This window comes from Anopheles marshallii, chromosome 2 (assembly GCF_943734725.1).
Source record: "Anopheles marshallii chromosome 2, idAnoMarsDA_429_01, whole genome shotgun sequence".
Classification (NCBI taxonomy): Eukaryota; Metazoa; Arthropoda; class Insecta; order Diptera; family Culicidae; genus Anopheles; species Anopheles marshallii.
Window position 1 is genome coordinate 47,146,336 of NC_071326.1, and position 140,750 is coordinate 47,287,085.

Consider the following 140,750-nt stretch of genomic DNA (forward strand, 5'->3'; position numbering starts at 1 on the left):
CTGGTTTTCTGGTTCAACGGTTTATTTGCCTTCTGTATGCGCTGGTACTTCTTACTTCGGGTTCCGTTTCGCATTCGCTCATTCGCTCGCTCGTTTGTCGCTAAATTGCGTTCCGATTGTTACAATGATCTGTTTTTGATTTTCCATTTTCCGGTCGCTCCGCTACGTGTCAAAATTACCCTAGTTACAAAGCTGTTCCGACGATCACGAATGGAAGGAAACTATAGCAGTATTATGTCTCTAAACGTTTCGTTATACATGATATGGCACGGTGTAAACGGGGAACGGAGAGAAGGAGAGAAGATTAACCGATACGCTTCGTACTACTAGCTACGATTTACCACGTATCTGACTACTAGAAAGCGGTCATTCAACTCGCTATCACGTGAAAACGATGTACAAAAAGCAAAAAACGATTAAAAATGTTTTACCATGACGGGAAGGCTTATTCGATTCCTTATCGTAATGCATGAGCCTATGCGGAAAAGGTTCCAAACCGGCTGGTAGTCAGATAGACCGTGGCAGCTCTCTGTAGCCGTCTTTGTGTTTGTGGTGATTGTTTCTGCCAAAAAAAAAAACAGCATTTTGACTTAGCCTATGCCACTGTATTGTTTTGCCTTGCAATGATGCCTTTTCGGATCGATGTTAGCCTTTATTTTGTTGCGTTTTCCAATGTGCTTTATTTCAGCTGTTGTTGGTATACTTATTTTCGCTTTGTACCATTTTACTTGTCTTTTTTCACCTGTTCTAAACCGAATAACTAACAACAGGATAGTGAACATCGAGTTGTTGATGTGCTTCTGTTGATCGACCACAAGCCTGTACTGTACGCCGACGAAGCATACGCGACCCCAGCTTACAATGTCAGACATTCCGCTAATATCCATCACGAAGGAATGTTCGGACGATGAAGATCTTAGCTCCTCGAGTCCGACGAACAAAATGAACATTGAGGATGCACTTACCGATACGGAAGATCTAATCATTGATGCAGGACAGCGAGATCGGAAAGCCACATCTTCTACGCCGATACCGCCAGCGTCCAATAATTTGTCCTTGCTGGAGGCACTGCAAACACCGCTAGCTGGAGCAGTGACGGACGTTGAAGACTGTAGTGATACGTCCGACGAAGAGGAACGGGATAAAAACCCCACCCGTGAGGTAGAGATATCGCTGGATGATTTTCTTGACCAAGGCTACGTGGATGAAATGACGAAATCCGATCAACGCGGTGCAAAACCGAAGATCCTCACCCGCTCCTGTTCCAAAGCTACCGACAGTGCCAGCAAAGGGCTAAAAGTGTGCGTAGACATCAGTGCTGCGCTGACGGACTGTGAAGACTGTGCCATGTCCGGTGATGAAGAGCCGGAAAACGAGAGTATGGTCCCAGACTGTCCCGAAGATATTCTTATGCGAGTTGACGCAGATAATGGCATGGTGGATATTCATAATGCTGTCCGCCGCCGTCAGGACAAACACTTGCCCCGCACGGAACAGGTGCAGTCCAGCAGCTCGGATTCCGATGAACCGGAGTGTAAGGTGGTTCGTCATCGAAAACCGCACCGAAAGGGAGTACCAGCCGAGAATCGGAATACTTCCGACTGCGAAAACATTCTTGTATCGGACGAAGAGTCTGCAGCGTGTGCCAAACCGGGCCCAATATCCGTATTCGATGCAGATGAAATCACCATGGAGGCTAGCGACCATGAAATTGAACAAGCTACAACATTTCCAGAGATCAACATATGCTTCGTGACAGACGACGTTGATATCGAGGAGCCGACCAAGCCAAAACATACCTCGTCCCGCCCGTCCTCGTTGTCTGTAGGTCAAACGAACGCTGATGATGCGGTTACGGATGTGGAAAATCTGGATTCGTCGGACAGTGATAACGACATACCGCACCAAAGCAGACGGCTGATTCCCCGTGCCGTTGCACGCGGCGGTAAGGGCGGCGGTATGACCGATGTGGAAGATTTCAATGCCAGTGATGAGGAGAACGATGATCAAGCGCATCCTGATATGGGCGGTACGGAGCATTCATTTTTGCCATCGCCTACCCGTGAAATTGCAATCATGCGAGGTGATGGGTCTGGGGAGCAAACGTCTAACGTAATGCCGCTTAACCATGCCTGTCTGCTGGCGAAAACGCCAGATATTGAGCAAGCGCTGACCGATTTCGAAGATTTGGATGTGAACGATGATGAAAACATGTACGACGACTCAAAGTACACCAGCGATGTGCTGCCGGAGATGGACAATGATAGTGTGTATGCGAGCGAAAACACTCCGATCGCTCCGAAGCAAAATTGGATTGAGCAGGCTCACGATCCGCTGACGGATACGGAAGATATATTCTTCGATCGTGGGCAGAATAAGGTTAACACCGCCAATGTATCATTCGGCACAAACGAATTGCGCCGTCGCCGCAAACCGAAAGGCAGCGCATGTGCGCAATCGTACAAGGGCAAGACGTTTCTCGATACAAGCGCTACGGCGCAGGAGAACGGACTCGCCACTACCGACGTTGAGGATCTCTACCTGAGCGATGATGATGCCGGCTTTTCGACCATTCCAATAGATCGGTCAAAACAGCGCCGTGCCACGATACAGGTACCGCCCAATCAAAACCCAGACTGTGCCAAAACTGACATCGAATACCTCTCCGGAGACGAGTACGTATCGGAACGGACCGTTCCGTCACCGACGGTATGTCCGGATGGTTTTCGCAGCACGATCAAATCGCGCGAACGGCTCAGTGGTCGACACGGTGATCGATTGGGCGGTGGTTGTCCGAACGATATGCACCCGCCGGCACCGACCATACGCAAAATGTCGCCCACCCCGGACGCTGCCAACTGTCACACGGACTGTGAGGAAATACAGGGTGCCTCGGATGAGGAAGATGCAGCGAAGCTTGGAACCGCAGACCAGGAAAGTATCTCACGCGCTCAAACCGCGACGCCCTTTGAGTTGCGGCGCGCCCTAGACGAAAGTGGTAGCTGTGAAATTCACGACGCGATCGTTGGTCCACCGTTGAGGTATCGACAGGATATGAAGCGTGCACCTGTGAACGATGGCCAGGAGATACCAACGGACGTTGAGTTTCTGGACGAAGATCCAGTAGATGCGCTGCCACATGACGATTAATTTCGAACATCTTTCCGTACCGTTACAGCTACAGCAGGTCGACCTATAAGAAGCGAAGGGAACGGTAGGGCAATGGTTTTGTGTTTTAGTTTTTAGTTTTGTTTTACGTTGCTTGATTGTTTGTACGTGGTGTAAGCAAAAGACACTACCGTTTTGGTAGCTTTTATTTAGCTTGAAACGAAAGCCAACGCTTGCTAGATCTTGCTTCTCACTTGCCCGATCGGGTTTTGTGTTTGCAGATTCCGGTTACCTTAATTTAGTTGACCGCGTAGCGTTCTGATTCTCGTGGTTTCTTTCATGTTTAAGGCAAGCAACCGTACATGAGGTAATGCGTACGCTTTGGATAGTGTTCTTGGTATTAGCTTCTGTTTGCACTGTACACCTTATGCGCTGCACCCCCACCCCATGCATAGTGCTGTGCGACGTAGCTAGTCTAGATGAACTACTCTCTTTATTTTTCAACCCATCATTCACCTGCATTCAAACTCCTGTACATACTGTAACACACACTGCGTCCTGCAACACTGTTGTGCCAATCTGTTGAAACATTCATCTCTATATACACACATCTACTGTGCCACACAGCCTCTTCATACATTTCGAAACACCTTAGTGTATCGCATTCTTGCCCGGTATTGAATGTTTCTGCAGTAAGTGTACTCCCAGCTCCTTGCCTTCCGTTCCTTGTTCATCTTGGTCCCTCCACTATCAAGTGCAAACGAGATCCTTGCGGAGCGTCTGTGCCAAAGTGCGGTGTGTTTGATCATTGTGCTTTTGTTGCTCTCTTCTCTCCCATCTGTGTATTCCAGATACGTACACCGAACACGACCATGCATTACAGACGTCGACCAGATTCGAAGGTTAGTATTGTGATCTGGTGGCTCACATCGCAACGGTTCAGTGCGCGGTACTGTCGAACTTTGTCTCGGTTTGCCCCGTGTCTTCTACTGCGCTTGTGCGTGATCCTTGCAATTTGCGCTTACGCTCCGCTACTTGTGCAAGCAGCACGCGTTCTCACATTAGCACAAGAAACACATGCAAACTGCCCCCACTACAGCTACCATCCATCAACTACAATGATAAATTGTCACACATACATACAATACACCTACACAGAAATACACACACGAATCAGAGTCACAGCTGATCAAGCACCATCTACAAAACCACCCTCCTTACACCAAAAAAAAGAACAATGCAACAATCCAGTACACAAAAAAACACAATGTTTTATTGATGCAAATATTAGTCTGCAAAGGTATGAAATCTGATTCTGGTGACGGTGTATCGGCGTTGGTTCGATTGGTCTGCCCCGTGGTGTTGCGTTGCTGATGCGTTGCATTTTCATTTGCGCTTTCTGTTCCACAGTGTTGTACGACATTTGTAACTACAAAAATTTATTGAACGAACACCAAAAACCCATCTCACTAATACGGTTCAATATTAAGGCGAAAGGTTCCGTCGAAATGCTAATTTAAAGATCCAAACATAGTTGCACATTACGTCAACCTACTCGGGGGGGTACACATTATGAATTGTGCAAAATGTGTACTCCACAAATTCGAAACCGCTGACTAAAATGCGAAATCAGTCCCAATTGGTTTTCTTACTACACCAAACAATCGGTCCATCATTCCATCATTTATCATTCGAGAGCACTCCCATCATGGTAACATCATACTCACACATTTTGGGTATCAATCATTTGCTGCGGCTATGGTGCAGCCTTTCTATAGGGCAAATGGCTTTCCAACCGAGCGGCTCCAGTTAGCAATATGGAGCTATTTGCTGCTGCTGCTGCTGCTGCTGCTGCCGCTTCCCTTTCAATACCGATCTTTTTCTCTCATTGCAGGCGATGAGTATCTAGAGCTGGTAAAGTCGGAGGCAGCCCGGCTGATCGACGATGTGCTGGAACAGAGTGTATCGATCGTCAACAGCTCGCAGCCGGGTCCGATGACGATCGATCGAGATCTGCAGCCACCGTCCGAAAGTGAACAGTACGCGATCCGTAGCGATATCCTGTCGTCTACCGATGGGGATGCGGTAGTGAAATCGCCTACCATCGAATCCATGTCCGGCAAATCGTTCGATGATAACATGAGCAATCCCGAATATGACGCATTGCTGCTTGGTACCACCTTCGGAGGGACCGCTACCGGTGCCGATGGGCAGCCGATTGCACTCCCTACCATGCAGCAAGACATTGCTGAGGAAGATCGCGATCATGATGAGGATGATGATGAAGTTGAGGATAGTAGCGGTGTTAAGTTTGAAAGTGACCTACTGATTGACGGTGGCGTTTGCTCGGCCGTTAGCCGTGCAGACAATGACAATAAACCTACGGACGGTGGACGTCCGCTCGAGGGCAAAGCCCCCGTAGACCAGGACGATGCTGCACGAAGGGCTAAAAAAATCGATCGCAAGTATGCGCGCCTTTCGTCGGACCTTGGCCCGGAAGTGCTGCTCGATAAAAATCAAGAGTACGATGATGCGATCTCGCAGATTAAAGACGAGGTGTCAATGCTGCAGAGCGAATACTCCAAATTGAGCTGGGACGAGAGCGTATCCATGACAACTGGAGATTTCGGTTCCAGCACGCCCGACAACGATCTGCAAGGTAGATGAAGTGAAGCAGTGCACGGTTTAAGCGTTAGCGCGTTTGCGACTGGCGAGCTGGCGAACAGACTACCATGCATATGTTACCATTTGGGCACTGTGGTGCATCCAATCGGATCAGGCTGTAGTTCGTTCACTCCTGGTTTCTTACACGCGTGTTCGCAAAATGTTTCATTCGGATTCTTGTTTGCCATTAACTTTTCGTCTCTTCCGTTGAGTTTCATTTTAACAAGCGAAGGGCTCGATTGACTTATGTTCCACATTACATCACTGTACTATTCTTTACTATAAACCAGCTTGCCTTACCTTCTCTCTGGTACTTTGTGCAATAACGAGAACGTAATCAGGACTAACTAACAGTTGGAACGAACGGGAGCTCCATTTTCAATACACTGTCCCTTATCATTATGCATTTTATCATCCGAATGCTCCAGTTCATCCTACTGACGACGAGTGTTTGATGAAGAATTCTTCGCTGCACATCACAATGCTTTGCAAACTGTTATGCGATACTCACCCGAATATTTCACCTCCCGACATTTCCCGATTCCACGATTCAGGACCGTGATTTCGCATTTTAGTTTTCGTTATACTTTTCTTTGATTTCCCAAGCGGTGGCGAGCGATGCTATTGTGCAATGTATTGTTTATTAACAACTTAACTACCTTTGTATAACGCACCCAGCAAAAATTCTTATATATCGGATCAGAATCAGAAACTTCACACCTGTAATGAAGCCAAAAAATTGTACGACTAAACGGTAGTTTCTGTCTAGTTGGAACTAGTATAATATTTTTTGTCTCTCAAACACACACACACACACTCATACACACACACAAACAAACGAACACCCAGAAAGGATAGTGTGTATGAAGCGATAACACTGAAAACCGAACACCCATGACGCCCGGTTGGGAATGTTTCTCGGACATTTCGGTCAACGCTTTCAAGCCATGCCTGCGCCATTGCTGCGCTTTCAGCCAGTGACAAATAATGAAACCTTCAAACAACAAATGAAAGCAAACCTTAACACGCTTTTTTCACCTCGCTTTTATTTCCTCTTTTATTAACAGAAACAGATTTGCAACTACAAACAGAAAATAACATACCCCCGACAACATCTCGCATTGAATCTAAAACAATAGAAGCTACCTCTGTTAGCGATGTTTCTGAAGCTTTCGCTAGCGGACAGACCACTGCTGCTATCGCTGCAACTACTACTACCATCACAGCTGCTAACACTGCTGCTTCTGCCACCGATTTCGAAAGGAAAGAGCATGTCACAACTATCGCGGCTGGTTCGAGGCAGGAACATTCGTCCTCTGTCACGTCAACCGAGCAGGAAAAGCCAAGCGATTCGTCAAGCTTTGAAGGACAGCCCGTACCGAAACCACGTACCAGTATATCTTCCCGCACGGATACGGTTACTCGGTCGAGCCTTCTGGAGTCGTTTGATCACCAAGATTCCATCGAACAGTATCCGGAACCTGTGCCTGCCCACTCCGTTGATTCGGAGCGTCTGCGTCAGGGATCGATCACATCCGACGATTTATCGAACGTGGCACAGAAGGATTCGAGTGAGATGGTCACCAGCGAGGAGGACATTTCCACCGGGGCGAAATTCTTTATCGGCGAATGCAGTAGCGACATCATTACCCGTTCAACCACCGAGAAGCGATCAGACTATGCGTTCGACAACGGCGGTTATACCTTCTCGCAGGACTCGCAGGGCACCGATGACGATTCGCGACGGGAAGCGATGGAAATGTATCAACAGCAGATCAAGTTAGAGGATGGCTTTACGCTAGATTCGCTGAAGGAGCTAGACATTAGCTCGAGAACTTCCGGCAAGCCGCTTGTGGTGCATTCTCCCGTAACAGTAACCGCCCAACCGGTTACGAAACCAGCACAATCAGAGCAAGGGGAAGCGACAATTCTCGATACGACCACCGAGCAATACTCACACATGACGATCGACGAGATAACCATCGCTAAAACGCTCGAAGAGGTCAAGGAATCACTGGACGCAGTGCAGGAAGAATTGATTGAGGCCGTTACGGACGGTACACCAATCAAGCAATCACCGTCGGAGTTCGAGTTTAAGATTCTCCCATCGACGCGCTACGTTCAGGATCCGATTTATGAAACTAATCAGGAGGAAGCGGTCGCAGTTTCAACGGCAACATCTGCAGCTATTACCACCACCACGATCGTTAGCGAAGGTGGTCTGTCCGATTCTGAGCCGAGGCCAGCGGTGGTCGGACCACCAATTAAAATAGACGAAGTTCCAACAGCTGGTTCGTCCGATAGTTCGCAGCTGGAATTGTCGGCCCGCCTGCGACACGGTCCCCATGCGGTGCACTCCAAGGGCAGCCGATGGTCGGCAACCGATGTGGACAGCTCGGGCGAAAGCCATTACCAGAGTTTCGAGCACACGGATAGTAGCAGACCGGTTTCGTCCGATATTGAGCAAGTATTACCGTATGCATCGTCGGAGTACGAGACAGCGTTAGATCACTCGATTGTCCCGACCTCCATTGGGACGGAATACCACAGTGCTGTTAGCACACTGCACTCCTACCCGGTAAGCTCGCACGATAGCATGAAGAGTTTTGACTCGGAAAGTTCCGGCAACCTAGCTAGCATCGAATCGGAGGCCACAGAAACACTCGTTCCATCTACCATGGATGTGGACTTTGATTCTTCGGATGCTGCACTGATACACGACGATTCGGAAGATGATCTGCGAGATAAAATGTTGCTCTTGGATGACAAGGAGGAAATTTCGTCTGCTGCTAGCAGCATCCCGATAGCGATGAAACGTTCCCATGAGATGGACTTTGCCGAGCTTAAGAGTGATTCCATGCCCGAAGAAAGCGTTCATTTTGGCGAGCAACGTGAAGCAAGGATCTCTGCGGAGATGATGCAGCTGCAGGAGGAAAAACTGCTCAGTTCGAGCATTGGTACGGCCCGCGATTTGGTTGAAGCCATGCAGGCGACCAGCCTCGAGGACGTCAAAACGGAACCCGCGGATGATTCCAAGCTGGGTACAAGTCTGGAGGATGGCAGCATACTATCGATCAGTCTATCCAGTGCTTCGAATTTGGAAACCATCATGGAAAACCTGTCGGAAAAAACGACGGCCGGTCCGGTACCAACGCACGTTGAAATTGGACTGGACGCTGTTACTCCAACAACATCTGGCACCACGGGATACATTGGCGACGTAACGCTCACCTCGACCGTGCTGAAGGAGGGTGATGTTAACTTCCTCAACACCCAAGCCACAACGGAGACCGTTGAACTGAGCACTGACCTGACTGGTCGTGATGAAAGCGAAGAAACGGTTCGCAAGCGCGGCCACAAGCGCACCGAAAGTACCTCCATAATTTCAGGTAAATTTATGGCAGAAATGGGTGAAAACAGAGACTCGATCGAATCGCAGGACGAGTCACTGTCGCAGGAAGCATCGAAACCTTCGTGCTCCGAGCGGGACGAAACGCGTGAAGAATCCTCCGATTCCGATTACGATCGCTACGAAAGTGAGTATGCCCGTTCGTTCCGTGCGCCTGTGTCGCAGTCGAAAAAGAAAGACAAAAAGGCGGGCGATGTGTTTGAGAAGGACTTTGAGCTGGACCGACGCAATTCGTTCTCACCCTCGCAGTCCGTCATCGAAACGATCGTGGAAGATGTGCACGCGGAGATCGAGCAAAGCGATGAAGCGCAGCGGATTATGGCAAACAAGAGTCAGCTGCTGCAGGAATATCGCGAATCCTCGTCCCACAACATACCGGACATTCACGTGACGGACGATTTTGCCGAGCCTTTGTCACCGGGAAAAGATGACATGGACGTTTATCAGCACGAAATGTACGAAGCAACGCAACATGAAACGGTCGCTTCATCTGAAACTGTGGTTACGGTTTCAAAAAGTGATGCAACATCGACGATGACTGCCACAGCTAGGTCCGCATCGTCTTCCGGTATGACGATGGCAAAGCAGACGGGAATCCAGTATGCCAAACAGGAGGAATACCAGTTAACTGAGGAACAGTACCAGGAGCTGATCGAACAGAAGTACAAGGCAAAGTTAGCCGATACGACTACAAAGTATGGTTACGATGTCGACGATAAGGATGATTCAGCCGGATCGGATTCCTTCGAAATGTTGGAACAACCCGACATATCGGACGAGTTCGTGATAGTGGAGGAAGTCGCCCGGGAGGCTCATGAGTTTGACTCGGAAGGTAAAAGCATGGCCATCAAACATACCAAGATCGAGAAGAAGCATGACGAAGATGTAGAGAAGATACTCGTCAAATCCGCTCCAGCGCATACAAATGCTGGTTCAATATATGCTGCTAACATGCGAGACGACATGATGTACGAGTTCGAAGAAAGTCCTCCGACCGGTGGAGCAGAAGTCGATGGAGCCGGCGTTACGATGGATCTGCTAAACAATGGGTACCCGTTGGAGGAGAGCAAACGCTGGGTAGAGATGCAGCTCGCGGAGACACAAAATTTCCGCTACCCGTATGAGGATCGTCTTGAAGACATCAAGGAAGAGGATACAGACTTCGAGGTAGGAAGCAGTCGCATTGGGTCTATCAAGGATTCATTCTCGAGCACACCCGACTACGATATGCTGGCTAAGCGCATGGCATCTCGCGAGCATGATGACATTTCCATGAGCAGTTTACAAGAGTTCGAAAATTTGGAACACGTAATTTCGCTAGAAAACCGCAAAATGCAGCAGGGTTCGCAAGATTCTCTGAGCAACGGCAGCTTCACCAGACGGTTTATGCAACGTGGTGTGCACGGCGACGACATCAGTTTGTCCAGCCTGAAAGAGTTCGAAGGGCTTGAGAATGCCTGCATGGAGGCTCACCTGATAGAGATCAAAGCGAAGGAGGAGGCTGCACTGCTGCTTTCACGCTCGGACGAATCAAATAAATCGAACGGTTCCAACGGGGCCAAGCGTAGCCCACCGTCTAATGGTAGTGGAGTAGCAACCAAACGGCAACACTCAGCAGAAGGATCATGTGCGCAAATTATTAGTAGCTCGTCCGTGACCACTACTGTGGTTGGTGGCAGTGGATCAGCGGCGCCATCGGAAGTGATCACCACGAAGGTAGAACAACAGATCACTGCGGAATCGAACCGCGATGCATCAACAGCGGTGTCAACCACTACCACAACGGTAACGACAATCTCACACGAAGGTCAAGTTCGGCAGGTCGTTGAGGAAGAGGACACCTCCCATATTCTGACCGTGTCCAGCGACAGTTTGGACGGTACGAGAACCGCAGCCAAACAGCTACCGGTAAGTCGTGACACATTACCATCGGCACACTCCAGCAGCGATAGCCTCGAAATTAACAGCAAGAACAATATGGACGTAATGACCAGCAGCATCGATTCGATCGAGTTCTCAAAGACGGGGGTAGCAACCACCAGGTCGTCGCAGTCTGATTCCATTGAGCACATGGCCCAGCAGCAGCAACCGTACCGCAGCGATAGTACCGACTCGATCGAAGCACAGCAACATCAACAAAAGCTGCAGCAACAAGCACACCAGATAACGCTCCAAGGCATTCATGGCTTGAGTGACACAAAACGGGACTCGTTGGAATCGCTCGCGGCCAGCAGTGACAATCAGAGCGGATTCAGCAGCCCGACCAAATCGGCACAAGGCTCGCGCCAGTTGTCTGAGAGTGGTGTCGGAGCGTCCGGTGTCTATCATCAGCAACAGCACACGGTGCAGACAACCACCACCTCGCAACACACGGCTATCAGTGCCGGTGGACGTACGATGCAGAAGGATATTTCGGCCGATTCGCTTACAGGTCCGGATGCAGCATTTCTAACCAGCACCGAGAGCCTGGAAACAAGCTCAACGGCCACGAACGCTACCTATCAGAATGAGACCGATTCCCAGATGTCGTCGAGCGTTACCAGCTGCGATTCCATCACGATGGTGGACACGGTCGGTCCGCAAGCGTCAGATAACTGGGATACCTTTGCCTCCTCGGCTATGGCAACGGGTCATGGTACCAGTGTCGGTTATGCGAGCTCCACAATGACCACTTCAATGAGCGCTTACTCCTCGGCAACGGGCAGCAGCGATGTTTTCCACGCAGCTCAGCAGCAGCAACAAACATCCCGCACCTCTCGTGCGGAAACTGCATCATCCTTCTCGTCGTCCGCGGTGACGTTGGTATCGAGCACCTCGGCGTCCTCCACTAGCTTCCGGGTGGCTCAACAGCAGATGGGGGAAAGTGAACTATTAAGTAGAGAACTGTTTCCAGGTTAGCGTGTTTTCTTTTCCAACCCACCAAACAATCCCCCAAAGTCAAAACCGCTCTCACTAATAACAAGAATGTTCAGGGCCGCGGTCTTACCGAGCACATTTTGCCCGGCTAAACCAGCCAAACCTTCGAGTGTACTAGAATTCACGTCGTTCGGCTGATCTTTGAGTAAACGCGACGCGCCTTCATTTGCTTTGATTTTTCTTTCCGTCCTTTCCGTTTCTTTTCACTTTCCGATCGCTTTCCAGTTGTGTTTTTCTTGCCCTTTTTATACAGTTTAATCGTTGCAGTGCTGCTAGAGTAAATCGCTTCCACTATACACCGGTGTTAATTTTCCTCGCAATACAATAATAGTACAATGTTTTCCTATCATACACCAACACAAACGAAGCCACGCAAAAAGGGCGATTGGCCCAAAGCGTTAGCGTTACTATTGCTCTAGTTTTGTTTTATGTCTTTCTTTCCTTTTACTGTAGAAAACCATTCCACTCACTTTTTCTTTGGTAGGAAATGGAGCTCGAAGACAGTTATGCAGGCAAACGATCTAATTAGACTACTGTTACATCAATCTATTACAACAGCTATTTATTGTGGTCACACACAGGCATTACATTATAGATTATTTCATTCGGTTGGTTCTAGTTTTCTCATCCCATAGTTTTCGGTTCTACAATTTCCGTTTCGTGCTGCCTTAATGTTACTGAGCGTTGCATGTAAAAAAAAAAACACGACCGGATCATGAACCTTCATCAACATGCTAATCGTTCCTTTTTTGGGTTGTTTATTTTTTCTTCGCAATGCAACAGGAGAAATAGCTTTTGATGACGTGAAGGAAACAACTAAGGAACGAAAACAAAGCGTACGTATTGCTTGCAAATACGCAAACACAGTGCAAAATCACTCTACATGCCAGACGATTTAATGCGGTTTTATGATGCACTTTTACAGAAATCCGCCGAAAAGGACAAGGAGTAAACACCCGTCCGCTTGGAAGAAATCGATAAAAGCCGGAGCAGCGTAATACTTGCAGCAACGGAACCCGCAAAGCAGCATTTGCAGCAGTAGAGTGTATTGTTCCAACAAAGTTTTAACACATTCTTCTACTCTTTACGAACAGCCAACTTAAAGTTTGACAACACACAAAACTCTTTCTACAAATTCAACCTATAAGTATATAAGTTCATCAACGAACGCAGTCAAATCTTAACGTACGAAGAAAGTAATCCTTATCGGACAAAACGAAATTATGTGTAGGAAGCAATACACGCGAGTGCGTACGGCGCCGTGAAGGCCTCTTAAAAGTGCAGGTCGGCTGGGCGTGTAACGTATCGGTAGGGAATCGAAGCGACGAAAGGGAAACCAAAAACCAGTGCAGGTTTTAACTGTTTTAGTAACTTCAATATTACATTATAACTGAAGAAGCTTAGCTCAGTCGATACATATTTAGTTCAGCTTCAAGGAACTTTAAAACTTAAAGGTCCCGCCTCATGATACTCTCTAGCGGAAATCTGTTTTGCAACCCCCAGCCCACCAGTCGATGACTATCGTTCGCAAAGCAGAGAAGGGAAGGTGGGTTAATTCGCAAGAGATGATCTATAAACTTCCCATAAACTCACCTCAACCAGAACAGAACGATGTGACCAATTTATTGATTGAAAATGGTGATGTGCGTGTAATTGTGAGCTTCGCTTGATGCGATTGCATTAAGACCATTTCATTTACCTTGTTTCAGTGCAACTGTAGCTTGTGTATGATTTCGATGTATGCTGCTGTCGCCAACCTTGGGTGACATTAATTATAAGCTTCAAGCAGTCTTTAAAGCTTACCGTGTTCGCATATTCAGGGTATGTTCATGCTTACGTTCGCTTTCGATGGTGGTGAGACATTAGGGAACGCATAAGGAAAATAAAGCAAATACACATGAAAGAACAAAACGACAAACAGGAGAAAAAGATTCAAAGACCCATACGAAACGGTTATCGTGGCAGGTAGTTACTGTAGAGGCCCTAGGGACGGCTAGATAAGGTGTAGTAGCGTGGTATCGAAAACCCCGAAACAGAAGGAGGATATTTGACAGATATTTGAGATTCTTTTTTAAACGTACCGAACGGATATTGCAAAAAACAAAAACTGTTGCAAAAAGCATGTTATAGCTAAAATATACAATTACTGATCAAATCAAACGTATAAAAACGTATATATTACAGAGTGGGCTTGTCGCAAAAGCGTACGGTACCAAACGGTCGACAAAGCCAAACACACTGTGCAGACAGGCGAAATAAGCGAAACCGATGTAGCTATTGGGGATTAGTATCACAATGCAATGAGACGGAGTAGTGTAATTTGACAGGCAAAGACAGTAGACCACGGGAAGGCAAATATTTTAGAGCGCAAGCCCACTTGCATATTAACAAAGTTTGCATTAAAAAAAAAAACAAACACAAAATTCGCAAAACTGAAAAGAATGACAAAAGGAGGATAAGTAACAACACTAAACACTAAAATCGCTACCACGTGCTACTAACTAACTAAAACAAATATTATTAATACAAAAACCAAAACCAACAAAACAATACAACACACATGGCATACTTACATGGATGTACTATTTGCAAAAAACTATGAAGAATAAAAGTGCTTATGACAACATTACGTACTGCCGTTTGGTTGATGATCAGAGTTCTTATGAGCTTATGCCAGATAGTTCACGCATAAGCTCTTCGCCCAAGCAACTAAGTCGTTATTTGACATATAACTCACTCACTCACTTTTGGCTAAAATTGCTACCGCTTTCAAAGGCATGCCAGTGTTCGAAACTGTAGTTAAGTAAGAGTGAGCGGAAATATAATAACTCATCACTCTCCATTCATTGAAATCCCCAAATGAAACAGTTTTTTTCTCAGTTGCATTATAACCTTAAGAGATCTGTAATCTGAATCTGGATCTGGATCTGGATGGAATATTAGACCGATCCTGTTGTGTGAAACCGATCCCGCTACCAATACACCCCAAATATTTCCAACAGATATTCCATACACAGTGTCGAATCCAACAAAATATGTCTTCCTTGTACTACAAGATCGTCTTGTCCCATTCGTAGAAAAGGTAGTTGAAAACTATCAGAGGGGATTCCGAAACGGAAAATCAACCACTGATCAGATCTTCACCATGCGGCGGAAAACCTCGGGTTGGAGATTAATGAGGCAAAAACCAAGTTGATGGTGGTTTCACCAACAGCCCTGCTAACAAATCCTACGTGATGTACAAATAGGTGAGCGCTCTTTCGAAGTCGTCTAAAATTTCACCTGTCTTGGGTCAAAAGTCTGCACTGATAATAGCATTGATGTTGAAATACGCGCCAGCATGCTGGCTGCCAATCGGTCATACTACAATCTGAAAAAAACTTCTCCACTCAAAACACTTGTGGCGACGAACGGAGAAGGGACTATATAGAACTTATATAGCCCCAGTACTGACGTTCAAAACTCCAAAACCAAACAAAACTAACAAAACCCTCTTAACCGCGTTCGAGAGGAAGATGCTCAAAAGGATTTTTGGCCTCATATGTGTGGAAGGACAATAGAGGAGCCGCTACAATGACGAGCTGTACGGCGAACTTACTGTCGTACAGCGGATTAGACTCGCCAGTCTCCGGTGGACTGGTCACGTCATGACAATGACACCGGACGACCCAGCCCGTGAAGTCCTTTTAGATCGTCCACATGCGCAGAGGAGGCGTGATAGGCCCAAATTGGGATGGAGTGATGGCGTTGATGCGAGCGATTTAGAGAACTCCTGCAGCAGGGCAAGACCGCGAAGCGGCTGTAGCGCCGGATAAGTCGGATCTAACAATGGGAGGAGTAGGCGGAGGTCTAGGACGTCGTCTTGTGGAGGTTCCAAAAAAGTTGTTTAGAAGGAAAAAGTGTACGAATTATGCCAAAAAATAGGACCGAATAGCGTCACTTTAACCTCGAAGCCACCCCCTCGTCAGTAATTTATGTATTTCGATCATGCTTACCGCCTCCGTAGTATTTTTTTTTTTAAATAAGTGAATGGTCTCTTGGAATCAGATATTGTGAAAGTCTTCTCAGAGAGGGTTTCGGTAAAATCGGTTTCTTCAACGGATGAACTGCTTCTGTAGCTCAAAACACAACTAAAATTTTGTGTTATTTAATGTTCTGTAGTCTAGTGTGATACGAATCCTGACTAGTGACCATAACATGAAAAGAGAGTATACTATTCGTTTAAGCAGATAGATACCTAGTAGTCGAAAGTGGAGAAACTGTCGCATTAATTTGAAACATACTTTGTTAGAGCAGTGCTGACTACATCCTCAATAACCGCAATGGCCGTAGTGCTGGTAACGTTAGAAGCAATAGTTGAGTTGCTGCTGGATTTCTGTATCGCTGCCAGATTGAACTGTATCAGTATGATCAGGTAGCTGGTAATCGCACCCGTTATCTGACGAACGAATCAAACCACGGACACAATGAGAAGGGCAAATCTGGCCAAGAACGCACAAGGAAACAACGAAGTACCTACCGCATATAGTGTTGTCATGTCCAGATCGAAAAAGCCACACGCACTGAAATTTAAATGGTGGTTCAGCAACTTCAATGAGAGATGGTTGACCACCTCGTAGCAGTGACACTCGTCGACCACATTCGCCAGATAATGCATCTCGATTCCCGTTCGCTGGGAGTCCGTTTTTGTCTTCCAGCACACAAATATCGGTACGATACACTTCAGCGCCGTGTAGGTGATGTACGTCAATGCTAGTAGAAATACTTCCGCTGAGCGAAACAGTATGGGAACCTCTTGCCCTGTGAGGCTACAGTAGAGAAAATAAAACTCGGCCGTTATCGCCACAAAACCGTGCGCCATTGCGACCAGCATCTGGACGCTGTACATACGGTTGACGATCTTTCCAACTTCACACAGCTCGTCATGTGTCCGGCAGATAAGTATCAGCTTGTTGTCTAATCGTTGCTCAATTTTGACGCGTAGCCGAAGATCGCTCGGTAGGTACTCCTGGGCCGGCCCGAGCCCTTCCATGTCCGACCATGGTTGGATGGCACGGTTACGGTTCGCCGAAACGATCGATGTTTTCACTGGCGGACTTACCGGTTGCTTGCCTTGGTACGGCTTCACGGCAATAATCTGCGTGATGGGTTTCTTCGGTGGAGTAGCCGCCAATTGCTTGCGGCGCTGCGTGTACACGGTGAATATTTCTTTCTCCAGATAGTCTAGCGGAATCTCGGTAATGTCCGGATCCGGTTCGCCGACAAACTGATCCTTGTAGTTCAGTATGCCGTGTGCAATCGCATTCATGTGCGCGTTCATGGCGTTGAAGCGTTGCCGGATGGCCAACACAAGCATCACATACCAGATGCGGCACACCGAGTTCAGTGCGGTCGGTATGGTCGTTATAAACCATATCATCGACCAGAAGGTAAACTCCTCTTCAAACACCACGAAACTGTACACCGTGATTATCCCTTCGAAGATCAGCATCAGCAGCAACAGGACGATTGTCGTACGTCGCAAGCGGGAGCTATTGAGCAGGATTCCTTCCGTGGCAAGATGACTGTCGATGCGTGCAATACGATCGAAGCACTGTATTAGCTGTTTCTGATTTACCATTGCGGCCACCATATCAGTTGCCATCATCAATGGTTCCATGTAGATGATGAAAATGCCAATCGCATTCGTGAGTGTTTCTAGAGGGATTAAAAACAATATTTAACTGCACACGGAACACCAAAATGAAATAATGCCTACTCTGTGTTCCCCAATCGTCCTTCACGTAGTTGGTGGTTGCCACATGGTACAGAGCAGTATAGACGATCAAGCTGCAGACCACCCATAGATTGCCCAAGATGGAGAGCTGCAGCACGGTTCGTTTCGCGAATGCCCATAGCGAATACGGAATAACGCCAAAGATGGACGAAATGTAAAATAACACTTGCTGTGAATCGAGCAAGCTTCGAACCGGTACAACCGACATTTTGTGCACACTTTATAGGATGAAAACACCTAATGAGAAGATTTCTATTCCCCTATACCTATTGCACCTATTCCCGGTAGTGCAACATCTGCTGCAACCGCTTATACGTCGTATACGATCCTAGCCTGTTGCGGTAAGTTTTTTTTCACCCATTAATCAACAGGCTGGGGACGACAACTACATTAAATATTGACGGTACAGTCATTAGCAAATTGATTCTATGGTTATGTTTGGGGATGCGGTAATGTTGTTTCAGTTCCACCGCTAACAAAAAAATATGTGTGCTATTGTGCTCAATTAGTACGTGGTAGAAAAATGGTGCTAGAGCTTCTTTCTTAATGACGCCGTTTTAATTTTAATATTATTTTAGTAGATAAATTAGTAGTGGTGTTACTATACCCGATTTGTAACCACAGAGAACCGACATTTCAAACATTGGTGCATATTGTTTTCTAAAAGAGATAAAAAACCAACAGGTGTAATTAATCTTACTCTTAGTGTGTTTTCAAAGATGGTCACGTATTTCGTTTCATTCTGGTAAGCGCTTATGTATGCTGAAATGCTACGTATTCGCAACGATGCATTCTTATCCGTTGTCTATCTTAGCTGTATTAACTGTGGGATCCTAGAGATGAACGCCAGAGGGAGAATGAGTGGGGAATGATTGAGAACAGCAGGCAGTATGGATTGAACTGGGAATGTTGTGCATGTTACGGTAAAGAGTGCGTTTGTCCGTTTTTGGGTAGAAATACAGAATATCACATCAACTACAAATGGTCTTAGCCATCCATTTCTGGATTTATTTATGAAGCTGCAGGATGAGTACGGGAGGGACGGTCTGCATATGATCTGGCATCCGTTCTTTCCGTATGAAGACCGGCCCTGTACGTAGGATTTACTGAGCATAAATGTTGCTCTACACTTTATAACTGCTTCTGTACAAGTTTCCATTTACTGATATGCGATTAAAAGAGAAGACACAGCAGGTCCTAGACAGAATTTATTGCACGTTTATTATGTCAAGTAATGGTAGAAAGTTTGTACCCTGTCGCACACGAACGATCAGTGGCTTGTGTCCTCCTTTCCCCCCATTTCTCTGCTACTGCGTATATGGATGATATAACACTCACATTAAATAGGAGATGATAGAAATGTTGTTAGTTAAGAGACGAGAGTATGCATTTCTTACGGGGATGGAACATGGATTATTTGTGGATTTCACTCGAGTTTGCGCTACATGCAACAACCCGTGGAATGACTAGAATATGTTTTTATCTTCCAAATCAAATACCAAGCTTCGGGCATCCGTACATTAGCTGAATGTAACGAAAAATGCCACCAAAGCCGCACTCAACATGGTGCATCGACCATCAAATTGCGATAACTTTCGCGCTCTTGCTCTACCACGGAAAGCATCTGCTTTACGGTATCTTCACACCCGGCGTAGCTCAGCACTCCGACGCAGCTGATCGGTGCCTTTTTCAGCAGATGGAATCCAATCTTTCTGCGCTTCAGCGCAAACAGGTACGGTACCTGACTCTGGCGACAGAGCATCTTCACGTTGCTCACCATCTGGTCGATGGTTTCGTTTGGCTCGAGATCCGGTGCAACCAGCACCAGGCGCACCTTGCGCAGCTCCAACAGCTTCAACACCTCATTGAAACCCACCACGAAACGCTTATTAGCAACGGCTTTGATGGGATTTTTGGCGTACGCTTTCGTTTGAAAGTTAAACAACTTCACCACCACATCCTCCGCCAGTTCGCGCAATTCGTCCGAGATGAAGTGGTCACAGTATCTGAAAAAAATAGCAGTGGTGAGCAATTGTAGGCAAATGGTGCAGCAAAATTACTTTGACGTTACTTACGGTCTAAAGTTTCGTGAATGTCTCAGCGCAGTTGGTTTGGTGGCAGACACTCTCAGCGAAGGGAACCCGTTATGATACTCGCTAGAATCACGACTAGGTGGTAATCCATCATTGATGCAGCATCGTTCAATCGCTTTGAGGAATGGTGAGTCGACTACGTTGTGCTGTGCGTTTCCCTCGTTCGATTGCTTACTAACGACACCATTGGCACCTTTAACCATTTCGGCACTCTTTTCTTCCTCCGGGCCACTGCAATTTGGCGCTGTGCCTCCATGGTCCGAGGTTTGTTGTCCAGCTGCAGCACCCTTTTCCGTGCGGCTTCGAATAATGTCCTTCTTCAGCCGTGACAGCTTCTTCTCCTTTGGCACTTCCCGTTGTTTGCCTTTGTGCAGTAGTAGCAACGGTTGCTGTGGAACGATCGGAACTATCGGCTTTGGTTCCATGCGATCGCCCACCGCCAACTGCTCCCGGATGCATTCCGATAGATTGATCTGCACAACGTCGGTGGGGGCCTTTTTCGATCGCTTCTTCGTCTTCAGTGTCGGCCCGGGAGGTAACGATTGCACGTGCCGGTACTTTTCCAGAAAGCTTTCGTCGATAATTTGCAACTTTTGGCTTTTCGGACCGCGAATCTTTTTCAGTTGCTCTTCGTACTTTTTGGCCTGTTTCTTCTGTCGTTCCGCTTCTTTGCGAGCTTTCCGGGCAGACAGTTTCTCGCCGTCCAACGGTGTTGTGGGATGGTGGGAGGACTGCATCCCACTACCAGCTCCTTGGCTACCAGTGGCGGTAGCGCTGGTCTGTGGCCCTGAGGTGTGCACCGAGGCAGCCATTGAATGACCGCTCATTATTGCTATCGCAAATGTTCAAAACGTTTTGCACCACTTTTTCATCTTGCCCGACCAAGGATTTGATGCTGGAACTTTCAGCCTCTCACCATTATCCTTTCCAGACTGAAGGCTCGTACACACTTTGCAGCTTTGCCATTTGTCAAATGGAGTGTAATCGAAACTACGAAACAAATGAGCGAAAAAAAAGAAACAAAAATCAGAACAATCAATAACTTTAAAACAATAACCTAAATTTAATGACCAGTTTTAATATAACATCAATTATAACCAAAACTGAACGAGATAATTATAAAAACGAAATTTATACTCCACCTTTAAGTTCGCCCCGTTGGAACTGAGCTTCAGTTTTGTGACAGTTTTTTGCTTGACGTTTTGCATTGACTTTCAAGTGACAGTTTGGTCGGATAGAACGGCGTGCAGTTTTGCATTACACAACCCAAAATTCCGGACCTTGCTTCGGATATTTACATATTTACATAGTTGGGATCACTTGCCCAAACGCATTTAACACCGGTACTCACCACCAGACTGTGTTCTACTATTCTCAAACACTCGACGCATCATGGACGTTTCCCTCGATAATCTTTCATCATCGCAGAAGGATGAGCTGATGAGCACAATCAAACAGAAGATTGCGATAGCAAACGCTCAGGAGCTAGTTACCGTAAGTAGCAGTGCCGGCTGGCCTTTTGGAACGACGGCTCTCGTGTAGAACGCTGTTTTATGTGAGTTTTATATCGATTTTAGAAAATGACGGAAAAATGCTTCAAAAAATGCGTGGGCAAGCCTGGCCAAGATTTGGACGGTTCGGAACAGGTTTGTAACGAAAAACAAAATGTTGTTGAGAAGCGTGTTTTAAATGAAATGAATGTTTCTATTCGGTGTGTACTTACAGAAATGCATCGCAATGTGCATGGACAGGTTTATGGACTCTTGGAATGTCGTTTCGAGAGCCTTAACTCAGCGCCTACAGCAGGAACAGTACAAAGGATAATGCATTTTACGATAATTGCAGTGTTATAACGTAATCTACATTTTAGCCATTGCAAACCACTTTGTTTAAATAGCTTTTTTCTGTTCTAAGACACTTAAAGGACAGTGGGATTATGTTTGAGTTCACATGTTAGTTAATAAATCACCCTGGTATCGTATTCGAATATTCGTTTCATAGGTCGTCCGGCATATGTTGAGCACTACTCTTTGAGCCCTCTGTGATTGTATCAGCATGATCTTTGCTTTCGTAGAAAGGTTCTGTTGCAATGTTTTCATCGCGATGCTTGTTTATCAATGATAGTAGTACGGGTTGTCCTGACTGAGAGTCGGAGGCATTATCGAGTTTAAGCTGTTGGGCCAACTGTTCGCGGCTCAACGCCATATTTCGGTACCCTGATTCGGCTTGAAGGATTTTCCGTGTATACTGCAGATTTAACGACCCTAGCGTTTCAAGTAACAGTTCATAAACTAAAGTTTTTGCATCCAGTTGTGCACCAGAATCTTTTTCAAACGTGCTAGAAGTAAGATCACTTTCATCCACTTGATCGATGGAGGTGGCGTGTTCGTTTTCTATAACATCATAAAGTAAGGCGCGCAGCTTAGCCTGTAAAAGGATACAAGTTTTATGCTGCCATCATAAACGCCTGTGAAATTTAACGTACCTTAATGTCGAGTAATGATCCATTTTCCTCCATCTTTTTCAAAACCATGTCACGGAACTCTAAATCTTCATCCATTTCGCCAGTATTCAAATTGAATTTGAGCAGGCCAGATTCTCAACTACAGTGTGAGGTAAAATTCTCCAAATAGCACAGTTCGCCAAGCTGCCGCTATTATTTCGGCTGTGATGCTTTTTCTTCTTCTTCTGTCGATAGTGTTTTCCTTCTATGCTGTCAGGTTGGATCACAATCAGAGTTTGACTCCCTCTGTAGAGTAGACCTGATAGTCCATTTCTCGTTTTGCGTTTGATTTTGCCGTTGGTTGATTAGTTTTTTCCTGCCTATTTATGTGTCCATATTTTTGTTTGATCTGTGGGTTTTCGAGTCTGTTGTTATTTTCTCTCCCTTCTTTCAAATTGTTTTTGGAAATCTTCTAGTATTTTAACATTGGTTTTTTGTGACACCTTTTGATTTGTTTATGCTTCGGTATGTTCCAAACTGTCACGAGGTGAAAGCAATCGGGAAAATGAAAATTTTGGAGAAATGTACAAATGCATACGCGTAGAAGCTATTATTCTAAATGACCTAAAATGATTCTAAATGATTATTCTAAAAAATAATTTGTAACGTTCCCAATACACAACCTCAAGTGGGAAACATTTGTAGGGTTTTAGACTATTTTAGATGTCCCGTTTTGCACTTTGGGTTACCGCAATCAGCTGTCGGGCAAAATAATACACAAATGTCACTTGCATTTTTTTTCGTTTCGGTGTTTTTAATTCAGTAAAATTTGTCGGCTCCGCACACAGTCCAGTCGGAGCTGAAGTGCGTTAGTCATATAGTCAGTAATATGACTAAAACATATAAATTCCAGCATATGTTCTGATTAGAGAGCTAGTACAGCTTTCGAAGATCACAGTGCAGAAAGTATAGTGTTCGTGTTTGCTTTAATATAATTTCTAGTGTCTGAAACACACTGGTCTAGACGCTCTTTTCTCCACAAAAACATAAAAAAGCTTCTCCCTCAGTGGAATTTACATCGCTTGGTGTAAGTATGCAAAACGGTAAACTGTAACCTTCCTTCCAAAAACCCGACCCATGTGTTGCTCTAATAGTCTAGTTTTGCTAATTAAATTCCGACGGAGAAAGCTTTGCACCGTCACCGTGATGTAACAAATATGCTACTGCGTATCCGTTCAGGGAAGTCACCACAGCAACGGCGACGACAAACTAATGGGCGCATGTGTTTGTTGATTTGTCAACAAAGGCAGCAGAGCTAATGTTACTTTATCGCCACCCTGTCTGTTTTCGAATTGCTCTGCTTAATGCAAATTTGTATCACGTTAATCATAATGCTATAGCCATGGTTGATTATTGATTTTAATAGTTTGCAAACAATTGTACTGAAAGATGTCCTGCATACACGATCATATGCGAATGAGCACCTCTCATATTGCACATCGCTGTACTTGGCAGACGCATTAGTCATGCGGATTAATGTCACTTTATCTTGGCGAATACGCGCATTCATTGGCCGTGAAGTAATGAAACTAGTAACTGTAATCTTACATAGGCGTTAACCGATAAGCAAAATTCTGCCACCTGTGGGTATGCACTTGAAAAATTTAACCGTGGAAGCAGTTATTCTCTATTTCTGACGGTGGCACTTTGTAAGGTTTTTCTAACAACATAACCTACTGTTATGATTTGTGATTTTGGCAAGAGATTTCGCAACAAACGAAGAGGACAGGGAACGAAGCCCCTTTGATGACGAATACAGTTATCATTTGTTAGTGTGCATACTAACCTAGTACACGAAGTCCAAGAAGTGGAAGCGGCTTGGTGAAATGTAAAGGAATTAAACAATTGATAATAAAATCGTAGCAAGTCGTGACCTATGCAAAGCGAAAAATCTTCAGCTTATGCATGATCCGTATGTATGTGCAATATACCTGTTGCAACAGTAGGTAATACGATAAGAGTCAGATGCCGGTGCCGTTATCATTATTGGGTTTCGTTGTGTAATCCTAATGCTTTTGATTCTTTCCGTTAATCACATTATTCTGACACTCTAAGAGATTGCGGTCAATACTAAAATGAAACAGTCAGTACTAGGTGAACGCGTGGCAAGGTCGGTAACTGTGCTGGCTGGTTCTTAACGTATCCATTATTGTTCTTCATCTTACAGCTTCAACGACCATTGGATATATTGACGATCACTGTGCAGAACCTAGTGGACCCCGCCAGGATGATCCATTACTGTCCGACCAACACGTCCATGGACGTGGTTTGGTTCAACCATGGCGTATCACAGTGCTTCATGGATACGGTTGCAATGGGATCGATCGGAGGATTTATGCTTATTTTTGGTACACTACAGCTAGTAATGTACCTACGCCATTCAACGGAGATCGATACACAACGGATACGAAAGTCACGTCTGTACCGTTTCCAACTGTTTCTCTTACTCATGATGCCGGTGCTCACCGCAGTAAGGTTCGTGCTGGAAGGTTTCATCTTCGAAGGAGCACAAGTGTACGGTTTCATGATCCTGTCGATCGCCGTAGCGCTGTTCGTGTATCCCTACTCGATCGTGCTGCTTGTAAAGGAGCGCTATTATCAGCTACCGTCAGTACCAACACGTGGCCATGGATTGGTGTTGCTAATTTTCTGGACCATGCTGTTTATTGTACAGAACATAGCATTCATCAATCTGAACTACCACGACGCATGGTTCCGGTTGGAGACGTTGCGAGACAAGGTGGAATTCGGAATGTTCGTCGCACGGTACTCGATCACCATGTTGTTATTTGTGATCGGTCTTAAGGCTCCCGGCATAACATCAACACAGTTCACCGAAGAGTACCAAACCCTCCACCAGGCACAGGAAAATCAATCCACGTTCCATAACGCTTGGGGTAAAATGCGAACCTTGTTGCCGTTTTTGTGGCCCAAAACGGATCTGTTGCTGCAGTTTCGTGTCGTGTTCTGTTTTCTGCTGCTCATTGCCGGACGCCTAATTAACGTGTACGTGCAGATTTACAACAAGAAGATTGTCGATAGTCTAACGGAGAAGCCGGCAGCGTTCCGCTGGGATTGGATTCTGCTGTACGTGGGTTTCAAGTTTCTCCAGGGTGGTGGTACCGGATCGATGGGACTGCTCAACAATCTGCGCAGCTTCCTGTGGATCCGCATTCAGCAGTACACGACGCGCGAAATTGAACTCGAACTGTTTCGCCATCTGCACAGTTTATCGCTGCGGTGGCATCTGAACCGCAAAACGGGCGAAGTTCTGCGTGTTATGGACCGTGGCACGGATAGCATTAACAACTTGCTGAATTACATTCTGTTTTCGATCGCTCCGACAATAGTGGACATTTTGATCGCTGTCGTGTTCTTCATTACGGCATTCAACTGGTGGTTTGGATTTATCGTATTCCTCACCATGTCATTGTACATCGGTAAGTACGAGCTGTTATTGAACGCGCACAAAACAAACATCTACAAAACATGTTCATTCAATTCTAGTGGCCACAATTATGGTAACGGAATGGCGCACGAAATTCCAACGCCGAATGAATTTGGCCGATAATCAGCAGAAGGCACGAAGCGTCGATTCACTGCTGAACTTTGAGACGGTTAAGTACTACGGAGCTGAGCAGTATGAAGTTTCTTGTTACCGGGACGCAATTCTCAAGTTCCAGGTAAGTGTTTCTTATCAGCAGCCATATCATATGTACTACTAAAAGAGTGTTGATTGCTGTTGAATAGCAACTCTACGCAACATGTATTTTTAGAAACCGTAAATGATATGTTTATTGAATGCGTTTTGTTTTATTGCAGGACGAAGAATGGCGGTCGATTATCACTTTAAACATCCTCAATACGATGCAAAATATAATTGTTTGTGGTGGCTTGCTTGCTGGGTCGATGCTATGTGCGTATCTCGTCGTATACGAGGAGGGATTGACTGTTGGTGACTATGTACTGTTTGCCAGCTATATAATTCAGCTCTATGTACCGCTTAATTGGTTCGGTACATTCTACCGGTTAGTAGCATTGGAATATTGGAATTCAAATGTTGTTTTTTTATTTGTACAAAATATTACCTGACATACATTTTGTATTTATTTCACAGCGCAATCCAAAAGAACTTCGTCGACATGGAGAACATGTTTGATCTGATGCGCGAAGAGCAGGAAGTACTGGACGCACCATCAGCACCGGGATTGGCAGTAGCACGTGGCAGAATAGAGTTCAATGATGTTACGTTTGGCTACAATGCGGAACGTCTTGTCTTGCGTAATGTTAGCTTCAGCGTACCGGGAGGAAAAACTGTAGCCATTGTCGGTCCATCAGGCGCGGGCAAAAGTACGATCATGCGACTACTTTTCCGATTCTACGACGTCAATAGCGGCTCAATATCGGTCGATGGGCAGAATATTAAAATCGTGCGCCAAGCTTCTTTGCGTCAGGCGATTGGTGTTGTGCCGCAGGATACGGTACTGTTTAATAATACGATCAAGTACAACATTCAGTACGGCCGTGTCGGTGCCCCAGATGCAGATGTTATAATGGCGGCCAGAAGTGCGGACATACACGAAAGGATTTTAACATTCTCAGAACAGTACGAAACGCAGGTGGGTGAACGTGGGCTGCGCTTAAGTGGCGGTGAAAAACAACGTGTAGCAATCGCTCGAACGATCCTTAAATCGCCGGCGATCGTACTGCTGGACGAGGCCACGAGCGCACTGGACACACAAACGGAACGCAACATCCAAACGGCATTGGCAAAGGTATGTGCCAATCGGACAACGATCATCATTGCTCATCGACTATCGACGATCATTCATGCGGATGAGATCATTGTGCTGAAGGAAGGCTCGATTGTTGAGAGGGGACGGCATGAGATGCTGCTCGAGCAGAACGGAGTTTACGCGGACATGTGGAATCAACAGTTGAAAAATCTAGAACTAGGGCCTAACGATACTGATGATGGAATGGTAGATGCAAATGTCCAAGCAGCAAATGGAACACCGAACAAATTGCCTGCAATAGCACCACCGAATCATCATCATCATCATTGAGGCCGATGATAGGAACAGTGGTGTTAAAACTATTCATGGCAAGGTCCATACTGCAAACGATTCAAACAGGAAGAAAACGTAAAATGTGATAGTTTAATGTGCAAACCTCAAGTAGGGAAATCGATGCCAGAAAACCCATTTTAAAACAGTTGTTCACAATTATGTGCAAAATTACTGTAATGTTTGTTTCTAAGTAATTCATTAACTGGTATGAAAATCATCGAAATAATAAAAATATAACAACAAATGAACCAGTACTGGTCATACATGACGATAGTTGATTGTACATTAATGTTTTGTTAATTGATCCACTTACTGTATACGTTCGCGACTTACTGTGTACGTTCTGCACTCTAGCGTATCTCATTTCTTGTATATGGGGTAGATAATACCAAATTGTTTAACCACAAAGCAACGGTCCACTATACCATACCTGAATTCATGACCTAGTGCTGCACCTCTTCCGTCATCGACCTATGGCCATTTGGGTTTTGTAAATGGTAGGTGGCAGTAGCATGATGTTGTCTGCTAGTGAAGCCTCTAGCTGTTCGTTGAACCGAGCGTTAAGTATTTCTTCATAACACTAAGCCCATCGCGAGAGGATCTCTGGCTGATAGCTGGCCAGATTTCCATCCTTATTTCAAAAGCAGGCCACCTAGCATACATATATCTATAGCTTTGAGCAATATAATAAGTTCCTTTTGATAAATCTGTTTGTTTTATTTTAGCCTTTTCTGCTACCATTGATTGTCTTAGTCAGTCTTGCAATACTATTTTACAGACAGTTTGCGAAACAAGATGGTGCTTCACGTTGGTGTCAGGTACGTTAACAACTACCCGGTGAGTAAATCGTTTGATGAACGTGTTTCGAAATGGAGTATTTAGCATGGGCGCTGTAGGTCAGGGACTGTCTTTGCCAATACATTTTTACGATCATATATCGTTTTTTTCCGCTTCCCTCTCTTTTCCCAGGTTTACCCTAGCGCGCCCGCTGAACTTCAAAGTCAAAGCCAAACGAGATAGATGAAACTGATCTTTTATTATTTTTTTTTTGTTACACATACTACCAGTTTAGACACGACTTAGATGCCCGTCGCAAAGTTTCCGTTGACTACGCTGAAGAGTGGAGCATTAAACGCTAAACGCCATTAAACAGTGGACGATAAAAAAAATCTCATTACACTCCCATCTAATTGCGGCGCACATGGACCTTAAAACGTGTGTGACGAAGTTTTGCCGTCTCGCTGCTGCGGTTGTCGGTGAATGAGGTGGTGGTGTCATGTGCTGTATCTCACGATGGTACCTTTAAGTAGTGCTTTCAATGAGAAATTAGCACTAGCATACGGGGACCAATACGCTAGAACTGATACGGAACAAATGAGGTAAGTAAATTAACAGTACCACTCCCGTATATTTTGGTTTTCCAAATATCAAACAAAATTTGATAAAAAGGTAAATATTTGAACATTTAATGGGCATCGTTGCTGGCATTCAAAATTACAACGTCTGGACGGAATTGATCATTGAGGCGTGTAGTAGGGAGATTTGTGTGCACAGGTTTGTTTGAGATGATCGTTGATATTGAGATGAATAGAACATTTTATGCTGAACGGGGGGGGGGTGATGACAGTTAGGAGGGAGAACTTTTTGACCAAGAAAATATCTGACGTATGTGCCAATTAGTTCAATCATTAAAACTTAACCGAAGTATTAACGAAAATTAACGGCTACTTGAAGTTAGTTTAACAATTTTTTCTCTTAAGAAGTAAAAGTTTTGATTGACACTTCTTTGGACAGAAAAAAATAACCACGGCATCATATAAAGATCTTTCAATCATGGACAAAATCCAGCATATCTTTATCCCCTGGTCGCTCAAATCTCAACTCACCAAGAACCAAGTTTAACAGCAGTTTTAGTCAAAGAAGTCGTTGCGTTAGGTGTCTTGCTGGTTGTAATTATGCTTGGTGCCTCCAGAAAAACCCCAATTCAAGAATAGAATTGTTACACCCGTGCTAGTTAGGCTGCATTTATCAACATGTATCAACCTTCAACGATCACTGTGCAGGCATGTGCGCTTATGTGTGCATGTAAGTGGTGGTAAAGTGCATTGTTCTGTTGGTTGGTAAGAAAGGGTTTACCATTTTATTGTCGTGTTGGAGCACATTTTAATTGCATACGGATCCGTACGGTTGGTGGGTTTCCATTCTTTCGGTAAATTCTTGCCAATGCTTTCCGGTACACCTAACCCCAATGCGAGAGACCCCCACAAACCAAGGTGCTCTACTGCACATTAGCCACTTCAGCCAACTGTCTTGCAGCTGTGTTGCCGAGTAGTGCATCACCGGCACTAGACACCGGGCGCGCTGAATTAATGATCTGCAAAGCCGGCGGGAGCCCGTTAACATCTAATGACTTCCCACACCACCAAGTGTCCACCGTGCGTAATGAACGCGCCCGCCTCACACAACGAACGCAACGTATGACCGGTTTTATTTGTTTTCAGCACACCTAGCGGGTGCTCTGGAGAAACCTTTAGGGGATGCATTTGGCAACGATCGAGACTGCACACCTCAACCACTTGTGCTGCACTTATGATCAATCATAACACATTATTGTTGGTATTAGAACAAATGATACGTTTGTTTCGTCGCTAGACGTGAAATTTAGGCACGGTTTCGCGCTGGTCGGTACCTCAAGCAGGGCAAGAATGTGCACGTCTTTGGGGGTGGAATGATGCAATTGCATAGCAATACAAACTCGGGGGTAAATTATGCATCCCATGCAATGTCACGCTTTGTCGGCAATACTGCAATTGTGTCAGTGAAATAAGTAATAATAGCACATCGAATGCAAATAATGGTTCGGTTTTAGTATCGTTATCATCATGAATAATGTTGTATGAAGTTGGATGAATGAACGTAACATATATAATTATTGTATCAACTGCATGTGTTCCGGTTGCGGATTATCCACTACGCCTCGGGGTCACCGAGCTCCAAGAATACTTGTAGCACCTGTTATAACGGTTGGCGATATAGGAACGCTTAGTACAACGACTAGGGGTAGGTCCCAACTGCTATTATGCTTAAGGCCTCCGAAGATCTGGTCCCACCATTGCATGTGCAAGCTAATGACTAATCTAATGATCGATCGAAACAGAGAAACTGAGAACCATAAAACATTCTTGACATGGTGGCATTTGACCTGTAAGCTGCACGGGGTGCATCACCACGTGAAACACCATTCATCGACACTAACCACATAGTATAGTTCCATCTTATCGAACAAGAATATGTGATAGAATCCTTCACATGTCGATGGATCCACGAGAAATTTAGCGTAGAATAATAACAGTATTGATGCCCAATTAAATTATTCTTAAAACTGGACAACTGATACAGGTATAAAATGCGGCGGAAATTGCGGGAATTAAATGCGCATACCACTGCAAGAATCACGATCGCCAAAGGTGCATTAAATTATCTTCAATCACCGTTGTATAGCCCTACGATCGGAGAGCTTTATGCAACGTGTTCCTCAACGGGTGCTTTATTCTCGCTGCCCAGCAATGCAGTATCGGTATCATCGTGACCTCGGCGGTAAGTGATTGTATGACCTGTGCAATTCCCTTCCCATCGATCAGCGGAAAGACAGTGTGACAGTGTGAGTGAAGAATGAGAAATCATTGAATGTGACGTTAAAGAGTGAGAGAGACAAATCTCCCCATTCATGGAAGGTTTGTGACTAAAATTCAGCAAAGAATTTAAAGCACACACACTGATTCCGTTACCTTAGTATAACATTTAGCAACATGCAGTATTCGTAAACCGCAAGAGAGAGCTTTTTGGTTAACCGCATCATTCGGTGACAGTAACGACAATGAATTGAACAACAACGTGCATTATTTGTACGAAGGACACCTTCACATATTGCTACATTAGCAGTGCACATTGCTCACACATTAAACAAAAAAGTTCATACCATTTCCTAACCCATATCAGGCTGTAAGGTATCGAAATTAACAAAAGGTTTGTGTAATGAAGCCAAGGTGCATTAACGGATTGCACATTACGTGCCGCGATATGCAACTGTACCAATGCCGTGTAACGGAAGCTGTGGTTTTTTATTTGCGGTTCGTAATGTGTAATTGATAGATTTAACGTGTCCGCCACCCTAAAGGCTGGCGTTTTTATGTGGCTTATCTGATTTTTGGGGGCGCTCCTTTGGTTGCATCAGGAGAAACTTTGGGTGCATCGATTGTACCGCTCCCACCGATTAGCCTTTCCAATCCGCTTTACGTCGCCATTCGACATGCACAGATAAACATCGAAAGTGCAATTTAATTTTACAACAATTACCACCCCAAACGATCGTCTGACATGCAGAAGCAGGAGAAGAACGAGGACGAAATGCAACCCATTCGCCCATGGTACACGGAATGTTAAATGCACTGAACCTCGTGCAAGATGGGCGGGAATGGCATGCAAAATTCATTAACCACACCATACCACGGAGGAAGACCCTTCGATTAGAGCCCTTGTTTGTGCGTTTTTAGAACCTAAACAGTGGAGCTAAACCCATCAAAAGTCCGCTGCATCTGGGGATCAGTAATTGAATCTGGCCCCTCTTTTGTCACGGTGTACGTGAGAGGTGAGCAATATCTGAATGTGCTGTTGGTTTATCAAGTAGTAGGTGTAATAAAAATAAACGCTTACCGTACACTACGATCTGACGGTACATTTACATCGTGTGTTGCCACAAACGCGACGGTGTCAGGCTGGATAAAGGTTAGTGGGACATCCTTAGTCTTACCTCGGGCGATCATTTGTGGAGTTGGCAGTACCTGAAACGTGAAGCCAGTAAACTGCCCATTATATGGCGGGCATCATGTCCATATGCCGTTTGGCTAGATGTCCCAATTAGAGTTACTATTAACTACAACAGGGGTTTTAACTTTAGAAAAAAAATAGACGAATCCTTTTACCAGACTGTTATTTAATTGTCTAGAAACGTAACATATTTTTTTGCTAGATAAATCAAATGGTGAAAGCAGAAGAAACCTTACTGATTTATTTAGAAAATGTAAAACTTCTACCTCGATAGTAGTAAATAGTGATAGCTGTATGTACTGCTAGAAATGAATGCTATGGATTTGAATTACAGCTTAGTCGCCAATTTTCAAGAAATACTTGCGTAACCAAATGAATTAATTTTTATTTGAAATTAGCTGACTTTTGCGACTTAAATAACCTCAAGGAGTGTTTCAATTAAAAAAAAAGGAAAAATATACTAATATAAATTTCGAAACTAATATATTGTTGCTAGCTCCACAAGTAAGATTATTCATTAATATTTTCAAATACAATATACTGAACCTTGCACTGTAATAAAAGTTACTTCCACGCTCTTTACCAAATCAATCGCACAAGTGTTGTTATGCCTGAAACCTTCATGTAATTTCAATTTCCACTCGTTACATAATGGCCCATCGCAAAATAGCGTAATGATACGTCACAACTACGGGTCATGATTTCTTTTTTCCATATGAGTCATATGGCGGTGTCATTCACGCATCGCGGTACGCTTGGAATCTTCCAGCCCTGTTCTGCCGTGTGGACCGCGAGAAATTGTACGACCCGTAGTGGTTGTACACACCCGTCTGCAGGACGAACTGGAAAAACGAGCTGGAAGTCAGAATTGGGTCGCGCCAGGATGACCCTGAAAGATATACCGGCACCACAGTACCGATCGACCCCGAGATTGTGAGCCGTGTCGATGCTGCCGTCGACGATGATGTGCTGGGCCAGTTCACGTAACAACCTTACTATCTCCCCCGGGCGCAACGCCAAGTGCACGGGGCCCTGCATCGCGGGCTTTTCCTAGATGTGACCTTTCTTCCCGCGTTGGTGCTGTCGACCCAGTACGGTCCGGAAGAATGCGGTACGAGCGCACCGAAGGACTGGTGTGGATAAATAAAACGAAAATTTTGCGAACTGCGGTGGGTCGGCTTAGCGTTGGGTGCCTTTGGGAAAGTAGGGGTGGGAGCGAAGTTCCTGTAATTTGTAAATATTTGGTTGAGCCGAGCGCTACTGCACCCGTCAGCAAACTGTACGCACAGACCCTGGTGGTGTGGCGCATTGTGCTTGGGGTACGGTTAGCGTTGGTTTCTGGCATTACTGTGTGTTGTGGTTATATCTGACTTGTTTTGTGGTTCGCGCTGCTCAGTCGCTAGCGGTCGGTTCCCCGATACGGTTGTGTCCGAACGAGTTACCAACGTTATTCGCCGCGACCCTGCAGCTCGGTGATATTTGCGCGTCCTACGAGTGTACAACTCGAGTGAGAATTTTTGTTCATATTGTGCGATGTGGTGAATACAGTTTCGTAAAAACACCAAAACGAAAGACATGAGTACTTGAAGTTGTTTGCAGTGCATTTCGAATGACAAGATCGTGATCATAGGGCGGTGAAAAGGTACGATAACAACGGTGTTCGTATTCCGCAAGCGGTCCATTACGTTGTGGCTACGTGGTTGCCAGCACGTGAATTAAAGTGACATTATAAACTAAGGCACTGGGAACCTGGCAAACTACGAGTGTTAGCTTTACGGACCACCCGGGATAATGAACTATTCGGCCTGATGTTGTGCATTGTACAATTCATTAAACTGCGCAAATAACTCAAACGTTCGGTGTTCCAATTATTAATTCGAGAAGGAAACGGTCCGATGCGACCTATTATTTTGGAATTTTCTTTGAAAAATTGCAGCCATTTCTTCGTATCGCAAATTTGATTGTGACGCTGTCCATGATGCAGTTCGGGTTTGAGTTTAAACTTTCCAGTAGAAAAATAGAACCCTTTCTCGAACTTGGCCAGTGCTAGTGATGTTGGTGATCTTTAGCATTTTGGAGGCTTTTTGGAGGCTTGTTGGATGGAGACTTTCCAAAGCCATCCTACATTTCTGGTGATGCCAAAGGCAATAGCGTAGACGCGTGGATGCCGCTTGTTTTATCGTCTATTGTCGAAAGTCACACCAATCCGAAGAATATGCTGCTGCTCATGTATAATTCATGGTGACTCTGTATATTCGCAAACATGTCGAACGATATGCTTATGAGTTGGTCGTCCGTTACAGTGCTAAACTTACTTCGTATGATGGAATCCTATGAATAGGATCTGAAAGCTATGCCTACGGCCTTATTTGATTGAAATACGATCAATGTTATTCGTCAAACGTCCTAATTTTACCACTTAAGCCAGCTATATCGAAGAGCTATGGACATTTTTACGAGTCTCGTGGTTCTTTTTTTGTCTAACAAATTAAATTACAGTCATCAAAAAACGTTATGCATATTACTACTGAAACATATAAAATGATCGTTATCTGATCGTTATAAAATGATCCTAAATTAACAAAAGCCGTAAACCAAGCCTGTCTTGTTGGACTTGATTTGCGAAGTCGTGATTAGGATACGAACTAACGGCGTATAGTGTTAGGAAATTGGGCACACCTCCGTACAAAGTGGAAATGATTGATAATGCATTTGCATGCTGCAGGCGACATGATGAGTCGAGTGCGGTGGCTTATTACAACAGCCGACAGCGGCTTGCGTATCTGCTTTCTACCAAACCGACCCATTCCAATCAAAAGGTGTATGTATTCTCCTCGTACGTACACCTAGGGTGGCATCGTTTTGTTCATCTAAATGACAAATTTATCACCTTGTAATGTAACTCTCCGCACGCCCTCTCCCACTGGACAAATGCACCGAGGTGAGCAATTCCTACTGACCACAAGTAATGGTCGGAATGAAATTAAAAGTGTTGCAATATGCAACGTTTTCTTGCAAAACATACAACCGATCATGGAATGGGAACGTGAGCTTATAAAAAGAGCTCTAATAATAGTATCATTCTCTGGTTTTTATCACATTTCATTGCATTGTTTTTATTTAATTTACTTTCCCCAATTTATGGTTGAAAGTGTAACACATGACTCGTATTACTAAAGTTTTCACGCACAAATGTTGAAACGATTCGTAAAGGTTCTTATAGCGGTTTGGTCAGCTCATTTACTTGCCTTCGCGTATTTACATCGCGTGACGGTGGATCATACCTGTTTGTCCACAGAACGCGTCACGACTACCCAATGAAGCTACCGTCTGTTTGGCGGAAGGCGGATATATGTGCTGTACCCTTTGCTATTCAAGTCATTCACTGGCCGGTGAGACACAGCCCAGTCACTTTGGAATACCTTCAGTTTACTAATAAAGTGATGTGCACAGAACGGACGCTTCCTGTTAATTTACGGACAACGAATAGGTTGTCCCAGTACACAAACGTTCGAAACATAACGCGTCCTTGTCAGTTCCAATTTTATCGCAAACCGTTGGTGATAACGCAGTGCAGATGGTACGGGAAACAGAAACCCATCCATGGGCAAAGGGGTTCGTCGCTTGTGACGCTATCGATCAAGTCTTTTGTTTCAAATGCCCGCACGAGGTGAACGACCAATGGGTGCGCATTGTAAATAGATTAGCATATGCGATTTAGCTCGTTGCAAGGTTGGCGTGCCTTGGGTGTTACAGCACTCCCGAAGTGTGACCTTTATTAATAATTTCAAGTTCATGATAACCGTGGTCGGTAGATCCAAAGCGAGGATGCACAATAGTGTAGCGATTACCGAAACCGGTACCACGGATTGTCATTGCTAAGGACAACGATTCGAAACTGGAACGTCTGTTTGGTGATGGGCTTCTCCATGTGAATCTCTTTTTTATGGACAGCAAAAGGAAGGCTGGTGATCCGTTTTTCCCTATTAAAGCCCATTTCGTCATCAGCTATTCTTCATCCATCACATGTCCTTGACCTGCTGATACCAGTTTGGATGATTTCAGTATCAAGATCAAAATTTATGAGGGATACGGAAAGCGAAGAAAATAAGCACCAGACACAGCTAGGGGAGGATAGTACCAAGTGAGACCGCGCAGCGCTCCGTGTGTGCTACCTTATTTTCACATTCACCGAAGGACGACTGGTATCGTTGGCAATATTTAGGTTCATCGGATAGCTCCATCGTAGTATCGCCCATTGCAGCAGTACAATTAATACATTTCTTTCCAGTTTCCCTTGAACCATGGCACGATTACCATTTCGCCACCAGCATAAATCAGCAAGAACTTGAAAGTGACAGTGCAGACATAGCACGCGCATTGCACGAGAGGCAACCACGTGTTGTTAGTTAATATTTTTTTTAAGTATCTCTCACACTACATCCCCAGTCTTGCGCTGCCGGTGCTCACAACGCACTGTACAATAATGAGAAGTAATACATTATCCACGTAATATGCAATCCAGCAAATGAATAAGTGAAATACGTACTGCTTGCCCAGTTGTGCAGCAAATTTATTATGAATATTAAGTGGTCAATGATTGTAGGTCGTGCTAATGAGGACGCGTCTTAACCTGCAGTATTATTGATCTTACTTCTGAAGATTGTTCTTTTTTTGTTGTTTCATACCTACTTTGTTGGCATTAGTTACGCATGTTACGCAAATAACTATATATTATAGAATTTTATTATTAATCCCACGCTTTGCGCTGGGACGCATAAAATGTCCCGCACAAAAAAATCAATATGGAATCAAGAATTTGTTGGACTCTACTCAAGACGTTACAACTTAAAAAAAGACACAGTTGGCATTGTTGACACGATGTTGACACGAAAATATAAGAAAGAGTTGTTGTTCGTTTACATTTTGTGTGCTTTTCAAATATTGTGGAAGATTATTGAAACTCGTTTCTGTTTTACCACCTTGGCAGGCATAATAGGGTCCTCCCTGCAGCAGATCCCCTGCTAACAGATTTGTCCCGGAGCGCATTGCTGCAGCTTTGGTATTGATGCGCTGTAAAGTGTTAATAAAACTGAACCATACGTGTACACGTGCGGTGGTGAGAAAATCATCAATAGATAAATTATCAACCCCGCGAGCTTAACTCTGATGATACCACAACAGTTTTGGTCGACACTGAACGACAATGTTAACATTTGTGGTTAATCCATAGGTTAAGCGGTTGGGCAATATGTTTTGCCAAATCCTTCTCGGCGGAACGATAGCACTGATCAAACCAGTGCAGAAAAGACCGCCAGACCAGTTTTTACACATATTAAACTGGAAACGGACGGACGATCACTTCGCACGATCACGATCGCGAATCTTCCTACGGGGAGGTGCGTTGATCGAAATGTATACAAACGATTAGCGTGCGACACATGACGTCGCGAGATTCGTAGCTGTTTGTTAGCCTTTACTATTAATTTAATTAATATTTGGCTTTGTATACCAAAAAAATATTTTGACTATTTAATATTAAATTATTGCATAATAAATAGTTTAGAATATTTGCAAAATATTTTTAAATTGCAACTTTTCCTACCTTCAGAATGGTAGTTAATGATTCGTAGTGCGTGAGCCACGTCATTCTAGTTGTCATAAGAAAAAGGACGCCAACTTCATCCCGCGTTTAGAAACTCGGGTGTTCGGACTCGTTGTATCAATGGTAGACCACCAATAGCGCAATAAAACGAACATTAATTGTAAGAGAACACAATAATTACATCATTCACGTTGGTGCTCGTAGCTAGGTTAGCACTGAGTAAATAATTATACCTATTTGCGCTTCGATTGCCTCTCATCCCAGGACGTTCGATCACGTGACTCAACCGGAGCTAAATTGTTTACTGGCCTATACGACACAGCACCAGCAACCACAGAACGGATCCATACGATGGACGACGGTCGTATGATGACGAGGCTCCCGAGAGACGCATCGTCCAGCATCGTCGAATCGTATGCCGGACGATCGATCTTCATCACCGGTGCGACCGGTTTCATGGGCAAGATCATGGTGGAGAAGCTACTGCGCGAATGTGGCGACATACGGTGCATCTATTTGCTGATACGCGCCAAAAAGGGCATCGATCCGGTCCAGCGCAAGGAGGAGTACGTGAAAAACATAGTGTTTGATCATGTGCGCGAGAAGTATGGCGATCGGCTGGCCAAGATTCGTCTCATCCGGGGTGACATACTGAGCGATGGGCTCGGTCTGAGCGAGGAGGATCACCGGGAGCTGGTGGACAACGTGGAGATGGTGTTCCACTGTGCCGCTAACGTTCGCTTCGATCAACACATTCGCCAGGCGGTGGATATCAATCTAAATGGAACGATACGAGTGCTGACGCTGGCAGAAAAGATGCGCAAGCTGGTATCGTTCATACACGTTTCCACCTCGTACTGCCAGTGCAATGAGGCCGTGCTGGAGGAGAAACATTATCCCGCGCCCCAAAACCCGGAAGGCATCTCGAAGATGGTTGGTCTACTGGATGATGATATTTTGGATCTCATTACGCCAAGGTGAGAAGCCGACTTAACACCACGATTAGCGTACTCGTAGTCGCACGTGTGCCACACATAATCTTACGCAAATTTTTGCTCTCTCTCTCTCTCTCTCTCTCTCTCTCTCTTTCCCTCCAACAGACTGCTGAATAACCTGCCAAACACGTACGCTTACACGAAAGCGCTCACGGAAGATATGGTTTATCAGTACCGGGGCAAGCTACCGATCGCCATCGCCCGACCATCGATCGTGACGGCAGCCATGAAGGAACCGCTTCCTGGCTGGGGCGAAGGTACCAACGGTCCCACCGGATTGCTGATCGGTGCCGGACGTGGTGTGATTCGGAGCATGCACTGCAATGGCGACTACCTGGCAGACTTTATGCCAGTCGACATCACGATGAACGCCATCATCGCCATCGGCACAGAGCGCATGAGAAATCCACGCAAGGACGACGTGATGTACTACAATCTTACCTCGTCGTCCGAAAATCCCATCAGCTGGGGCGAGGTGCTGGAGATGGGTCGCGTTGTGCTGAACGAGAATCCATTTTGTTTCGCCCTATGGTATCCGGATGGATCGATAAAGTCCAACTACTTCTACCACCTGCTGTGCGTCATCTTTTTCCACTACTTGCCTGCCTATCTGATAGACTTTCTGTTCGTGCTGTTACGTCGGAAACCCTTGTAAGTGTTGGATCTGTTCGACCGTTGGACGTGATCGGTTGCATTCTGGAGTTTAATCATTTGTTTCCTTTCAACCGTTTCACCAGTTTGGTAAAGGTGCAGAAAAGGATATCCGCTGGGCTGACGATACTTCAATACTACACGACGAAACAGTGGATTTTCCGGTGCGAAAATGCGAAATCTTTATACCAGAGGCTTTCACATGACGACCAGAAACGGTTTTACTTCGATGTCACCGAAATTAACTACCAGACCTATTTGCATGATTTCATCCTCGGTGCGCGGCAATACATCCTGAAAGAAGAACCGGAATCATTGCCCAAAGCACGAAAACTACTGCGAAAGTAAGATCTTCATTTCGTCACCTCGAACCTACTCCAAATACCCCTAATACTTAAATGCCATCTCTATCTCCGTAGACTCTACATCATGGATAAGATTGTGCAGATTGGATTGTACGCGTTCGGGCTGTGGCTTTTCTGGACCTACTGGGAGGTAGTTACCGGTTCGATACAGTTCGTTTTTGACACTGCAATCGTGGGCCTACGAGGCAGTTCCGCTTCTACGGCCGGAACCGTTCGTCAGGGTCTTTGATTTCATTCGGTTCTAACTTAACAGGATCTATTTTCTGTATCGTATGTCAGTGAGTTCTTATTTACAATGGCGCTTGTGAAAGCAAGTTTTTAGGAGTTGTTAAGCGTGAAACTATGACTCGATCATTTGTTTTCTTCCTGGGAGTGTTTGGGCACAAATTCTCAACGGCACGATAAAAAAAAACTCGTACGATAGAACAAACTGCACTACCTCACTACAAACTTTCGGCAGGCAGCTCAGCAAAAAAAGAAGACGCAAGGCAAACTTGTTTGCACGATCGCACTACTGCATCAATGAAATTGTGTGCTTATCGGCTAATTATTATTATTTACTGTATCAATAAAGATTTTTATGAAAAAAAAACCAAACGTTAAGAATGTTTCAGAACAAATTTGATAATCATAAGTGTATGTTTGGAAACTACTGAGGAAACTACACTGGATGTCATTCACCCAGTCTCCAAAAAGGGCGACAGGCTGGAATGCTCAAATTTTCGTGTCATCACGGTCCTCAACGCCTATAAGATCCTGTCAGACTTGCGCCCCTTTTTATAAATTTCGTCGGCAGTTACCAAGCTGGGTTTGTTGGAGGCAAATTTACCATCGACCAAATTTTCAGTCTTCGGCAGATCCTCCAGAAGTGCCGAGAGCGCCTACGCATCACCTGATTATCGACTTAAAGGCTATCTACGGCTACCTACGCTACCATTAATCGGAAGGAGCTATGGAATATCATCGCCTGTTAGAGGCCACCCTGAACGGGTGCAGTGCAAGGTGAGAGTAGTATCTGTGAGAGCCCTATCACAGGGGATAGGGCCTGAGGCAAGGGGACGGACTCTTCTGCCCACTCTTCAATATCGCCTTGGAAGCTGTAATACGAAGCACGTGGCTAGACAACGACATCCTGGGCATGATATGCTACCGGTCTCTCCAACTTCTTGGCTTCGCGGATGACATTGACACCATTGGCAGGACGACAGGGAAGGTGTGTGAGGCGTACACTAGGTTCGAACGTGAAGTAGCAAGAATTTGATTGAGAATCAATGCGACGAAGACTAAATACCTGGGGCCATATTAGGGCCCATTTGGGAGGCTGTGTATCAGTCGACGTCGACAACCTCGAGGAAGTAGAGGAATTCTGCTATCTTGGGACTTCGGACAACGACATCATCAGCGAGATCCGAAGATGCATGTAGGGGAATCGTGCATACTACGGGCTTTACCATCTGCTGAGATCCAGAAGACTTCGAGATTGCACGAAATGTGAGATATATAGCACATTGATTCGCCCGGTGTTTCTCTATGGACACTAGTCTTGGACCATCCGAGCGCAGGATGCAAACGCTCTGAGTGTGTTTGGGCGACGCTTTCTTCGAGAGAGAGAGAGAGCGAGAGAGAGAGAGAACTGCATCTAATTTGAGAATCGAGAATGCATTTATTTTTTTAAATCGTTATTATGTGTCAAACAACCATTTCTTTATTGTTAAATACATACATATAACGAATAACCTTGGGATCAATGAGAAAGTGGACTATTTAGACTACAATGTTTGATAGGAATTATCAATTCGCCGAACTGGCAAACAATTTTATTCTTTAGCAGATTCTAATACAATTTTGGGGATGTAATTTACACCATATTGCATATTTAGCATAGTGAATAACACAATTCCAGTTAAAAATACGATTTGTGCTGAAGATGGCAATTTTCTTGTTTCATTTAATGCAAATTTCGGTACAGGTCACGCCTTATTTTGAACTGCGAAACCATCATTGTACAATCGAATCTTTGTTACACACTCACACGCGCTAAACTTATTATATCGCTATTGCAACTGTACAACTAGAACGTTTTATTGTACGACACAACCCAATAATATTGGGACATCCTTTGGGATTATTCTTGCGCTTAAAGCAACGTTTACCTTCTTGATTCTATGCAATTTTACTACACTACACCTAAACGAATATACCGGGGGGATGTGGTGTAGGTAGAACGTCCTACAAATATTTACATACGTATATATATTTACAATACGAGGCCAAAACGACAGAAGAATACTTTAAACACGCGTGTTTAACGATGATAAAACAACTAGAAATCTCGTCTGTACACCAGGATCGCATTAAATGCAACTGCTGAAACGCGCGATAGTGGGGAACTTATAACTCATGTGTTTGTGGAGATAGTTTCTTTTAAGCGAAGAGTAAAATGGGATCATTGTGATCTAAGATCACACCACCTAGTGTGACTGGTGCGTACATTTGTCAAGACTTTGCGTTATAGCAACTGCAAAGGTTTCCATTATTTACAATGTAACGTAATACCGTTTCGCGGGACCGTTGAATTTTCTAGTTGAATTTCTAAACAATCTCAATAGAACACTTTTTTCAGCTGTTCGTAAGCCGTATTCATGATACCCCAGCTGAAAAACGCGCGGGTGCAATTCATACTGACACCCTTGTACACATTTCTTAACCGTCGATCTCGCTCATTGTACACCTGCATTAATGCTGTCCACATGCTATCGTAAGGACCTCCAACACGGCACTGCATGGTCACCTTCACCACGTTCAGTGGATAAAACAGCGAACTGATAAATGCACCAATGCAGGCTCCTGCAACAAATTCCTGCGTACGCTGCGAAAGTATTGAAACCTGCAAGTGGACCGAAAGGTACGATAAGTAATAGCAGTTCCTTTTTGTTCACGATCACAAAACCTTCTTTACTAACCCGCTTTGGTAAACGGCTATCGGCTTCCTCTCTCAACACGAAAAACATAGCATTAGATGGTCCGTTGCGCCAAAGAACCGGTACCAAACCGCGGTATAACTCTTTAATGCCATTTTCCAGGATGATTATTCTACAAACGTAAAAAAAACGACAAATTTATATTGCCATCACGTTACAACATTGTAAAACACTTACTTGAACGCATGATGAGTGTTTCGATATTTTTGATGATAGGTCGCATCCGCTAGCAGTGTTTGCACTCGTTCGAATGGCATTAGCATTGCTTCGAATGTTCCCGCCACCATTCCAGCTACTGTTTTGGCTGTGTACGGATTTACATGACAGTACTCCACCAGTGGCCGCCGTGTGCTATCGTACACACCAAACATTAGCGACAGGGATATCGTTTTTTGGGCCAAAGGTGGGAAAATACCCCGATAAAGATAGGTCATTCCTTCACTACGCAGCTGCCCGAAGGCTTGCGTTAACTGCACCCCGTGCAGCATTTGCCGGAAGATCATCTTGTAGATCGGGTATGTCACGGTAATGTTTACAAAGGCCGCTCCCCAACCACAGGCAAACTCCCGCCAGCAGAAGATAGGTACCGCAGGAGGATTGGCCCCGGTTGTCACAGTTGGGGGAACCCCGGTCGGTTCAGCACGAACAATCGCCATGGTGATCGCAAAACAAACGCTGTGGGTTGACCGATCAAAAACAAAAGCTGTTGTTGTCTCCAACAGGTGTGTATGTGTTGTAAAATTCCGCAGCGATTGTCCCGCACTTGCATAGCAGCATGGCTATAGATTGGCAGTATGTACCGTCACCAGGCAATTAATGGGTACCATTTTCCATCCAGCACACGTGCAGAAATGCCGAAATTCTGGTAGTTATGTAAGTGATGACCACCAGGAGAACAATTTTGTCCGTGGGTTTGAAGCCAAATTTGGACAACAACAAATTTCTACCACTCAAATCACATGAGCGATCCTATCATAGCAATAGGATCTAGCTCCTTCTGCAGATTTCGCGGGCAGCCTCTTGAACGGATTAACTACACTTCGTGCATTTCACGCTTGTTTGTAACAGCACACACTGATAAAATTGATTAGATCAGCACCCTCCGTGTTTTCGAACAGTTTTGTATTTTTCTTTACCATTTTTTATTTCCTCAATGGTTAACGTCATTATCAGCTGACAGGTAGTTGCAAAGTGGGAACCCGCACAGTCATTTCAAGTGACAGCTCTTGAATGATTTACTGATAGATGGGAATGTATCAATTCGCGATCGATTTGTTCATCAAATCGCGATCGAATCCGTCTTTGGAGCAACAAACGAACCAATATACTTAATATGCAAGCTGTACGATGAATATGACCATTTCCTAAAAACATTAAATAATTATTATTTCACCTTTCCAATGGGAGCTCAATTTTGATTCTAGATTTGTGTTGTTCCCAACTGTCAATATTGTTTGTCAAAGAAAGATATGAGAATGGGTCGTGGTACGACCTCCTCTGGACACACTTGAAATAAAGTTTTTTTCATCACACCTGCTAGTGGAAAATTTCATGTTTTTCGCTCAATTATGAGAATAATTTACGATAAGTAGTTCGTAATTGTGGAAAAAATCGTTTGGTGAAGAAAATGTGTTGCGCCTCGACGAGTGAGGGTCTATAATCTACATCCAACACGATCTGTGACACGATTATATAGTTGATACCTCGTATTGATTTGCTGGCAGTGGAAAAGTGAACAAAGTGCTACAGAAAACTCGTAGGTTGTGGAACGAAAACGTAAAATTACGTGTTCTTTGCATCGTACGTTTGTGCTTTCGAGTTCTTAAACAGGTAATCTTGTACAGGGTAAATCGGTGCACGTAACCTGGATAATTAATTAGAATAGAATCGTTTCAAGGTCGTTGCAGCTGGTGTGTGCAGCTATGTCTAGTCAGATTCCGCCACTGGTATGTCATACGCCTCCACCTATAGATTTTGACGCGGATGACGATGACGATGATTACGGATCGGATATACCTGAGGACGATGTAATTGGCATCGATGATCGGAATGGGACCGACTGTCCGGATGATGATTTTGGAGATTTTGCAACAGTACTGCCCGGACCCACGAATCTGGATCCGATTCCTACCGAGGCTGTGATAGACAATGAAACGGTGGAACTTACCAGTATTCCGGAGGCAGTCGGAACCAAAAGCATTTTTCCAGCACGATTAGGTTCTGACAGTCCCCCTTCATTGATACTCCCAACAAATGAATATCACGAAGCAGACATTGATGAAATAGGTGGCAACGGAGTTGAAGATGAAGAAGATATCGATTTTCAACCATTCGGCAGTCCGTCGCAACCGCCCGAACCACCACCGGAAGACAATATCAGCCTACCGTCGTTGCACTTTGATGCGGACGTCTCAAAGTCGGAGGAGGATGATCACGTACCTGCCCAGCCCAATGCCACAAGCTCAACGTCATCGGGATCCGGAATCGAGACAGAAGTGGACCTGCCTGTTGCAGCAGCCGCCGAGCGTACAACACCCGTGATACAGGAGTGCGGACGGTTCGACGATAACACGGAGAACGATTTTACGGATTTTACAACCGCCTCAAATGAGCGATCGTCAGTGGTTTTGGAAATTCCCACCGCGAACGACGTTTCATTTGAATTGGATGATTTTGCTCAGCTAGAATCGACACCATCTGCCGATAGCAACTTTGTGTCACAGCAGAGTCGTGCCGACTTTGCCACGTTTGATGCCGATTTTAGCAAATTTGACTCATTCCAAGCATCATTCCCGGCAACGATTGATGATGTGGTTCCGGTAAAGACACCAGTAGAGGAAACTAAATCCATGCCGATCATTGAACCGACATCCGTTAAAAAGTTAGACGATCGACAACCACCGGAAGATGAGTTTGACGATTTCCAGGAGTTTGCTACCTTTTCCGAACAGCCCGTCGCCACAGTATCAACTCAATTTATGGAAAAGGAAGATGTTACAAAAGATGCGGAAAGTAACCGAGAATCGTCTACTTCAACTGTGGAAAATGTAAAGCGAGACATTGACGCACCATTGGAAGGCAGTATTGGTAACGCCGCGAATGATACCTCGGGCATTGATTATGACGATGATGATTTTGGAGAATTCAGTGATTTCAAGCAACCGGAAACAGGCAGCACACCAGTCGAACCACCAATTTGTAGTTTTTCCATGGATAATGTTCACAAGCTACTAGAGGCAATGTTTCCAAACGTCCAACCGGAATTGCTTTCAACAGATACAGGACAGCAAACAACAGCCGTACACAACATTCCCAGCAACAAGTTGCATTGCCAACTTCAGGACTTCGACAATACGAACGCACTTGCCTATCAACACAGCAAATCGTCCAGTAGCAAAACGCTCGTAACGGCTCTCGGCATCGATTCGAGAAATATAGTAAGTGTAGGGTGGTATGTTAATCGATGATAAACATACTATTCAATGTTCCTCTTTCTTATTCCAGATGTACGGACCTAAATGGAATAGCTCAATGCCAAGGTTTGCCGCAAATCTCAGTTTCAACCCGCTGGAACCACTCAAACCAATCGCACCGTCAACGGTTAAAGAAGTCGGATCTAACACCAACGAAAAGAATGCCAATTTCACGCCAGCCGCCAAAACCACTAGCACATTTGCTGGTGGGCTGGATTCTTTGCACGTTAATCCAGTTCCAAATTCCGTTCCAGCGGCACAGTTTGATTGGAACAGTTCGGGTTTGGTTAATCCGCTGGAAGGTAAGCATGTGTTTTGACGCTCCTTGCTCCCTATCCCGTCGAAAGTTTGTTTCCTTTGTGTTATTATTTTTACAGCAAACAAATTTATTTTATTGTTTCTAAAACTCAAACGACATTACCATCACTACGGCTTGGCGTATTTTGATACAGTTTATTTCTTTACCCCCCAGTGGCTGCACAATTAGCATATGCTAGCGTGTCTTAGCGAGTGCTATTTTCACTGTCTTATGTTGCTGCTGTGAATACGTATTTTTAATATCTATAAAGCAAAGGATTCATGCACTACATTTTAGGCAATCCTTCCGTGTGAGAAAATTTGCACGATTACTATCTGTGATACATGGTGCAAAAAAGTGATGGCTTCTTTTGACATTTTTTTTTTGTTTTTTGTAATGCTGTGCATTCACCAACCATCAATATAATTTCTCACCTTATTAATGGACTTGGCCGGCTTCTATCATTGTACATTGCATGTGAAATGATTACGATCAGCAGGTCTGGTTGCGGCAGAAATAGGCCACGGAAGGAATTGAAAGTTTCCAAAAACCAATGGCTAATATATATACATCTCATTGGAATAAGTTTTATCGCTATACCAGATTCATTTTTCTGTTTTATGCTTTCTTTCTTGTAATATTTTCTTTTTTATAGAGCTAGTTATTTTTTTTTAATTTCGCGCCCTGTCATACAAATGCTAGAATGAATATCATTCCCCAACAATCACGTGCACATTCTTGTTTGTCTCGACGAATTGATTTTTTAAGCAGTATGTTTTTTTCTTTTCTTTCTTCTTCCCTTTGCCTTTCGAACAACTTCCGTAAAAACTGTATTTTTGTAATTAAATGAATATGTCAATCAAACATGATCTCATCTAATGAATTCCAACAATACCCCTACCGACAAACAAACCCTCCTACTTTCCCTTAGCATCACATGCACACACATTATTATTGGACCTAGAACAGCTAGAGGTGATGGCAAGTCTGAAAGATAAAATAAATGTTGATTCCTCCTCCTACTCCCCTGCACTCCGGTCCACGTGTAATGTTGCTAATACTGTGCAACTTCATTCGGCTACAACAACGGCCACAACTTTAACTACAACAACACCTTTATTGTTACCATCATCACCTTCACCAACTTTACCACAACCACTACCACCACTACCAACACCAACACCACCACAACCACCAACAAAACTGTCGTCTTCACTGCTTCTGTTGCCAACTACAATGAATACTACGCAAATGTGCAACAACAATATTCAACAACTACAAACGAAAAACAACTGTTACAAATCACCGGACACTGTTGGTGCGGACGGTGGCAACAATACGGCCTCGTTGATGGATTGTCCCACTACGTTACTTGTCTTCGCCGATCCAATCGTCGACGATTGCGATCTGTTGATATCAACCGACCCAATAATACCGTCTGCCACGCTTAATAAAACGACAAACAACACTTCAACCACGCCATCGGATGAATTGGTTTTGATCGAAACCCCATGCGCGTTTCCGGTTGGTTTGCAATCGATCGTTCCTTCTTCCTACGATCGTCCACAAACGTTTGACGATTATTTGGATCTTAGTAAGTTGCGCTATCCTGTTGCCCATCGTTGATGTCGTGCTTTCTTTTGTGTTTCCTTCGTTGAGTTTGTATCCTGCATGGTTTTCACCTTCTGTTAAAAGAACGCTTTTCGGTTTTTTTCCATATTATTCCCTATCCGAGTATGATTCCCTATGTGTACAATTTCAGAACAATATGCTCGGAAGTAGTTTTATTTTATGTGTGTTTGCATGAGTTTTAGTATTTGTGTTTATTATGTTTTCACATTTTCTCTTTTTTTTAAGTACAATTAACCTATCATCGATCAATACTGCTTCGTTTTATTTACGCCGCATGTAAATGTGTACAGTACGGTTATTTGTTTCTGTAAAGTTATTGAATATAAATAATTGTACAATAGCATATTTGTTTCTTAAAAGCATCCCTAAGCATGACTTCAAAAGCATCCCAATATCAATATGTATATATTTTTATTTTGTCACTGCTATTGAACACAATTGCGATAATAATTCTACAAAGAAATGAGAATCTATTATCCTCAGTATTGACACGATGTATCAATCTATTCTTATTTCGATCGGTAGGTGTCCAGGAAATGCTCCAAAAAGCCGTTACTGGTGAGCCCGAGGATGGGACAAAGGGCGAAATTTTGGATCCGCAAGTCGCAGAAAACTCAAGCCCGATTGCTGCAGATGACATAGCAGTAAAAATGTCCTCGTTTGTAGCAAACCCAGCAACAGCGTCACATCCGCAAGAGTACGAGGTTATTGGGTCACTTGATTTTACTGCCGGCAGCAGTGGTGGCAGTAACAATGCTCAGTATTCGGTTGCGCCACAATCGGTGCATCATGAGCAACAACTGGAGGAGCAACTAGAATCCGCACTGTCACAACATTACGTTTCAACCCATCCGCAGCAACAACCTATGTCAATTTCATCTTCTCCAAACAGTGTGCCTATGGTGCGAACTATAAAGCTTCCAGAAACACATATTTTTACGCCCAGTCGGGGAGTGACCCCAATCTCGCGGGATATTACTGATCGTGACATTGTTGTGCGTGAATATCACGATGTAGAGTATAGCTTAGAAAAATCAGCTGCCACGCCGAGCTCCAGCAAAAAGGAATCAGAGTTCGACGAGTTTAACGAATTCCAATCGGTGTCCGCTCTGCCTCCTGTAATACCAGACACAGCAGCTGCCATAAATCCGATCGATTCTGTCAGACCAGTAATTGGTCGATCACCCACAGAAGAACTGGAAAAGCGCAGTCAGGAGCTAATTGGACACACGATTAGTACGACGGAACGTATCGATAATGATGATAATGATGATGATGAGTTTTCTGACTTTCAAGCCGCGGTTCCGCCAATATCTGCAGTTCCTCCGGTGAATAAACCCATTTCAAACGTCCAGAATAATCGGTCGAACACAAGCTCGCCGGTGATGTTGCTCAGTCCCGCAATATTGCTACCTCAGCAAGCCAACACCTCGATGGAAAAAGAATCTGCGAATGCACGCAAAAATGCCTCGACGGGTTCGATCAACTGGCCCGATCCAGGAATTGATCCGGATGAAATGGCTCGGTTTGAAGCCGCATTTGCCAAACCTTCCGTTTCTGCATCCGTCGCTGGAACACCTAATGTAGCGAGCAACCAAAGCTTAGCAAGCGCCCCGAAAGCTCAAGCAGTAGAGGAAGACGAGTGGTCGGATTTCATATCATCCAAACCGGCCACTGAGATGACTATCAGATTGTCTACTGCTAGCGTACCTAGTGGTGCAACAGCACCTACAGGCGCTGAAACGGAAACACAGGAAGAATGGACAGATTTCATCTCTAGTACCGCGGGAACGGTCGGTGGCTATACGTCGCACAATCGTCTCTCGTCTAGTCAGAATCATTTTAACTATCCACGCGCTTCCCCAGCAGTTGTTGGAGGCAGTGGAACGAAAACAACAAATTCGTCCTGGTCGAACCAACCGCAGCTACCCCCGCCACAGTTTAGCTCGTGGAATAGTAACAGCCTGTACTACAATCCCATGTCCTCGTTGCCTTTAACGAACCAACAACACCCGTCTCAGTATGCACCCCACCAGCAGCACCAACAATACTACAATCGTTCGGAAATGCCTGCCATGGTCTTTTCTGGTGGTGCTGGCTACAGTGGTTCACCGAAAGTGCCAACCAATCTTCAACAACATCACGCACCAATGCCGGGTACCGGAATAACGTCTATGATGATGGGACAGCAGCCACCTATGCAGCTTCTACCGGAACTGTCGTTCATAACACCTAATGCGGGTGGTGGACATAGTGCGGGCACGTCCGGTGCCAAACCGGCGACACATTCCTTTCTCAGCAACGTGATATCGAGCAACAGTTTTGCGAAGAAATGATTGTTACTTAACCACGGTTACGATGGAAGACGAGCCGACAGCGATGGAGACCGAATGGAAGCGTGCCGGAACCGGGCAGACCGAGGTCGCTATCGTTTGCATCCAAACAGCAGTGCGGCCGATTCGACTGGTGCAACCGTAACTGTGGGGGACATAATTATGTAAATACACCGTACAGATTGCAACACAGATGGACATGAGACGTTGACGAGGACGTTTGTTCATCGGTTTTAGCTAGGGAGAATATTTATGGCATACCCCTCATGTATGCAACATTCACAACTGCAGCTACGCATAGCAAACCAAGCGCGAGCGAACATGCATAGATGGATGACTCTGTTGTCGTATTAACCAAAAAAAATCATAGTAAATCTTTCAAGCCCAAATATGCTAACTGTGGAGCAAACGATGTGAACTTGCTTGCAATCGTGATAAGTCAATCCTCGTGCCCCTTCCTGAAGCAAAGCAAAACTAAATGTATTTAGGTCATGCATACCAGTCGAACTAATCTTATATCGACGGCATCGTACTTAGTAGGATTTTATGGCATACTGTTGACATGGTTAGAACCATATTGTAGGTTGTATGTTTTATTTATGTATTTCTGGTTTTAATTACTCGCTGAAACGTTTATTGTTTTTACACACCATTAGCTGGTCTCAGGCAGATCCCACTACTTTGCGAGTCAAAGTTGGTTGCGTTTCTGTGGTTCGTTTCCTTTCCTCTATTAAACAATACTACACCATGCATCACGGTTATTAGTTTATTTGATCTGATAGTTGCAGTGACTGAAGGGTGGTCGCAAGGATATTAGCGTAAACGCGATGGCAGAATAAAATAAATATTCAAACGAACAACATTTTGGTGTTGCATTACAATGGCGATTCAGCTAACCGTTTATCAACGTCCTGATGTGGGAAAAACAGAAAGGAGGATTTCGAATGAAGTATAAAAGAAAATTATTATTGTCTGTCCTTGTTTCGTTCAACATTCCGTACGTTATTTTGTATTGCTGGCTAAATATAAGTTGATCAGATGGTTCTTCTTCATCAATAATCGTAACACTTTTTGATTATTAATTTGGCTGCAATTTATCTGTCTTACCTATCCGAAACAGAAACGGTAGGGAACTTAATCCCTAAATGAATAGGTAGGGCAAAAATAGTAAACATTCTCAAACACGCTAGTGGTTTAAAGCTTGTTCTGTTTATTTACTGTTCGCGTAAATATGACTATCACTAGTTGATTTTTAATCGATGGTCTTACTCTATTGATCCTACCTGTTGTTTAAACTATTTGTCCCTTCTCCCCCCCTCCCCTCTCCCTTTTACCAGTGCAAAGCACATGCATTGATGCATTTGCCTTGTTGGATTCAACGTGCTATGTGTTGCAACTGGTGCGTACAATGTAATGCCAATTTTCACTAGAAAAGAGTTTCCTCCAAACAAACTCCCAGCTATCCACGTTTCGCTTTAGGTGCACGTCTTCTTACACGGGGTTTCTATTCTTTCAGGCACTAAACACTTTATTAACTAAGTCTATCACAGCATGTGGAAGTAGTACAGTAGTGTGTGTAGCTAGAGCGAAGAATTTCAGTGTGTATGGACACTTTGGAACCTACGGTAGATCTTCCTTAGAGCCTAGATAATAATTTTTGTAAATAAAAATCATTTGCACCCTGATGTCCACAACCCTGCTGTTGCTACTTGTGTTGCTATTATGCAGGAACCCCAGGACCGCATTTTGTGCAGTAATCACAAACACGATGGTGTAGCATTAGTATAACTATTTCCATGCGAATCATACGTCACTGGAGCCTATAGCGACCCGCTATGCTAAAGACCGTAGTTTGAACGTGACTCAGCTGTGCACGCCATAAAATGCTATCTATGTTCCTAATAATCTACTCGTAATCTTACCAGGATTGGATCTAGATGGCTACCATACCATCTAGGATGCCGTGGAAAATGGTTCGATCGCAACCATAAAACATGGGTGACGGCGGTTCTGTTCCCCTAAAACTGCTAACGCTACCTAATTAGGCCGTACAACCGTTACTGGTCCTGACCTACCTAGCCTGTACTGGCCAGCTATCTGTGACTTATGTATTAACGCATGGCCCGGTTCATCTGTGTCCTCCCGCCATACGGCTATTGCTGCCGGTCTACCACTACTGCAACATCTCCAAGACCGGTACCGATCGCACGTAACACTTGTTCGCTACATATTGACTTCCCAGAGTTTGAGATAGTTGTCCAGTATTTCCCTATACCATGCTCGTTTGGCCGGATCCTTAAAAACGACGCCAAGAGAGCGCAGGTCCAGTTGCAGGATGGCCTCGTTCTGCAGTAGTTCGCTCAGTATCCGCAGCAGCGCACCGTCACCGTGCAGCTTTAGCAGACTGCTGTAGGTGAACACGTAGTACGAAAGCCGCAATTTCCGGGAGGCCCATGCTTCGACGGAAGCGTTGCCACTGGCGCACCGTATCTTGCCCATGTGCTCCACAAACCATGGCGCGAAGTGTTCGTACAGATCTACCTTCGACACCTGTAAGGTGCCGGTGCTTTTGAGCTTTTCCTTCACGTGCGCGTAATTGCGCTTGCTGAACACAAACACCTGATAGAGCGAGTTGCCTGTCACGTACGCATTGATATAGTGCGTCCCGTACTGATTCATGAACTGTACCGCGGACGTCGTGTCGCCGACGACGACACTCTGCGCCTTGCGCGACACCTCCGGCTCGATCGTCTGGTTCGGCGGGATCGGTTTCGCAAACCGGGCACTGTCTCGGTAGCGGGACACCCGGACCAGCACGTAACAGTACTCGTCCCGCTCTAGGTACTTGCTTTGGATGCCTAGCTTTTTTGCCGCCACCTCCGGGTGCCATCCTTCGGTGTACGCTCGCCACGAACTGTCCAAACGTTCGATTTGGAAGTCACGGAAGTATGCCTGGAACAGCTGGCGCCGATTGTCGCAAAACTCCATGTGGAAGTCGCCATTGAAGATGCCCGGTTTTATTTCGTAAACCTCCGTCTTTAGCTGATCCAGTCCCTTTCGTTCGACGAGAAGTACAGAAAATAGTTAACATTAGCGACCATATAACGTGATGCATTATCGTGTTACAAGCAAAAAGAGTATCTTGTTCTACTGCCCCAAAGAACTTACGGTGGAACCCTACAGGTGTAACGGAAACGCTTATCTGCGCCCGTTCCGAATGCTTTAAACCGGTGAGCTCACGTTCCACCAGCTGCAGGGCAAAAGGGGCCAGACAAAAAGGCTGACCTACGCATGCAATTAGTTAACTCACCTTGAAGACGTTGTTCGTTGGCTCCTTAAACAGCCATCGTTCGCTATCGTTGTACGAGATGACCTTCATCGATATCGACAGATAACCATAGCGCAGGAAAACGTTTACCGCTTTCCCCAGCCGCAGCTGTGACTCCCGCTGGGCGCCCGTACACTCGTCCGGCAAACCACACACTACCAGCCCGGCCACGATCAGTAGAAACCCCGCCAACGATGGCGCAAACGATCGCCCATTCGGTGGTGTTGGTGCCGGCACCGGTGCCCCTGCATGGTGGTGATGATCGTAATCGTGTGCGGTAGTTTGCGTCATAACTTGTCCAACCTCCAATTACGCCTTCCGTTCAAGATGGTCTGGTTTCTTGGGCAGCGATATCACAGCTTTGGCGTTTGGCAGGAAGATTTTACGGAAGTCGCCCGCAGTGTGTAGTAGGCTAGCCGGCACACACAGCTCTTGCCGTCACAATAAGTTAACGTATTACAGCTGCTTTGCGCGTGCTTACATTATCAGTGTTCTGATACCAGGTCCGTGAGAACTCTGCCGAATCTGCATTCATACGATCAAGAAAAGAAGAGAAAGAAAAATAAATAAATAAACGCAATTACATCTACCATTATCCAATCCAACGTTATGTCCGAACGTTACGAAACTGCTAGAGGCCGTCACGAGTTCAAGATCACTGTCACACACCTCGTGACAACAACTTGTGCGTCTTTTTCTCCGTCAGCCATTGCGTTACGAGGAGTTTTTCGCCATTATTGTCGAGTCTACCGTGCACAGTTCGGCATGGTGCATTTGATGAAACCTAGCATTGGCAGCATGGATCCGTCTTTGACTTGATCAATCAGACGCCGAACGGAAGAAGCACACAATTCCCACCCAGTCTCAGTGTGTCCAGAGTGCTTCGGTGCACGTTGAAGTCCTTCGTTGCAAAGTTCGCAGAGCAAAATGTACTGTAATGCAACAAAACGACACTGACCATTTTAGCGAAACATCCATCAAATTTTGCGATCCCTGCCACAAAACTGCCTTTTCCTCGGCGAAGCGAGCGCTGCAGGGCTGGTTGGTGGTAATTAATAACGCCAGATTGTGCTTTACGAAACATCAACCATACCGTTGGAGCACGCCGCCTTGTTCCGGACGGTTTGTGGCACATGCCAAAAGCGGTAAAAATCCTACCCGTCACAACGCGCCTACGAATGGAAAAACTTCAAACACAGCGTCATGGCATACACCGATGCAAAGAATCGAAGGGGATGGTGGTGAAGCGTTTTTCATGGCGGCATCATGTAACAGCCTGTGCGTTCTTCTTCCATGGGCCCTCTTTTCAAGGGCAACCGCGCAACCAAATGCGGATTTCTCAATGACCAAACAAGCGCACAAAACGGCTGTGGATCGATTGATCGAATGGTTCGATCGCGATCGCTTACAACCAACCGGAGTACTTCCTTTGGAAGGGTTTTCAAAAGCGTAGAAAAAGTGCCAATAATGTACCGTGCGTAATTTTCGACACGGTCTCCCCGGGGTTTTCGTCCGGAACAGTGCAAAAATGAAACAGCGGTTCGGCGCCTCTATGTTTTGCAACTCGCAATGTCATCTTCATCGCCACCTTCATCTGGACGGATCAGACGGTGCCCAAATACAGGTAGTCGAAGTCAATGACACTGGGGCCATGCCCCGTGAGCAGGTTTCTGTTTGGCGTACTGTTTCACACCTGACAACGCCATTCTGCGATGTACTTAACATCGGTGGCGCATGAAGCAGCAAAAAGTGAGCGTTTTGTTTCGTCCGCACACCACAATGTTCTAATCGTGCAGCAGAATATCCCGGTGGCATTAGTTCGGTGCACGGATGGTCGTATCCATTATTGAGTTTGCTATAAACAGCCAATTGTTGAAGTATTTCATCGCATATAAGTTATTAATAATATTTAAATAATACTGCTGATAGTTGGTTATGGGAAGCGTATTTTTAGGCCACAACAACTCAACGATTTCATCCAGATTGAGACTAATTGTTGTGATGCTGTAGATTCATTTGAATGTAGTTTTTAAGTTGTGATTCTAATACCGATGGTTTAAAATCTTCATGTGGATTAATCAAAAGATTAAATGTACTTTTCAAGTTACTTAGATTATACTTTATAAATGAAGTGGAACACCGATTAACCGGGTTTCTGATGATCCGTGCAATTCGGAAACGATAGTTCCAAAGGAGATTGAACACCTTAACTGCAACACCTTTGACGGAAAAAATTAAAGGTCCAACAGTAAATGATGAAATATGCTCAACAATTCCTTCTTCTCTTTACGGGCCTGAAAAAAACATTTCTGGCCTTCTTTGGCTTACAGGGTATCCCAGAATTTTTGACAGTTTCCCAAGGTTTTTTGATTGCGTCCCATCAATTTTTGAATGCGTCCCACAATTTTCTGACTGCATCCGATATATTTTTGGATTCGTCCCGAGGTTTTTTTTATGGTTTCCCATATATTTTTGAAAGCTCCTTTATCGTCTACTGTGTAAAAGTCTTAACGAATGAGATTACTGAGTCAGTACCTGTTGCTTCGGTCGGAGGTGACAGGCGAACGTAATGGAAGTTAAAAAGTGCGCCATAACTCCTAAAGTACCCAGTTACTTGATTTTCTTTTCGTTTAGGGTTTAGTTTAGATTTAATTTTACAATTGTATAGCCCGAGAAGAAAACAATAAAGAATAATAATAATAATAAAGTTACTGTCATCGTAGTAGCGCCGCCCGTTGTCGCGGTGTGGTTTGAAATTGAGCTTTCTTCGTTCGATTTGTGGCCATCGATATCAAATTCGGACTGGTGACAATTTTTGTTATTGGTTCCTTAAAAAAAAAGTTCCTCCTGAAAAGCTTCCTTACCGTTTGAGTCGTTTTGAGTCAATGTCAGTGAGTCATATTGGGTGAAAAGTCAGCGCCAACAATAGCAATGATGTTTTATACGCGCTAGTGTGCTGGCTGTCCTCCAGTCTTTCTACAGTCGGAGGAAAATTCTTCACTCAAAGCACCTGTCGTGACGAACGAAGCTGGGACTATATAGAACTTTTATAGTTCCAGTACTCACATACGCCTCTGAGACTTGGACTTTGTCCAAAACTGACTAAACTCTCTTAACCGCGTTCGGGAAGATGCTCGGAAGGATTTTTGGCCCCGTATGTGTGGAAGGACAATTGAGGAGTCGCTAAAATGACGAGCTCAATGAGCTGTACGGCGAACTTACTGTCGACAGCAGGCACAAGAAGACCGGCTCTGCTGCCCAATACATCGTCGGATCAGCTCTTTAACAAAAAATACAGATTGTTTCTTGCAACAATAAACCACATAGCAAAAATAAATAATAAAATAAGTACACTTTAGGAAAAAGCCCTACCCAGCATACTAAATGCAGTTGTGCCTAATATCCGTATTATCCGATTTTCCGACAAGCATCCCGATGAGCTCAGATAATCGGCGTTCCACTGTATGTTTCACTATTTTTGCACTAAAATAGCAATTTTATTCAAGAATTTAAAAACAGAGTGTGCAGAGTTGTACACTTTGAGGAAGTAACTGCTATAAACATTTTATTTTGTCAATGTTGATTAAATCTTTATTGTAATATAATCATGAATGCTTCTAAACTCTTGCAGTGATCGAAACTATACAATAGCTCAGCAGCTTTTCGCTGAAGTCAAGAAATAATTCGTTATTCGATCACAGCAGTATGACTGGACTATAGACAACCTGCAAGACTGTTTCTCGCGCACTGAACGTCAACACGTAGCGATGAGAGCAGTCATCCAAGCAGGTTCGTAAAATGGCACGTAAATTAGCTGTTATTTTGACAGCAACATTTATAGTACCCCAATAAACAATAAATTATTCGTAACGATGCATACAAACCGTGCCGTACCGAAGTACAAAGCGTTTCGATGCGTCTCGCAAAAGTGACGAGTCAGTCCTTGACTTAGATTCGCGTTACTTACACGCGTCTACTTATGCAAGTAACATCTCTCATCGCTTTGCCCCAGTCACATCAACTTGCTGTTGGAAGCGAACTCCGCTCACTCATCGCACGAAAAGGTGTGCTAAACATTGTTTATCTAACCAAACCTATGGCTAGCTGCACACAAGATCATCTGCTTACTGCTCCCGAAGCCCCGAACTTCCTCATTCTCGCAACTCGTGGGTGTGAAAGCCCGTGGTGCTGTCCTGATTCTTGCCTTTTACACGCCAATGTCACAGCTGGCCACGGTCTGATACTCGGGGTCGAGGTCAATGTGGCATGAAGCGTAGGAAACATCGGTCATCATAAATCATTGCCATTGCTGGTGCGCGAACATATTTAAAGCTCGACAAAAAACGATCATTTCATGCAGTGACCTCCGATCGCCGCGGTTGGCACGGTGAGGTATAGGGCAAGGGTTCACCATTATGGTTTAACGATCGACCGAAATAAGTGTCATTACGCCGATGATGATGATGATGGTGGTCGTGATGAAGAGCAATGTGAACTAAATGTTTAAGCTCTTCGAGCGATGATCAACATGATCAATGAAGATGAACATGAAGATGATCAACATTAGCGAAGGACTTCCTTGTGCTCGTGTAAATTTTTATGTTATAATTTATAAAAACTTTTTCATACTCAACTATCCGTGTACGATTAACGATTTCTTATGGTTCGTTGCGCATCCACTGCACACACGGATGTCTTATGAGCGCGAATTTTGTGCCCGTCTGGGTTGGGAAGACGTCGATTTTCTTACGTTTTTGTTTTTTTTTGTTTCGGCCCTACTTCTTCTAGGAAAAATGTTCGCGGTAACCGAAAATCGATTTAGACCCATAACCGCACGACACAATTTCCGGTGTTGTCCGGGCTAATGAGTTTCTATCGCATCATCCGTGCGAAACGTGGTGATTGATGGTGAATTGATATTGCTCCCAACACACACAGCAGACACTCTTCCGGAAAAGCGTTCGCCATTGTGGCTGTTAATCACCGTGTAGCTGCTCCCGTATACAGCTGGCGGCACAACAATCGTAATAATGTTTAGCTTAGGTGACCAAGGGAAAAGAAGCAAAACGTGTGCGACAGGCACACGCGTGCTCGGAATGGAAGATTAGCTTTGCGTCATTTGCGTACGTTCCGTGGACTATTGTTTATGCGGTCCCGATCGAATTGGTGACAGCTCTAGATGCATGCAATCGGGTAACGTGTGAGCGGAAACCAAAACCGAAAGGAAAACGTACCAGACGAGACTCACTTTCATGCGGAATTTACTGACCGATATGTATCCGCACCGAAGGAGGAAAAATAATTGGGTCAGTGGTCCGAAAACGAAAACAACTGTGCCTTTGTCATCTAAGTAAGGAGACGGCACGGAGTGGGAAATCCGCAATTGGACACCGTACTTTCTATAGCAGATATTTTTTTTCACATTTATAATTTTCCAACCTCATGCGCCAAGTGTATGCAGGGGAGGTAGCCACATTACGCAAGTGATGCGTTCGTCGCCTGCACGTGCGATTGTTGCAGTAGCACCATTCATTAGTGGAACCGTCGATCGGTCATGCCGGAGGGTGTGTACGCACGCTACACACAGCGGAGAGGGGAATTATTCGTGTCGAGGCGGAAAACATGAGGTAAACCCCGAACCGATCAGGTAAAGGATTGATTACAGAAACAATTATTTAACAATTAGTTCCGGCACTCGTTTGGCGAAGAGCGATTCATTAGATGGCAAAGCAACGATGATGATCGTTCGTGTGTTGAAAAGTTTTGTTCAACAAGCTCGTTGAGAAATCGGTATGAAATTGAATCATGGGCTTAAGTTTATAATCCTGGTGGTGGTATTTGTAGACAATTGTTTTGACAAAAACAAAATGTTTGTGTTTGCTGGCCAGTGCGCTTACATTTGCAGTTTGATGTCATTTTCTTCTAGCTACTTTGGTTGAGATACAATCTGAGGAAACTTCTCTACTCAGAACACCTGTCGCGACGAACGAAGCTGGGACTGCATAGAACTTACACCTGTTTCCACCTACGTTCGAATCTCGTGCCGCTTGCTTTGCTTCGCATGTCATTTCGTTCGGATGCAAGCTGCTACGGTTGGAACATGTACCGCTCCGTTTGAATCGTGTGCTGCTACGATTTGATTTTGACATCCCAGGCTGTTTGAACACACTTGAATTTTCTTACGCTAGTGCCAGTTGGAAATCGTTTGTATAACACAAAAATGCCAATTGTTCAGTAAATTATCGCCTATTCTGTAGTTGCTGTGTATTGGAAGAATTTGCAAAAAAATATCTGTGAATTGGACTATGGAATTTTCGAGCTGTCAAATGCTAACGAACGAAACCTTCTTAACTGCGTTCGAGGGGAAGATGGTCAGAAGGATTTTTGGCCCCATGTGTGTGGAACGACAATGGAGGAGTCGCTACAATGACGAGGTCTATGAGCTGTATAGTGAACTTACTGTCATACAGCGGATTAGACTCGCCAGGCTCCAGTGTCATGAGAATGACACCGGAAGACCCAACCCGTAAAGTCCTTTCAGGTCTTCCGCATGGACAGAGGAGACGTGGTAGGTCCAAATTGAGTTAGAGTGTTGACGTTGATCGGTCCGTCAGACACCAGAATGGCTGACGACGGTGCTCGATCGTTTAGGACTTGAGGACTTCTGCAACAGACCAAGATGGCGAAGCGGTTGTAGTGCCTGATAACAACAACAACAACCGGGTTTCCTATGCTTTAAGATTGGATTTAAAATTAAGAACTGAAAACTAAAACTATTCTACCGGAGAACATGCTTGGATGTATGTCACAAAAAACACACCATGCAACCTCAATTGATCAACGCATTGTTTCGTTCGTTGCGCTAGATGAAAGTTTAATCAATTCTGCAATAAATCAATCGTGCTAGACCCTTTCACCTAAACCGCAAACTGCGCCGTGATTTTCGTAACCATACACACCAACGGTGGTTCAATTAGGATCCTAGTGAATGGGCACGGTCGACAAGCGACAAAGTCCACCTCCGATTCACTGATTGGCTTAATTGGGAAGCTCACCCACCAGAACTAAACACTGTTATCGTATGCTTGTGCTGTTTTAGTTTACCCCACCTATGCTAGTTCTATGCTGTGTGAACACGCCCGTACCCGTTCCTAGTTCATTCATTCGTACGTTCGAGTGTGGTCGAATTTATTTGTCCATCTTATTAAATTGAAATTAACCACCTCAATTTTCCGACTATGGCAGTGTTTTTGACTAGTTTCACAGGGAAGGAAAAAAATGGCAAATGTTAGCGATCGGCAATGCCAAATGATGAACTTGGCAGAGGTCACCACGATCGAGGTAACAATGCAATTCACACGCCATTCACCTTCCTTGCGTTTTTTGTGAAACGATTGTCTGAAGGTGGTGGTTGGTGTGTGTGTGTGTAAACGAGCATCTCGGATGCTTCACCAAGGACGTTTTAGTGCAGTGACATGGAAGGAAGTAAGCAGAGGTTTTGATAGTGAATTATGATGCATTGATTCCAGTCCCGGTTGGTGGGATATGCTTGGTATCGTCTACTTTCAGTGATCAACTAACTTACATCAGCAGATCAATATGCGCCTCGTAGTACTAAAAAAAAAACGTACGTTCAGAAAGTGTTGAAAGAATCCATATGATAAAAATGTTTAACGCATTCACATAAAATCAATTTGGTTTTATTTAGTTTGTTACAACTTCCCTATCAAGATGGGATTTTTGTTGTTGTCATTATTGGTTTAGAATGACGCAAGTCAGTTTGGTTGTTCAATGGTCCAGAGATGATAGCAGAAAAGGTTACTCATTGAAGTTCTCTCCTAGGCCGTCCTCATTAGACACGTGCAACAGTACTTAACCTAATGCGGTTTTAATTAGGCGATAAAATTAATGTGAAGAAAAAAATATACTGGCCAACAGAAGCACAGTGTACCATAAACGACTAACTGCCAACTGGCCATCAGTATTTGAACATGTTCTATTTATTCACAGAGTTTTTCTGTTCCATGTGTTTAATATAATTGAGGAAAAATCCTGAACAAAACTAAAATTATGCTTTGCCTTTACTTGCTGCCAAAGGGAGTACATATATCCGGTAGAAGTGTGACCGATTCCTGCTACATTGGTTCCGGACGGTTTGAGGCTATTATGAATGAATAATTATTTTGCCTCCCTTTCTTTACTTTACCCGACCCGACCCGGTGGTTGGCATTCGGTTCCGTTGCCACCTTTCTTCATCGCAGCTATCATTCTCTACTTATTCGTTCGGGTTTTCCTTTTGTTTCGCGGTACGATTCATATCCGCTCACCCACTTATGTTCCGCCTAGCCGACAACCTATTTTTCCCAACCCAACCACGTAACCGACCCAAGATCACGGTTGTCGCCGGTTCAAGGAAACTAAAGTTCCATGAACTTTTCTCATTTGGCCTCGCCACAATCATCATCACCATCATCATGATGGTGCATCCGGGCTTACACGAGGTATGGCCATGGTTACTCTACCGGGTGGATGAGCATGAGAGAACTTTTTTTACTTGTGTGCTGCTAAGGACAAGCGATACAGATAACTCGATAACAAATAAACCTCAAAGTTGTTCGGTTCAATATCGACATTGTTTCAAGTAAAGTCACAAGTAAAGCAAGTTTGCAACAACCTTCCCTTTGCGATATTCTCTTCCCACGCTTCGAACAAAACGCTTCAAGACGGGTAGATCGTGACTGATAAACGTGTGCTGTACTATCAGTTTTATTTTCCATGTTCAATTGCTTGTGTCGGTGCGAGAGTAGATTAGAGCAGGGGAAATGTAGTATTTTGTTTATAAACATCCTCCTGAGGAACTGAATCCATCCTAATCACTCACGTAATGTTGCACAAATATTGTTGGGGAAATGACTGATCTTTGGTGATGCTTAAAATACTTTTCCTTGTAATATTCCTTATAAATTCTTCATCAACATTCCGCTACTCATTTTGATTGCAATGTTTACAAAATCTACGTAACTAGTGTTGTACATGTAATAATGATAGATCACCAATCTTTTCCTAGGATGGCAAGTAAAAACACGCCTAGCGAATGTTTCGAAGCGAATTGCAGCTACGTGCTTTGTGGATGCTCTCTTTTTTATTATTATCGGTAGAACGGTCGGGCCGTATAGCTTATGTGGGTGCTTCATTTCTATTAATCATTTCTGCTGGATTTTGCTCAACCGATGGAGATCGGCAAAATATGAATCTTTCTAGTTCACCCAACTTCACCACCAACTCACTCTCATTTGCTTTGCAAAAAACAGGATGAAAATACAGTCCTGAGGTAGCATCAATATATGAAATAACCTAACGATAGTTTCTCTATGTTAGCATTTATATAGCTCGACGATAATCCCCCTGTTCGACCCAGTAACAGGCTCAGTAACTCATGACACAGCACTATACACTAGAAAACCTTCACATCCCCACACAATTAGGATTAAAGTAAGCTGCATCAGCACGCCAAGGGTAGCCCAGAAATTGCATTGTTGGATCGCAAATTAATCCATTGAAACAATACGGATAGAAATGCATTACACGATCATCATCTCCCTGTCACCCTGAGCTGATGAAAGTGGGCATTTTGGTGGATGAGATAATTAGCTTAGTTTGATTAGTTTTAGCCATTTCTGCGTGTTGATGAACACCTATTTTACAGCTAGTCACCCTGTTTTATGTAGTAGTTTTATTCCACCAAATAAGTACACGACACACTGGACCAACGGCCACTATTAATCTGCCAATCTGGTCGACCTGCTCGATTTAATAATGTACGCACTGACCGCGAATTTGTGTGCAGGCATTGTATCGGTGGCCTAGAAAACCGATTTTTCATTCGACATACCATTCCAGCATAAATTGTTCAATTTGCACATTCAATGCTAGAGATAGGCAGCATCGAACAATGCGATGCTGGTTCGTTTGATATTTAATTTTGTACAACACGCGGTCACAAACGGCTTGTGTATGTGTTTCGCCCATCGACGCTTTTTTTTCCCGCCATCCATAGGAAAGGCTATGGCTGTACCACCGCTATGTGCTTTCATTGTTTGATGAGTGCATCTTTCCCAAGGTCGTCCAACAAGACCAGGTGCGCTGAAACGTCAACGCATTAAACAATAGCGCGCGTTGTTGAGCCAGCCGACCACCGTGTCACAGTGTAACCGACACTTGCTGTGTTTTTGTCAATGTATCACGCGATCGTTAATGTAATGAACACACGACATTGATGCGCTCGTGCAATGACTGCAAGCGCTACATAGAAACCATCGGTTCGATTGTTTTACAGCCCCAAACGTTTGTTGTTGTAGCTTCCAATTTAGATAACAAACATAAAATCCCCTTTATGAGTCGCATCAATGCGTGATCGGAAAATGGCTAACCTGAGGGTTACCACACATCACCTCCCGGGGGGATCAGTTCGTTTCTCGTATCACGATCGTCATCAGCGGACTTGGTTGACACCTTCCGCCGGGTGCTCGAGCCTCGGAGTGGCTGAAAATGTCATTGTCAAGGTAAGCGAGGTCTATCATGTTGAGACCAAGCCCTAACGGTGTCGACGGACTGCCATTACACAACTCCCCATACCATTGCTATGATTCCCGCGGTCAAAGGGATCCTACATCGCACACAGCATGTTTGTAACATAGATAAAAGTGTAGCTTAAATTCTTTATGCTCGGCATTTTCAAACTGCACCCAGCGCCTACTACTCCATGATGGTAGAGAAAATGTTTCGAAAAAAGACATATGTTAAACAGCATCCGATATGGATGCTGCGGGTCGACATTGACCTGTACACTAATGAGATGGTAGGTCTTTTTTTTCGTGCGACAAAATCCATCCCACAATCACATCTCTTCGAGCTGCACGCACGAATCTACCGAAAATAAATGAATTCAGATTTTATGCTACCAACTCGGGGTCAGATCGATAGCAGCTGAGCCGCTCACCTTGATGATCATCCTGTCCTGTTAGCGAAGTAACACCGTCGTCGTCGCTCAACCGCACCAGACAAACACATCGTGCGTTCCGTAAGGGATCGTCTCGCAACAGCGCGATGAGATTAATCCACCCGGCTTTAGCAGGCAGGCCAATAGTACACATGATGCTACCACTGCCCACTGGCTGTTGCATTGGTGCTTTCCGTACCGTACCAATAAAATAGTGTTATCCTGCCTTCGCCGCCTAAGGCAACATCTGAGCGCTGCTGCAATATGTTAATTTTGATCTTCGAAGGATAAACCGTTGCTAGCCGAAGCCGTAGAAGAACCTGAAGCACGAATGATTCGGTGTGGAGTGTCTTATCGGGCTTAGTTTGTCCAATGATTATGAAATTTAGCAATCATGAATACCAAAATAGTGAAGCTAAAACCAGCTTGACCAGTCATGGGTTGCTTTAAATAGTTTTATTCTAAAACTTGCTATTGTGGACAAAGTCCATTACGAATTGGCAAAAGCCTTTAGATTTGTTATACTACTTCCGTTTCGGACAGTTTCTTTTCTATATCCATACTTTTCTCTCTTCTTGGTGTGACGACCTGCTGGGCCGTTTCTGGTCTGTGTTGAGGTTGCCTACAGGGTCGTTCTACAGTCTGAATAAATTTCCCCGCTCAAACTACGTGTCGCGATAGTCAAAGCTGGGACAATAGCGAAGCTATATATATTTGCAGGACTGACATATGCCTCTTGGACATGGGCCCTATCCAAAGCTGATGAAATCCTTTTAACCTTCTTCCAGAGGAACTATGGTGCAACGAACTAGCCTCGCCAGGCCCCGGGTTAGTCATCATTAAAATGCAGCAGGAAGACCCAATCCGTAAAATAAATGTGGATCATCCACTTGGATAGAGGGAGCGTAGTAGGTTCAAATTGGTGAGGTAATGTGGTGGTGTTGATGAGCGACCATGAGCGGTTTCCAGGACTACTGCGGCAAATCTACACCTTAAATCAGTTGTAGTGTTGGATAAAAAATAAATGAGAAGTAATAATACTGTAAGAATAGTAGTAATGATAATAAGGAAGAAATGTAATAATAAGAAGCGAACCTGGTGTTGTGCCTCAGTATTTGGTCTAATACACTAGAACAAATCTTATCTTAAACCGATTGTAAACGTCAATTATATTATTAACCAGCCTCATTATAAATTTACGACTCATAAACCATTATTTTACATTTTGTGCATGAATCATTTAGCCTAGAAGAGGAAGGCAGTGAACGATAGTTAAGGAAGGTTCTTTAAGACACACAATGATGGCTTGTCCATTTTATGTTTGTGGTCCAACAATGAGGTAGATCATCCCAAAAGTTAGAAAGCTTAAGCTTAAGCCGGTATGTGTCAAATAATCGTGCAGATTTCGAGCGGCGAATCGGTAACGGGTTGCATCAATCACATACGGACATAGATTTTTGACATAAAGAATGACATTAGGTATTCTGTACCGAGATTTTCAGGATATTTATTTTTTATTTTAGTTTAAAATTGTATCTACATTTTTTATATACATAGATACTTATAATAATTAACCTTATTTATATATCAGTCAATTGAGCCGTCTCAACAAGAAAAGCCGGTTCAAAACCTTTATGAGCTTGTTAATCCTACTCGGTATTTACATGTCTTTCAAAAGATTGGTTCAAGCATGTTCAAACCGTTTTTTATACTCATACTTATGGGAATACGTAAATACAAGCTAAGAAATTTCCTCAAGTATCGTGAGTCAAAAACAATTTTATGTCATTTATAAAGGATGAAATTCCTTTATTTCAACATTAAAAAAAAACATTCAACTTAAAAAATTATCAATTGTTGAGTCGAGCGAAGAACTCAAGAATTCAATCCGATGCTGACAACTAACCCGTCACCCGTCACGCCACATGTTAAAAAAATCAAAGGATTATATCTCATTCGCGCTTTCGTTCTCATTCGTTTGAATACTGTGATTAAAGAAACATCACAGTTTTGTTGTGTTGTGTAAGTTGTGTTCAAAGTTGAGGCGTTGTAGTTGGTATGCGATCCGTATGTAGCTAAATCTGGTGTATAAATAAAAGGAGAAATCACATGCATGTCGCATTTTCGAGTGTTCAGTGTGTTAACTGACAAACGTTCGAGTTTGAAGCATGATCCTTAGAACAACGTTGCGAATATAGCCGAAGCATTTTACTGTATCAACGATGAAGAACATGGCAAGTGGAAGACACTGATACGGCCGGACTCGAAGAATATAATCCAGATCGTGACGGTCATGGTGCGGCACTAAAAAAACTTTTTTAAACAGTGATTGACCATCGAAGCAGCCTATAATGCTGATAGATTGATGAGAGCTGGACGAATTATTTGCTGGCTTCCCGTCAGTATGGTTATGACGTTCTCATTACGAGCGATGATTGCTGTACCATGAGTAAGCCAGAGATCGAGAAGTATAAGGAACGGACGTTCATGGCTTTGAAGAGAAGAGCTATAACGAACTAACTGGCAACGCTTAGAGTACTGAGGTTTTGTTGAACATGTATTTCCATACACCTTGCGCTGTCGTGTGAAAACTTCGTCGAATCATTCCCCTCGTGCTATAGCTGTATTAAGGAAGGACACCAATCAAAGAAGCATACTTCAGCCAAAGAAATTGTATAGCACTCTCAAGCATCCCATTATCCAAAACTGACAATCCAAATGGTGCAGGTAATTAAGATCTCTGTTTATTCTTAACAGCACATGCTTAATTTTAAAGCAGTCGGTGAATCTCGAATCTAACAGAATGCCAGGGTCTTTTATATAAAATTCCATGTACAACGGTAAACCGCAACGGGTTTAATTAAAGTAAAGGACTACAAAATGTTAGTTACTCTAGATCGCTTAGTTTGGGTTCCGTGTTGTTGAAGTTTGACATCAAACAGTAAAAATGTATAAATGCACGAAACAGTTCCATGAAGTAGAAAGTAATACATCACCATATTTTTTAAAAGGATAGAAGCTACGAGGGTGAGCTAAATTAAATGAGCTTGCGCATCACAACGCAACAACAAACGGTATGTTCATATTCTGTATGCTATTATAATCGAGAGAAATAATCGGAGGACGCAAACTTCGGTTCAGTTTTAAAGCATAATTTATGTTTCGTGTTATTTTCAAGGCAATATTTAAGTGATGTTTAGACTTTGTAAACTGTGAACTGGAAAACTGCAAGTAAATTGAAATAATAATTTACCTTTTTTGATAATTTTTTTTTAACTGATTTTTTTATAAAAATAATAATTGTTAAACACCAGAACACCAGAAATAAAAAAAATAAACTTATTAATAATGCGTATTTATGTATTTTTTTTCCTTTTTTAACATCCTAAGCCTATGGGAAATATGGCCTAACCTAGTTTAAACCTGCTAGAAAAATGCTTTGTTTTGATATTTGTCGAGCAGCTGTCGAGCACTTTCATAAGCAAAACAATCTAACCATCGATTCCCAGGCTTATCTGGCTTGGCAGTTTGTATGGGAAGCTGTAAGCTTATAAGCCTGGAAACGTCAAAACGCATACAAAAAACTGGCTTATCCCGTGATCTACCCCAATCTTAGTAAATCTTTGCCAACTACACTGGGCCACCTTGCCATTTCTGGCTTGAATTGACTTTATTCACCCGTAGCTGGACCAGTCCTGGTCAGTCCTGCGTACGGGAAATTGGACCGGATGGGATTTTGGTCCGGCCCGTTCGTGTGAAGACCGACGCCGCTATCAATACAACACCGTGTCGTCTAAATTAGAGATGTAAAATATGGGACCACATTCTTCTTGGCGTAACGACTCACTAGGTCATGCCTACCATTTCTGACATGTTAGACTTATTTTACCCAGTAACCGGATAGTTAATCATTGCTACGGGGGAACAGTCTGGATGGGATGATGGGTCCCGATCTGGTCGTGAAAAACTTAGATGACCAATTTGCTATATATAGAATCAATTTATATATTGTAGCATATAGAGTCCCTCAAATCGCCCAAAACATCCAATAGGTAAAGACACCACCAAGATCGTTAATGGTAGTGAAGAATTTGGTTGCTTGATGTTATTATGCACACAGATCTGGAGCAACAAAATTCCTCTAAAATGCTTCCCAAAACTGTTGCATGACACGTGCGGTAGCCCAATGTGTTTAATTATATCAACCTGCTCTGTGGGCATTTTAATTGAAATGTACCATACTTGCTAGCTCCCTTCTGCATAGCAAACCTAACCCACTTGATAGACAGGTCAACCTTGTCTCGCACCGGCCTTATTATGCCATATGCATGGGAATTCAAACAATGTGGCTGTCATTTTTAATGCAACTTACTATCTAAGCTAGTATGTGCCCGTTTACGCTTGCACCTAGGAAATGCCGATCCCCCCCCACCCCCCACCTATCAAACATCATATCAGCTTACCCAGTTGCATCGTAATCCATCAGCGACCCTCACTCATCGGCACCGGTAAGCGTCCGAGGCAAACGTCCCCTCATCCCTCCTTCTGGTTTCCTCTCTCTGAAGAACGATCCATACCGACTGCATGTTCTTCTGCCGCGCCGTAAAGGGTGATTTGGTAATCCTCAGCAAAAGGAGGAACTATCGGCTTACGCACCCTTGCCGGCATGCGCATTTACGTATGGCGCCGTAGTGGGAGGGCCGTTATGTGTTCAGCACTTGAGCAGCCGTTGAAGATCCCTCAGCTACGGTAGCAAGCAGCTCACACTTCTGGCCAATTGAATGACGCCCGGCACATGGCTGTCGATTTACATGACTTCCCATCGTTGGCTAAGTGAGCCGTTAGGGGGTGCAACAACAACAACAAAAAAAAAACCGTGCACCGTGCATTTAAGCATGACAACTAACGCTCGAAAGGTAAGCGCTGCGATTATATCATCAGGTTATTCGTGTTCCTGACCAACCGGCGATGCGGTCCGATGGGAAGATAAGAACCGTTCGAAAGAACCTTCTTCACCGGACGCAAGACATACACACAATGGGCTTTGGTCGATTGTGGTAAATTAATTCAAACATGTCCGCGCTTCCTCCGCCACGCTTCTGCGCCAACTACGTAGGTGCTAGTGCTCCAACCGCCGGTATCGTAATTTACTCCATAATCAACAACTATGGTCTCGGATGTGAAGTTGTTCCCCTCCTGCGAATCCGCATCTGCTTCGAGCGAATGATATGGGGTCGTACCGTGCGGTATAGCATAGATACATCTTCACCAGCATCATCGCTTAGATCTCGCATCCGGCTGTGGCATGCTGATTTTCAAAACATGCTAACCGTTCACCAATCTACAAGATCATCCAATATAATCGCCAATTGTGATCGGAATGTTCATTAACTTAATTCTGCTCGTCTCGGTTTCGGGCAGACTTGTACGTACTGACCACAGGGAAAAAATACATGAGAATTAAGATATTTTTTTGAAGGTTTTTTTTTAATCATGTTTGGCAAACCATTGTTTTGGCCGATACCACAAATGATCTCCTTAACCAGTGAGCTAAAAAAAAGCAACCTATACAAACAACAATAATGACTGGATAATCTTTATTGCAACACCACAAACGGCTGTTTGAAGAATCGTACTTAGGCCTGGTTTATTGCCTGCTTACTTCGCAATGTTTGCCGGTAGCTTGTTTATTCGCGAACCAATAATGATGGCCCGTCCTCTGAAGTGGTGCTCAAATCCGGGTGTGTTCTAGACCCAAGGACGTAGACATGGAGCCCCGAATGACGATCGTGTTTGCCACGATGGTTGGGAAAGAGCAGGAAGTACATTCAAACTTATCACTTCACCATTGCTCACGATGTACGTTAATCATCATGGGGGCTACACGCAATTTTGTCACGATGATAGAATATAAGAACACGGTCTTTTTTCATTAGAAAACACACTCTTTAAAGCAAGGAGTAATGGACAATGAGATAAGAATGGTTAGCAGTGGCACTGCGATTACATGACGTCGTAACTGTCAGCCAACAAACTATAGAATGTCAAATCTAATTCTTACAATCTCCTCTGAATCAGAGAATCACTATTTAGTTGATTGGCAAACATAAGAATAAAATGGTGCTGGTAGGTATCTTACGCAAAGCTACACGTAGCATTACAGAACATCCGAAACTCCACGCCCGATTGTGTTCCTATAAATTTCTTGCTTCGCTCGAGTTCTTGGTGGGTCAATGGCCTGCCTTCCACAGGAATGTTCAAATGTTTGGGATTTCCCAACTGTGGATTTTATTTTTAGCAGATGGTTTCAAGTGTCACTCGAATCAGACACACGCCAGTCTTCATCGACTGTTACCTTTGCCTCGGTTCGCTACCTAACACACCACCCCGGGAGAGTTTTAAAACATTTTATGCTGGAATTGTCGGTTTCTTCACGTCTAACTCGTATAGTCTCCTTGACGCACTAACATTTAAGCTTACCTTTTGGCGTTTTGATGTGTTCGTAAGAGTGGTTGGATGATTATGTAGTGAGTACGAATTAACAGTTCGCTAAATTAATTCCACTACCACCACCGGGCCCTGGCCAGAGATGCGTCCCTTTTTACGAGAGGACTCGATGAGCAGCAGCTTTAATAGTTTTGGGGTTTTTTTTTATATATATTCCTCCACATACCCACAGCGACTGCTGCTGGCCGGAGTCGTGTGAACAAGAGTGAAATACACGAAACCACTAGAAAGTATACACCAATAAACACACACATAGGAAAACAAGTATCTCCCGCTGTGACCTAGTGGTACGGTATTACTCGTTTCATATCACACAACATTGCTAAAGGTGCACTTAAAACTTTTATCATTCAATTATGTCACAACAGGATTGTAACGAGGGAGTTTTCTGCGCGTCAGTGGTAAAAAAACAGATTAGAATTTCGAGCCCCATTCACGAATGTCTGGTTTTTGGAGCTAATTGGGTGAAGTAGGGTGCGATAGTGTTTTTTTTTTATCCCCTTAACCAGCTTCTTTTCGATAGTTTACGATAGGATCTTTAACTATAAAGAAGGTTTAGCTGAGCTCACGGATAGAGCGAGATGCAACAATCGTGAATGTGTCTGATTCTCGGACAACTAGTAGTACTTGCAAGATATTTTCCTCACAATGACTAACCACTTTGGCCATTTGCCGCAAAATAAACATAGGATTTGAATAAAAGTAACAGCGAGAAGCTGCAAAACAACGACAGCTCATGATATGTACAGGGTTATTACCTGTCGTGAAGCACCTTATTAACGATGCTATCCCACTACTTACTAAGTAGGGACATAAAACTGCTTACCAAGAGTACATAAATCTTTAATATTCGTAGGCTCAAACACAATCCAACAATTATTGCGTGTAGTGCAAGATAGATTGAAGTTAGAACGTTTCGCATTAGTTTCTAAAATATAATTTCCTCGACTAAACACAACCACACTCGTTACTGCAATGATTTGTACTTCTTTATGAGCTCACAAACACCTAACACTACTATTCACTTGTTATCACCATCCACCTACAACACGTGCACCGTTACGGCAGTAGCAAAACAAAATGCATTCTCGCTAGCTGGCGTCTTTCCTTCGCAACGGAACGCGTATCGCGTTATCTCACACGAGAAAACACAACCATTCCTTAGCACGATAGCCAATACCTTGCGATAGCGCGCTGGAGTACGGCAGTGAAGATAGCTTTTGCACTTTTGTACGCCACCGACGTACCGACGACGAGATCAACACCGATCAGCACACCGATCAACACCGTAGCAACTCGCGCACTGCAACCAGAACGTGTTCTCGCACCACGCCGAAAGGGAAACTGAGCAACCGTCGAACGCATACACGTAAAAAAGCTACAGAACACAAACACACACACACGCGCACAGCGCGGCGGTCGCAGCTTTCCGTCGCGAACCCTCGTAGCTTTAGGTTCCCCGCACAGCTTCCCGTGTCCGCACCCATCACCCGTGGGTTGGCGGGGTTGAAGGGAGGGGTGGTAAGAACTTCTTCTTCTGCTTCTTCTTCTTCTTCTTTGTCGTTGTGCTGTTTACGCACACTAGTGGCCACCGGGGATCACTTACACTTTTCCCACCCACCACGCTTCTTTAGCACGATGCGGACAGGTGCGCCTGGGTGTACGAGTTACCGGAACGGGCAGTACGGGCAGTATCAGTGCGCGGGCACGATTAGGTGCACCATCGCGTCATCCGCGGTCAGAAGAAGCCCACCTAACAACGCGTCTGGACGCACAACAAAAAGGGGGACACTGCGCACGCTGCTGGCGTGCTGATGTTGCTTGGCGTGTTGCACTCGATCGACTGAAAGGGTAAATCGCTGAAGACACTTATGCAGCGTCGCCGCTCGTCATTTCAACAGGCGCGGACACAGCGAACGATGGAGGCGACAGCGCACCGCACCCGCACCGCCCGCCCTTGTACGCTGAAGGACACGTCGATGGTTGTTGTTGTTGTTGTTGCGGTTCGCCATTAGCGGTGGCATACGTACCGAAATCGAAATGCCCGCAACGCGCGGTGGAAATGCAGAATTGTGTGGTGGAGTCGCGCGAAATGAAATAACAAAAAAGAGAAAAAAAAACAACAACAGTAGGCGATGAATGGGTTGGTTGCAAGGTTTTGGTTACCCGCGGTTGGCCACAAGATCTTTCAACAGCTGTTTTTACCGGCTGCCCAACAAGTCGGTTCGGAGTGTTAACTGGTGGCCGTTAATGCTTTCAGCTAGTACCAATAACTTGCGTGCAGATGTAGAATGACGTGAGGTGCTACTACCTAGTACAATCATATCCGTTGCGATCCGATGATCGTGTGACAGTGGTCGATACGGGAAACGAAATGTTATCAGATAAAACGATAAACTCTGTGTCTTTTGCACATTAACACCGTTGACCTTAATTAAATTGTGCAATTGTGGTTAGAAGAGTAAAATGAATTATATAGACAAAAAAATATATGCTACACACCCTGGAACAGGTTCCGAAAGGCGAAAAGGTGTCGATCACTGATGTCGAGCCAGACACACCCACCCACCCCTAAATGCCCAGCGGGTGTGCAACATTAGTCTGCTGATTTAATAGAAAGCTAAGCAAAACTATGCTGCTGCTGTGCGCATAATACTAACAAAATAGACAGCGTGTGTATGTTGCATTTGGGCGGCCAATGCGCCCCCCCCCCCCCCCCAATACGGCCGTAGCCAACCCATACATTCTATGGCTTGGGGCAGCGTACCGCAAACAGCAACGGTTGTGTGCGTTTTTCGGACCAGTTTTCGGGCTGGCTACCGATTGGCATTGAATCGGATGGAAATGGTTAGGTTTTCGTTTGGTCGGGTGAACTGGTTCGCGCGAGTTAAAGTCAACACTGCCGTCAGTCTTGGTGGTGTGTTTGCCTTTTGTCTCGTTGTCTAAAGGAAGCTGAAGAAATCAACCAATGGTTAGGTCGTTGCCGATTCGATTCGTCGTACGGTTTACGCAAATGTTTTACGAGGCTTTGTCTGAGTGATTCTCTTACCAGCTTAGTCCTTCTGGCAAGCAAAAAATGTGTTTTAGGGAAGTGTTTGTAAATAGTAAACATATAAGCACCAAGGTTGATTGTTTTGACCTTCCTATTCTGACCTATCTGGGAAAAGTGTCGTCCATCCAAATCCCATGCAACGCGAAATGGGGTAAAGATTGCATGTTTCGTAATGGTGCCCACAAGACGGTGCAGCGTAGCGCACAGCATCTGTTACGTACGGTAACGTTATCCCACCGTTCCCGGCAACGTGGGTGCCAACCAAAAAGGCTGTTGCGTACGAAGGGTAGCCCAACACGTTTAACCGTTACAAGGTTACTTTTCGTTTTGGCGGAACAGCCATTCACTTACTTTCGCGTTCAAATTCGAATTCTACTAGTATAAGAAACAAAAAAATACACCTACAGATCGGGGAATTTATTTGGGAAATGCACGAAAAAGGAAAGGGAGCAGAAACGAATACAAATGCAAAACATAGAAGAAGTTTAGCAAGATGGTATAAAACAAGAAAAAGGAACAGAGAAACAACTTGTAACAACATCATGCTAAGGTTTGGCTCTCCTTCCCAAACCATGCCCCCGATGGGGGGGAGGGAGGATATTCAATGTTCTGCAAGCAATCTGATCTGGTTCGCTTTTCATTGCCTTTCATCAGTCCGTGGAGAAAGGCCACGATGCTGTTTCTTTACCGTTTCTGGTGGGAGCACCCATTGAAGGTTTTGCGCGGGAGAAAAGCTGCGTACGCGGTCCAAGGTCCTGCACGAAATATGCCACTTCGGAACAGGTTAATAGTGTTGTGGTTGATTTATAATGGATTCCTTCACAAATCTCAACCCCAAGCGACTAAAGAAGTACACGTGTTGACTGTTCCAGACGCAAAGTGTTTATCTAACGGCAAAACATAGTACAGCGTATCTATGTCGATGGGATTATGCTACAAAGAATTTGGTGGATGATTAACCCTTACGCAACCTTGTTTATTGTTTTGTGCCAGTTGATTATACGGAAGCTTCTGAGCCGAAGGAGTTTGAAAGTTGTTAGCAGACAGTTCATATTACTTGTCCAAACTAAACATAATGTCCTTCGGGTGCTGTTTCCGGGCAAGTGGCTCTGTGTCAGCGAACTTTAAACGTAGCATTAGTACGTGATGGGAATGACATTGGAAATATTGATTAACTAATTATTGCTCGTTCTGATGCAAACTAGGAAGGAATTTGATACTCTTCAGGTACATTGTACATTGTAGGCTGATATTTGCTAGTCAATTTTATTTGAGTTTGAAATACAGCAAATGATTCTTCGTCCACAAAACCTGGTTTGTCTGTCGATCAACCCTTTAACACCAACCGTACCGTACCACCTGCATGTCTTGCAAGAAAACCAAATTGGTTTTGTCGTAAGCGCACGCTACCAAAATTTAAACGAAATTCATCTATTTCCAAATTACCATTCACAACTCCCGGAGCACAACCGGTGTCCAAGTTGTGGCAATTTTTGATGCTGATGTCCATTTCGGTGCATTTCACGATTTGCTTGCACGACTTTCTGTGGACGTACACTGCAAACTGGAACCAAACTGCGGTTCTGCAGTCAAAAGACGGACTCATGCTCCAGCCAGCACCCGTGACTATGGGCTATCTGTCCAGATTTGTTTGCGCAGTTTGCGTGAATAATTGAATACCGTGCGACAAACGAAGGCTGTCCATGCATCATTTCGATTGTCGAAATTTGAGTATGGATATTTTGTACACTTTCGTTAAGCAAAGCGATCGGCTAGTATCCATCTTTTTAAAAGAAAATATTAAAAACATTCCCTTATGATCTATCACAAGCAAAATGTTACAAATTAGGTCACAGGGAAACTGAACGCACCAGTTTGATGCGGTTCTAACAACGAAATGACTCATGAAACATTGTTTGGTACAAACAAAAAGTTCAAACCATACAGTTTTCAATGAAACCACCACCATTACCACCATACAGCAAGAAGTGGAACACGACGGCACCAACGAAAAGTGCATCGGTCAGGCAAACGGGGATTGCAACATCGTGCAGTTGCAACTAGCAGGTGGGAAATGCACATTTCCAAAACTCAGCAAAACTGCGAACTGGCGTATTTTGTTTTGCGCTGTATACTGATAGTTTTATTTTTATTGCATGTTTAAAAACGGTTTCTTTCGGCTTCTTTAGGAGTTTTTTTTAAAGAACGGCCACTGTGAGAGTTTTTTTTTAGGGAAAGTTGAAAGAATATCCCATTGACGCGTCTAACTTTAACTTCAAGTTGGAGACATTTTATTTTGATATGATTCAGCATAACAAAAGCGGACCATTATCTCGATTTTCAGACAGCATTAATCCAATAAACGGTTCCGCCTTCAGAAATGATCCTCTTGAGAATGGACATCACGGTGCATCAACAGCTAGTGGCTTGGTGCAACATGGTCTGATTGCTCAATTTCCTTTTTACGCTGTTTGTCGCCATGGTTCCACATCCCAGATTTCATAACTTATGAACGGACTGTTCTTTCCCTTCCTTTCAAACCTTATACATTCTTTCTAGGCAGAATACAATGCTGCTTGGTGTGAAGTATTAGTCTAATGGGCCTACATTCAGCGGTATAAATTGATCTGAATTGATCCCAATCATCCAATGCACCCGGTAGCATGATGAGTAGTAAGCGAGAGAAATTCCCTTTTTCACAACACCAACCGCAAAGGAAAGAAGAAAACCCCCGAAACATACTTCAGACAAACAGTTCAATTGGTAAAAAACGTTTATTCAATATGTTGTGTGACACTGTATCCCTACACTGCAAAACCCATAACAACCCTTATGTACCATCCATTGCGTTTGAACAACTTATACTTACAAATCGCCAGGGAAAATGTTTCCCTTCAAGTCGACCACATGTAAAAGTAGGTTTCCTGCCAATGTGGAATGTAGGAAAGAATAAGCCGCGAAATCGTGCCCGTCCATGGCACATTGTTTCCTATGCCGTTTAGCACGTTCGCTATCTTGTCGTGCGTGTATCGATCGTAGAACGGCGATCGCATCAGGTACAGCAGCATTGATACGCACCTTCGCGACAGTTCTACCCGTTGCTCCTTAGATAAAACTTCTCGGTTCCTGTAGTACATGCGAAGACTTGCACTGTCCAATGCTAGGGCCAATAAGTAGCTTATCCAACTCTTCGATCCATACCTTTTCATACAAGCTAGATGGATGAGCGGTTTGGCAATGTAAATCATCTCCGCCGACATGAGGAATTTTCCACCGTATTCAGTTAGCTGATGTGCTTGATTCCCGACTGTTGGTGGTTTCCATGTCCTCGATGTTAGCGAAGGTGAACAATTAACCTTTCGCATCACGCGTCCTGATCGCTTTAGCACTATTCCGGAGCTCTCTCCCGAAAGATTGTCACGGAACGAAGCATTGTCGGGGGAATGTGCTTCTTGCAATTTGTTGCGGTTCAGTGAAGGTATTGGTGGGTTGCGTACAATTTTGGTGTTTTGGTAATACAGCGTTAAGATAAGTCTGCCTATACATCTGCAAACAGCAAACAGAGCAAACGATTAGAACTAGCGCTTGTTGTAGCGTGCTGTAAAAACAATTCCTTACTTTATGATCTGTATAGTCACAATGAAAAACCATCGCCCGCTAGTTCCCCAGACTTTGTGGGCAGAAAGTTCGATAAAAACTTCACAATACTCTAGCGTTGTCAGCAGAACCTTCAGCTGTCGTTCCAGGGGTTCCGTCGCGTCGTCATTTGATTTGTGGTTAGCTTTCTCTATTATCCGATCATTGAAAAACACCAACAAGTTCGATAGAGAATAAACCAGCTCGGAAACGGCGGAAGAATTGTTGATTTTTCCTAATCAAAAGATCATAAAATATTAGTCCTGTAAACGGGGAACGGTGGCACCTGTACCTACCGGCCACGAAGTACGAGAGCCACTTTACCGTCAGTTCAACGTCCGCCAAAGCGGATGGATTGCCTGATACCCATTTCACATATCGTTCATACTGGTTTTGTAGTTCACATAACACTGACGACATTTTATAGCTACTCGAACGCGTGCTATCGGTGAGGTCAAAGGTAAAACACTTATCATGCGGGTTTAAAATGTTCAATTCAGCATATCACGATTATCACAAACTTGGATTTCTTTTGGGACCTTTCGCAATGTTTATCTTCTACCACGCAGTAGACAACAATGTGACAGACGGGCCTATTACAAATGTCGCTTGGCAAACAGAACGTCCGTTCGTGTCAAATGACGAACGACCGATTTAGCATTGCATAGAATGGAGTAATCAGAGAATGTTTTCCTTATTATGTTCAAAAATTGGCATTTTTAAATAATCATTATACTTTCATTCAACTACATATACATAGTTAAGCATTTAAATTCACATTATCATTTTCAATTTTGCACTTGGCTACACAACTAGCCCCTAAACGTACGAGTATATACATTGTGACATTCAACTTATCGTTTGTATCGTTTTTTCTTCACTGTCGTTCTTCTTATTATTACCACGTTATTATTATCATTATTATCACGTTATTTTCGGATCAGTTGGATGATACAGGTGCGTGCATATTTAAAAGCGATCATATAAAATACGCTCGTACGAACAAGGATACGATTTGAGCATATTAGTGATCTGTATCTGTGGAAACCAGTTGCAGTGAATGCAACCATCCACCTACGTTCTAGTGTTGTGTGCGCGGAGAGGTCTTCGGTAGATGGGCCGTCTCCTCCTGTCAGAACGATTGCAAAATTCATAGCTCGACAAAGTGCTACCTTTCTACGGTGGTCCACTGCAGACGGTGGCCTTTTCTTTGAACATTAGCATCTTTCTGAGATCTCTGCTTATGCTCTCCTACAGAAAACGTGCACGGTCGACGAGTTTAGCAACTGCTTCTACGTGTTCTTTGTTCTACGCCTTCTCCTTCCCGTGATTCTCTTCGTGTTGGATTCATTTAGTTGAACGGATTTCTTTGACGGAACGAAAACGACACACATACCGCAAAATGCCTTCCAGTGACCCTTTGCCACCGAAGGAAAGTGCCCTGTTCCGTAAGATACTGGTGAGTATGGTGGAAAGTATAATATGCGCAATAATTAGTGCTAAGTTTGCCCCAAACGAGGGACAAATCAAAGTGACCACAGTCCGCCGTAATCGGTGTGTGAGTGCAATAGCAGCACAATGTGTGAACGCGAATCATCAATGAGCAAGAATGAGACAAAGCATTTGAAGAATGAAAAATTTGTACCATTTTTGTGGTAATACCGAATGTGTTGTGTGATTATTTCCTATTAAAGACGTCTTGCAAAAATGCTTTCACCAGTTGCTACGCATAGTTTTGAGTTGTGGAACATTTGAGATACCTAATTTAAGGAAGTTTTGTTTTGAGCCTTTGAAGTGCACGGTGCCGTATTTTGCGCACATAACCTCAACCTAATGTCGGCTGTCAAATCACCTCTGAATATGGAACTCAAAAAGTAAAATTTCGATCAGATTAAAAATACATTTCAGAACACTAGGATCAGTCAAATTTCTGGTTCCTATTCAATTAGTTCGCCTTTAGATAAGTAGGTAAACAATATTGTTAACCCTACGTTCTCATTACTATTGCAGAAATGTTACGAAATGAAACAATACAAAAATGGACTGAAACTGGCCAAGCAGATACTCTCTAACCCGAAGTTCACCGAACACGGCGAAACACTAGCCATGAAGGGTTTAACGCTAAACTGCCTCGGACGCAAAGACGAAGCGTACGAACACGTTCGCCGTGGATTGCGGAACGATCTGAAGTCGCACGTCTGCTGGCATGTGTACGGATTGCTGCAGCGATCCGACAAGAAGTACGACGAAGCGATCAAGTGCTACCGGAATGCACTCAAATGGGAGAAGGACAACATTCAAATATTGCGTGATCTGTCGCTGCTGCAGATACAGATGCGTGACCTAGAGGGCTATCGGGAAACACGGCACCAGCTGTTCAAATTACGACCATCCCAGCACGCCAGCTGGATTGGCTTTGCGATGAGTTACCATCTGCTCGGAGACTACGAAACCGCCATGAACATACTGGAAACGTTCCTCTCGTCACAAACTATGGACACGTTTGATTACAAGCATAGTGAACTGTTGCTGTATCAGAACAATGTCATCCAGGAAGCCGGGAATTACGAGCAGGCACTGCAGCATCTGAAGGACTGCGGGGCGCAGATATTGGACAAGTTGGCCGTGCAGGAATCGATGGGTACACTGTGCCTTAAGCTTGAGCGTTACGAGGAGGCGGTACCCATCTATAAAGAGCTGATCGAACGAAACCCGGACAACACGGAGTATTATCGAATGCTTATGGAAGCTCGCAGGCTGTCCGATACGACAGATTTGATCGAGGCGTACCGTGCGTTGCAGGAAGAGTATCCGCAATCGTTTTGCGCTCGGCGGCTCCCGCTCGACATTGCAAACGGGGACACGTTCAAGACATTAGCGGATGAGCACTTGAGACGAAATCTTCGGAAAGGCGTCCCACCGCTGTTCGTTAACCTGCGCTCTCTCTACCGTGATCCGGAAAAGGTGAAAATAGTCGGTAAACTGGTAGAGTGCTATTATCAAAATTTAATTAGTAGCGGATACTTTTCTGCCGAAGACGCCGCTAACCCGGACGTACGGAAAGAACCGGCATCGGCGCTCCTCTGGACGATGTACTACCTCGCTCAGCATTACGATTATTTGCGAGAATCGGAAAAGGCACTGGACTTCATCAATGCCGCGATTGAACATACGCCCACATTGATCGAACTGTTTGTGACCAAGGGCCGGATCTACAAGCATGCGGGCGATGTGCTGGAAGCGGTGAAGTGGCTGGACGAGGCACAAAGTCTTGACACGGCGGACCGGTACATCAACTCCAAGTGCGCCAAGTATATGCTACGTGCCAATCAGATCAAGGAAGCGGAAGAGATATGCGCCAAGTTTACGCGCGAAGGTGTATCGGCGATGGAAAATCTCAACGAAATGCAGTGCATGTGGTTCCAGACCGAGTGTGCACTTGCGTACCAGCGGCTCGAAAAATGGGGTGATGCGTTGAAGAAATGCCACGAGATCGATCGGCACTTTTCCGAGATCATTGAGGATCAGTTCGATTTCCATACCTACTGCATGCGGAAGATGACGTTGCGATCTTACGTGGGTCTACTAAGGCTTGAAGATATTTTGCGAAGACATCCATTTTATTTCAAAGCGGCTAAATGTGCAATTGAGGTAAGCATTATTTAGAGGGTTGTGTAGTACGACACGAAAAATCTTAAGCAAGATGCTAAATAAGAGATATGGGCTTATTGAGCATTTTTTATACTGCATGAAATTTAAAACAATCTGAGCGATTCTACAAAAGTAGGAAACTAACATTTCGATTCTTTTCTCTTACGTAGGTTTACCTGCGTCTGTTCGATAAACCTTTGGCCGCCGAGTCAGCCGTCGAAGAATTGGATATAGGTAAGCAGTCAACGAAACGCGTTTAACACACATACTAACTAATGGTCCCGGTTGTATGTTTTGTTTTTAAAGAAAACTTGCCAGCGCCGGAGCTCAAAAAGCTGCGCAACAAGCAACGAAAAGCGCAGAAAAAGAAGGCGGAACAGGAGAATGCTCAATCGAAGGAGAATCAGAAGAAGGAACAGCATAACAAGAAGCAGCTTTACCAGGATGGAGATCCCGAGGCACCACAGCTGGACGAACTAATACCGGAGAAGCTCGCCCGTCCAGACGATCCGCTGGAGAAGGCAATAGAATTTCTGAAGCCATTGCAACAGCTGGCCAAAGACAATATCGAGACGCATCTGATGGCGTTCGAGATTTACCTGCGCCGTAACAAGCTGCTGTTGATGTTACAATCGCTGAAGCGCGCCCGAAAAATCGACCCGAACAATGCGCTCCTTCACAGCTGCATCGTTCGGTTCTACCGGGTGTTGGAACAGCGCCTTGCATCCACGGATAATGTTGTCGACCCAAGTGTTCGTATCGTGATCGATCGAGAACGGGAAAATTTGTTCCACGGTCAGCCAGACGCTATTGCTTTAAATGATGCCTATCTAAAAGCGAACCGCGATAACTCGGATGCTGTGTACGAAGTGGCAAAGATAATGTTCACTCTGGACGAGAAACGACGTGACGAAGCTATCACCGCCATGGGGGTCATCGTATTAAACCAAAAGGTTCCTTTGGAGGTAAGTTACATATTGGTGCAATTACACGTCGATGCATCATCATCTTACATCTTTTCTACGGTTACTTGTACCTTTGCAGAAAGCGACAAAACTATTCCTGTTGCTTAAATCAGGATACTTTGGCCAGTGCGATAAAGAACTGAATGCATTCAAGTTGATTTGCCAGAAACGGTACCCACTGGCAGTGGTATTTGCCGATGTGACAGCAGCTCCTGTCACGACGCTGACAACGACTCAGTCGTCCAATGCGGACAACACCCAGACTACGGTAACGGATAGTGGTAGCTCTCGTTGCGTAGTGATGTCTACCAGCGAACAGACGTTCGGCAAACAGGCGCTGGCTGACAAACCTTCGAAAAAGCAGAAAAACGGGCCCGAAATTAAAGCGAACTAACAGTTATTCATCCAGCCATCCAGAGTGCTATCAAACGCCGATGCAGTGACGAAGCATGTCGTTTCGGTCTCCGTACCGCTGTAATCTGGATCATTTTCATCACTTTTGTCATCCAAGCTCTCGTATGCCAGGGCTCCAGCGGTAGGGCAGCCAAGATGGAAACGATTGGAGAAATGTTTGTCATCAAAAAGGGAGAACAGTGAGGACAACCTCTCTTACTCAGCACCATCCAAATCCTCAAAATGCAATAGAGATGCTTGTTGGCAATTTTACTTTCTTCGCCGAAACGCATATTGTGTCCTTCTTTCGTTTGATTGTGAAAATGAAACTAAAATAGAAAAAATAGAAACGCAATAGTCGAAAAATACGCTCGCGTGCGAGTTCCATTTTTTTTAGCATACAAAACAGGGATAGGGGATGTTAATTTTAATTGTAAAGATGTCTTTTACTTTGGTGTGCATTGTTTAAGCAATTGAGAGTTATTAAACGATATCGCGCAAAGCGAACATATTGTTTACTCTTTGTCTATATTTTCATGAGAGGCTAACTTGAGACTAATAAATGTCCCACATTTGTTTATACATATTTTCGAAGCTGCCTCACAAGGTTTATGTTGATAAATCTTTGATTTATTGCATGCATGAGCAATGTGAAGAACTGATTGAACCTTCCCAAAAGTTTAGCTAATCCACCTTTTTATGTTGATAGTTTTATCGAAAGTTTCTTTACTGTTGGCTCAACAGCCTACAAGCTGATGAATGTAGAATAGTGAGTTACACACTGAATTTTAACACGTATCCGGAAATGTAAGCCTTGCAAACGAAGCTGAGGTTGTCGGGATGATTTTGTGCCTTCGTTACATACGAACCATTGAAGGTCAATGCCTCTGGATTTCCCGCACTAAACAGTTTTGTGATGCTTTTGCTAGAAATGCAACCAACATGGCCATGGTAAACATGGTAAAGAAACATACAAATTTCATGAATAATTGTAACACAGAAATCGTTTAGCTGGATAAAATCGAAATTAAAAAAAGTTGTTTAAAACTAAACGAAACCGCTAATTGGCGTAGTTTTTACACAGGGCATGACTGTCAATTTATGGAAAAGGGACTGTCAATGAAATGGAAACAATAAACAACAATCCTAATCACAGACCCTGGTAAAACACACCAGCCCGGTTAAATAAAATTGTGAATGGGATGAAACCGTTCGTTGTGATTCGTAAGCATGAAAATCAAGATAATGTGGCGTTACAGCGACTTATCCGAGAGTTCGTGATGTCCGGTGCTTGGGAAGCCTTTGTTTCATGTTTATTTAGAGAGGTAACGATCGCAACCTGTGCGTTCTCGGTATTCTAGTAGTAGTTGTTCTGAGATGTAGTAAATCATTGTTATATTTGTGATTTTTTTTTTTCAAGATTACTCTGCAGTTGATCGTGCTGGGTTGGGCACTGATGTTTATCTTCTTCGGCATACCCCTTTACATGTGCGCTCTGGCTATTCCGTGCGTCATACTGTTGATCTGGTTTACGGTATACGGTAGCTACTACAACAAATCGACCGAGTTGGCTCTTCGGCCCAACAAATTGTGTTGGGTTGCAGAGATCTACGAACCGCTGTTGGAGATGAATTCAACGGCCCTGGCTGCTCACATCGAACGATGCTACACCGACAGGCCCGGACCTGAAGTCCAGCAGGAGCTGGGAAAGATGCGGAAGAACATCATCGGTACAATTAGTTGTCGAAACCATCTCGCGATGGACAATGCGGGATTTATTACGAGGCTTGCTATTAGTCCGAAGTATGGACTAACACCGGTGACCGAGTACCTTATCCAGCGAGTGTTACAACACGCCTCAGACAGTCAGCTTTACGCGATCGAAACGGTCACCTCCGAGTGTGATCAGGATGTGCGAGAGATTTACTTAAAAATAGGATTCAACATACGACAAGTTTACCATAAACAAATCATTGGTAACACGTTGAAGGTAATGAAATCGCAGCTGGGCATCGATTTGCACGAATGGAATCAAAGTCGGGAGGCAATTAACGTCGAAGTGCCCGTGGAGTAGTGCAAACACACCCTCGGGAATTCTTGCCCGGAAGGATTCTGTTATTCTAATCGTAGCACTAGTCTTCGCAATGATGGTGGTATCTCTATTATTTCTATTTTCCATTTCCATGTTTTGTGGCCATCGGGGAAATCTTTTTAAAGACACTGCATTTTGGTATTACTTTTTAAGGGGGCATTTACCATAGCGTAAGAATTTTGTATTGCACGGTTTATGCTAACCGTGCATTCCGTTTAAATAATAAATTTAACAAAGACTAGTTCACTGACTAAGGAAACACATTTTCCTACATTGTATTGCATGAAGAAGATAAGAACTACTGAACTAACCTATGACCGTGCAGGTTAGACACCGTTTGGAGCGCCTTTGCAGATGGTTTTGACAACCGGTCGGTATAACCATACCGAATCAACGCCTTCCTCTATTCGATCCACCGTCTTCATGGAAGGAAACGGAAAACGGCAAGCAATTACAGTAGTTCCTGGTGCTGCTTCCGAAAGAATTTTCTTCTCCAAATCCTCCATCTGAAAAAGAGATCGTCCAGCTGTTTACCGTATCAACAACGAATAAGTTATCATGCACAACTTTACCATTTGCTCCACGCCAAAAATCACAATATGATCGTACGGTGCGAGACTAAACTTCCATAGATCTTTTCGGAAAAAGCTGGTACGACTGAAAACCCCATTGCGTAACGCGGCCAATCGAGAATAGTAAACGAGCCATGGGTTAAGCTCCACACCGTCCGCCTTAATCGTTGGTTGGGTGCGTGCCGCCGCTATTACGATTCTTCCATCTCCGGAACCGATGTCCAACAGTCGACTACCAGTGGTCGATGGTTTTACAAACGATAGCACATTTCGAATCTGTTTCGGTGTGGCCGGAACAAACGGTAGACAGTGTCGACGAAGTGCCGGAGCTACGAATGGATAGCAGACGATAGAAAGGCCTACTGCAATGCCACCTGCAACAGGGAATATAATTAGTCAGTTACACTTTACTTATACATACACCAGGGAGCGTACCGGTTACTCCTATAAGAATTTTGCCGGACAATGAGGAAGCTTTCTGCCGGTGGCCATCGTGAACCGGGCTGCTGGCGGAGATTTGCTGTTCCAGCTCGATTGTTGACATGATTAACTGTCAATGTAAAAGAGGTACGAAGAAGGGGTGGCTTTTTCCTTTTCAAATGAAAACCTGTCAAAACAAAGGAGTTCTGCGTCAAATGTCACTGGGCTAGCAGGTTCAGTGTTTCGGAAAAACTTACACAAAATAGCGTAAAATAAGTTACTTGCTGTTTGTGTGTACTATTATTTCGCACATTTTAAGGGCCACGTAGCGTCGTCGGTTTGGTTTTAGAGGTATTATATATAGATTGTAGGCTCTCGCAAGGTTAGGCGATTTTACCTGACCTGAAATCGGATGACCGTAAGCGAGACCGGAAGATTCCGTGTTCGGAAGACAATTCGGTTCGTTTTTCTGTACGTTGAGTGCCAGTAGTTAATCGGGGAACGACAAAATCAGCAAACAAACAGCGGTGGCCCAATTATCAATTGATAGCGATATGGCTGAAACGGTAACGGATGCACCCACGGAACCAGCCCTTTCGGAGATAAATCTGCATGAGAACAGTGGCAACATCGTCGGCACCACCACGAACACCACTAACGACCCGGAATTGCTGTCCGAAGAGGTGAAAGTGCCCGGCAGCATTCATACCCCGGCGGAAGGATTCATCTGCGGCGTTGTGGAAGGATTCTACGGTCGGCCATGGACAACGGAACAGCGTAAGGATCTTTTCCGAAAGTTGAAGCAGTGGGGAATGGATTCGTACATTTATGCCCCGAAGGACGATTACAAGCATCGGGCGTACTGGCGTGAACTGTACACCGTAGAAGAGGCGGATCATCTGACCGGTCTGATAACGGCGGCCCACGAACAAGGCATCAATTTTTACTACGCTCTTTCACCCGGTCTCGACATAACGTACAGCAGTGCGAAGGAGGTTAGCGTCCTGAAGCGAAAGCTCGACCAAGTATCGCAGTTCGGGTGCAAAGCGTTTGCGCTACTGTTTGATGATATCGAACCGGACATGTCGAAACCGGACAAGGAAGTGTTTCAAAGCTTCGCTCACGCACAGGTATCGGTCACGAATGAAATTTTCAACCATCTGAACTGTCCCCGGTTTATCTTCTGCCCGACGGAGTATTGCAGCTCACGTGCCTCGCCTACCGTCAAGCAGTCCGAGTATCTGAACACGCTCGGTTCGAAACTGGTAAAAGCAATCGACATCCTGTGGACCGGACCGAAGGTAATCTCTAAGGTGCTAACGATCGAATCTATCGAGGAGATCACGGAGGTGCTGAAAAGGCCACCGGTCATATGGGACAACCTGCACGCGAATGATTACGATCAGAAGCGGGTATTCCTGGGACCGTACAGTGGGCGGTCACCGGAGCTGATACCGCTGCTGCGGGGCGTCGTAACGAATCCGAACTGTGAGTTTCACGCTAACACAATCGCCATTCAGACGTTGGCATTCTGGAGCAAGTGTAGTGCGGATACGAAGATTGCCAGTTCACTTTCGCCCGACATTAAGCTCGAGACTGAGAATGAACAGGGCATCTGTGAGGGTGATGCACCGGCGTTTCTGTCCGACAATGTATACCATCCACGGTTGGCACTCAAGAATGCGATCGTTAACTGGTTGCCGGAGTTTTTCCAGGAAAAAGAAGCATGGGGACCGATCACCAAACCTCAACCGGCTGTGACAAGTAAGTGCACACGCTTAAGTAACCTTATCCTTTTTTATTACAATTCCATTCTTGTGTTGTCCGCTAGTGGTGATGCCCATCATTCCCATCATACCGTCGGTAAATACCTGCATGACCTTAACATCGACTAGCACAACCACAACCACCACTGCCACGGTCCTTCCGATGCCGGAGGTCAATACTACCCAGCTGCAGCTGTTTGCCGACGTGTGCAGCACCGTGACGAATGTGGCCGAATCGCTACCCAATCCCATCATGAACTCGCTGGTTTCTGCCACAAAGGTTGTCACCAATGAATCTCTGCCGAATCCGGTGGCTGCTGCAGTGAACCACATTGCCATTCCACCGACGATTCCTATCTCCAGTATTGCGGTACCGCTGTTAAACATTAAACCGTTGGAAACCGAAGGAACTACCGGTTGTAGCATACAGATCGCCAGTGTAGATATGGATAAAGCTAATTCGAACGAAAGTTCCACCGTAGCGACCCCATCTGGTACGGTTCCTCCTCTGGACGGCGATGCGGTCATACACGACGAATCTACCGAACAACGGACAGTCCCAGATGTTCAGTCGCAGACGATTGCGGAAGAGGATGGTGGATCAGAGCAGGAAGAAAAGATGCTGGAACTAGATGAAAACGAGATCAAAATGGTTGATGCAACTGAAGAGCCGGATGATAAGATGACGGTAAGCGATGAGCAGGTGCCAGTTAACCAGCAACCAGTGTTGGATAAAATGGTCGACGAAGACGATGGTAAGACCGATGTTGTATTCAGTTCGGCTTGTCCCGCCACCGAGACCGGCACATCTGTTGTGCCGGAACCGATGGAATGTGGCAGCAACTTAACCTCTCCCAGACATCAGCTGAAAAGCCACTTCGATGATATTGTGATGTCGGAAACAACGTCGGTAAGTAATTGGAGCCTAAGCATAACTAGCGAGCACTACTACTAATACTGCTTTTACAGACTTGCTCCGGAACGATGCAGGTTGAAAGTTCTGACACATCGTTAGAAATGGCCGAAGACAAGTTAGTAACTCAAAAGTCGTGTGTAGCAGAGCAATAGTTTAATTATTCATGTCATTTTGTTTCAGAAACAGTTGCGAAAAACAGATTACCGCTGTGGACATAATGTTGCTGTGTGATCTTTTCTATCTTCCCTTTGAGCATGGTTCGAAAGCGTTACAACTGTTGAGTGAGTTTTACTGGCTTCGAAACAATGCGTACGTGCTCTGTGCGCAGCGTACCAATCGTGCTGGGAAGCAGCGTACATCAAGCACTGCCAGTGGCAGCAGTCTTGGCGGCACGACTTCTACGGAGGGCTCTTCCGTACCTCTGACCGAAGATATAACAGAAACATCCAACGGTCCAACGGTGGATGGACGTGATCTGACCAAGTGCGATGCCCAGGAATGGCTTCGACGTTCAGAATCTTTTCAAAACCTATGTCAAAGTATTTTTCTATTAACGAAAAAGATATCTCGCTGTGCAAACAAGGAGTTATGCTACGATCTCTTTTCGTACGTTTGGGACATAGCCAGCGTGCTATCGCTATTAAGCGCTTTCGTGAAGTGGCTGTCGATGGGGAATTTTCCGCCCAATATCAATTCCTTCAACCAAGGCGGTTACAATTGTAAGTATTATTCGAGTGTTGGTGTATCGTAAACGTAGCAGAGTTAACAAATGTGTAATATTTCTCAAATTTTAAGGGTTTAGCAAGGGATGGAAGGAAACTTTCATGTCCGGTGACCAGGAACCGTGGATCTTTCGTGGTGGTTTGGTAGCCGATCTGCAACGGCTGATCCCGCTGGATGCAGCGAATGATTTGTTTCTGTACAAAACGCCCGAAACGTCTTCCGTTCGTCTATACTCGATTCGCCCATACACGTTCAGCGACGAGACCACACTGTACGATATCTGTCACAAAACGGCAAACGATGGCGATGTGCTAGATGACCGTCCAACGCAGGGCACACTCGCGCAGCTGATAGCCGATCGATATCTGGGTCCGTTCCTAACGATGGCACCCGAATTTTGTATGGTGATCGAGGATCACAACGAGCAGATCGTCGGTTACGCGTGTGCAGCATTGGAAACAAAAACGTTTATCCGAAACATGGAGCACTGTTGGATACCGGAGATGTGTTTAAAGTACCCTGTTGCACTTGCGGCGCCGGACCAAGTAGGCAATAGTGTAGCCGATCCTGGCGACATTTCGCCAGCCACTGCGGGAAAAGCGTCACAGATGGTGCGTGATAGTATTCACTATTTTCATAACTTTCAACACGAATATCCAGCCGCTGTGCTCGCCAAACATCCGACGCTGATGTGTTGCCGTATTTTGAAGGAACATTTCCTGGAGGATGAGACTGTGTGCAAACGCGTCGTGACGGTACTGTTGGCGGCTTTACGCTGCTATGGTACGTCGTTTGGTGTGCACGTGTGCATCAATAGGAACGATCGGTTTCTGTATCAATTTTACGCGAAACTTGGTTTCATAGAGATACCGGCAACTGAGCCAGACACTAACCTGTACATGGGGAGAAATTTCTAATAGCTTCGATTGCCGAACCGATATCCTTTTCACAGCTTATTGGTCAGCTCTTATCCCACATTGTAATTTTTCACGGTGGTGTCCTATGGCGGTACCGGTGGTTTATGAGAATTGATTATTTCGATTGCATTGTACTTAGCATTTCGCCGTATTTTGCACCAAACTTACGGATCTTTAGACAATGCAAAAACATATGTAATCATTGAAAGTGCGAACATTACTTCCTCCTTCCAATCTTTGTTTTCAATGCATCTTATCGCGCATCTGGAATATCGGTTAGCGCTACGGAGAATGGCTTATTAAATGCATGTAATAAATGGTACGATGTTCAACGAAAGGCAAAGATATAGTCGAATTTTTCATGATGACTCTTCGTTGTTTCTTCGACCGGCAGAGAAATGAGCACTTCGGTTTAATTATCACGTTACATAAAATATTCAACATAAAATATTCTTTACTTACTTTTTCTTTGCCATTGCTGGCTTTCTTTGACTTTTTTTTATCCATAACCGGATGGACGGATGTACCTGTGTGCTACCTAGTACACCGTCGGCCCCGATTTCATTTCGACTGTTCCATTTTTTAAACATAATTTTCTCATTGCGGTTCGTACATGTTACTAATCGATCTGGTTTACTAAGCGCTTTATTTAGATTGCCACTTTGAAACATAGGTAAAGATTCCTATTTTAAAACAAAAACTCAATATTTCCTACAGGCCTCTATTATCCAACAGGATACATGTCCTGCGCTTCCTTCTGCTCTCAATCTTCTGTCTTTCATCGTTCTCTGTTTAAACTTGTTTAGATATCAGTGATACCGTTCAACTAAGCAATGTTTCGACAAAGGCTCAATCATTCACTATGCTACACCAATTGCAGAGCCAAACGACACGATGAATATGTAAAAGATGATAAACTATTGAGGATCGGCACTAGCTTATTAGATCACCCATTTAGACTCTTCCATCTTCCTAACTGGCTATACAACCGTTGTCAATGTTGACCTGCATTGCTTAATGTATGGCGCACACGGTGTGATTTGAATTACCCATAGTTGTAGTTTTTTTTTGTGACGAACACAAACTATTTGACCGGTTAATTTGAACTGCATACAACACATTAAAAGCCACATTTTCCGATAGACTTTCCGTTTACGCCACACCGGTTTTCATGGACCCGCGGCAGACGATTCACCGTACTTATCACCGTGCGTCGTTTTCAAACGGTCGATAACGATAGATCGTGATAACAAAACGACTATCTAGCAAGTGATCGACTGCCGTCGCTGTAGGTAATGGTAATCAGGCGGTGTGGCGTTAACGGGGCTGCTAAACGATTCGGTGGCGTTAAACGTGCTAAGGAACGAATATGATTTGCAGCAGGAAATAAAAAAAAAACCCTTGGTGTTGGAGTTCTAGGCAACCTCATGAATGGCTTAACTAGGAGTAAGTACACCATCAGCACGAATAAAATCATTTCCTATTTTCCGTGGGTTTCCGTTTCTAGTTTTACTTCGTTGCACTCCGTTTACGTTTGCCTATTTTTAAACCAGTTTGCATTGCTTCTTTCTGCGGTACACATTAGGCTACAATATGCATTTCGCCGGAAAGTACGGAAAAGTTGCACTGGAAACTGATTTTGTTCAATGAATGTGTGAAATAAAAGTACAAACGGACCCGTCTATAGCGACAAATTGAACCATTTTGAACCACTGTTCTGTCGCACTGTTTCGCTTGCCATAGTTTTGTTTTTTGTTAACTTGTTCTAATCCTTCCGTGAATTAATTACTCTTAAAACTATAAACATACCACCGTTTACTGCTTGCGCTTGAAGTCAGCAAACAGAATAAGTAGAAGGTTTCGATACTAGTTTTGTTTGCTTGTTTGTTTGTTTGTTTGTTTGTTTGTTTGTTTGTTTGTTTGTTTGTTTGTTTGTTTGTTTGTTTGATAGTCTGTGGTTCCACAAGCCAATCCAACTTACTATAATGCTATTTACAATCTATGCAAAAATCCTTAAACTAATGTGAATAGTGTGCCATTTGTTTACAGTTGCCTTAGTCCATTCGAAGACTGCCTACCATGTTTCAGCATCATGCGCCGTATCTCTCTTCTTGCCCAGCACGTTGCGGGATTGAGCTACATCGGCAAACCATTCCGTCGGACTAACCGGCGGTCCTTTTATTATCTTCGTCATTTTTTTTTTAGAATAAGTTATAGATCTATACTTTCATTTAAGTTTTCCCATCGGTTGCTATCGATTACCAGTTATGTGTTTGGCAGAAAGATAGTGAACCGTTCGTTGAAGCGTGTGGAAATGAGTGCTTGATCCTGTCGCATCGAGTGTCATCTCGTTACTGCCCGTTGGGCGGCTAGTCGTTAAGAGGAAGTACCTGCTTCTCCTTCCTTCGCGGGCGTCACTATTGCGGACGCCGCTAGATGCAAATTTGGATTTATTGCTACCGATGATCTGTAAGAGACGAAGAGAATTAGGTAAAAATTATAATAAATTCATGTCCAGCTCAAACCCGCCATTTTCGCTTTCCGGTGCGTACCTGTTGTGTCGCATATGGCTGTTGACTAGATCGCTAGTGACCAATGCCGACAAAAGACTCAGTTCTCCGGCCATTACGGTGGCACAGATGATGCGGGCCAGTTGTTTCGAATTTTCAGCCGGATTCGTCGGATGGGAACCGCGCACACCCAGCAAATTGAGGCAGGCTCCCTGTCCGGGCAGTCCGGTACCTCCACCGAGCGTGCCTACCTCCAGCGAGGGCATCGTGCAGGTGATGTACAGATCCTCGCCCGTCTCACCACACGTTTCCATGTTGGTTGAGCAGTTGCTGCTGGTAACGTTCTGTGCCGGATCCTGCCCGGTCGCGATGAAGATCGCAGTAACCATGTTGGCCGCGTGCGCATTGTTGCCCCCTATGCTCCCGGCAACGGCCGATCCGGTCATGTTCTTCAGCTTGTTGCACTGCACGAGCGTTCGGGCGTTTGTTCGGAAGATCTGCGCGAGCTTGTCCGCCGGAACGATCGTTTCGCATACGACGCGTTTGCCCCGCCCTTTAATCCAGTTAATGGCAGCTGACTTTTTGTCCGAGCAGTAGTTACCGCTGAGCGAAATGATGACCATCTCGGGAAAAACGGATTGTATTTCGCGCAAAGCCTTTTCCGTACCCTTCGACAGCATGTTCATGCCCATCGCATCGCCAGTGAAAGCGCGGAACCGAATATACAGTACGGGACCGTCCATGGCGATGTACAAGTCCTGCAGGCGGGCGTACCGACTGGTCGAATCGAATGCTTTCTTGATGCGCTGGAAGTTGACCTCCGATTCCATCCACCGCTTGGCTTGTGCCGCTAGCAGCACATTCGGGAAACGGACGCAGGGAGCACGCGTCATTCCGATATCCTCGCAATAGCTTGTTACACCACACACCGAAAGGGCCTTGCAGCCCCGATTTGTGCTGGCCACGAGCGCACCCTCGGTGGTGGCCATCGGCACGAAGTACTTCTTGCCGTCAAGCAGCAGCGGCCCAGCGAACCCAACCGGTATCGGCACGTATCCTATCACGTTTTCGCAGCACGCGTCCATGACCTTCGAGTAGTCATAGCTGAGATACGGCAGATCTTTCAGCAGTCCAGCATTACATCCCGCATCCTTCAGCAGCATGCAGCGACGCAAGCGAACGCCTCGTTCCGCATCACCAATAATTTTCTCGATTTTATACAGCGGGCAAATATTGCGACAGCCGCGTACAATCATTTCCACCTCGCCGTCTGTCAACCGTTTGCCATGCCCATCGTACTGCAATATCTGCACACACTCCTCCAATGGGCGCGGTTCTCGCTCAACCTCATCTTCCTCGCTGTCGAACAGCTCCTGATCGTCGTCACTCGCCGGTTCGACCATCTGCTCACCTTCCGCATTCTGCTCGACCAGGGTATGCTTTCGCACCTTGCGTCCGAACCGGCCAGCACCGATCAAGCTCAACTCACTCTGGGTGGCTTTTTCTTCCACCATCACCGTTTCGGCCAAGGTGAATGTAACGGGCGGTGTACTCACGGGCGCAGCTCCTTGAATTTGTTGCCTTGTCTCATTCAGTGCCACCGTAGCGGCTACTTCCTGTTCGTTTGCGACCGCATGTATTAGATGATCAGAGAGGTGGTATCGATCGAACAGCAAGAATTTGGCACCAAGCGTGACGATGAGAATGTAGGTGAAGATTTGCTCTAAGCTGAATGACAGCAAACTGCGAAAGCGGATTGAAAGAGAACGGCAAGTTAAAATATGCATCCTTCATACATTATACATTCAGCAATAAATTGTTGGCTTCGTCCAATGCACGGTAACATTTGAGAGATTATTATTAAAAAAAAAAGAAATTTAAATCAAAACGTCGATGGAGACGCATGGTGGTTTTAAAAGTTGACGCACGCTCTCTTTACAAAAGAATCTTTTGTTTTATGGAATTATTTATGTTTTTTTTTTAAGATTTACGATTAAATTTACGAAAGATTTACGTCTACGAATTAATTGGGTTGAAGATACGCAAGCGAATCACTTTTCATTTTGTTCCCAAAACCAGAATATTCATGCTTGAGATGATGAGAGATGATGTAGAGATAAATGAACATCTTAAACTTTTTTGAGATTAGTGCGTCTGTGAAGGTGTTTTGAATGTGTTGAGATCCATGTATTTGGATTATAGAGATTCAGAATCGTTGATTTCGATTATAGATCCATGCCGATAAATTAATCTGAATCCGGTTCTTTCATCACTGGTTTTAACTGCGAATCATTTCCTGTTTCGATAAAGACATTTTAAACATCGCCTGTCGGAATGGACATAATTCGAGGTGCTTATTGCGATTTCGACTGTTCCTCCGAGCAAGCGTACGAAATCAAACAAACTTTGGCTCATGCACACAAATACATGTGGCGCAATAAAAACTATGTCAAGATCGCCAGCTGACTCTGTTGTTGACAGTTCGGGAGATGATGGCGAACGAGTGCTTGCAAAAAAAAAAACAAAATGCGCCACCAACATCGTGACAATAAATTAACCCCCCTTCCACAGTAAACGAGGAAGGTGAATTTTGAAATTTTCTTTTTTTTGCAACAAGCTTGATTGTGCGGAACAGCTGGACAAATATGAGACAGTCCGAGCCGAGGAAACTGTGCAATGCGATAGAAACAAATGCTCGCTAACATAAGCATTGGGCCAGCAAGTGTTTGATGATATTGTTCGCATCGGTGAAACAATTGTAACGTTTGTTGTTTTGCTTATTGTTGGCTAATACTTACTGCATGATCATTTCGGACAATTCGCTGGTATCCGTCTTGTTCATTGCGGCCAGATGTTCATGGGCCCGTGACGCGATAATCTGTTCGGCCGCGTCTGACTCCTTGTCCGAGGTGGGAAACCGGCTCAGGACGTGCACCACGAACAGCCCGCTGGACATGATCACCTTAACGCGCTGTACGACCGGGTTCGGTTTGCAGTCCTCCTGCAGGAGCATGTGCTTGATCAGCACCTCGCCGTTAAGCTGCTGCCCGTTTCTCCCGTTGTGCGTCAGCTCGAGTATCAGCGATAGACAGGCCGGGTAGAAGGTCATGAAGACGATGTAGTTCACTAGTGCGGAGAGCACGGCAAACCCACTCAGCAGCTCCAGCCGCTGTACGCCGGAAAGGGTCCCCACGCCAATTACCAGCGCTTCGACGAGCGTGTCGAGCGACATCGCCGGTCCGAATACCTCCATGCCGCGCGCAATGTTGGTCGTCACCTCAGACTGGTTGGCACCGCACAGGGCCAGCTGAGCCAGTATACCAGCCCTCGACAGGTCAATCAGCAGCAGAAAAAGGAACAGCGCGTCTCTGTAACGATCAACGATCGGGAGGGAGTTGAGTTATTGAAGATCGATGGATCGGTGACACAAAAAACAGCAACATAATTGTTAATGACACCGCGAACAAAGCGTTCAAGAGATCAAGCACTTCCGAGCAAACGTGTACCATCCGCTGAGCCGTTAATGTGAAGGGTAGTGCACCAACTTTCAACTAAACGAGGTTGTCAAAGTATGATTTTTTTCTGCGCTTTCAAGATCACTCAAAAGTCACTGTGGGGAACAAATGTCGGAACTGAGTATTGGTCGGTCAATCAACACAGTTGTGGAAGGAAATTATTGTTGTCCAGTCGTACCATTGAACTATAGATGCAAGCTACTGGTGAAGGTTATGTGGGTTTGAGGTTTTTTTTCCGCACTGTACACACAGCTTAACCATTAATATAGTGAATATTTTTAGACGTTTACCGTGGCCACCGGCTGGCTATTTTAAACTATTCTGCACCATTGTAATAGCTGAATGAAGTTGCTCAATGTCAACTGCATCAATCAAGCGCCAACCTGCGTCAAGGTTTAATTCGATTAAGATCTTTCCTGCCGTGTAAGGCAAGTGAATTCACCAAATTTTGTAAAGTACACTGTAGCTTTCAGTTTACATACAGCAAACTCTTTTATTTATAACATGCTTTAGTAAGATATTTTTGATATTTTTCTGTTGTTTTTATTCTCCATGCCGTTTCAAGTCGTTAGTTGATACCGGATATTTTTGGTGTACAGTAATTAACTTTTGATTCTGGCTGAAAAAAGCTCATTAATCGGTAGTTGAACCATGCTTAAGATAATTACTGTTAATAACATCTACGTCATTCGTTAGAATACTAAAGCTTACGTACGAAGTCTAAAAAAGAATAAAATATGCTTGGGTCTCTCTTGTCTTCCAAAACATTACACCTACCTACCAACCTTTACTTGTGTTCCAACTACTAACTAATCATTTTGGCCCGATGTATTTCCACGCGAAACGTACACTTTCTCGTGACTTTTATATTATTATTTTTCTCGCAAAGACCACCACATGCTTTATCTGTACGGTATTGTTGTCAATGCTAGGCGTTATACATTTGAATATGAAAGCCAACCCAAAATTCAAACATTCGCTTGCCACGGACCAACCACAGTTATCATTCTATCTTGAAGTTCGCTGGAAACGTTTTGTTAGCGTCACGGAAAGACCCGAACCGAGTGTTGAATGTAGACATCGTTTTACTTACTTTAGATCGGATATTTCACAACCGAGGATGTTCAGCACGGTCGTGGTGAAGATGAAGCTGGAAAACAGCGCGAAAAGGGCAGCAAGGCCTGCAAGAGGAACAAACAAAAACACATATGTTAACGAGCGGAGTCTTCATTAGCGAAAGATTCTTTTTTTTTTGTTATCCTCAGCCGATAGTCTTGTAAAGCGACCGGAAGTACTCTGCACAGTCTGTCAAATGGATGTAAATTTTGGGTATTGAGTATGAAAGGTTACCGTCACCTCTGCCGGGTGGCTACATGGGACAATAGCTCCACGAACGCGAAGGACGCCTTAGCAAATGTTCCTTACCGCGTGCTTGACCGGTCCCGTAAGTGTATGTTTGCTTGCTAATTTAACAACGTGATGAAGTTGATGGTCCTGAAGCGCACTTTGTCCGGACGGCAACGTACATGCAAGGGTTGCGCGGTCAACATGCGGTAACATCACTAAAAACCTTCTATTGGTTGTGCTCGCGGGGCGACAGCGCCAAAGGCGTAACGAACACCCATGAAATGATCGTGAAAAGCGTGATCAATTTCCGCGCCTTTCTCATCTTCCTTTTGCCGGTGTACGGTGACGCTGGTGATGATCGTTTCCAAATCATTATAAATAACGATACACGTCTGCGAACGTCCGAGCCCGTTTGTGCAAGGTTGTGCAAAACATTTAGTAAATGAAACCCCGCGAAGATTTGCGCCTTTTTGGCAAATCAATCGACCGTTCAAGGTAAGCTGCCTCCCTCCTCCACACCATCCCTCCCTTCCCTTGCCCTCGTCCATCGGTTGGAGTTTGTCCGACCAAAGCAATTCGAGCAGTTCGAGCACATGATCAACACGATCCGCCGGTTAACGGTTTTCTTAGCCAACGAAATGCGAAAACAGAAAGAAAAAGTGATCACGAACGAAGCGAACTAGATTGATTTTCACGGTCACATCATGGCCAAACAATCCCTGGCCTTCCCCGTATGCGAGGTTGCGGGTTTGAGATCGGGCCGGAAGCTTAAAGGTAGAAAACCACTCCACCTCACAGCTTATTGTAGCAACATTTGGTCCGTAATACGTTATGTTCTGCGAAAGGTGTTATGTAAATGATTGCAAGCACCGTGAAACGATTCTTTTTTTTACATCCATATTCAGCAGAAGCAAATTTATGGACTCAGTTTTGCGTGACATGTGTTCTGTTTTGTTAGGCCGATAGGCAATGGACATAAGCCGTTAACTGTTAACATTATCCAAAAACATCATCATCGACCGGTTGCTCTTTTTCTTGCAGTTATAAATATGCTATATTTGTGCTGGAAAATATTCAAGTAGAAAGGAACGGTGCTTGTTGTTACATATTTGTTACATGTTACATTTTTATACAGAGTTACAACGTAACTATAAAGTAATAGAGAAACGGGTTTTCTTTTGAGGCCCAGGTACATATATAGGTAGTAAAACAGGTAGATAAAACGCCATTGATTTTTGAAGTAGATGATTTTAACGTTTTTTTACACTATAATTTTCACTATTTCGCAGTAAATACTACATGCTCCTGCTCTTACCAGTACATGCTTTTACCGGTGAACTTTACTGTTCTGCTCATGGCATCGTAATTTGGCTTCATTAGTTCTTGGGGTCTAAAGACGGAATTTATTATGATTTGGGGTTCATAGTTTCCCTGTAGCTTAGTAAAATGTTGTAGTTTGTGATTGTTAAATAATGAATAAAACATACGCAACACTCACAATAAGGAACTAAGATCTAAGAAAAAAACACTAGAAGCTTACAAGTTCACTCAATTACTATTAAAACATTGATGAAGATTAAATTTTCACGAGACTAATAATCGTTTCAAAAATTGTTCATTATTAAAAATATTTGTAAGAAGTACTAAGTTCTACGATACTCTAGATGCTAAAGATTTACTACGATTTGACGGGTTTTTTCAATATTGCAAAAACATTTATTTATTTATTTATTTATTTAGTTTATTAAGTAATGTCTGCCTAGTGCCTCAACATACAAACTGATGGCTAACTTAAAATTAAGATTAAGATTGAGCCTGCATTAAGATCGTCAAAGAAAGGATCGTAACAATGAACGGAAAACGGAATGTGAAAGGTGGAAATCAAACAAGTAAATCGAGGAATTAAGTGATTAAATTACTTAATTTGATTACTAAACTATACTCTAGCAAAGGTCTGACCAACGAACAGAACAGCGCTTTCACGTACATTGGGTTAGAGAAGTTATTTTTTAACATTTATATTTTTATTTTTGAACATTTGTTACGGCTCCTAACGATCTTTGTCACGTAGTCGTTAGGGCCTTGTTTTGGTATATTGCATAAATAACGGGTTGAAATGTGTGCAGATGTTTTAAACAGATGCGAAAATCAGTAAAGACGCCTGTTTTTTAATCTACATAATTGACTCGCATATCATTTTATATCATCATTTTAATCTCTTGAAGTAGTTGTTTTATTCTAAAAAAAAAAACAAATGCGAATATAATTATGTTACGCACTGTAGTATTTTGTATTACTGATGAAAAGCATTGACAACCTCCATACGGTAGAGATTTCCATGCAGAGTACGAGGAGCACGCACGTTAAAGTTCACACAACAAGGGCCATTTTTTACTGTTAACGCTTTTAAGGAAACATCAATACCGTAGCGGAATCCGGAAGAAACCGACGTTTATGCTTTGGGCGCATTGCTTCAACCACGCAACCACCACCACAGCTCGCTGGTGGTCGTGTATTCAGCCATGCGTTAATGGCATGGCCTTCGTGCTTAGTGTGCGACTGGTGCACCATTGTCCAACGAGACGACGGCGAAGAAAGCAGTGGTGGTAACTGCAGGCAGCATATTCCGAAAGTGGCCAAAAATGTTGCGGGAGTGGAAACGCAATTAACGCAATATAGAAAACAAACGTACACATCGCCAGCGCGAACGTGGCCGGTGTGCCCCATCGCGAAGCTAGAGCGGAATGTGGCCGCTCCGAGGGTGCGTGTACGATGTGCATGCGGGTTCGCGGTAGTTACTTTCTCCGCAAATACTCGTTTTTCGGAGACGCGACTCCACACACCGGTGTTACCATCGCGGTGGTAAACCAAACGCGGAGGTGGCCGCTTGGTTTGTTAAAGAAATTTAGTAGGAAAAAAAACCGTACCTCAACACCGCCGTAATATGGACTGCTGGAAACCGGTCATGCGTGTACTGCATGCAGCGGTCCCCGAGTTTGCGTCGAAACGATAGGTTCAATCATTCGTAAAGAAGAACACCCATTAAAAGCGATTTGTTCTTGAATGAAGCAAACAAACGCAACGTACCCCGTCATGAGTGCGAATCAAGTTGTGCTGATGCTCGCCAAACAGCTACCGAAAGTGAATTTGATTTGCACAGATTTTGTATCACACTGGCAGATCGATCGATGATTGTTATCGCCGCCTAGAAACAACATCAACAAAACGCACGATGCCATTCGCTAGATGACGCTCCTCCATTTTAACGCCATTATCGTCGTTAGCGGATTACGCAATAACATGCTAGTTATCAGCATACGTTTTTTTACTGTGCTTTTTACTCAGTACGTCGACAGACCGTAACAACGGCGTTTGTTGACGGAAAAATTTCCCTTTCATTAGCGACCTCAAAACAAATGCGAGGAAAACACAATGAAATAGACCCGCTACAAAGCGAGATAATTTTCCAAAGAATCATAATTGGAAACAAAAGAAAAAAAACATTATTTTAAGATTTTAAAATGTCTTTCTCAGCTTAACATATTTGTAAGACGTAGATTTGTGCCACCAACTTATACAAAGTCAGAGTAATAAACAATATTTTAATCAAAGTAATCATTTATCGTTGTAGAGGCACATCAAATGTATACGATCTGAAGTGACTACCGTCTCAGGATTGCCGAGCGATCTGAAGCTAGCACGCGACGTCGTTCATATGACACGGAATGTCAATGTCGTATGTCGGTTCACCACCCTCTAACACACTCGCTTATTTAAACTTCATTCACAACAACCAGTTTTCCATCCGTTTTAACTCATCGAAATAGTGAAAGCATATGAAAGAAGATGAGAAAAAACAATAAAAAGACGATCCGTCTGAAACAAACCGGAAGTCTAATTTTGAGGTTATATTCGCTCGACTGTGTTCGCTCTCTGGCGACCCGGTTCCTTTTTCTTATGCGAAAAAAAAACCCAAACAAAATCCAATGACCCCAAATGTAGTGGCCAAACAGCAAAACCATACCATACCCGCACACACATACACCATGTAGGAGGCTGAACATATGTCCGTTCAAACTGACCGCTCTGAGTGGCGTGGGTATTGATCTAGTGTCGTCTACAGTACGGAGATATTCTACGGATCGCAAGTACGTGCCACCGTACCGGTAGGCTTTGATTTTGCGTTAACTTTGGAAAGGTGCCAACCCCCTAACTGATCGAACCGGAGCAGCCGTACCAACACCACCATCGTTCGCCCTGGTGTGTATGTGGATGCGGTGGCCCCATATTTAAAGTGGGTCAGTGAATCGTGCGCGTGATCGTACGGTGCACCCCGCTTTAGGGTGGCTGTACCGAGGGGGGTTTGACCACCACCCGACCGATCAATCGATCGGTCGCCGAGCGTGATCGAATGGATCATTTTTTGTACGAATATCACACGTGCATCATACGTCACACCAACACCAACAAACGTGTAGCGTCCTAAACTTTGCCGAAGCGTGTGGCCACACGGTGCACGTTGGTTGACCTTGTTTTATGGCGCTTAACAACTCTCTTTTCACATGCATTCTATAGCTTCTCGTTCATTGCATCGTGTAACATCGAATACTACCCTTATTGCCGGCTACACATACACACACATATAAATATGTTGTTTGAGAAAAAAATAATAATATTAACGCCAATCAAACGATTACGTTGATCTACTAATTTAATACTTGCCAAAAAAGGCTTTACATTCGTAAATTCCTGACATAAATCGCTGCAGTGACGCAAAAGAACGATTAATGCTTATTTTTGTAAAAAAAAACCACCACGACCTGTTCGATCTTCACCGATCCACAATGTACAAAAATGCTAAAGTTCAGATTTGGATACTGTAACGATGCGGTGCGCATACCTACTCTTTCCTTACAGGAGATAGTGACGTCAACTAGCAGACAAGCCACAACTTAAAGAAGCGTCCAAATTAAACCGGTTTATTTCACGTCATAACACGCCAGCTTTATCTGTTCTTGCATGTGAGCGAGACACACACCATCTGCTTCCAAAGAAATCTTTCAGATTTTATGATATTCTCGATCGAAATCAATTACCATATCTTCTTTCACTGTTATCCTGAGCGAGAACACGAATATTTTAATGCTAATTTAGTAGAAAGATTATATAATAAAACAGTCAGGGGTAGGTGTTGTTTCCCAGACCATGTCACAGCCAAACCAGTCGCAGCAGACTAGAACACGCTGGACAACCATCGACTAACACGAATAAATTAGGAATTATGATCGCAGTGACAAAAGAATGGTAATTTCGTAAATGATGTTCAGCTTTTCACTTCCTTGAACCGCAAACGAAAGATTTCGCTGCTCGCAACGACACCAACTTGTGGGCCAATAGTTCATGACGAAAGCAACGGACGACTTAAACGATACAGTCGACGCGAAGCGTAATTCACGCATCATCACTTTACGAGCTGCACAATATGGTGACCATTTTATTCCCCCGATCGATCCGAACAATTAAATGGATCTTTTTTTAAGTGTTAGATTTCACTTTTTTACGGTCGCCACCGTCACCACCACCAACGCTTTATGCCGGTGGCACTGCTAGTCCTCCGGGGCACAGCAATATGACATAAGCAGTACGGGCACATATCAATCGAGCAAATCGTGAAGCAATTAAAATTGGATACTTCACCCCGGTGTTGCACCGTGCCAGTACCCATCGCTTCGGTAGGATTCGCTTATTGCTTTTCATCTCGCCAATGTGCTCATTCCGACCGGAGTCCAAAGAAAGGTAAGCGATAGTGTCATTAGTGACGTCATGTGGCAGAGACAGTTGCGAAACAGAGTCGGCGCGCACTCGATCTGAAGAAGCGGCGAGGCGATTCGATGCCACCATTTGAATGAACATAGCGGCCCGATAGTGCGCTGGGCACAATTTAGCATGCTTCAAATCGCATCGGTTGAAACAAAACAGTAAGCAAAAGGAATCAAAACTGGTCGGAAAGTGAATGGCACAGTTTAGGGTTTGTTGCTTTTTTTTTTGTTCGTGATATATTTCGAACCATCCCGTGCAGTGGGCTTTATCGTGGAGTCACCCCTTCGAGGAACATAAGTTTGAATCAGTCGAACAATCAATCATACCGCCACGCACCCACCCATCGCCCGGTTCGCAGCACATTGCATGGAGTATTGATGTAATGTACTTAAATGCTTGAATTTCTTCCTTCGAAACGTGCGTGCGTGGAATTGGCGAAAAAAAAAATAGTTATGCTCTGAATTATGTAAAGCGGGAAGCTTATGCGTTATTATGCTTTTATTCAACACCGTTACGATGGGTTTTGTTTAGGTCGTAGCGTAAGTAAAAATATTTAACATAAATTTATTTCAAAGTGATTTAAAATTGCTCTCACACACGTATATAACAAAAAATCTTCGTAAACGAAACCAACTGCTGGTTAACGCAGAAATTACTACGGAAAAGGTCTCAGAAACAACAACGATACGAAAAAAACGAAAAGAACGGTCCATAACGGATGATTTTATATCATACCGAGTTTTGCCCACGATCAACGAAGGCTTGAAAGCTATGAAAACTATGCAAATTATGCGAAAACTTTGCATACCATGTGCGTCATTTAACACATGTCTAGCTGCGCAGATATGTCGCCCAACGTTAACACAGCGAGCGTACAACATATTTAAATTTTAGTGTGCGAATTTGTTCGAAACAAACAACAGCACTGTCCACAGAACACTTTGCAGAGGCATGATAATTTTCAAACCATTTGGTTCTTCTTCTCATGTTCATTCTAATACACACACACAGACACCTAAGAATCATAGCTGCGATCATGTGGCTGACACCAAACAGCAGATCGCGATTGCTCGAAAGCAAGAATGCTGTAATGTTGGGTAGGGATTTCCAGTCGGGAAATACGTCCAGCTATTCCAGAACTCGATCAACGATCCGCACTTACACACCTTCCAACTGTACACTTGATTTACACCCGGGGCATTAAAACAAGGTAACACCATTACTCCTGACAGCACAAGACAGCAATAAAAAGAAAGCAACACGATCATTCGCAATGTATCAGACATTCCTCTCCGCTCGAGAAGTAAAACCGATAGCATTGACCTGCGATTAAAATATCTTTGTCCTGCGGGTTTGACGTCATTGACACGAGGATCTGTTAAGATGGGCGCCGACAGGGAGAAAATGAAATAAAAATCGTTGGAAAATCCGATCAGCAACAATCAGGAAAGATGAAACAGGTTTCTTCGGCTGCAATTATGGACCAGCGTAGAAGCACTGCCGACTTTATGTACATGATGAGCCCCCATAATGTGGCTTGAAAGGATCGGTTGTCCTTGAACTGTGTAGTCACATACCAGTACGCGCTTCCCCATCAGTTATGCAGGTTATGAGTAAGTGCCTGCACGAGAATGCAATAATTTATGCTTACGCAAATAGCATATTAATGGCAAGGGAATGCTCTTTGTGTGACGCACAACTGACACCGCAAGATGCACGATGTGACGACGATAAATCCCCCTTGACGCTTTCGGTGGGTAGATACTATAGGATAGATACTATAGTTAGAAAACAGATACTATTGTTATTTCTTTAGCGAATGTCCATGATCTTGCGGTTGCTTTTAATTGGCTGCAGCGGTTACATCGCACACAAAACAAACGCTACACGGTTTTCTGGGGTTCTGATCATTCAAGCGGGTGTGGCGCGTACCACATGTCGCCGTTTGTACACGTTCTGTGCAGAACGAAGTGCATGATCGTCCATGATCGAGTAGCGCTTTCGACCGTGCTGCAGTTAACTTGGTTGCATCAAGAGGTCGCTCGCTCGTGAAGGTCGCTGCCGCGGTAGCGAGTGTATGGTGGGAGATCATCAGTTCGCACCGTCACCTCTCTAGCGTCACCGTAATTTCTACCGCTCGATGACGGGGACGGTAGCTGGCAACCGAAGGGATAGTGGAACTTCTTCCTGCGCTACGTTACACCGCGCATAGCGTGAACTTGATTACTTGATTGGAAGGCTGCGGACAGTAGCTGGCAGATTATGAAGCGACACTGCTAGCGTTACTAATAGCGATCGCAAACTCACCGAGAGGCCCTACTATGTGGCTACCCTTGACTTCCTTCCCGATGTGGTACAGCACCGGACGAATGGGGTGTTCCGTACAGCCCGGATCGGAAGGGCATCGAAACGCCATTCGGGTAGGTCGCACCATATGCAAACGGAACGCCCCACAGCAGGTTGGATAAATTCTTCGCCGGGCCGCTCGGTTAGGAAATCGAAGATTCGCTTAACGGAACGCAGCACGTCAGCCTTGATCGGATGGCTGGATAAGCTTTGCTGAGAGTGTTTTCAAGTGCTGCTACTAGAACCTCACTCGCCGCCGTTCACTGCTCCCGGGTTGTGGACATCGAGTTTGCGGATTTGTTGTGCGGAGATGCGCAAAGTCTCGCCTTTTTATGGGGCTCATTTGGGCAGTGCCACGCAGAGGACTAACTCTTGTCCGCAATGGACTTTTTGCACGTTCAAAAGGGCATGCCCGATTGTGCACGGATGGGAGTTGTGGTCAACCATATTGGGAAATTTGCGATTCACGCAGGTTATCTGCTTGGCGGAAAGAAAATTTGATAATTTTAGACGATGCAAGCTTACTGTTAAAATATTCCTAATTAGCTGCACAAATCAATGGGTGAGTAATTTGGCGTAAATAGCTCCGTTTGCATTATCAATACCCCACATGAATAATAAGCGATAATTCAATGCAGTTACATATATTTTGTTAGGCGTGTGTTGACTTGATGTCTGTGGGATTTTCCCAAACCTATCTCTATCCGCCTGTACACACCGAACCTTGACCGTTTTTTCCTTCCATCGACAAATCAGGTTTGATCGTTTAACGCCAGTTTCGGTGGCCGCGAAAGTTTTTCAACGGGGTACGGCGTGCAGTCCAATTTCCACGGTTGACCATAAAATCGAGCGATCGTGGCGCGTTCGGGCTACCAGCAACCCGCGTACACACACTGTAGCGCGAGGAAGCTAACCATGGTTCGCAAACACCACACACAGGGTGCTAAATACCATCTAACACCATAGGCAAATGATACCACACTCTTACAACCGCGGCCCGATTCTTCGCCGTCTCGTGTTGCCCGTTTACCAACGGAAATTGCCTCGCGCAGTCGAACGAACCTTCGCGCCAGCTCACACACATACACCAACTTTCGTGCTGGGGAATTATCGGTCGAATGCGGCTTCGCCGACGCTTGGAAACAACGGTGGTGGCAAACCGATGGTTTGCTGATATTTCTTCCCAATTTAAGCTTCATGGAAATTAAACAAATTCAAACTTGGAGAAAATGCATCTGAGTGAAACGGTGGCTGAAGAAGGTCAATGACGGTGTTGTGTATGCAATCTACGCGATTAGAAAAGAGAAAACTCCAATTCATCAAGCGGGGCGTACGATCGGTTGCCTTTTGATGCACGGTGGCTGTTTGATCAAAAGGGCACACCGTATCCGGAGAAGGTCTTCCATGGGTTTGGCTTTTTATGGCAATGCTAATAATGCCGGGCTAATATTTTAGGCTAAAACCAACCATTCTCCTTGGCAACGTGAGATAATAAACAAATGATTTTCAGTTTTTTTTCTTAATATAATTTTTAAATACTCAAGTTCTAAACGATAAGCCCAGAAATAATCCAGAGGTAATATAACAACATATACTAACGGTTGCATTGTGAAATATCCTTACAAACTTCGTGTAAATGAGGAAGTTCCTCAGAAGAGTAGTTGCATAGCATTGGGGGAAAACAGTGCTACTCACCTAGAATATACTTCGATCCAAGCTTGTGCAGATGACGAAAGTGGTAGTAAATATATAAAATGGCCGTGCAACGCACTATCATCATTAGAATGATGTCGATGATGTTTCGCGCAGGTTCCTCGCACAATCCACCGTCGACCGTACGTTGTCCATAACGCCAGCTAGTGCATGTGCGCAACTGCTCGGCGTCATCCGCCGATTGTGCAACGTTATTGTTCCTATCTATCGAGAGGACGCAGGCCGTCGCAGAGACCAACAGCATGATCACCTCCCACGGGTGGGAGGCACAGAATTCGCCGTGCGCGCGAAACAGTCGTCCCAGACGCATGGTTGCGCGGTGTAGGCTGCCGATCGTCTGTCGTTCGAGGTTCGGTACCACAGGCACGAGGCGCACGTGCCAGAGGGTCGTGGCTTTGACCTTTGTCTTAAATTTTCAACAAAGCACCAGAGTGCATAAGTTGCCGCACGGACAGGACGAGCAGATTGGTGACTGATGATCGCGCCCGATGCACACTACTTCTGACTGCTACCAACATTCACTCACACACATACACGCACTAACGAAAAAATAAACCCCCGTTGGCTGCGAATGCAAACAGGTCCTCTTGAACACGGTATAAAATTAGAAAATCATCTGCATGGCGCATTGGACTTTGGACTCCAGCGTACTAGCCCCACCAGCATGCGAAGCACTAGGATTGTATTGAGCTTTGAACCGGAAATGGAAAACTCGTACAAGACACGCTTTGTTACTATTTGGCTTTCTACTCGTTTTTCCTTCTCTCTTTCTTTCCTGCCCGGTCGGCTACCACCGCACGGCTGACACGATGATGCTGGGGCAGCGGGCACGGATCATCCCCACTTGGGCACAGTTTCGGTCGAATTCGGTGGTCCACGCGGATGGTTCACATCCGGGCGCTCGAAAGAGAGCGAACACAAGCAAACCGTGGCCCGGCCAGATATCACTGAGAGTGCGCTAGTCGAGAGTCGCGAGCACCGAATATGTCACTGTGTATGCGAACGAGCGATGCGTGAGTGCGTGCGTGAAACGGGTTGATCTGTGCGAAGCAAACGGACAACACCACCCCACCAACACAGACACGATACCCGGCGACGGAGACAAACGTGGCACACACTTCTTCACCGTAGCACGGTTCCGATGAGACTGAGCCCGCGGTCGCAATATCTTCAGCCTTTCTGCCTTTCGGCTTTAGATGCTATCGCGGGGTGACGTCAACGACGGTTAACAGATCTGCCGTCCGACTGTTCTTTCTTGTTTCCAATAGCCGGATCGCTCGACACGTGTGGAAAGCACTGCACAGGTCAGGTTTTATGCCGCGTTGAATATGGGAGCGGGCTGATGATGATTTCTATTGTCTGCTAAACGCCATGTTCTGTTTTCTCCGGCATCCTTATCTGCGACGGATGTTATGGAAAAGGAACCGAACGTCTGAAAATAAATGAAACAAAGTATTTTTAGTGCTGAGTGGACATTCGTAACAGATTGCAGATATGGCATGGAAACGTTTGAAATTATTTTCATATTTTTTTGTTGACTTACACTTTCAACCAATGCAGCGGATCATCTGGTTTTCAAAATAGGTTAACTAAAGTTATGAACTATAGAAACATCGGTTTGTGTGACGCATCAGTAACGTAATTTGAAGCGATGAACGTTTTAACTATACGCTTGGTAAAGAATGTAATGTAATGATTGTTCGCGGTTTACACACCAAAAAAAAAATTACCGAATGCAGCTTGTTACTAAACAAATCGAAGCACATAACCAATGCCTAAAGGGTAAGAATATGGTAGATGATCGCATACGATCCATAATAATGCAAAAAAAAAATCCAGGTGTGTTTGCTATGACACCTGGGCGAATCATCGATTGGGAAAAAAAATGAAGAAATCGGTCCCCTAGATGATCCTCCTGAGGCACCGCTGGCCATCGCATTAGATAACAACTCGTAGTACATCCATTGATGAATACGGTCTCAATCAAATGTAGGAACGCTATGCACAAGGCCACTACAAGCACGAACGCACGCACGCATCCGTGTAACGCGCACAATCGTACAGCGAAGGTAGGCGAGGAGTGTGTTTAACTCATCTTTTAAATAAATGGTCTGGCAGACGCGGTACCTGCGCCGTTGGTGTCACGGTGGTCTTGCAACCTTCGCGCTGCGATTGGACCAATATTTGTTGAAGTGCTCACACATGATATATGCCTGTTGCGGAAGTTTGGCATCGGTTCATCTCTGGTTCTCCGCACCAACAACTCTACCGACACAATCATTCCGGCTGTACGAGCTACGGCACTATCATTCGCATTTTATGTTTTTTGTAGTTCAGGTATTTTCTTTTCCATCATACCGGGTCCTGTGAAATGACAATGTGTAATTTAAAAAAGTATGTAAATTAACACAGTGAATAAAATTTAACAGGTGAAAATATAAACAACAATCCACCCTAGACAATTCCTACTGATGATACGTAATGCTTCTTGTGCCAAAGTACGGATTGCTTCAACTCCAAATAACGTCGGCGGCAATACAGGATCACCAGAATCGGCTTTTGATTCTGAACCTCACCTTTAGAAAGGAAGATGGGTAGATCTGTAGCAATGTTGGTATCGCTTCGAAGATATTCAGAGTAGTTGTTGAAGTCCCGAATAGTCTAAAGTTAGCGAAAAAGTGGAAACATTCTGTCAGACATCGGGAGCAATTTGGAAAATTTTGTTGTCTATAAAGGAATCAAACCTCATCTCTGCAGTAGATTGGTGAATCTCTTCCCGATTTCCTTCCTATATTACTTATCTATGTTATCAAAAAAGATTCTTTAAATTTCTCTTACTTATTAAATGTTTGTGTTAAAAGTGGTGCTGAATCAGAAGCACAGATTTTTTTGGTATAAAGAGCTTCATTGGGCAAAACCTTTCAACCTTTAGCTCATGAGTTCATGACCCGATCGTATTTACAATTGCCAAACAGCTACTCGATAGCTTTTCGGCATGTAATTATCAATACATAACCCATATGGTGAACCATATCGGCCTCAAAACAAACAATCCTGTTCCATTGAATCGAAGAAAATGAGAAAGTACAGAAAGAATGAGTCACACCAAGGTCTATGAATAGTACAGTCCGTCCAGAGCGAGGAAGAAGACCTCCGCGATCAAAACACACGGGGGTTTTGTATCCAATCAAACACGTTTTGAGATGCACAGAGTGGTTGTGATTGTTACCGGTTGCAGTAGTAATTAATAAGTTTTATGTTATTCTTATCTATGGCTGCGTAGTAAAACAAGTTGCCAAGTTAAAATGCAAAAATCTCAATGTATGAAAATTTCTGATTGATCAGAAACAATTTTAGCGAGTCACTAGTTACAGCTACGAGTTGCTAGGCCTCAGAAGGATTCAAATAAAAGACAAGCTTTAACGGATGACGATCAGCTTAATAATAATCGGATATAAATCTTTTGTATCCGAGCAACCAAAGGTTACTTTCGCGCCATCGGGTTAGGTGAGTGTTTCAGCATCATACAGTCCATACATTGTCACACTAGACGATCACCTTTTACCAATCACATACTTTCGGTAAACTTCTAAGAGCTTGTCGGAAAATAATATAATTTATACAATTGCAAATCGTTTCTGGTTGCAAAAAACTACTTTCGTGCTCAACACCCATGTTTGTTTTGATCCAGGAATTTTTCTGCTCGGAACTTGCGTGTGTGTTTTTTTTTTAGTACCAAAACGAGGGACGGATCCACCTGTACTCTGTTAATCCACCTTGGAGTCACACGAAACCACAATGCACCGATTCCATCCTTAGTGTGCTTATTTATATATGAACGCGTCTTAAGTTACGGGTGCTATAAACAGCTAACGGCTGGAAAATGTCTACATCCGCGCGAATAGCACCGTGAATTATGATTTGCATTTCTATTCTCCAGTGGCATAAGCAATTCAGCACGGAGTGCGTTTTGAATCGCCCTAGCTGCGATGAGCCGAGCGACCACAGCTGACCAAATCGGAGAAGATTTATCCGTCGACGTAATTCGATAATGAGTTCCAACTAGCGCCTAATTGCCAAATAACACGGTTCGTCATAGTTTCCAGTTAGTCAGCAGGCAATCAACGCTGACGTAAATATGTATATAAACATTTCGTTACTGAAAACTCAAGATTACCGTCATCCACGATACGGGCGCGATCATGTGGATTTCGCGGGAGGCTAAATGGCAAGCTGGAATGTATGTGTTCAATTTTTCTCACATCAATCACGCCGCAATTGAATATCGGTTAAATTGGTACCAAAATAGAACCGTTGTTGCCACACGCATGTACAGTTCGGGTACGATACTTGTTTGTTGCTTGGAGCGCGTTGTTTAGCAACCGCTTTCACCTCGAACTTGCACCGCACTTGACGGGAAGGTGAAAAGCGGTTCCCACGCCCCGTTGCACAGCTTCCGTTTAGAATCGCCATCAAAGTTGTTTATACGTGGGCGCAAACCGGGTTTGTTTATGCATGAAAAGTAGTGTTTTTTGCCAACGATACTTTGCGTTGCAGCGCGGTCATGCATGGAGCACACAGCTGCAAAAACGCAATTGCTAATTAAACGTACGCATATTACAAATTCGAATTGTTCCAATATTTTTTTTGATCACACGATAAGTTTTGATGTTAAGATATAGGACGCCATTCTCAATAAAAAAGGGGTTCTGATGCGTCATTTTGAAAGAATTTAACATTAGGATATCAAAACCAACCCAAACCAGCAGAACGTTGCAAAAGCTTATGTCTGGATCGAACGCAATGTTGTCTTGGCTTGGGGAAAAGTCTAGAATAAAGTTATTAAGACTATGTACCAATCTTACCACTAAAGAGTGACAGTATACGTTGGCTAGACAGTGGTTAAACACCATGTTTGTGAAAAGATTTGTGTACATTGCGAGAGAACGAGAGGGACATGGAGGGACCGGGTAAACTCGTTCAGCCAACAAAACTAAGGAGAAAAAGTTACAGCTGTTTATATTTACACGTCTGGTGCGTTAGTCCAACGAAACTAGGTTGTTGGGTCTCTCTCAGGGCGGTGCTGTTTTAACTTTGACGGATCAACTGGTGTGACTTAGAAGTGTGTGAAGCTAGCGAACAGGACTCATCATGTATGCTAAATATATTCAAAAATATAAGTTCGAGACTAACTCCAGGATATGACATGATGAGACTGTCACTGGTGTCGATTCTACACAGTTTCTACAGTGTGCGTCTGTAAGATGGGTCGCTATTGGAATTAAAAAATGAACTCGAGCAAGCATCAAAAGCAACGCCAAGAATGAAGCAATAGCAATACCTTCTTTTAATGTAAAAGACGAAAAATATACTTGAAATAAAAGAAACTCCCAATTCTAAAGCAGATCCACTGGACCCGAGTTCACTATGAGCTATCCGGATACGGGAATTTTTGTATTATTATTTTTTTCTCTTGTTCTTCATATATTATTCGCACTATACACTATCGGGTGACGTACTCATTCGAACCACCTTCTTGAAAAAGGCAAATAAATGCTACGATCACGTCTTTGCGACTACCCCGTTTGCGGTTCAGCATAGGAATACTAATGGACACGGGTCGTATTGCTTCCTGTTGCTTGGACCCACAATTTGGTGACGATTGCACCACCCTGCTGTGTATCTACCAACCTCGTATGTCCGGTTTCGGTAAGGCAAATCAAGCCACCCGGGGTCTGGGGATGTACCGTGCACGACCAATTTTTGACACACCCGTCGGACAGGCAGTACGAAAATGACGCTTCATGTTTACTCAGCGTTGGGTGTGCTCTTCCTACCGAAAGTCCTAGTTGACCGATCGTCTAGCATACTTTCATAATTCACTTCGGTGACTCTACTTGATATTCGTTTGTTTTTACAATACTTTTCCACCTCCCCCCCACTTATGAATTCATTAAACCTTACTGATAACTTTCCTTAGATGAATGAATATGGTGCCGATGTGCTAAAAGCTTCAAAAAGTCCACAAGCTAGCACGATCATGACCTTCCACGAGGATTGTCACTGTGGAGGGCGTTGTACTGTCGACTTTGACATTACGTTCATCAAACGCAACCAGTTAGTCTGAACATTCAACAGGTTCTCTCGTAAATCTTATTAGAAGCGTACGAAACAAAAGCATTACAAAGAATAGTTCACAGGCCGTCATCTCTGGAGAACACTTCGGGGATGTAGCAGGTGTTCGACAGTTATACACATTTGGGCGTCATTTGTCACGGTTCTCACAATGTCATGCAATGGTTTGTGCAAACGGATGTAGCAGGTTCGTTGAGAGTTGAATAATATTTCCCTACAACTATCACTGTTCGCGTTGTCGTAGGAGACGTTAGACGACCATTATAGAAACAACTCCCGCTGCTCGGCTTGACTGAAATATCAATGACACCGAGATGAAGGCTGATGTCGTAACGCAGCAATATTGTGAAGAATCGTTTGAATTTTTATTAGCCAGTAACATGAATTCCAACCTTTTTTTTTTTGGTCGTTTCTTTGCTCTTTCTCACGCAGCGTTACTAACGGGCCAACAGTACGTTTTCATTTTTGGTGATTGGACGTTTTTCAACACATTTTTCAGCATTTTTCCTTACCCAACCGGTTGCCTTAACGGGTAAGAGGGTCAATGTCTTTGTGGGAAGAAATTTGCATGCCGATGAAGAATGAGCTTTGCCTTTATTGCACTTTGATAATTCCGTTCCATCTTCGAACTGATTAGGAAACATCAGGCGTTCAGGACCGGGTGTATGTAGATGTGTCACAGCGTGGAAGATCAATTCGTTACGAAATTTGTGTCGATCCTTCGCTAGGGTCACGACGAACCAAGTCCTCCTTGAGCGCTGGCGAAGGTTTCGGGTAAGCCATTCGTTGAACACGTGGACAGCCTTCCTAACGGTCAGGGATTGGAACCATCATCAACCGCTAGGCGCACTGACTGATATCGAACCGAAAGTGAAACTGGATTAAAGATGCGAGCGGCGAGGAAGCACCACAGTCAGGGCTAAGGCTACGTGGCGAGACCTTTGAAGGCGAACAAGCCACCGAGCTACTCTCCCTGAATCGGGTCTTCAAATGCGAGGTTGCTGATGGAAAAACAGAAGCACTGAGATGACTGTGCGCGACGGATTCGACATCATCATGCAGTGCTTGAAAGCATAAGGTGAGCGATGCTTAATTATCTTAATAACAATGTATCAAAGTCTGACAGTCGAGCTTGGTAACATAACGCATTGGTATATATACCGAGCGAACTCTTTTGAAGGTTCCGAAAAGGAAGGTGTTATCCAATAGCTTTCCAGCGTCCGAACCAACCGGCGGGCTGGAAGGGAGTTAATTTAATGCAGGGACATACTGCTGCAATCTTCAGGTGCTTTCCATTATCGCACCAGTTGCGGTAAAAGGAGAACGAAGGTCAGCTTTACGCAACAGTGAAGATTTTGCTCTCAATGGAGCTGGTGCACCGGGCAGACGAACAGAGGAGCGGCGTTTTAAAAATATCCTAAAGCTCGGCTTTTCTCACACACCTTGGTGCTTTGCTGCTGTTGCTAGGCTGGGTTTTTTTTTAGCAGAAACCAAAAACTTGTTTGCTGGGTGTTCTCGCAGCACCAAAGAAGGATCAGCATAAAATCGAAATGAAAACAAATAATGCAAAACAGTGCGAAGGAGAAAGAGCCCCAACGAAAAATACGCTACCAATGTCTGATCCGCCAGTTGTCACCAGGGGGGTGCTGCATACAAGCTAAATTAAAGCTCACCGGACCGAGGCAACGAGGAGAGCCTGCCATCCTAGCTAGCTCTAGCCCTCACTTGTGAAGAGTCGATCTCCCACTCTGGGAACGGCTTTCCAGCATTCGGGTACACACACACACATACCTTCACTCAGCGCACTTCACTGGCCGAACGATCGTACAGGCTCTTAATAACCTACTTCTGATCCTGCCTACCGGACGCGGGAACGCTTGTCCCACGTGATAAAACGCGTTTTTTTTTGCTTATAATTCCAAAAGAGAGCGTTCACCAGACGCGGTAGACGAACTGACTTCAAGATCGTCTTCGACCCCGGGCGGCCCGACCGAAACATTAACCAGCAAAATTTAACAAACTCGCAGCAGCCTCGGGGGCGATGTACTCGAGCCTGCGCTGCTTTTGCTCGTGCCTCAATCTCATTCATCGTTTCTCTTTCTGGGCCCTGGCATGAAGCATCGGCTTCATTTTATCACTCGTTCACGGCGGCAACAGTCAATCCAGTCGATCCGTAGGTTCCCGCGAGAAAGTGCCGCGCAAAATTCGAAAAAGTGAAACTCTTTTGATGACCCACATTATTGGTATCCGAACACAGTCCTGGCGTAGTATCCATGTTTTTCGCTTACGGCAAGTGGGGCTCGCCGATGCTTGCCGGCCCAGGATGTTAGCAATTTGTCGATAACGTGTTTTACCTTCGACGCGGCAATGGAAAGACAAAACAAGAAGGATATATAACAAACAATCAACACAGTGGATGTTTCATCAATAAATTTTTTGAAGACATAAGACATAAGTAACTACAGCCACAATTACAGAACAAAACGCAACATTGCAAATAAATAACAGCTCCTCAGTTTGGTGCACAAAACAACCCAAACTTTGTGTCTCGTAGTAAAACGATGAACAACGAACCCACCCATAAAACCCCACGTCTTTCTGACCGAAAAGCCAGCGGCAGCTAAAATTTGCCACAATTATACGAAGGCACTATGGTGCGTGACTCCCATGTGAATATATTAGTTACCGCATTCCTATCAGTCGGGAGCCACCGACAGCACACCGTTCGCCGTCGGAACGCCGTCCTACTTTCATCTCGCTCCGAGCGCCGGTAAGATGAAAGAGAAAATGCAAAACGTTCGAGACGAACTGTAAAAAAAAATAAAACTAGGTGTAGCTGCTGCTGCGGAAGACGCGGATCTTTTAATGTGGGAAAGGTAATACAATGGAACGAAATATCGAACGACATCGTCGGATCAAGGAAGCTGCTTTGTACGTAGACGTGGGCCAGTGGCTCTTAAATCGTCATCCCCAGGATTGTACCGCAAGGGCAAAATGGTAATGATAAAATGCAATGCATTCGATAAAAGCAGCTCACTCAGCAGAACCAATGACAATGAGAGGCGCGGTTCGCCTGGGTTGTGGACACCCCAGCCACTGCCACACCATTGGCGCGCGAAGGGAAGACACGTTTAGACGGATCGCGCCAAGAAAAGTGAAAGTTACGTCACCATCTCATTGAGCGCTGGGTGTCAGGCGCGATAGTGTAGTTTCAACCGTTTGAATCGACGCTTAAATCCGCGAGGTGGCTGATGACATCCGTCAAGGGTGAGTAATATCCGTACGAGCATGAGAATACAGGACGGAAATGGAGTTAATCTATCAAGTGTGTACTTCCCGCAGTACTAACATGTACCAAGGCATACTTGTTATCACATGGAGATAAATCATTATAGGCATATTTACTCAATATTAAACTCAAAAAAAAAATACTGTGATAACAATAAGAAACAATAAATAAAACATACTCCTCACAACACACGACAACTTCCACAATAACTCCATGTTGCTGGCAAGCATTTTCAATGTTATTCTAATAATAACGTATCAAACACATATAGCAAATAATTACCACACCTCACATTCCAAACAATGTCTTCACTTTCGTTCGGATTAGGTGCCAAAACGCTTACGACATAAGCCACGTTCAGAGTCATTTGATCGCGGACTGCAGGCTCAAGCAGACAGCCACACGACAACAACCATCATTCGGCCGAACCTCACACCGGTCCATTCTCACATATTCGGCTCCTTCAACTCGGCGCTCGAATCTTTATCTACCCGTTTATCATTTCGATGTAAAATCTCGCTCGCACATACACGCCAAAAACAGTTTCGCTGCGAGTGTTGCAAAAACTTGGATCCCATGTTCCACCATCCGCCGCCAGTACACCGCCTCCAGCGGGGGACATAATGTCGTCCTGCGTTCATTTCATTCAAGTTTTGCCTGTCCAACTTTGTCGCCGTGATCGGTTGGTGAGCTACTTTTCGTCGTCCCTCGGGTGACACCCGGGTGCCAAAACCGGTCGCTTCGGTTCCGTGCGGGTATATGTGTTTGTGGCGGTATATCTGGTCCGTACACTGGAGGCGCGTGTGTACGCGTGAACGCTTGGAGTTAACCGCGCCAGTCCCGCCCTATTCCGGACTACCGATCGGACTAAACCGATTTCCAACCATCCTCGAAAACGAAACGACACCCTGCTCATGCGCCTCCGGCGTGGTCGTCGTCTGGATGCTACGACGTTGGACTGTGCATACACACACCCTACGTCGCCAGATGGACAACAGAGTTTCGAGACCAAAGCACCCAAACCCGAAGAACCAACAAACGGATGAGGGGCCGTTTGTTTGGGCCGGGCGGAGGGTGTGCAAACGAACGGCACTTTAATATGCCCCTCCGCTTGTCAGACACCTGAGGATCATTCCTGATGCGCGTGCTAACCGCAACGATCAGGTACGCCACCAGCTGGTACGGTCTTTCCTCTTCCCACCGTTGATTGGTTAATCGTAATTTAACACTAGCGCCCGATACATATTTCTTTTTACTACTACGATTTTCCACCACCCTGCCAAACCGCGACGCTGGAGGTTTCGGTAAAACAAGTCAGCCATGTTACGGCCACCAGCACCACCGCGTTGCCCCACCAACTCTACCACCGGTTCCCATCACGGCAGCAAAGCAGGAATAGACTCGGCCCATACACTTTGGTCATCCACTGCCGATTAGCACGAGCAAGAAAGCGGGCAAACAAACCGACCAAGCAAAGCAAGTGCAGCAGCAGCAGCAGCAGCACCAATATGTTCAAATGATATTACCAACAAAAAGACCAGTTTGGGTATGTGCAATGTTTGTTTGAGTTTTTTTTTTTCCCCACTTGTTTCTCCACGCGAGTCGCACTGTTGCACGCTTCGGCAGCAGTAATCGATTGCGATGCAATCTTGGCAGAGCCTTCTTTTGCCGTATGATGGAATCTTCAGCACAACATTCTCTCCATGCTGTGTAAATGATACTGCGGGCATTTGCATGCAGTGTGTAATTTGATATTCTGGGAAGCTTATCGTTTAAGGGACGCTGATTGAAAATTGTTGTGCAAGGGTATTTCCAAAGCGACCGAAACAATTCGCATCGTAGGAAGATGATATTCATCTCACTTGACCGATAACTGATGGACTCCACTGTGACATACAAAGGTTCATACATTTCTGGCATCATGAAGTACAAATAAAGTTTGCTTTGGAAACGTTTGATATAACGATCTCTTTAAGAAGAGGTGCGAAAAATAGTTATTGAATAGTAGCGCAAGTCACTACTACAATAGGATCGGACCTACGTATTGCAATTCAAAGTGTGGAAAAAAAAACAAAACAAATGCAGATGGAGAAGATTGTATTTACGTACCAGGAAGAAACATGGAGACAGACCTTTGGAAATTCCCAGCTGTTTGGAATAGTTGTTTCAGGACGAGAACATAATGGGACTGATTAAATATTGCTTTAGCTGCTACTGCAAGACGCGATAAGGTGATGTGCTATTTTCTATGAGTGTTTTATTTTTGTTTATATAGAACGGCCAGCCTGTGTTGCTGGCTATGAGTAGATTAAATTCAATGAAACTATTTTAGCAACTATGTATGGTTGGAAAGTTTAATTACACTACAAAAGATGCATTTTCCATACGTCATCGTAACGATAGACTGTGGTATGGTGCTACTGAACCCATGCCATGTAACAGTGCTGTATTGAATGAGAAATGAATTGTTCAGAATTTAATGTACAAATCTATTTTTATCATGAGATTATTGTACTGGTAGTACAGTGTTTTCCCGAGTTACGCGAATAATGCGTCCCAGAGAAATTCGCGTAACTCGAATTTTGCGTAATTCGAATTCCCTTTGTAACATCGTATATATTTAGTATTCAGTGATCGATTTCTTTTCACGTTGCGAAGCACAATAATAATTGATATTATTAGAGTAAAATTTTAATTAAATTAATGTTTGTAATATTAAAACGTAACGTATTTTTGGAAAAATTTAAAATTTGACATATAGAAAAAAATATTTCCACATGTAAAATTACACGAACTGTCAAAATTTTTAGATTAGTGTATCTCAAATTTGCGTAACTCGAGTGTCGCGTAACTTGGGAAACGACTGTATTACTTAGAAACGTTCAGTGGTCATTTTTTAGCATAGGATCAAATAAAGACTTAAATAAGTACTTAACTACGTGTTTTAAAAGTCTTAGTCTAAAAAACTATAGCTTTTTGATTGCTGGACATGCTATTTTGGTGCAATTTTTTCATATTTGTTTCCAGTTTTTGGATGTGTATTGCGTACATTTTATTGGGTTCATTTATTTGTTCTAAACAGTTCTTGTGAATATTTTTGCTTAGAAAATTTTCATGAAATTCATGTTGTTCTCTCGGAAGTTGTTGGTTTTTTGAGCTACGGATTTTGTTCAAGAATGATCAGAAGTTGCAATATTCGTTGGATTGTCTTTAATTTGTAATGCTATTGTAAATGAATTCTTTATTTCTAATTCATTCTAATTCCTGTATCTAAGTTTTCCTCTGTGCAACACAAATCTTGAAATATCAGCCTTGATTTTACTAATTTGTGAGTTAAGTGGGGCAAACAGTGATGCAATACACCATATCTTGGGAAGAGTATACGTGTTGCATATTTTTTATAACTTTTTGTATAGAATTTACATGCCTGTAATTATGGAGCTAGGATATTGATATATTGTTGCGATTGGCTGTATTCCCCACATCTACTATTTTACATTTTGATAAGTTCAAGCTTCTTCTCCGAATTGTATGATTAATTCTTTAATCCTATTAAGTTTGCGCGGGGATTACGTTATTAATGAAATATCTTCAGCATATACTGTAATGCTGTTTCCAAGTTTTCTTACTAGAGGATGTAAGTATTGATATAGGTATGATTTGAACAGTATTGCTTAATCTACCATTAATTAAAGTGTTGGATGTTGGAGGAAACAACGGTTTGCTCTTTCAAGCCTTGGTTCAAATCGAAAGGAAGAGGTTTCCCTGCAACCTTCATCTGTTTCAGTTCAACTATTTTTTTCCTTTAAAAAAAAATTATATGCTAGATTGGAAAATACCGTTGGTTTTGTTATGGTATTATTGAGTTGGAGGCAGCCAGGTGGCATGATGGCAGTGGCGCCGTTCTTCACACGAACGGATCGGTCCGAAATCCCATCCGGACCGATCCCCTGTACGTAGGACTTGTCATAAATAATCATAATAAAGTCACAAAAACCCAGAAATGGCAAGCCAAGACCTCCTTGCGTTTGTTGTACCGATAAAGGAGAAGGAGAATTATTGAGTTCTTGGATTTTTTGAAGTTCTTGAATTTATTGAATTGATTCGTCTGTAAATTTTATAATCGAAGTTCAGCAAGCGTGATGGATGTCTGAATTACTTTTATCCTGCAGCTTTAACGTTTTTCTTTTTCACAAGTAAAACTATTCTCTCGAGCAAGGTATTTTGCATTGTATTATATTGTTTATATTCAACAATTCATCACGCGATGTATGATGTTGAAACAATCATGGAAATAGTAATTTGTTGTTCACCATTATTAGTTTCACTACTGTATCTTAGTGTTAGATACCAAAAGTTGATGATTTTCGAACAAAGTGGTGTTGTTACTTTGTGTGAGATTTTATAACGTTTTAAGTTTTGCCGTGAATCATCTTTTGTTACTTTCATTTTGTCTAAAGTGTTAATACTTTTAACATCCGGTATAGAAACAACCAATATAGCCCAAACTTTATATATCATTAATCGTTCCGATTGTTCAGTACTTCCATTAGTATACTTTAACGGAATTAATCATAATTTGTACTGCAACTCATGTTTCATTGATAAAGGAAGACCAAAACCGAAATGCGACTCTTAAAACTCACTTTTACTTTTCGCTCCTCACATGGCCCAAAAACGTGCCCGTGTGTGCAGGCACGTATCTGTTGCATGACATATCGTACAGCATAAAGAAGACAAAACAAAAGTACAAGTTCACAAAAGAGTGCACATTGGTGCACGAACATGGGTGCGGAAAACTCTTCAATGCCGAAAGTAAAGATGCAGGCAAAGGAAGGATACAAATGATGGATAAATAGTGCAGCACCACTTAAGCGTGAGCAACCAGATCTGATGTGTGTTGGGGATCCACTTTAACCGATTGATAAGATGAACCATCAACCAAACGTACACTTTAAAATATTGTCAAGTGCTCAGGAGGGCTGTCGAGCAGGTGGCAGGTAGCACCCTTCACCAGCATGCTGGGGTTTGTTTCTCACAAATTCTTACAAACGAAAACTGCATACAAATTGCTAGATTAAGGATGAAATATGATATGTTAACTTGATATTCAACGGGTGTGTTTGTTCGAAAAAAGAAACATCATGCTCGACTGACACAAAGCAAAAGCAGATCCCTGTGCAAAACTTCACTTACAGTGCGGTGTGCGCTGTGGGACATCCTTTAAACAAGTCACGGTGATACTAGCGCGGAAACGCTTCGAATGCTTAAGCTTTAAGCGGATAGTAAACTCTGCCCAAGCGGCAACCGCATCATCCGGCGATGGATCGTTCGATCGGTAGATCGGCAACCACAACGCACCCCCGGGTATGAAACGTACGTGGTACGCACGCCTATCTCACCCATCGCGCATCGAAATGTGGCCTCGAAGTGGTCGAAACTTTAATGCCAGTGCGCCACACGCATGGTGATGTAATTGGTGGGTAACAGGGAGGGGAGGGACGGTGCAGTAACGGTACAAACGCGCGTTGTTTCGATTATTGTTGATTAGGCTTTTTTTTGCGCTACAAGCAATGGTCCTTATGCCATAAGGAATTGGAACGATCATCAGTAAATTGGTCGATCGAATAAAGATTCCATATCCGTGTTTGGAGCGGGTTGCGTCGGTTCCAGTTACTGTTGTACTACATTCGGAAGATATTGTTATTTAAAATGGGTTTGCGTTTCTTTTAAACCTCTACATAACTTTTATCAAGTGAACCTGAATCTGTCGTGATGTTAGATAGTGACTAAAGCTTTGTTTCCTTCCCTTTAATCAGTGCCACTAAGCACGTTGCGTTGGATGCGTTTGTTACACGTGCTTTTCGTGTACCGTGTTTCTTAACTTTTTAAATGATCTATTTATGCTAATCACCTTTCCCGGGACTGCTGTATTATTGTTTGTGCTCAGACGTCTGTTACGAATCGCGATTGCGTCACCTGTCTTGGTTTGGATGCGGGTTCCGCATCCGGAACGCTTTATACATATATACACACACACACAAGATACCCATCGGCAGTGGTCACTGAACAGGATCGTCCCAGACCTTCCAGCAAGCGCACATTGCTGCTACCACTTGGCCCACGTGGCATATTTCAAACAGAATAAGATCTACGGCGCGTAAACAATCGTTAGACACATCTTGAACATTGATTGACCGACCGGTTTCTTGTAGAATTGCTTCACGGTACAGTAACCCGGAACTGAAACGCATCTGATACCGGTGTTCGCCGCCGGGCCAAGGGGCTCAAGTGCGCACACGATGCATTATTGAATTTGGAACCGTTCCAATGACAAGCGTCGAAATAACCTAGTCCCAAAACCGGACAGGTCACTCTCCGCTTTGCAAGCCTTGAGGTGCGATTGTACTTCCGGAGCAAATGGGCACGTGATAAGCATAGGTTTGGTTTGATGGTTCATTTTTTTCTCTCCTAGCTTGGCTCATTAAAATTGTTCGAATAAATTGAAAAAGAAACTATACAACAAAACTGGAAAGCGATTGACATTGGATGGCTGTAATTATAGGCCGGAAAGATGCATAGTAATATTACAGTTTAGATTTCATGGTACTTTTCACATCGCGTTCGAAGCTAGAACTAACAAAAAATAAAAATAAATAAAATTCACTGCAAGAGTTCATTACGATGAAATTAAAATATGTACTAAAGTAATAGATATAAATGTAAACAGCAAAACAAAAAACTTAATATAATAATTACAAATTGATTTATGAGAGTTCGAAAAGAGCTAGAGAAAGGAGAGTTAACAACTTCAATGCTGAATGACAAAGAACAATGTCGAGACACGTGTTTCCTCGAGACATCTCAGCATTGTTGTTTCGCTAATTGTGTAATTATTCAAGGGAGAGTTTAATAAAAAAAAACATGACAATTTGTGGTACAAATAAATCTTTTAATAAAATTTTCCCAACTTGCTCTCCCATGTTCCCACTAACATTCTCGCCACTCGATCGAGTTGAATATTACCCACAACAGCTGTGCAGGCATTGAAAAGAACACAACAATGCACGAAATATGCAAAAATTGGTGCAATATGATGCAATAGCGGAGGACTCCGCCGTAGATGAGCGCCGAGAGAGCATATCTTCGCGCGGTATCACGCGCCATCCGTGACTTTATCGGATGCTGCTGAGGGCTACGAAACGGGGGCATGACCATTGTTTCGGCCACGCACTGGGCTGTCCACTGATGGAAGTCCGCAATGACGATTGGCGCGAATATTTTGCGCCATCAGTACCAGCTCCACTACGACGACATGCAAGGCCAACCAGCATCGCAAGGATGGAGAGCGCGATTTCCTCATCAGCTGGACGAGCTGTGAGGCTGGTTAAGTAATCGCACGAGTGTGGACATTTGTCGGTGCGTTCACGTTCACGACGGCGGTGAGGTCAACTTACCGCCAGCAGGTAACGGTGGAAGGGATTAGAAAGCACCGGGAGGGGGATGACGAGATATGACGTACAGCAAGGGATGAATGGAGCATTCGGTAACGACACGCAAGATGATAAGCGGAGCTTCTTACCTTAGCGAATCCTGCGTGCAGATGGGCAGATTCGATAAAAAATGATGACACACTGTACAGGGATTAAACACCGCCCGGAATCCAGGATGAAGTGGTAGCGACCAAACTATCGGTCCGGTGGCAGTTGATTCCCCGTTTTCAGGTCGGTGTGATTATGCAGACAATTTTCTTCGCTCAGCTGTGACCACGGATTCACTTGTCCTGCTCTCTCCTTCTGTCACACTTTGACACTGACGGCATCTCTAGCACAAATGAACCCACTGTGCTCTTGGTGCTCTCGGTTTCGCACACACTGTTCGAACGTGTATCGGTACATTCGCTGACTCCCTCTCTGGTTTTACAAATTATCCCGTTCGATTGCACGGCGCGCTCATTCATTCGTTCTAGTACTGCATTTCTGACACTTTCGTACGCTGCTCTCTTCTCGCTACCGTTTGCCTTTTATCTTGCGCTCTTCTTCGCTCGTTTGTTCTAGCCCTTTTTGACAGGGCTTTGTTATTATTGTTCGTCTTTTGCTTGTGCGACGAATGGTTGGCAAAATTTGTTAACGAAACAGAAACACGAAGCTTGCCCCACGTACGTACGAGAAATTCGTGCACTTTCGCTAAGAAAATCCAGACCAGCGGTGTGTGTTTAGCTTCGGACTGGGAGATTTGTTTTCGCCAATGCACGTTTCACTGAAAACGAATCACAGTCTCGGTCGACCCATCCTCACGGGTGGATCGCGAAGATTTGCACCTTTCTCGATTCTCGATTACTAAGCTTCTCACTTCCGTATTGTACGTAGAAGCAGTAACGAAAATCGCTTTCCTAATCGAACACGGAAAGCTCGCACTAATTACACTCATCGACGATCTGCATACGATAGAGCGAAACACTTGGCGTTAGCCACATGAGTTTCCTCAAAACACTGCTCACTATGAACACCGAAACGCGATAGCCGTTCCTTCCAATCGCCAACGAATGAATGGCCGACCAGATCCATTGCTACTTTTACCGCCCAACACTCGGCGCACCGAAGAACTGTTGTGGGGATAAGGTGCTCCAGTCAAGACCCCTTGAATGAACTTGACGTATAGATCGGCACATTTTTCGGGTGCTTAACTGCACTGCACCCATCAGTGGACCGTATTTAATCTTCCACTGTATACAACATATCCATGCTGAAAGAATTAATTGTTTTATCTTTAGGGAATTGATTACACAGGAAAAGCTACTAATTTTCCAAGTATTGAAATAGAAAGAATGAGAGTGAGAGAGAAAACTCGCTTTTCTCTTAGTGCCGTATCGGGGAGGTTAGATCATCTCAAAGCCCAACCCTTTTGACAATGAGTCGAATGTATGTCAAAAACATATTTTCTAAACCACATAAAATGAAAAGAGGGACACATTTTATAATTAGATGTTTAACGTTTGTTCGAATATTATATGCGAGCCTTATGCGAGCCGTGGCTTGCAAGAATTTAAACTTTGTTCAAATAATTTAAAAGAGTAACGCAGTGGTATCGTTACGTCAAATAGTTTACCCAGTGTTCAACAAATAAAAATTGGGGGTCAAATAACCTTTAAGATTTAAATATTGCCGCTTCTTTTGTAGAATCTTTCTTTAAACAAATGCAGAAATATTTAGCTTTCATTCATACTTCAGTTTTGATGTCAACTTTCAACTGTAGCAGCATTATTTCGAAAGAAGACATAAATTATTCAAACAGGTCTGTCTGGCACTTAACTCGCTCTAATGAAAAATGATAAACTGGAGACTAAAATTGTGAATCAAAAAAAGAAACGAATGAATGGAATGGAAGTCTTGTAAAATAAGCAAACGTAAGAACGGAGTTGTTCAACTTTCGACCCACTTTGTTCTCTTCCGCGTTATGGTTGGGGTGAGATCATGATGCAATGTTTTGTACAGGGAGAACAATAATTTTAAGCTATTTGCATGCCAAGCATTCATATATCTTGCTTTGTCACCGTTATAGCCAGTGCAATTTACATTTCAATTGTAGTTTATCAGCAGCATCCACTACGGTTTCATTTAGGCAAACTATATTTCCAGACGGTGTTTGCTAAAAATATCGTTACAATTCAAACAACCGGAAATAGATTGCGATACCGGATTACGTTGTAAAGCTGAATGCTAATTATCTTATTTTAAAAGTGAGGTAGTAACGTCACTATCCTTGATTTTATTTTTTATTCTCAAGTGGTACTACATTTACAATTATGGATGGAATGAAGGCACATAGCACACGTACATAAGTGGCGTGAACTTTGGACGGATAAAGATACAATAATTTCAAGAAAAGAGATTCGTATCGCTTTTAAAAGAACACCTTCAAAAATACGGCTGCTAAAGAGATAAGAAACGATGTTAATGTGCTACTGAGCGCTGCAGTTGAGCGATAGATGACCCACGGGAACACAGTGATGAAGTTTTCCGTTTCCTGCCAAGGATTTTCTCCGTCATCAAAATGCATCGGACATTGGTCCCTTTCGCGCTCATACTCCGTCATATCGATGGCCACCACAGCACCTTCGGTGTAGTTCCAGGAAGTAACATCTTGTTTGATATCGCAAAATGCGCCTACGGCCTGTGACATTAACACACGATTCAAATCCGCCCGCTGGTACACCCAGCAGCGATACTTGGAGAGAGGATCCAGATCATCGTACGTGATGAGGTAAGATTTAAGATTTTCCTGCCAGTATCCGATACATTTCATTCGATAATCCGGATCGCTGTATATATCGATCGGTCGTCCAAGATAATCCACCGAAAGACAGTAGTCCGCATCGATGCTCATCTCCTTTTGGTCACCGTCGCAAACGGAAAAGTCCGATATGTTTTGCTTGCAGCGTATGTCCGGTCGAGGACTCAGTGTGACACCACCGAGAATACGCGTTTTGAATGGCGCTTCGCCTTTCTGTGTGAAGTTAAACTTTCCGGCCACCGGACATCGAATGGGAACGGGTTTCGCCGATAGCAACAAATTATAATTCCACTCTTCTCTGTTTGGGAATTGCTTCCAAGAGCAAACGGTTGAAAAGTCGTCCTGTATCACAGCCAGTCCACGCCGGTAGCGGATAATGTTGTGATGTTTAGGGACAAAATCGAAACATACGTAATCCGTCTGACAGCCGTCCACTGTAAGGCGAGCCATCATAATACGTGTATCTCGCTGCTCTCGGCATATGTAGATTGTGCGACGGTAACGGGACTGATCCGGTTTGTACGTTTCCACAATGTGGGTTTCATTAATCTTCACATCACCATCGACGTTGGCGGTATTGATCCATTCTCCGGTGAAATTTTGCGGGAATCGACAGCCCGGTTCGATGACGTCCGCCTTTACCGGCGTTATTCTTAACCGTTCTGGAGACTTTTCCACCGTCTTCAGGGTGTTACATTCGGCCGTGATCGACACGCCAAGATACAGATCGTCGTCACGGTTCTTCAAAAAGCAACGATACTTTTCGTCCTTTCGAGATTCCTTCGTGTTTGCCACGGCGAAATAATGATTCTTGCCGATAAACCAATCACCCAAGCAGCTGTATTCTACCACCCCGTTAAATGTATCCGCCATTCCAATGCATTGCTTGTAGGTGATGTTAAACTTTTCATTCGATATCAAGAACTGTGTTCCGACTTGCTGACATGAATGTATTCTCGCATCCGGATGGTCACATTCACCTGTGAATCGGAATCGGTTCTGGTACGCAAATTGCCATACACCCTCGAGAGACGAGCGACAATTGACGGGGACGTAATTTTCGTTGAATAACGTTATCAGTTGCTGATCGGTCGAACCACGGCATACACGTTCCATGGTAGGTTCCTCGTGTGGTGCCAGAGTCACACATACGGCTGAAAATGCGTCACAAAACATTTTACACTATACTGTTGGTTTTTTTTGTTGTTGCAAGTTTACTTACATTCGTATTTTTCGAATATGTTGAGTGTCCTGGGAAATGCGTGCACACAGTGGAAGCACTTTTGGCGTTGGAAAATGAACGTATAGTTGGATCCTTCGCGTAGCATATTAATAATCTCTCCTCTGTCTGACATGCTGTGATCATCCAGGACGGTCAACGTAGGTCTTCCGACCTCCCAAGAAAACCATGATCCTTGTAGGATTTTCGGAATGGTGAAGTTGGATCGCGCCGTAGCGTTAGACACTGAAACGAATGATTAGGAACACAGCAAGCAAAGCAACATTGATACCATTAAAAAGCAATCAACAGAATCGCCATGGCTGGACAATGGAAGCCAATAGGCAGCCCCGCCCAGTTGGAAGCGTTCTGGCAACGAGAGATTCTTACCGCCATACAGTAGAACAAGCAGCAGTTTTAATACTTGATTCGGCTTCATTGTAAGCCAAACAACGAAATTAAACTAGTTTACAACGTTACACTAACTTATCGCAACAAAATAAACGAAAACATTGATCAGCACGCCAATTGTTTATGGAGTTGGTTTCTTTTTTTTACTTGTGACGCTGATTCATGCCAAACGTCAAAGAGCCGTCAAAAACCGTTGGCCTTGGAAGCGTTACAGGTGCTATATGAAGCTTGGGCGTTAGCTTCCACCATGCGTTACCAGTGACATTTCGCCAAAAGCCGATCCATGCCGACGCTTCCCACGAAGCAGTTCCGAAGTTGGCTCGAAGTGAAAGATTGGAGGTTTTTTGGGCCGGATAATCGGCCGGATAGCAGAATTGTCTGGCCCAACGAGGAGGTGTGAAAGGAACGATGAAGGGGTCGTGCGGGTGTCTTCCTCGTGACTGCGACAATGGAAGCGGTCTCGTACAACGGCTGTGCTTACCATTCAGCTGTTTTCGGATGTGAATAGGAACAAATATGCAACATGTTTTACATTGTTTGATGCACATTTTCTAGTGCATCAAATGAGATTTAATTCCATTTATCATAAGAATACAATTAAAATTAATTCCCACATGGACACACATACACATTTGGTTTACTTACCGTTTCAAACCGATATATCGTATACCTATAATTCTAGAATAATCCACACGCGTGTTCATTTCAACGAAAAAAAAAACAAAGTCTTAAAAGAGCGAGAAAGCACAAGAAGCAGTACAATGTACGGAAGGGATATGTACCATGAGCCGCACAGAATGTCAGCCGGCGTGAAACGCAGTGAAACTGTTGCGGGGTAAAAATTGTTCCTTGGGTGAAACAGGCTAGGAAAACGCACATCACTGCATTCGGCATCAGTTTTTTTCAAGATGGCGAACGTGCGGGATAGCGACATTTCTCTGTGGCTCCACAATAAGCTTGGTACATCAAACGATTCATGGATAAGTGGTTCAATTACGTCTCAATTGAATAAAGAAGTGCTTCGGAACATCAAGGAGTGTTTTCCAGACTTACAGACCCAGGTTAAGCTGAAACTGCTGCTAAGTTTCTTCCAAATTCCGCGACGGATCGTCGAAGAGGTAAGCGTGCGAAAGGGATGTCCGGAGCTCATGACGACAACGTTGCGCCGACTTGTGGTCGCGCGTACTGTGGGAAAAATACACAATGCTGATGTTGCAAGCGCGTCAGTGGTAGTATGCGCTGAAAAAAAATAAATGTTGCACGGAGAAGAAGCTAATGTTTTCGGAAAATGTGCATATAGAATTCGCCTACAACAATTTTTATATATAATGTGCTTTTCATCAGGCATTCATGGCTATTGATTATGTTCCCCGTTGCCCGTGTAGTGACGAAGTGGCGATAAAGTAGGAAAGCATACTGGTTAAGTGTGTATCTGTGTGGGTGTGCGTTTCGATGTGTAACATAAACAACAACAAAATAGCGACAGCAACCTGTCATATTTTAGAAACCTTTTATGATAAATACTTTCTAATACGTACTCTAACTAATGGGATTAAGATATGATTAGCGATAGCAATAATTGATATCTCATTAATATTATTATTTTTGTCTCATTTTTTTGTAGTGGAAAACTGAACTAGAGGAAGTAATCGAGGTTGCTGGACTCGATTCAGAGCTATGGGTGTCAATGATAGCGGAAACGATAAAAACCTTCCCGACCACAGGGTCTTTGAACACGGAAATCTCAGACTACGAAGAGACGCGCCCAATTTTCACAGATATGGTCAACGAATTGCGGCGGTTGGTAGTGAAAAATGCCGACCTCGGTATGCTCCCACTGGAATGTCAGTATCTGAACAAATCGACGCTTGTTTCCGTGGTCGGACAGCAGTCAACGCCAGTGAAACATTTTACGTTAAAACGTAAGCCGAAAAGTGCAGCCTTACGTGCGGAGCTGCTGCAAAAGTCTTCCGATGCACAGAGTTGCCTCAAGAAGATATCTGCACCAACAGTGCCTTTACGGTCGCGTGGCATTCCACGTAAAATGACCGACACGACACCGCTTAAAGGTATCCCATCACGCGTACCTACCGGTGGCTTTCGTTCTCCTCCGACTACACCAGGTCAAACTCGGCCGGCAATGAGCCGAACGCCAGCCGGTAGGAAGGATGGAGGTATCAAACTGCTCGAGATCGGAGAGCAACCGCTAGGCTATGCGGCAGCGAAAAAACGCAAGCGAGAACAGGAGAAAGAAGAACAGGCAAAGAAGGTGGCGGAACAACAAAGTCAAAGTGCAAATGATACGAAATCGACCACAACCACGCCGTCTACATCAAGCCCAACTGTTACGACAACGCCCGATTATGCGGCAGGTTTGTCTGCACCCTCGACAGTGTACAGTCAGCCAGCAACACCAATGCCTGCCACGTCTGGCAGCAAGGATGTATCCTCTAGCGTGATGTCGACGTCTGTTGCCTCTAGTACATCGCAAGCCCAAGTACAACAGCCACAACCGCAACAACAGCAACCAACACCAGCCCCCCAGACGCTTCAGCCAGCACAGCGGCAGTCGCAACAAACGCAACCGACAATAACAACTTCTCAGCAATCTCAACAGCAGCAAACGTCCTCTCAGACAACATCCGCTGTGGTCGATGAGGAGGAAGAGGTTGAGATGAAAGACATAAAACCGGAATCCATTAGCTTAACAACGCCCGTTACTATACCGGTTAGTGCTGTGCCAAGTGTAAGTTCGGCACCACCTCCATTGGCCTATCCTGCCACGAAAACAATATCAGCTACGGTCATCAAAACGGAACCCAGTGGTGTTGGGGCAGGTACGGTTGGCAGTTCTATGGTAACGTTGTCATCGCAACCCCCATCGTTGGTACGAACTGTTCCGTTGACACCTAAACAAGCCAAAACGGTACTGCAGTCGCAATCGGGAGCGACAGGAGGTGTTCAGATAATTCAAAAATCCACAGGCAAAACGATCAGTGCGGCTGCTGCAGCTGCTGCAGCAGTAACGAGCACAAGCAACACCAATGCACAGCAGAAAATAGAAATCATATCGTCTGAATCGATCGTACCCGGAACGTTACATGCTTCCATTCCAAAATCTACAACCATCATCAATCGTGGTGGAAATATATTGTTCACTACGAAGCAGGTACAGCCTGGCACGACAACAGCTGCCGGGGGAGCTACAATAATACAGCAAAAAACGCCACTTACTTCGTACGTGCTTAACACGACCTCGCCCGGAAAACAGCTCAACATTCAGCGAATAGTTTCGAACGCGAGTTCCGCCGGCACTCCAAGTTTGACTACAACCATTTCACGGGCTCCGCATCAGCAGCAACTGCTGCAGCAGCAATCGCAACAAATACAAGTCCAGGGACAACAGTCAGCTACACAGCAGACTAGGATTGTGCAAATTAAAACGGCTCCAACTGTGTCGCTTAACAACAACCAGTTGATGCAAAATATTCCACCACTTATATCTACCCAGATTCCGGCCGGTGCAACTCAGCCAACGATACTAAACATTCAATCCATGCAACAACAGCAAGGACAGCAGAATCAGTTACAAATTACCCCGACAGCAGTGCCCCAGAAGCGCACGATCACGATTACAGCACAAAATCCGCCGACGGCTGGTATGACAACCTCCGTGGCACAAATTCTTCAACATCAGCAACAGCTGCAGCAGCAACAACAACAGCAACAGCAACAACAAGCGCTGCAAGCTACTGCTGCAGCTGCGGTCGGTCAACAACCAAAGTACACGCAAGTGGTGATGCCGCCGAATGTTAAGGGAAACACCTACTACGTAACGAATGCGGCAAATGTTTCGAATGTGCTGAATCAGAAAGGAGTCATCATACAAACGGTCGACGCATCGGGCCACACGGTATATCAGCAGATTCCGTTACAAAACGTTTCCGGATTGAGCGGAGCCACAATACTGACGGGACCGCCAGGGCTGATCAAAACGGAATCGGAAACAAAGCTGAGTCAAATTCCTGCACTTGTACCAACTAGCTCGTTGCATCAAAATATACCCGCTCTAACTCCCGTCGTGATTCAACCCAGCGGAGGACAACAGCAAGGCACTACCGTGGTACAGCAGCAACAGCAGCAAGGTGCAACCATACCGGCACTGATAACGAATATTTCACAGCAGCAGGTCCAACAGCAGCAACAGCCGCAGGTGAAGCAGCAGGTGATTTTCCGACCTGTCGGAGGAACAAACAATGTTCAAACAATCTTGCCGCAAGGAATCACGCTTATTCAGCGACCCGGCGGCCAACCAAAGCTAGTGCAAACGATTCAACAATCGACCGGTGCTGGTCAGCAGCAGCAACAGTTGCTAAAAGCGGCCACCGCGGCAGGGCAGGCAGGACAACGTACAATCATTACGCAAATACCCCAGCAGCAGCAACAGCAGGGACAGCAACAGCACACGATTCAGTTCCAGGCCCCGGGAACACAGCGTACAGGCGGCACTACCATTCAGCTAGTCCAGCAACCGCAACAGCAAGGTCAAACCCAACAAATACAGGTGCAGCGTGCTCAATTGAAGCAGGTTCAGCAGCAACAACAGGGAACTACGGTTACGATACAGTCTCAAGGCAGTGGTCAGCAACAGCAGTCACAACAAGCGCAGCAGCAACAAGCGGGTGGAAGGAAAGGGCTTTCAATATCCGTAAGTAGCATGTGTTTTAGTTTAGGCAGTAGGATAATAATTTAGGTGCAAAATTGACGAACATTGGGGATTTCGTCTATATTCGCTTTTATGTCGTTTTTAATCAATATTCCTGGTTGGTTTTTGCAGAGCAAGTATTACATGGAAGCACACGACATGTTTAAACGGGCCAACTGCGTGTCAAGATTAGAGAAGGCTATAATTATCGGTTTCATGGCTGGCTATCGAAACAATCCTAGGCCTTCACCGGAAAACATCGTCACCATAAAATTAAATGAAAGTGTTGTAAGTACAGCTCTAGCCAGCAAATGGTTATCGTAAAACACTACTAATTGTTTCGTTTCTGACAGGAAAAAGTGCACCAAGACGATAGGGCAGCTTTGATGCTGGTAGAGTCGCTCATCACGCTCGACTACAACACGGGTCAGTGGAGAACATTCCGAAAGTATCGTGAAGTTGACCAATCGCAACAGCTTGCAGAAAGCGTTAGCAGCGACACAACGGCGAGTGGTGCTGCAAATACTGCTACGAGCGGAGGCAGTGGGACGGCTGCATCCACTGGGCAACAAAATTCAGTAGTTATTTAATATTTAGCATAGGGTGCACCAAAAACAGTAGCGAACCACAGTAAATAATATGACCGTAATCTGGACCGCTTTAGTTCTACGGCGTTTGTAGTCCTTTTTGAACGTGCACGAAAAGGCACACGTAAACTGTTTGCCGTTGCTGTGCAGCTATCTATATCAGTCGTGACATAGTGGTATAACACATTAGTACAGAGTAGGCGATAAAGTTGCAATAAGCGGTGATGCGAATGTGAACACTGTTAGGCAAATTATGAGGTATGTAATAAGTAGTATATATTTGTATAGAAACATGATGTAATAATGCCAACATAATAGGTTTGCAAGATAACAGAAGCTTTTGCAGAGCGATTCTAAGAATCAAGCACCTTGTTTGAAACTGTGACTCTGTTGGAAAAGTGAAACATAGCAAACAGTTCGATGAGTTTGGAAATGTTTAGTCGATTAGTTTTACCGCGAACATCATTTCAGCGTTGTTTCCTATCGAAAGATGTTTTGTATAAAGTGATGTGTATACTAGTACTTTGAGTTGTTTTTTTTTAATGATGTACCAATGTACACAGCTTAGTGAGATGGGTTCCATACATTCTGTACATATGAACAAGCATGGAAATGAATGCGGAAAAAGTTTAGGCAAGAACAGCGCGGAGCATTGCATGCGGAAACTCGCACCCTGCAGTGCTTGCGAACAAAACACACGGTGTTTATTAGGCATTTGTTAGGAGCTTTAGCGGTTTAGTCAGCTTGCGTTTGATAGCGTACAACGTGTGAGGAAAGCGCGTTTGTGTGTGTGTTTTTTTTAAATCAACAACTGCAGTTTCAGGTATTTTAAACTCCTTTCTCATTCTTACCATGTGCCGTCGGCAATGGGCATCTCGTAGTTTATGTTGTTTCCCACATTCTCAAGACAATAGAATATTAATAGGGGTGTTTTGCTATAAGTTCTAGTTGTCTTTCGATTTTGTTTTTAATTAACGAAAGTTCTTATGTATACGCATGTAAACGCATTTTAGTTCACAGGGAAGATAAGTGTTGTTACGAATTATTATTTTAGCGTCTGTATCAAACTAAAAAGAGATATCGAAATATATGCGTAAACAACAAACGATATGAACCGTTTAAATGTAGAATTCACCAAAATTGTAACTTAATCGTAAGCAGTGCTCTAATCTTGCGTCATTGCGAAAATATGTTCGTTTATATAGAACTCGGGTGGGCTTCGAATGCCGGAAGGATACACTATGTTTGCGAATAATGATGCCGGACTACCAGGAAAATGCTCGTCAGTTCTATATGGTCTACCACGAGGCGTAGAGGAGCACAGTGAGCTAGTTGTGTAAACCTTAGCTGAACCTGTTGAAAGTTGGATGCAAATGGGGATGGATGAGAGCAGTTTTCGTGAAAACGGATTCAGCAGCACGACCTGCTCAACTATGAATGGGTCAAGAAGAAAAAGAATATTGAGCTATGAATAGCTGGAAAGGAACAGATATTCTAACTGATCTTAAATTCTTCACCTTCATTACAAAGTAGTGATGATTTTGTGTTTTAGCACCAATTTTAGGTAGTCCATATCGATGAATCGATGATGGTCGAAATTAAGATGGAGTGACGTTGTAGATGTGTCCGCCAGAAAGGCTAGCATATTGGTTTGGCAGACGATAGAGCTAGACCGTGAGCGGTTTTGGGAAGTTCCCACGCAGGCCAAAACCGTGTATCAGTTGTAGCGCGTAATAAGGAAGTAAACTTAAATTTCTTGTTTATTTTTATTGATTCCACTTAAAAAATTTAAATAGTTTCATTGTACAGCTTAAGCTGTGTCTGCTACTTTTTGTTGCTGTTCTAGTGTGTTTCGCTGAAACCTGTCCCTAAACATGGAGTGGGGCACTATTTCACTACATCGCTAAGCAACGCCTTTAATCACATTTGTTTATTATCTTCGATTCCTGTTGCGTGCCACTTTATGATCGTATACTAAACAATTTGTGACCGATCCACTCTATGCAACCGATCGCACCAATTGTTTCTATACCATAATTAAAATACTGTTCGCTTAAAGTTAACCGATCACTGAATTATGTGCTACACCGTCACATAGAAATGGAAGCCCCGTACCGAATGCATAAAAGTAGGCCGTGTGTTGTATCGTGAGGATCCTAGAAAACGAAAGCAGTTGAACCCGTGGCCGTCACTTGCAATCCGGATCTTGTGTCTTGTGTGTATTGGTGCGTTCGTGAGTACGATTCGTGTTTCATAAATTAAATAACTTATTTAAAGAGCTAGTTGTATGTTCTTGCTTCACTCGTAGCATTAACAAACGGATCCCTTATCAACATCGAATGTCCTTCCAGTGTACTACGGCGCGTTGACTGTCCGGAGCCGCTGCGAACGGTCTCGAACTGTCCGCACTGTACACGAACTGGTTGACCTGATAGTCCAGCATCGTTTTGTAATTGTACACGTTCGAGCCGAGCTGTTGTGTGAGCGGGTTCGTGTTGGTGGTGAAAATTCCAGCAAAGTTTCTACGCTTCGCCAACTTCAACACCTCACTCTCCATGAAGTGCATAGCCTCAATATTTTCCTGAGCGGACAGCTCCGCGCAGGTACCCATCATGAAGGAGTGCAGTATCTGGTTCTTGCCAGTGGGCAGTTGACTATCTCTGCGGATCAAACGAAATACAAAAAAAGGGTCATTAAGGAAAATTGCCATGGATTCAGACAACAGCCATAATGATGGCACCTACCGGATGGGTCCTTCGACAAATTCCAAGAATTCGAACACAATAATCAGTTTGCTGGTGACGGTCACCTCGGGTTCATCGTGCGCATCAAAGTTCAGTGAAACACCTACCGAGCGACCGGTTTCATCCTTGACGATGAAGCTCAGTCCCTTCTCGATGAGAACCGTCCAGATATCTTCCAGGATGTCCCGATAGTCAGTTTCGTAGATCTGCGGTTTAAGCCACTGTTCCAGGTCTGCCTTTTCGAAGAAGCTTGAAGTAATGATGCTGACGAAGAGGTAAGTTTAGGTTAGTAATTTATTTGCAAAGCATCATAACAACAGCAAGAATTGCTAAACAAAGCACTTACTTGATCGTGTCATGTTTGTGTTCGAGTGCCAGTGGGAATGCCGTCAGCTGCATACGGTAATCAAAATCACTTTCCGCATTTCCATTGCCATTGGCTTCGATCTGGTGGTGTTGCAGTTCACGTTCGTCGGCACATATTTTGTCCAAAATTTCGCCCAAGTTTTTAGCTCCGATAAACGTGGTAATACTCACCGGATATCCTTTACCACACAGCTGCGTCACGGTGATGATCGAGTTGAGCGAGTTACCACCGAGTTCGTAGAAGTTGCTGGTCAAGCAAATTTTGGCCCGTGTCGAACGACCGATCACTTGACCGACTGTTTCGAAAAGATCCTTTGCAGCGGTCATTTGACTCGCCGGAACATTAGAATAATCGTACTCGATCTCTATCTGTGTGTCATCTGTAGGAGTAGAGAGAGAGATAATCAGAACACTGTGCTACGCTAGTGCACCTACATCGTCGAGATCCTCCAAACATACCATTATTGTTGGTGCTCTCGTACATCTTCAACAACGTTTGACGATCGATTTTGCCGTTTACGAGTAAGGGAATGCTATCGAGCAGAATGACCTGAGGCATCATATAGTGGGCAAGCTTGTCACCAAGGGCTGCCTCCACCTGCAGTCCCGTCTGGAAATGGGTATCCTTTTCCAGTGTCACGAATCCCAGCAGTGCCTGATCGATCTCACCGGCATGATGGCAAAGCACGATACCCTTATCTACACCGTCTAGCCCGAGCAGATTCGCCTCCACTTCCGACAGATCCACCCGATGGCCGCGGATCTTGATTTGGGAGTCCGTGCGCCCCTGATAGTACACGCATCCCTTGCTGACCGAGGCATAATCACCGGTCTTGTACAGCCGCCCGAAGGAAGGATCGATTGCCAACGGGTTGTCGATGAATCGGTCCGGATCGCGCCCATTAACATACCCTTCCGCCAGATTCAACCCGGCCACGTACAGTTCGCCGATTTCCTCTGTCCGCACCGGGCGCAGATCTGGGCTCATAATGTAAATGGTGGTATTGTCGAGCGGGTAACCGATTGGGACCTTCTCGTACGCTTCCAGCTGCTTCTTCGACTCACACACGAAGTACGTCACGTCACCCATCACCTCGGTCGAGCCGTAGAAGTTGCACAGCTGGTGCATACCCTCCTGGAAGTAATCGAAGAACTCGCGAGCCAGCGAAATCTGCAACGGTTCGCCGGAACACACCCAGATGCGCAGGCTGTAAAGCAGTTTTGCACCCGACTGCACCGGCTGTTTCTGCTGCAGTGGCAAATAGAGCAGCAGCGAACGGAGCAGCGTCGGCACTAGGACCAGCCGCTCGATACGGTAACGCTCCAACAGCTCGACGAGCTTTTCGGGGTTGTTGGTAATCTTTTTGGGCACTACCACAATGGCCATTCCGTTCAGCAATGGGCCCCATATCTCGGTGACCGAATCGACGAACGTAAGGGCCGTCTTGAACACACCGATGCGTTCCGTCGAAGCGTACGGGAAGCGACTCCACTGCCATTCGAGCCGGTTCAGGATGGTCTCATGGTTAAGGCGAACGCCTGCAATACGAGCATAAGCATAGATCACAGATGCCACAACTTTGGGGTTGGATGTGCGTGTATAGGTTTTACTCACCTTTCGGTACTCCGGTACTGCCAGAGGTATACAGCACCAGGGCCAGTTGTGAGTCACCCTTTCCGAGCATCGCTTCCGGTCGGATGTTGGCGTTGCTCAGGTCGCTGGCACGTTTGCGCACCTCCGCATAGCTGATGGCGGGTGTCTTCCCGAAGATGGCCGCATTGTCGTAATCGTCGTCGTACACAACCAGTGCCGGTTTCGCTTCACCCAAGATGTGCTGAATGCGATTCGGCGGAAAGGTTGGATCGATGGGCAGATAGGCGGCACCCGCCTTCCAAATCGCAAGCAGCGTCGTTACGAGACGATCGGTCGGTGACATGCACACGGCTACGATGTAGTCACCGTCGGTGTTCGGCGGCGAACGGAAGTGATCCTTGATGCGATTCAGCATGGCCGAGGCCAAACGGTTCGCCGTCGAGTTGAGCACATTGTAGTTGATCTGCACCTCACCACGTACATCGTCTGGCGGGGAGAGTACGATCGGGAGTGACGGGGCAAAGATTATTACGTTGCTATGTCAAGGGAAGTTTTCTTAATGGATGTGCCATAAGTAGAGCTGCTTGGAAACAGTGGCACCAAACGCAGTGCAGTAGCGATGTATCATAGGATCTCGGCATTGTTTAACTGCTTGTTGCCATTGTTTCAACTAGTCCCTGCTTTGCCCTTCGCTCTATCTCTTCCATTATTGTATATGCTTTTTTCTAATGGTGCATGCATTATTCTATCGGGACTAAAACATCGGAAACGGATGTACTACCCTTGCAGGGCCATGCCGTTCAGTTCACATCCCCGACCCAACAACCCATCTTAGTCGGCCAGCGTGCCAGGTCTTGTTTAATGTTTCATGGCCCGTTACAGGAGAAGGTTTGACTTTGGTTTGCCACCGAATGCTAACCGGTGCAAAAGAGCTGACCACAGCACAGCCAGCACCTGCCCGAAAGCTAATGATTGTACCGATGAAGGATTGCGCAAAGCGGCGCGCAAAAAAGTACCGCAAGCAAGTTGTGCAAGTGCGATCACCCAAGACCCGTACGGGGAGTGTTTGCGCACACGGCGTCGGCTTCTAATGCCAACACGAAACATGGCCCTGGGTTGGGTGTATGGTGTGCCGCCGGGTCGACTAACCCTTCGAAATTGCACTTGAACGGTGATGGTGGCGGCCTGGTAGACAGGTTCCCACCTGTAACCGGCTTGCAGCGATACCTGCAGCACCGTAAGCCGCACTTGATCGATCAGTCGATCGTCCACTGCTGCTGGTGGCGGCAAATATTGAGTAACCGTCGTGTGTATGATCTTCGCGATTCGTCCCCCGTCCAGCGATGCTCACCACCACCGTTTGCCAGCTGGGCGTTCCGCAAGCACCGCGAGAAGGAAAAACGGAATGAGAGGATAAAAAAAAAAGAAACACCCAGTGGCTCACGGTCAACGCGCGCCGCGAAGGAAACTCCGCTGAAAAACGAAGCTACGCAACGGTGAAAACGTTCGGACCGGTGCAGT

General features: G+C 44.4%; 18 protein-coding genes across 18 annotated transcripts in view; 8 read left to right on the plus strand and 10 right to left on the minus strand.

Annotated features, from left to right (window-relative positions):
* Positions 1–16,364: 16,364 nt before the first annotated feature.
* Positions 16,365–18,081, minus strand: LOC128715187 (gustatory receptor for bitter taste 66a-like). The gene is made up of 3 exons (XM_053810073.1): positions 17,856–18,081; positions 16,617–17,794; positions 16,365–16,535 (listed from the first exon to the last, which is right to left on the minus strand). The coding sequence occupies exons 1-3, from the start codon at positions 18,079–18,081 to the stop codon at positions 16,365–16,367; spliced, it is 1,575 nt and encodes a 524-aa protein (XP_053666048.1).
* Positions 18,082–19,431: 1,350 nt separating this feature from the next.
* Positions 19,432–20,793, minus strand: LOC128708529 (selenocysteine insertion sequence-binding protein 2). The gene is made up of 2 exons (XM_053803508.1): positions 19,949–20,793; positions 19,432–19,879 (listed from the first exon to the last, which is right to left on the minus strand). Exons 1-2 carry the CDS (start codon positions 20,791–20,793, stop codon positions 19,432–19,434), a joined length of 1,293 nt encoding a protein of 430 aa, XP_053659483.1.
* A 565-nt stretch (positions 20,794–21,358) lies between these two features.
* LOC128707298 (mitochondrial import inner membrane translocase subunit Tim13-like) lies at positions 21,359–21,790 on the plus strand. The gene is made up of 3 exons (XM_053802250.1): positions 21,359–21,460; positions 21,544–21,612; positions 21,692–21,790. The coding sequence occupies exons 1-3, from the start codon at positions 21,359–21,361 to the stop codon at positions 21,788–21,790; spliced, it is 270 nt and encodes an 89-aa protein (XP_053658225.1).
* Positions 21,791–21,961: 171 nt separating this feature from the next.
* On the minus strand, positions 21,962–22,526 carry LOC128709063 (uncharacterized). Its single transcript, XM_053804049.1, has 2 exons — positions 22,452–22,526; positions 21,962–22,393 (listed from the first exon to the last, which is right to left on the minus strand). The coding sequence occupies exons 1-2, from the start codon at positions 22,524–22,526 to the stop codon at positions 21,962–21,964; spliced, it is 507 nt and encodes a 168-aa protein (XP_053660024.1).
* A 2,170-nt stretch (positions 22,527–24,696) lies between these two features.
* LOC128718874 (ATP-binding cassette sub-family B member 6) lies at positions 24,697–27,535 on the plus strand. The gene is made up of 4 exons (XM_053812490.1): positions 24,697–25,909; positions 25,977–26,152; positions 26,292–26,497; positions 26,587–27,535. Exons 1-4 carry the CDS (start codon positions 24,697–24,699, stop codon positions 27,533–27,535), a joined length of 2,544 nt encoding a protein of 847 aa, XP_053668465.1.
* A 10,769-nt stretch (positions 27,536–38,304) lies between these two features.
* On the plus strand, positions 38,305–40,210 carry LOC128719688 (putative fatty acyl-CoA reductase CG5065). Its single transcript, XM_053813316.1, has 4 exons — positions 38,305–38,947; positions 39,071–39,616; positions 39,703–39,960; positions 40,036–40,210. Exons 1-4 carry the CDS (start codon positions 38,322–38,324, stop codon positions 40,208–40,210), a joined length of 1,605 nt encoding a protein of 534 aa, XP_053669291.1. The 5' UTR covers positions 38,305–38,321.
* Positions 40,211–42,583: 2,373 nt separating this feature from the next.
* LOC128707923 (mitochondrial nicotinamide adenine dinucleotide transporter SLC25A51) lies at positions 42,584–43,618 on the minus strand. Its single transcript, XM_053802881.1, has 3 exons — positions 43,140–43,618; positions 42,945–43,074; positions 42,584–42,868 (listed from the first exon to the last, which is right to left on the minus strand). Exons 1-3 carry the CDS (start codon positions 43,616–43,618, stop codon positions 42,584–42,586), a joined length of 894 nt encoding a protein of 297 aa, XP_053658856.1.
* Positions 43,619–44,884: 1,266 nt separating this feature from the next.
* LOC128707550 (mucin-17) lies at positions 44,885–50,701 on the plus strand. Its single transcript, XM_053802507.1, has 4 exons — positions 44,885–46,399; positions 46,467–46,737; positions 47,665–48,327; positions 48,891–50,701. Exons 1-4 carry the CDS (start codon positions 44,885–44,887, stop codon positions 50,699–50,701), a joined length of 4,260 nt encoding a protein of 1,419 aa, XP_053658482.1.
* A 2,220-nt stretch (positions 50,702–52,921) lies between these two features.
* Positions 52,922–54,317, minus strand: LOC128719306 (torso-like protein). Its single transcript, XM_053812931.1, has 2 exons — positions 54,009–54,317; positions 52,922–53,752 (listed from the first exon to the last, which is right to left on the minus strand). Exons 1-2 carry the CDS (start codon positions 54,315–54,317, stop codon positions 52,922–52,924), a joined length of 1,140 nt encoding a protein of 379 aa, XP_053668906.1.
* Positions 54,318–77,478: 23,161 nt separating this feature from the next.
* On the minus strand, positions 77,479–78,640 carry LOC128707532 (peroxisomal membrane protein PEX16). Its single transcript, XM_053802488.1, has 3 exons — positions 78,517–78,640; positions 78,203–78,455; positions 77,479–78,130 (listed from the first exon to the last, which is right to left on the minus strand). Exons 1-3 carry the CDS (start codon positions 78,638–78,640, stop codon positions 77,479–77,481), a joined length of 1,029 nt encoding a protein of 342 aa, XP_053658463.1.
* A 982-nt stretch (positions 78,641–79,622) lies between these two features.
* Positions 79,623–83,230, plus strand: LOC128719604 (N-alpha-acetyltransferase 15, NatA auxiliary subunit). Its single transcript, XM_053813231.1, has 5 exons — positions 79,623–79,679; positions 80,231–81,871; positions 82,042–82,105; positions 82,178–82,836; positions 82,916–83,230. Exons 1-5 carry the CDS (start codon positions 79,623–79,625, stop codon positions 83,228–83,230), a joined length of 2,736 nt encoding a protein of 911 aa, XP_053669206.1.
* Positions 83,231–84,431: 1,201 nt separating this feature from the next.
* On the plus strand, positions 84,432–85,303 carry LOC128708435 (uncharacterized). The gene is made up of 2 exons (XM_053803413.1): positions 84,432–84,554; positions 84,650–85,303. Exons 1-2 carry the CDS (start codon positions 84,432–84,434, stop codon positions 85,301–85,303), a joined length of 777 nt encoding a protein of 258 aa, XP_053659388.1.
* Positions 85,304–85,647: 344 nt separating this feature from the next.
* On the minus strand, positions 85,648–86,437 carry LOC128707515 (ATP synthase subunit C lysine N-methyltransferase). Its single transcript, XM_053802471.1, has 3 exons — positions 86,329–86,437; positions 85,894–86,267; positions 85,648–85,827 (listed from the first exon to the last, which is right to left on the minus strand). Exons 1-3 carry the CDS (start codon positions 86,435–86,437, stop codon positions 85,648–85,650), a joined length of 663 nt encoding a protein of 220 aa, XP_053658446.1.
* Positions 86,438–86,867: 430 nt separating this feature from the next.
* LOC128707079 (protein O-GlcNAcase) lies at positions 86,868–90,635 on the plus strand. The gene is made up of 5 exons (XM_053802026.1): positions 86,868–88,077; positions 88,145–88,989; positions 89,049–89,110; positions 89,176–89,714; positions 89,791–90,635. The coding sequence occupies exons 1-5, from the start codon at positions 86,868–86,870 to the stop codon at positions 90,633–90,635; spliced, it is 3,501 nt and encodes a 1,166-aa protein (XP_053658001.1).
* A 2,376-nt stretch (positions 90,636–93,011) lies between these two features.
* Positions 93,012–108,196, minus strand: LOC128707080 (3-hydroxy-3-methylglutaryl-coenzyme A reductase). Its single transcript, XM_053802027.1, has 5 exons — positions 107,869–108,196; positions 97,754–97,841; positions 95,944–96,513; positions 93,188–94,888; positions 93,012–93,102 (listed from the first exon to the last, which is right to left on the minus strand). Exons 1-5 carry the CDS (start codon positions 108,194–108,196, stop codon positions 93,012–93,014), a joined length of 2,778 nt encoding a protein of 925 aa, XP_053658002.1.
* A 19,017-nt stretch (positions 108,197–127,213) lies between these two features.
* Positions 127,214–129,261, minus strand: LOC128708132 (uncharacterized). The gene is made up of 3 exons (XM_053803091.1): positions 129,213–129,261; positions 128,826–129,068; positions 127,214–128,757 (listed from the first exon to the last, which is right to left on the minus strand). Exons 1-3 carry the CDS (start codon positions 129,259–129,261, stop codon positions 127,214–127,216), a joined length of 1,836 nt encoding a protein of 611 aa, XP_053659066.1.
* An 880-nt stretch (positions 129,262–130,141) lies between these two features.
* Positions 130,142–134,528, plus strand: LOC128719040 (negative elongation factor A). Its single transcript, XM_053812660.1, has 4 exons — positions 130,142–130,351; positions 130,858–133,941; positions 134,071–134,226; positions 134,292–134,528. Exons 1-4 carry the CDS (start codon positions 130,142–130,144, stop codon positions 134,526–134,528), a joined length of 3,687 nt encoding a protein of 1,228 aa, XP_053668635.1.
* Positions 134,529–136,854: 2,326 nt separating this feature from the next.
* Positions 136,855–140,750, minus strand: part of LOC128707900 (mycosubtilin synthase subunit C) — a 5,882-nt gene continuing 1,986 nt past the window's right edge. Inside the window, exons 2-6 of the mRNA XM_053802857.1 lie at positions 139,251–139,715; positions 138,095–139,174; positions 137,616–138,015; positions 137,270–137,533; positions 136,855–137,185 (exon numbers count right to left, since the gene is read on the minus strand). Coding sequence (XP_053658832.1) covers positions 136,855–137,185; positions 137,270–137,533; positions 137,616–138,015; positions 138,095–139,174; positions 139,251–139,715 — 2,540 coding nt within the window. The remainder of the gene's footprint in view (positions 137,186–137,269; positions 137,534–137,615; positions 138,016–138,094; positions 139,175–139,250; positions 139,716–140,750) is intronic.

Coding starts and splice junctions, on each gene's coding strand:
- LOC128715187 (XM_053810073.1), bottom strand. CDS start 18,081: ATGTCGGTTGTACCGGTTCGAAGCTTGCTCGATTCACAGCAAGTGTTA. Junction 17,795..17,855: donor GGACGATTGGGGAACACAGA/GTAGGCATTATT, acceptor TAATCCCTCTAG/AAACACTCACGAATGCGATT. Junction 16,536..16,616: donor ACATGACAACACTATATGCG/GTAGGTACTTCG, acceptor TTCGTTCGTCAG/ATAACGGGTGCGATTACCAG.
- LOC128708529 (XM_053803508.1), bottom strand. CDS start 20,793: ATGAGCGGTCATTCAATGGCTGCCTCGGTGCACACCTCAGGGCCACAG. Junction 19,880..19,948: donor CATTCACGAAACTTTAGACC/GTAAGTAACGTC, acceptor TATTTTTTTCAG/ATACTGTGACCACTTCATCT.
- LOC128707298 (XM_053802250.1), top strand. CDS start 21,359: ATGGACGTTTCCCTCGATAATCTTTCATCATCGCAGAAGGATGAGCTG. Junction 21,461..21,543: donor ACGCTCAGGAGCTAGTTACC/GTAAGTAGCAGT, acceptor TATCGATTTTAG/AAAATGACGGAAAAATGCTT. Junction 21,613..21,691: donor ATTTGGACGGTTCGGAACAG/GTTTGTAACGAA, acceptor GTGTACTTACAG/AAATGCATCGCAATGTGCAT.
- LOC128709063 (XM_053804049.1), bottom strand. CDS start 22,526: ATGGATGAAGATTTAGAGTTCCGTGACATGGTTTTGAAAAAGATGGAG. Junction 22,394..22,451: donor GATCATTACTCGACATTAAG/GTACGTTAAATT, acceptor ATCCTTTTACAG/GCTAAGCTGCGCGCCTTACT.
- LOC128718874 (XM_053812490.1), top strand. CDS start 24,697: ATGATCCATTACTGTCCGACCAACACGTCCATGGACGTGGTTTGGTTC. Junction 25,910..25,976: donor CACCATGTCATTGTACATCG/GTAAGTACGAGC, acceptor ATTCAATTCTAG/TGGCCACAATTATGGTAACG. Junction 26,498..26,586: donor TGGTTCGGTACATTCTACCG/GTTAGTAGCATT, acceptor TTTATTTCACAG/CGCAATCCAAAAGAACTTCG.
- LOC128719688 (XM_053813316.1), top strand. CDS start 38,322: ATGGACGACGGTCGTATGATGACGAGGCTCCCGAGAGACGCATCGTCC. Junction 38,948..39,070: donor TTGGATCTCATTACGCCAAG/GTGAGAAGCCGA, acceptor TCCCTCCAACAG/ACTGCTGAATAACCTGCCAA. Junction 39,617..39,702: donor CTGTTACGTCGGAAACCCTT/GTAAGTGTTGGA, acceptor CCGTTTCACCAG/TTTGGTAAAGGTGCAGAAAA.
- LOC128707923 (XM_053802881.1), bottom strand. CDS start 43,618: ATGGCGATTGTTCGTGCTGAACCGACCGGGGTTCCCCCAACTGTGACA. Junction 43,075..43,139: donor AACACTCATCATGCGTTCAA/GTAAGTGTTTTA, acceptor TTACGTTTGTAG/AATAATCATCCTGGAAAATG. Junction 42,869..42,944: donor ATAGCCGTTTACCAAAGCGG/GTTAGTAAAGAA, acceptor GTCCACTTGCAG/GTTTCAATACTTTCGCAGCG.
- LOC128707550 (XM_053802507.1), top strand. CDS start 44,885: ATGTCTAGTCAGATTCCGCCACTGGTATGTCATACGCCTCCACCTATA. Junction 46,738..47,664: donor TTTGGTTAATCCGCTGGAAG/GTAAGCATGTGT, acceptor ACTTTCCCTTAG/CATCACATGCACACACATTA. Junction 48,328..48,890: donor TGACGATTATTTGGATCTTA/GTAAGTTGCGCT, acceptor TTCGATCGGTAG/GTGTCCAGGAAATGCTCCAA.
- LOC128719306 (XM_053812931.1), bottom strand. CDS start 54,317: ATGACGCAAACTACCGCACACGATTACGATCATCACCACCATGCAGGG. Junction 53,753..54,008: donor CAACGAACAACGTCTTCAAG/GTGAGTTAACTA, acceptor GTCGAACGAAAG/GGACTGGATCAGCTAAAGAC.
- LOC128707532 (XM_053802488.1), bottom strand. CDS start 78,640: ATGTCGTCAGTGTTATGTGAACTACAAAACCAGTATGAACGATATGTG. Junction 78,456..78,516: donor GCTCTCGTACTTCGTGGCCG/GTAGGTACAGGT, acceptor TCTTTTGATTAG/GAAAAATCAACAATTCTTCC. Junction 78,131..78,202: donor GTGACTATACAGATCATAAA/GTAAGGAATTGT, acceptor TGCTGTTTGCAG/ATGTATAGGCAGACTTATCT.
- LOC128719604 (XM_053813231.1), top strand. CDS start 79,623: ATGCCTTCCAGTGACCCTTTGCCACCGAAGGAAAGTGCCCTGTTCCGT. Junction 79,680..80,230: donor CCCTGTTCCGTAAGATACTG/GTGAGTATGGTG, acceptor TTACTATTGCAG/AAATGTTACGAAATGAAACA. Junction 81,872..82,041: donor CGGCTAAATGTGCAATTGAG/GTAAGCATTATT, acceptor TCTCTTACGTAG/GTTTACCTGCGTCTGTTCGA.
- LOC128708435 (XM_053803413.1), top strand. CDS start 84,432: ATGAAACCGTTCGTTGTGATTCGTAAGCATGAAAATCAAGATAATGTG. Junction 84,555..84,649: donor TTTCATGTTTATTTAGAGAG/GTAACGATCGCA, acceptor TTTTTTTTCAAG/ATTACTCTGCAGTTGATCGT.
- LOC128707515 (XM_053802471.1), bottom strand. CDS start 86,437: ATGTCAACAATCGAGCTGGAACAGCAAATCTCCGCCAGCAGCCCGGTT. Junction 86,268..86,328: donor AATTCTTATAGGAGTAACCG/GTACGCTCCCTG, acceptor TCCCTGTTGCAG/GTGGCATTGCAGTAGGCCTT. Junction 85,828..85,893: donor TTTTTGGCGTGGAGCAAATG/GTAAAGTTGTGC, acceptor TCTCTTTTTCAG/ATGGAGGATTTGGAGAAGAA.
- LOC128707079 (XM_053802026.1), top strand. CDS start 86,868: ATGGCTGAAACGGTAACGGATGCACCCACGGAACCAGCCCTTTCGGAG. Junction 88,078..88,144: donor ACCTCAACCGGCTGTGACAA/GTAAGTGCACAC, acceptor GTTGTCCGCTAG/TGGTGATGCCCATCATTCCC. Junction 88,990..89,048: donor TGATGTCGGAAACAACGTCG/GTAAGTAATTGG, acceptor CTGCTTTTACAG/ACTTGCTCCGGAACGATGCA.
- LOC128707080 (XM_053802027.1), bottom strand. CDS start 108,196: ATGCGTCTGGGACGACTGTTTCGCGCGCACGGCGAATTCTGTGCCTCC. Junction 96,514..97,753: donor TGTGAAATATCCGATCTAAA/GTAAGTAAAACG, acceptor TGATCGTTACAG/AGACGCGCTGTTCCTTTTTC. Junction 93,103..93,187: donor AGCCATATGCGACACAACAG/GTACGCACCGGA, acceptor CGTCTCTTACAG/ATCATCGGTAGCAATAAATC.
- LOC128708132 (XM_053803091.1), bottom strand. CDS start 129,261: ATGAAGCCGAATCAAGTATTAAAACTGCTGCTTGTTCTACTGTATGGC. Junction 129,069..129,212: donor GCTTGTTCTACTGTATGGCG/GTAAGAATCTCT, acceptor CATTCGTTTCAG/TGTCTAACGCTACGGCGCGA. Junction 128,758..128,825: donor CATATTCGAAAAATACGAAT/GTAAGTAAACTT, acceptor ACGCATTTTCAG/CCGTATGTGTGACTCTGGCA.
- LOC128719040 (XM_053812660.1), top strand. CDS start 130,142: ATGGCGAACGTGCGGGATAGCGACATTTCTCTGTGGCTCCACAATAAG. Junction 133,942..134,070: donor GGAAAGGGCTTTCAATATCC/GTAAGTAGCATG, acceptor TGGTTTTTGCAG/AGCAAGTATTACATGGAAGC. Junction 134,227..134,291: donor TAAAATTAAATGAAAGTGTT/GTAAGTACAGCT, acceptor CGTTTCTGACAG/GAAAAAGTGCACCAAGACGA.